Raw genomic sequence first — 144179 nt, 5'->3', positions numbered from 1 at the left:
ATAAAATTATATTTAGAAAAATATATTTGTAATCCATATCACAAAGTATTGGGAGTTCCAGAAAAATTTCTAGAAGTACAGCAGAAAACTATAAAAGTAGAAGAAAAAAATATAGAAAAATGGGCAAGAGATAACAACAGACAATTCAAAAAAACAAAATGCAAGTGGCCTTAAATAAATTAAAAGGTGTCAATCTAGCTCATAAGATAAATTACATTACGGAATTAATTAAGAAAAAATTAAAACAAAATTGACTCTCTGCCATGGAAGAGTCCTTGCTCACAATTATTTCCTTGGTAGAATTGTGCTGTGAAAAATGCCCACACAATGCCCCTGTCAACCAGGGGCTCATTTTTAATCCTTTCATTGTGGCAGTTTGGTGAAGCCTACGGGTCTTTTTTTCAGAATAATGTTTCTAGTAGCTGAAATAAAATATGTAAGTTGACAAAGGAGAACACTTTTTCAAATACTAAACTGATAAAGAATTTCTTACCAATCAGACTGAAAAAAATCTAAAAGTCTAGGGAGACAGTACTCATATTTTGTGATGCAGACATAAATTGGATCAATCACCATAGAGAGGAGTATAATAGCATCTAGCAAAATTACTGAAATGGATTTGAAGACAAACTATTGATATGTTAAATTTCAACTAATAATAAAAATCTTAAAAATACAGTTGTATTGCTACTTTGAAACTACATGTAATAGGATAAATAATTATGTAAATGATAATAGGAATCAAAATTCTCAGCATAAAATAAAAAATAATATGTATAGTATCCCTTAAGTTTGAATTGGAAGCATCAGTATGATCTTATTATGTAATTTTTTTTCTTGAAAAGGGCCAGAGCATTGATTTATTCAGTATATATGAGCACACCTAGTTTTCAGATTGTGGTCTGTAAATAGTACAGTCATGTGTCTTTAACAACTGTGATACATTTTGAGGAATGCATTGTTACATGATTTTGTCATCATGCAAATATCACAGAGTCTACTTACACAACCCTGGAAGGTATACCCTGTTACACATCTAGAATATATGGATGGTATGGCCTATTGCTCCTAGGCTATAAACCTGTACAGCATGTCACTGTATTGAATACTGTAGGCACTTGTGACATAAGTATTTGCCTATCTAAATATAAACATAGAAAAGTTATAATAAAAATATGGTATAAAAGATAAAAAGTGGTACACTTGTACTTATGTGTCCGGAATTGGTGGGTTCTTGGTCTCACTAACTTCACGAATGAAGCCGCAGACCCTCGCAGTGAGTGTCACAGTTCTTAAAAGCAGTGTGTCCGGAGTTTTTCCTTCTGGTGGGTTCCTGGTCTCGCTGGCTCAGGAGTGAAGCTGCAGACCTTCGCAGTGAGTGTTACAGCTCATAAAAGCAGTGTGCATCCAAAGAGTGAGCAGCAAGATTTATTGCAAAGAGCGAAAGAACAAGGCTTCCACAGTGCTGAACGGGACCAGACCGGGTTGCACTGTTGACTCGGGCAGCCTGCTTTTATTCTCTTATCTGGCCCCACCCACATCCTGCTGATTGGTCCATTTTACAGAGAGCTGATTGGTCCGTTTTGACAGGGTGCTGATTGGTGCGTTTACAATCCCTGAGCTAGACACAAAAGTTCTCCACCTCCCCACTACATTAGCTAGATACAGAGTGTGGACACAAAAGTTCTCCTCCTCCCCACTAGATTAGCTAGATACAGAGTGTGGATTGGTGCATTCACAAACTCTGAGCTAGACACAGGGTGCTGATTGGTGTGTTTACAATACCTGAGCTAGACATAAATGTTCTCCAAGTCCCCACCAGACTAGATACAGAATGTGGATTGGTGCATTCACAAACCCTGAGCTAGACACAGGGTGCCGATTGGTGTATTTGCAATCCCTTAGCTAGACATAAAGGTTCTCCAAGTCCCCACCAGACTCAGGAGCCCAGCTGGCTTCACTCAGTGGATCTCACACAGGGGCCGCAGGTGGAGCTGCCTGCCAGTCCCGCGCGCCGTGGGCCCGCACTCCTCAGCCCTTGGGCGGTGGATGGGACCGGGTGCCGCGGAGCAGGGGGCGGCGCTCCTCGGGGAGGCTCAGGCCATGCAGGAGCCCACGGCGGGGTAGCCGCGGGGTGGGGGACTCAGGCATGGTGGGCTGCAGGTCCTGAGCCCTGCCCAGCGGGGAGGCAGCTAAGGCCCGGTGAGAAATTGAGTGCAGCGCCGGTGGGCCAGCACTGCTGGGGATCCCAGAGCACCGCAGCTGCTGGCGAAGATGCTAAGCCCCTCACAGCTTGGGGCGGCAGGGCCGGCAGGCTGCTCCGAGTGCAGGGCCTGCCAAGCCCGTGCCTACCCCGAACTGCAGCTGGCCCACAAGCGCAGCGTGCAGCCCTGGTTCCTGCTGGTGCCTCTCTCTCCACACCTGCCCGCAAGCGGAGGGAGCCAGCTCGGGCCTTCGCCATCAAAGGAAGGGGCTCCCACAGTGCAGCGGCGGGCTGAAGGGCTCCTCAAGCATGGCCAGAGTGGGCGCCAAGGCCGAGGAAGTGCCGAGAGTGAGCGAGGGCTGCCAGCACACTGTCACCTCTCACTTATCATATGTACTTACCATAAATGGAGCTAGCAGTACTAGAAGTTGCTGTGGGTAAGGCAGTGAGTGAGTGGTGAGTGAATGTGAAGGCCTAGGACATTACTGCACACTACTGTGGACTTTGTAAATACTGTATACTTAGGCTATGCTAAATTTATTTTAAAACAATTTTACTTTCTTCAATTATAAATTGGCTGTCACTTTGTGTAATTTTTTTACCTTACAAAATTTTATCTTTTTTTAGCTTTTGAACACTTTTGTAATAACACTTAGCTTAAAACACAAACATGCTGTGCAATTATACAAAATACTTTTTTATTTTCTTTTCGTTTGTTTGTTTTGTTTTGTTTTGTGACGGAGTCTTTCTCTGTCGCCCAGGCTGAAGGGCAGTGGTGCTATCTCTGCTCACTGCAAACTCCACCTTCTGGTTCAAGCAATTCTCCTGCCTCAGCCTCCCAAGTAGCTGGGACTACAGGCGCATGCCGCCATGCCCAGCTAATTTTTTGTATTTTAGTAGAGATGGGGTTTCACCATGTTGGTCAGGATGGTCTGGATCTCCTGACCTCGTGATTCACCCACCTCAGCCTCCCAAAGTGCTGAGATTACAGGTGTGAGCCACTGCGCCCGGCCCAAAATACTTTTTTCTTTAATATCTTGATTCTATAAGGTTTTTCTTATTTTTAATTTTTTTTTTTTTACTTTTCAAACTTTTTTACTTTTCAAACTTTTTTATTAACAACAAAGACAAAAATGCACACATTAACCTAGGCCTACATAGGGTCTGGATCAATAATATCAATGTTTTCCATCTCCATATCTTGTCCCACTGGAAGGTCTTCAGGGGAAATCTCCTATGATAGTAATGCCTTCCTTTGGAATATCTCCTAAGGGACCCACTTCAGGCTGTTTTATAGTTAACCTTATTGTATAGGTAGAAAGAATACACTCTAAAATAACAATAAAAAGTATAGTAGAGTAAAAACATAAGCCAGTAACACAACCGTTTATTATCATTATCAAGTATTATGTGCTATGCATAATTATATGTGCTAGACTTTTATATAACTGGCAGTACAGTAGGCTTGTTTACACCAGCATCGCCACAATCACATGAGTAATGCATTGCACTATTATGGCATGATGGTTATGATATCACTAGGCCATAGGAATTTTTCAGCTCCATTATAATCTTATGGGACCACAAACTTATAGGTAATTCCTGGTTGACTTAAATGTTGTCATGCGTTGCATGACTGTAATTCCCAATGAAAAGAACCAATGCTCCTTGGAAAATGACAGATTCTAGGTTTGGGGTAGTAAATATACAAGATGAGTCTGGAATATCTTGTTGTAACTGAAGAAAAAGGGACTATCAGAGAATTCTGGGTTCAGATGCACACAGGAACACTAGGGGCTCCAAGTGGTCAAAGCTGGAGCAATCTGAGCATTAAAAAGAACAGTGATGTGATGAATTGAAACACATCAGGTGTGCCAAAATCCATGAGATCTTAATGAAAGTAAATGAACACAGTCTCTCCAGTTAACTAGGGAGGTTGTTAGGCTATCACTCTATTCTGAAAATTGGCACATAATGTAAAAGAATCAAGAATTTTTCTTGCCTTTCCTATATGACTGTGCGTCAGAGTAAAAGAATATATGAGGAGAAGAATTCCAATCGATCAATGAGGAAGAATAGGCAGAACATCATTTTGCAAACTCAAGTACAAATAATAGACCTATATAGCAATCATCAGCAGCTGAAAACACCATTAGATGAAAGTTTGATGAGAATTCTATGGAAGATAGATCAGGCTGTTAACCCATTAACCCACTGATCAACTTAACATCATGAAGAACATCCTGTGCTTTTTTTTTTTATTACTATTTTTTTATACAGAGTCTTGCCTTGTTGCCTAGGCTGGAGTGCAATGGCACAAGCTTGGTTCACTGCAACCTCCGCCTCCTGTGTTCAAGTGATTCTCCTGCCTCAGCCTCCCGAGCTGGGATTACAGGCATTTGCCACCACGCCCGGCTAGTTTTTTTTTTTTATTTTTAGTAGAGACGGAGTTTCACCATGTTGGCCAGGCTGGTTTTGAACTCCTGACCTCAGGTGATCCACCTGCCTTGGCCTCCCAAAGTGCTGGGATTACAAGTGTGAGCTATGGCGCCCGGCCCATCCTGCGCTTCTTGATGGTATGCTATGGGAAATACACATAGCATTACCAATGAAATATTTTTAAGAAAAGAAAAAGGAACCTGAATCTCTGAATCTGAATCTGACAAAGTTTCTGGAACCTAAGCAGCAGTTTCAAGGAAGTGAAAGGTTTAAAGACTTATACAATGCAGGGATGAAATCAGAAGAATCTAGTTGTGAAAAATTCTACAAGGCCAATGGCCTAGTTTCTTCAACAAATAAATTAAAGGAAGTGGAATACTACAAAGGGCCATTAAGTCTTTTGTTTCATTGTTATGAGCTCCCCACAGTGAGTGACCAATCCTTCTGTTTGCCTAGGAGAGCCCCAGATTATCTGTTTATTCGGAATAATTACTACTGTAGCCCCTGTCACTCTCAAAAGTGTCCTGATTTGTATGATTATTGTACACAGTCACACTACCCATCAGCCTGTATCACTGTGCAAACACACAGCCAAACTATCTTACATCCAACTGTGTATATTGAATTTGTGTAAAGATTATGAGAGAGTAACAATCCTAATTAGTGTGTCCTAGTTTCCCACTGTGTTAGACAGTTTGGGTTACCATAACAAAGTACCACAGACCAGGTGGCTTAAACAAAACATTTACTGTCTCACGGTTCTAGAGGCTGGAAGTCTGAGATCAAGGTGTTGGCAGAATTGGTTCCTTCAAGGGCTGTGAGGGAAGAATCTGCTTCAGGCCTCTCTCCTAAGCTTGTAGGTACCATTCTCCCTACATCTTCACATTATCTTCCTCAATAGGAGTCCATGCCAAACTTCCCCTTTGTGTGAAGGTACTAGTCAAAGTGGATTAAGACCCACCCTAATGATCTCATTGTAACTTGATTGCCTCTGTAAAGACCACATCTCCACATTCTGGGGGAGCGGGGGTTAGGGCTTCAACATATGAAACACAAGGAGGGGGATGCAATTCAGCCCATAACAACCGCCAGGACTCCGAATGCTAGAGAAGCAATTAGGGTTTTTTGGTTTTTTATTTTTGGCAAATAATGGGGCAAATTTGAGACTTACAAAGGAGTCAGGTATAGTAGGATAAAAATCCTCAAACCTAGAAGGGAATATCACAGACTCTGGGGGAAGAGTTCAACTGGGTAAAGAACCCTATCCTGAGTTACTGGAGATAGAAGCTCCATCTTGAGACATTGATTGATCATAGGTGGGGTGGGGAAATCCAGGATTTAAATCCTGTGGCTCGTGGGTACTATTCTCAGTTCTTTCAGAGCTAATACAATCCAATGCCAAGATTGAGGCCACAGTTTATTATAGAAAGAAGTTTGTGGTGGAAAGAAGGCTCTCTCCTGTCTCACTAAGAGCAGCCTCAATAGCTATTGGGTGAGAAGCCCGCAGGCACAGGCAGCTCCAAGTATGGCATTTACAGTGGAAGAACAGACAGGGAAAAACACCAGCTGTGAATAAGTCCTGTATGGTAGAATGAGGAAGAGATGAGGCTAGAAGGGAGAGTGTAAGGACTTCCAAAAAAAAAAGCAACCCTGCTAAGGGAAGAGGCAGGGCATAGAAGATGTGAAGTCTTGTAACTTGTTTGTGTGGAGTTGTCATTCAATTCTGTTTTTGGTATTACTTACGGTTGCTTGTTTTCCCCTGCTATAATTTGACTAAGCAAGATAAGAGTTTCACAAAGAAATGCAAAAATTCTAATAAAGAAGAAAATGTATCTTTTTTAATGTGGATAATTTTATTTTATGTATTTGTCTAAGATCATTTTATGTTGCTATAACTGAATAACACAGACTGGGTAATACGTGAAGAGTAGATATTTCTTTAGTTCATGGTTCTGGAGGGTGAGAAGTCCAAGAGCGTGACACTGGCATCATGACAGGGCACAAGGCATCACATGGCAAGACAGAGCAAGCCTGTATGTCAGTTCAGGTCTCTCTTTTCTTATAAAACCACCAGTCCTGTTATGGGGTGTATTAGTCCATTCTCATGTTGCTAATAAAGACATACTAGAGACTGGGTAATTTATAAAGGAAAGAGGTTTAATGGAGTCACAGTTGCAAATGGCTGGGGAGGCCTTACAATCATGGCAGAAGATGAAGGAGGAGCAAAGGGACGTCTTACATGACAGCAGGCAAGAGAGCATGTGTAGGGGAACTCCCCTTTATAAAACCATCAGATCTCATGAGACTTATTCACTATCACGAGAACAGCAAGGGAAAGACCTGCCCCATGATTTAATTACCTCCTATGGGCTCCCTCCCACAAAAGGAGGGAATTATGGGAGCTACAATTCAACAGGACATTTGTGTGGGGAAATACCAAAACCATATTATGGGGTCTGCACCCTGATAACCTTAGCTAATACTAATGACTTCTCAAAAACTCCACTTCCAATCAACATATGAATTTGGGGATTAAATTCCCAACCCATGAAATTTGGGTGGCGTAACCAAACCACGGCAGTATTTTTATGCACATATTTTTTCTTAATCACTGGAAGATGTAATTATAATCTTCCAATTTGAAGTTCTTTCTATGGCTCTGAGCCAGACACATATTTAAACTCACTGGCAGGTATTTTAATTGCTTACACTAGTCTATTATTATTTCTATCACGTCTTAATGCTGGTAACAGACTGGTGGACTTGATGAGAAGGCAGAAAAGAAATGACTTTATCTTACTTTTATATATTGTGAGAAAATCTCATATACAATACCTTTAATCATGTTTTATCATATCCAACTGTTATAAGGATACAGTTTGCTTAAAGCCAATGGTTTAATTCCAGGAACATGGGTTCTTAATAATGGCTGTCCTTTATGAACAGATCTTCTGTGCTGACTAAAGCTTCCCACATTTGAAACAACATTGACATTGCCTCAATAGAGCAATAAATAAATAACTAGGGTGGAAGTTGGAACTAATGCACATACCTAGCAAGCTGGTAATGATCTCCCATATCAATTAGGCTTCCAAAGCTCTCTCTTTTTCTAAAACCATTTTGTGCATTCTAGGCAGCCCCCAATGTCATTCACGTGTCCAAAGGTGTCTCTCTCTTCACCCTCAGAGAAAGCAAATCAACCACCTTTCTTCGCTCATCTGACAAAGTGCCTGATTCCAGCCAGAGACTATGTAAGCCCTTGGAGTGATATCAGTCTCTATTGACTGAATGCTAACCCATGGAATTAGGTAAGGATTAAAAATTAAATACATAAAATGTTTCAAAATTGCTGAAGGAACAGCTGGATGCTGGCAAATAAACTGCTTATGTGAAGAACCTGTCAGAACCAGAAAGTGGATCCCAAACCTGGCAGTGGGTTATTTTTATCTGAAGCAGGCAGGAGATAGAGAGACACTAGGAAAGACTTCCATTAACTTATTTGCAAACACAGGAAATTGGGAGTAATGCTACTCCCATTCTCTGTTTAACTTTGAAGAAACAGAGGCTTCTAAAAGCAGGAGGTGGGTAAGGTGAAGGTACAGGTAAGTCCCCCTCAAATAGAGAGAGAAATATAGAAAATAATAGCAAGAAAGTGTTTGCCAAAACTTTTAATACAGGACTATGTCTGCTTAGAGATATTTTAAACAGTTCTTCCATTCCCAGCAATATTGACAAATGAAAGTAAAGTTTCACTCCATCTACAGAATGGAGACTATATTAGCTGTCAGCTGCCTACCAAATAGGGACATTGAGAGGATTAATGAGGATCTGGGTGCTACACTGATCGTTGCCATAGAAATGCATAGCTAAGTAGGGTTGTATAAAAGATGTGTCAAATGCAATATTTTTCAGCCCATGGCTGACAATAATGGGAAGACAGAGTGTCCCTTTGCATTAAAGGACTCAATGGATTAGCATGTCCAATGCCTCTATAGTACTCTCTCACCCTCTGTTGTGTGTGTGTGTGTGTGTGTGTGTGTGTGTAACTTTTACTGGAACCATCAGCCTGAATCTAAAAGGCCTTTAGCAGAATTGATTCAACCTGTGTCAGTGGATTTTTCATGACCTCAAGTAACCTCAGGGCTCAGCAAATGAGTGGGGTATATTCATCGCTGTCAACACAGTGTCTTCATAAGCAACATGGATTTTAAGCCTCTATTTTTTGTTTTACAGAAGTGTAGGGGGATTTTTGTCTTACCTATTCTATTGTTTTCTTTTTATGAATATAAATCTAAACACTCTTCTTTTTTTATCAGATATCCATGTGAGTCTATTCTACACATCCATAAGAAAACCTTATACCGAGGCTTACTGGTTTTAAAAGAGGAGATGTCAAACTAAAGAATGGAGAAGAATTTTCAAGGAGTGGGAAAATGCCACTACCCTGCTCAGAACCTTCACTGCAACCCAGACTGTGCCTGTATCTTAGGAGTGCAGATGATTGAGATGGTCCAAGGGTATCCGGAAGAGAGAGGAGAGGACCCAACAGCATGGATGGTGCATGCTGAGCACTTCTCAAAGGAAAACCCATGGCAGAGGATTCGGTCTGAACCTCTTACTGTAATCATACAGCATAGCTGGCAGGGGCTTGCCTTATTTACATGCCACATGGAGCTGCAGTGGCACCATGTTATTGTGTGTTTTGGGAGAGGTGGATGTGAGTGTGGGTGTGGGTGCACATGCATGGATGTATCGGACTGTGAGAAGGTATGAGCTGAGGCCTAACTGTTCACAGCAGAGGCAAAGTCCTATCATGAACAAAAAAAGTGAGATGGGTTGGAGGGACCCTACTTCAGGCCATAGGTAAGCAGGGCTGCCAACAGAAGGGAATGGAAGTGGGTGAGCATGCAGAGTTCTTTCCGCTTAGTCAAAGAAGGCAGCAGCACTAACAGCCCAACCAGTGACAAGTGCAAATTAGAAAAAGGACACTTCCACTGGGCATTTTACTCCCATCAGCTAAACATTTCCCATTGTAAGTGTTAGTCTGTTTAGGCTGTTATAACAAAAATGCCATAAATTGGGTGACTTACAAACTACAGAAATTTGTTTCTCACAGTTCTGAAGGCTGAGAATTTCAAGAACAAGGTGCCATTAGAAAGTGGGAATTGGGATTAGGCACTAATCCTCTTCAAAGGCCTCACCTCCTAATACTATCATTTTGGGGTTATTATTTCAACATATGAATTCTGTGGCCCACACACATTCAGACCACAGCAGTAAGTACACAAGTCTCTGACAATTGTGAAGGGCTGTCACTCCCAGGAACTATGCAGTGCACAATTTGTGAGACCCTAAGTGGCAGCGTGGAGTGGTAATTGCTGCTGCTGCTGTTCTATGGACCTGGCTGCTGGGGCAGGCCCCAATGTGACAGAGTCAATATGTCAAGAAGAACTAGACATCTGTTCCCATCCTTCAGCAGCAGTGGGTCATAAATGGGTTAACTGTGCTGGCCAGGACCTTCACGGGCACAAATCAGCCCTGAGCACTACTTGTCAGGCCCAACCACATGAACATTTGCAGGAATAATGAAGGCTCAGGAATTAATGACCATAGAAGATGTGTGGGCTCTATTGAATGCCTATCTTAGAAAAAAAGGAGAGTTGGAAAACTAATAAGCCAAGCATTTGTTTCAAGAACTTAGTAAAAGAAATGGCCAAATAAACCCAAGATAAGATGAGATAGGAAATAATAAAGAAGAAACTAACCCCAACAAGAAAAGTGAATTTATGGGTCAACCAAGTGTCCCGTAGAAAGACTTGTTTCTTCCTATCTCTCTGTCTCTCTCAAGCACACATGCTCAATCTGAAATAAACATACACACTCACATTCTGGAAACCTGTGTCCCTGCTTATGGGAGGAAATTTGCAATCTCTGATCTACTTCCTGAGGTTTAAATGTAGAAAAATAGAAATGTCCATAAATGTGAATGAAATTTCAGAGGCCAACTGCTTAAATTGATATCTGTTCATTCCAGCAGACGAAGCCTCATCATGGTTTTTGAGCTGCTGTGCACAGAAAGAAGACGGCACATCATTTGCCAGGCCCAGGCCGGCCAGCACAGACACATGCCTCTGCAGCACTGTAAGACATCAGTGAAGGCTGAAGCATTTTGCCATCTGGGCAGCGTGGGTGGTGTGCTTTAAGTCTGGTGCTTATGTTTCTGGAAACAGACATACAACCATCAGGTTGGCTAAACTTTCCTCATGCTTTGTATTAGAAAGGGAGAGAATAGATTACAGGAGACAATGACAATGATAAGATGATTTCTATGGGTTACTGCAATTCAACCCCTTGTAATAACACATTGATTTCAACGTTTCCCCTACACAAAGAATTCTCATATGTTGCTGATGGTAAATGATGCCCCAATATTCAGTCAATCTAGGCAAAAATAAAGTCCACTAAATGAAAGAAAATCACTCAAGCTGAATTGGCCTCATATAGAAATGGCTCAAGGGTTAAGAGAGGGAGCACATGCTAAGATAAAGATTACAGGGGAAATTGTGTTTATTTAATCAAGGCCCAGATGGGCTGAAGGCAGAAACACAGCGTCCTGATTTGCATAACTTTTTCTCTCTGAGCCATAAGCAAGGGCTTTTCCAATATCCAAGGATAACCTCTGAATTCAAACAAATCATTCTTCTGACCTATGGCCAATCTTTCAGCCTCACACAGATGTCTCCCTTTATGTATAAGGAAGGAATAATCATATCACTCAAACTCAAATGTTCACTTGGGATTAACTAATATTTAAAGTGCTCTTCTTTTAAGAGCCACGCCATGCAAAAGGGAAGTGGCTTATACATATAATACAGCAGTTTATGGAAAAAGACTCCATGGTATGGTGGAAAAAACACTTTTCTAACAGAGCAACCTGGATCCCAGTCCTGGTCTGCCACGGTTTAGCAACATGACCATGGGTAACTCACAAAAACACTGAGTCTCAGTTTCCTCATCTATGAAGCAAAACATCCTTATCTGAGGAGTTTTTCTTTGTCAAATTACTATATCACCATGACCAATGCATACATATGTATTACATATGATAGTGATACGATTATTCCTTTCATATAGATAGACAGAAGATATAGATAGAAAATAGATAATAGAAGATATTGATGGACGAAAGAAGATATAGACATGAATAGATGATAGAGGATATAGACACGTATAGTTGTGATAATGTAGCATAGTTTTTTCCCAAAATGTGATAAAATAAAGAAATGTTTGACCTAAAGACTTCCCATTTTATTGAAAAGTATGAAATATATTGAAAAATACAATAAAACTAAACTGAGCCAAAGTTGTTGCAGCAACTTTACAATTGCCTAAGTTAAAGTCGTTTTCAAATACTTAAGTGGCAATATGCACTAAAAAATAGAATCTTTGAAATACAAAATTGAAGAAATGATGCACTGAAAGTTATAAAATTATTTGTGAATTAAAAATACATAAAACAATGTAGTGAATTAATCTTTAAATGTAACATATATTTATTCACTTATTTATTTCATTGGTATTCGTGCAGCACCTACTATGTGCCAGATGTTGTTCTGGGGGTACCACAAGAGATTAAAAAGAATAAGTCCATGTGCTTTTGAGTTTGAAATCTGTAGCAAGTGGAGGTATCTGCTATGAAGCTAATGAAAGTAAAGTAAGGACATAAACAGAAGCAAGGGGGAAATATCATAGATGTTGTGGCTGTGTGCATTTGGTTGTGCCAGACCCACGTCACCTACACCCTCTTCCACATCCCAAAGGTCAGATACTGGGAACATCTGCAGCTCTCTTGGAGTCTTTCTTTCCTGTGGGAGCACAGGGCATCTTCCCAGGTGGAAGTCAAGGTCTTAGAGAGGTCATGCCCCCAGAAGTGACGTTCACCCAAGGACAGGAAGGGAGATGGAGAATAAAGCTCTAGCTTGCTCCCCTGTGGGGAAGGGGAACTCTGAGGGGTGTGCTGGGCTTCAGCTCCCCCCTTGCTTGTTAGTACACCCTGTCTTGCCTTTCTCCTCTTTCCATCTCTGCTACAGAAGCTTCCTGGGACCACCACCCACATAAAACTACTTGCCTCTCTAATCTTTGTCTGAGAGTCGGCTCCTGCAGAATCCAGAAAGGAAGCCCTCTCTGATGAGAGACTTGAGCCAAGTGAATGAGTCATACAGATACCTGGGTGATCCCAGGCGGAAACCCTGGGGTGGGTGGGTGTACAAGTCAGTATGCTGGGGACTGCCACAGACCCCTGTGGGAAATTACACGTACTGAGATAAGTATTATTTAGAAGTTGGAAGAACAATAGAGGGAGAGATCCATACATGTGTGAGGATCAGAGAACGTTGCTTGGACTGTGTAACATTTAAAATGGACATTGAAGAACATTGACAGGATAGAAAGCTATTTCAGATAGAAGGAACCCATGAGCAAAGACGTGCAGGGTGGAGTCCGTGGAACTTGTCCAAACAATAAGTAAAATGAAACAGAGAAAATACATGTTGGTTCACCTGCCCCAGCCTGCACGTACCTATTTTCACTTTACTAAAGCCTTGTTAAATAGTTTATTGAAGGCTACACTGATTGAGGCTACATAGCAAAAACTATGAGTGAAAGAAACAAAACGTTGGTTTTAAAGAAGCGCTTGCTCTAGCTGAACAAACAAGCTATGCCTGCATGGAATATGAATATGCCAACAGATACAAGACATAATGAGGACCTACTTACCTGACATGTTCCTGCAGAAGTCCAAACGAGGGAGTCACATGATGCATTAATACAAAAAGATGAGTTTTGAGTAGGTTGTTGCTTGTCAACATGTACCTATTTACCGAGGCCTTCCTGTTCTGTTCACAGATGAGGAAGCTTGGGTAGGAATCTTTGCACTGCCACCTCCTGGCCATGACCTCAGTGGTATCCATTTCTCAGTGTCTCATGTATCTCATCTGTATGTAGAGACAATCACTGTAATGCAAATACAGTGTTAACAAAACACCAGGAATTCAGTCTAGTTCTGCTGCTCACCCCACACAAAGCCAATCCCTGAGACAATGGGTATTTCCAAGGAAGAAGGCTTTAATTGGGTGCTACAGCCAAGGAGGTGGGAGATCAGTCCCACGTCCATCTTCCTGACTGACTAAAACTAGGTGGTCTGTATAGCAGGGAAAAAATGTAACCATGTGTGGGAAAATATGAATTAGGGAGGGATAAGGAAGAGGAGTTGATCAACAGAAGCAGGTGGTTGGTTAGGCAATCATGAGGGGGCGAGGGGTCTGAAATCTTATTGTCCAAATGCAGTGATCTGGTGAGTTGCAGCTCCTTGCTACTGTCTAGGAGGCCTGATGGTTGGTTTCCTGAGAAGGGAACTCAGATAAGACAAATATAACTTTCTCAAGTTTAAGACTGGGATCAGTTTCTGTTTATTCAAGGAAACCATAAACATCAGCTCTATAGGACAACTGGGTCAATTTCAACAGCATCTACCTCATAGCAGGTGCTCAATAAATGTTATTATTTCCTCTGCCTCTTCCTTCTTTTTCTCCTTTTCTTTCTCCTTCATTACCACTACCTGAATGCCTTTCCTTTCTAGAAGACACCACTTTTAGTTGTCCAGCACAGCCCATTCTTGGCCTGCTGGTCAGAGGAGTGCCACCTACTCTTCTAGTAGACAGCCACATATTTGGGATTATAACTGACTTCTTGGAGATATTCCTCTAATAACTTACTTTTCTTTTTGCAATCTACTCTCTGCTAACCGTCTATGGCAGGAACACACAAACATCCTCAGTGAACATTCTAAAACACATATACACCCTGAAAAAGTATCAAAGGAATTAACATCCTCACTGAACATTCTAAAACACATATACACACCCAGAAAAAGTATTAAAGGAATTAAAGAAAGGAATTATTTATCTGTAAAGTGTGGATAGTAATAACACGTACCTCAGAAGACTATTGTATTAAATGAATTAATGCAGGGAATGCTTCAAATATGCCTGTCCCCATAGTAAGTGTTAGCTGTTATTATCAACTTTATTATCCATTCATTTTAAGCTTAAAGCAACCATTTTATACCATAACTGGCTGCTAATATTGACCTCCAATATCAAGATTATTAAGTGGTTATATTTACTTAAAAGTTGACACCATAATTATAGGGGGAAATGGCGCAGCTATGGAAAACACCCAAGTAGACTGTTAAATCCACAGGATCTAGATTGGCAGAACAATTATCTTTTCCCTAAATGAACATTTTCTACCAGTTATAAAACCATCCTATCCATGCCCAATGTTTTCCATTCAATAGCTTTCATATTTCATCAATAATTTTGTGTTTCATGTGTCATCGCATCACATGTGTTTGTCAGATAAAATAGACAACTAAATAACACCCACATTGTCATTGTCATTTTCATTAGTTGAGAAATTCAACTGAAAACATTTTTTTCTGGAAGGTTGTTCACTTTTAGTATTTTTAACACTTTAACATTTATGCCTCCTGTAATTAGCAATATTTTAAAACCCACTGATGATTCAAAATTTAAAAATGAACATGAGGTTTGATGTAAAAGTCAAAGCCTATAATTGGAAATAAATAGGCCTGAAGTTTTTGCACTCTTTGGAGAAACTCATAAGATTTCTCTCTAATCCACAGGAAGGGAAGTGTTGTTATCCATCCCGTTAGAAAGCATAATATCAAAACCAGATATAAAATAGTGATGTGTAGTAAATTCTAGTTAATCTGTGGGAATTTCTTACCAGGACAACTTCCCACCACTACCTACAACATTTCAGCCAGTTCCTCCTGGATCTAAGCTGGGCTTATCTCAGTTAATCTATTCTCAATTTATTACTCAAACTAACAACTATATTCAGAAGGGCTGATCTGCTGTAAACACATAATAAAATAAAAACAAAATTCTGGTCTATTAGAAAGGGCTAGAGAAATTACTCTGAGATTATGTATTCTATTAGAGCATTCATTTCATTGTTCCTTCCTTGATGTTTAAATTAGAAATCTGAATAAAGGAGCAAAGTATCTGTACAGTATGCAGGTACCTATAACGGGTGACCTTTTTAAAAGAGGTATTATAGAACAAACCCAGTGAGGATTTCTTTTTTCAGGTTTGTATGTGTGTGCATGCACGTGTGCCATTTCAGAATTATAAATGGAATACATACCCATTTTTAAATTAAAAATTATAGAAAAATATTAATAAGAAAAAGTCCTCTTGTATTAGACATGGCTTAAAACACCTTCTATGTTCTTTTTCTTCTTCTTTTAGTATCCACTGCATTTCAGTATTGCACACTGAAGCCCAGCTCAAGACAGTCTTCTCTGGGATCTGTTGTAGCTACATGAGGGTATCCAACTAGAAGTGATATATACCTTCTAAATCACATTTTTATAAGAAATCTATTTATCCCACATTCCCATAGTCTATATCACAGATTGGCATAGTGGACCAGCTTTAAGCAAATGGACAAGGACCATACCCTCAGGAATGTTAGAGAAACAGAGTTCCTGAATGAGTTTTAAGAGCACAGTCTCCTACCAAATCTAAACTACAAGCTTGCTTCCTGACTACTGAATGAGAAATAATCACCCTTCTGTTTCATTTGAGCCACTACATTATTGACTTCTTCATTACCATAGTTTATTCTCTAACTTACACATCGCTCTATACCCTTCTATCCTAAAATGATCACACCTATGCTTTTGATATTATACTCTCCAATATTTTTAAGTCCAATATTCAACTTAAAAACAAGAACGGTTGAAATCTAACTTTCTCTTTTTCTCTCTCTCTCCCATCTCCAGTTTTGCATTATTTTTGATAATCTGACATTTAATCTAATGTGCGTTCTATGACATTACCAAATCATCCTGTTCATCAGTATTCTAGGTCATTATTAAAATGATGTTATTCATTGTCATTTAAAGGTCAATACTCAATATCATTTTAAGGATATTCATTAATACTATATAATAATAATAATACCAATGCAGCATAAATTTTATAATATTTTCTAAAAATACATTCCTAGAAGCAGGTAAGAAACATTAATCTCTTTATACGACAATTGTCTTATTCCTAATTCATCTTTTTCATGGCCATAGTAAATATCAATCTTTTTTTTCAGTGAAGAATTTCAGTAAAGTTATTTTTTTAATAATAACTCCGTCTATATTTCACTGAGGAATATTTATTGTTTCCCCCGATAAAAGACTACCTTGCCTATGTACAAATTCTTGCACCACCACTTATTGCCCCCAAATTCTATATACATTTTAAAATTTTCTGCTGTAGTTTAATACAGCAGAAAACAGCAACAAAAATATCTGAGGTCATGTGTATTCCTTAAAAATAACTTGTTTTGTTTCTTTTTCTTTTTCCTTTTTTTTCTTCCTACCAGGACATTTGCATAACTCTGTTTTGGATTCAACTTAGGGTTCTCATTTTGGGGGGTTTGAAATATAATTAAGATCTTAAATCAGCATACTCAGATACTTTTAAAGCTCAAGAAAGTTTCTCCTTTTATATAATTGACTATGGCTTATATCATCATTTTCTATTGGAGCTCCATTCTCTATCCTCCGTGTCTATCAACTTCTCCTTCAATACTTTTATTTTTTGCTTCCTTTCAATCTTCCTCCCTTCTTCCATTCCTAACTTTCTCCCTCTTCTTCTCTCTCTCTCTTTTGCAACTTAAAAAAAATTATTGTCTCACAGATTTTGTGAATTTGGCATTTGAGATGACCTTAGCTAGTTATTTCTACCTCACAAGGTTGGCCAGGGCTGCAGCCATCTGAAGGTTTAGCCACAGCTAGAGGATTCACTTCCAAAATGACTATTGGCAAAAGGCCTCAGTTCCTGGCTGTCGTTGGCAGAAGACCTCGGTTCCTCACCACGTGGACTTCATAGGGACGCTTGAGTGCCCTTGGATGCAGTAACTGGCTTTTCTCAGAGCAAATAATCCAAGAGAAACAGTAAGTAGGAAACAAAAATGCCTTTCATGACCTAGTCACAGAAGTCACAACCCATCTCTTCTGTTATATTTTCTTTATTAGAAGTGGGTCAGTAAGTCCAGCCCATACTCAAAGGAAGAGAAATTAAACCTAACTTCTTGAACCAAGAAGTATCAGAGGATTTGTGGATATATTTTGAAACCACTACCATGAGTTACCAATTTGTTTTCTCTTTTTCATTCCTATGGGTGAAAAAATGTACAATATGTATCATGGTTTTTAGGTGCATTTCTTTATTATGTGTGAGGCAATATTTTTTAAAAATAACTATTTGTATGTATGTAAACTTTCTGTTCATGATCTTTATTGATTTTTCTATTGGGGTTTTGGTATTTATGAATATGCATTGCAATGTTTTTAGATAGACTTTATTTTTTAGAACAGTTTTAGATTAATGGAAAATTTGAGAAGATAATACAGAGAATTCTTATATACTCCACCCACTAAGATCCCCTTTTATGCACACTTACATTAGTATGGTACATTTACTGTAATCAATGAGCCAATATTGATACATTATTATTAACTAACGTTTATTCAGATTTCCTTTGTTTTCTCTTAATGCCATTTTCTATTCCAGAATTCCATCCAGGAGACCACATTACATTAACTTGTCATGTCTCCTTAAGCTCTGTAGTGAATTCTTACAATTTTATGTTGCTTCAGCATCCATCTTTAATAGAAGTTTAAATTTCTCAGACTAAAAGCCAGGCTCAGTTACCCTTCACACGGTTTCTAGTTTTATACCACGCCCAAATGCCTCAAGCCTGTAGGCAGATAATAACTTAGAGGTATCTCTACTGCCTAGGAAATTGAGTGTCCTGCTTTTGTGGCCCTTTGCTTTAAACAGGCCATTCATGCTTTTTCCCACAAACTTAAAGTGACCCACACCCTCTTCCCCTGTATGTACTGCTAGCTGCCACACTGGCTGTCTTGCTATCTCTGCCTAACTCTCCATTCCTGCCTCGTATGACCTGGGGACAGAGGATTGCCTTCCTGATTCATTATGTCCCCCTTGCCTAGGACTTATTTATTGCCTGTAAATAAGTCTCTGAACTTGTTTCCTATTGTGATGGAATATTAAATTTCACCTTCCATCTAAAGAACCAGGAGCTACTCTAGACTGGGTTGTCCCCAGAACACCACAGAGAACAAAAGGTAGGGCTCCCAGTGCCAGAGCAATGGTCAGGCAGGAATAAACTGGACGCTGGTCAGACAAGACCCACAAGGGCATCTTCCAGTATAAAAAAGTTTCCTGTGTGATGGACCTCCTGGGCGTGGATCAGGCAGCTAGGCATTAGACCATCTGCCAGGTAAAAGAACCATCCTGTGAAAACCACACTGTAAACACCCACGTCCAGCATTAGAACCCCATGTCAGCCGGCGGCTCTCAAAACAAGCTTCTCTTGGCTGTACAGTTTCTTTTAGTTTTCTAGTTTTTGATGACCTTGATAGTTTTAAGAAGCACTGATCAAGTATTTTAAAGGAGACCCTCTCTGTTTAAATTTATCTGATATTCTTCTCATGATTAGATCAGAGTTATAGTTTTTTAAGAGGAAGACCACAGAGGCATTTTTATCACATCATGTCAAAATACATACAGTCAATATAATTTATTACTGTTTCTATTGCCTTGATAGACAACCTGGCTGAGACAGTGTTTGTCAGTTTCCCCACTGGAAAGTTACTCTAAAGTTACCCTGTAAAGGTGGCCCTCCCCATACCCCAGTCCTCAGAAAGAAGCCACTATGCATGGCCCACACTTCCAAAGTGTGAATTTATGGCACTCTCTCGAGGGTGGAGTATCTTCAGAAATAATCTGGAGTTCTACTGCAAAGGAGATTTGACTCTTCTTTCTTATTTATTTATTTAATCATTTACGTATTCTCAGTATAAACTCATGGTTATTACTTCATACTTTGGATTATAATTCATTACTTTGTTGTTAATTTTGCTGCTAAAATTGTTGCCACTTAAGCAACTGGAAGCTATTTAAATTGATTTCCATGTCCCTTTGACACAGAGTCATCAGTGTAGGAGTTTTTGGTGAAGAGGGAGGCACTTGCTTTCTGAAACTACAAGGGGCTCCAGGCTCATCTTGCATAATTCTTGCCCAGTCCTAGAATCAGCCGTTTCTCCAAGAAGCTATTGGACAATGGTGTCAAAACCCAGGATCTGAGCAATTAGAAGTGCTCTCATTGCTACTGGTATATGATTTATTTTAGGCCCCCTCAGCTGAAAAAGTAAATAAATATATATGTATATACTAACCCATGTATGTACACATAGTACAAATATTTCTACATATGCGACTATCTGTATGTATGTTAACCTAAACATGAGTTTATACTGTTTTCTCCAGCTCTAATCCATTACCACATAGTTCATTCTAGCTTCCTCTATTGCTTATTTGTAAATTTCCCACTCCAACAATGAAAAACGTGACTCCCACCCTCTGCTGTCTGTTTATTTAAGTGTCCAATTCTGATATCCATTTATAGCAGCATCAGGATTGTTGACTCATACCCCATGGGAGACAACATTAACAACTCGAGTACCGTTGCCTTTAATCTTACAGACAGCACTTATTTCCAATGTTACTTAGGTCAGTGCCTTTCCTTTACAGACCCTTCAGTGAGATTGTTTCATACACTTTTTTAAATACAATCGGATTCCCCTGTCACAGTCTGTATTCCTCCCTGGGATCCCTTCACACTCAAAATGATTTTGTTTTTACTTTGCATTCACTAAGATTCACTATTTGTTCTGTGCAGTTCTACAGGTTTTGAAACATGTATAATGTCATGTCTCCACCATTATAGTATCATACGGAATAGTTTCACTGCTCTAAAAACCCTCTGTGCTTCAACCGTTTAACCCTCATCCTCTGCACTCAAACCCTTGGCAACCACAGATCTTTTTATTGTCTGTATAGATTTGCTTTTTCCAGAAGATCACATAATAGGAATCATACACTATGAAGCATTTTCCAACAGCTTCTTTTACTTAGATTGCACTTAAGATTCACTCATGTCTTTTTGTAGCTTGATAGCTTATTTCCTTTTATTGCTGAATAATATTCCATTGTTTGGAAGTACCACACTGTGTTTGTCCATTAATCTATTAAAGGGCATCATAGTTACTTACAGTTTTTTGGTATTTGTAAATAAAACAGTTATAAACATTTGCACGCAGGTTTATATGGACTTAAACATTTTCATCTCAATTGGGTAAGTATCTAGGAGTGCAATTGCTGGGTTGTATAAGGCTATGTTTAACTTTTTAAAAACTGCCAATCTGTTCCTTCATAGTGAATGTACCATTATCTCTCTTTTTGTATCTGCCATTGAGAGAATTCACAGCACTGTTCTTCATGTTAGTGTTTCCATTTTTAGCAGCATCATTTGTTCTTTTTATAGTTGACAATGTAGAATCTATTATTGCACTTGTCAGATTACATTTAATCATTCTTTTCTTTCACAACTGTCTTCTTTATATGTTTTCCAAACCTCTTCTTTCTATAATATTCTGATACTATTTCATTAAGGTCATCTCTTCTTGATTTCTATTGAAGGTGCTAACTAGCATTCCATATCTTCTGCTACTAACCATGATAAATCATTTTCAGATGCCCAATCTTCATTTGAGTGGTCAAGATGATCATTTATCCTTCTATTTTATTTTTCTATTGAATGAACATAGGTCTGTGAGGTATCAGCGTTTGTTAATCAATAAAATGTATTTATTTCCCCTGGTCCCACTTTCTAGATCTAGCACTGGATGTCAGGGAGATATGCTTTGTTTCTAGGCTAGTGTCCAGTGTTAAGCCTGACATTTTCAAACATTTTCCCATTGAAATTAGAGCATCTCTTCTGAAGAGCATTGCTGGTTCTCTCACAACTTATGCAGAAAGAGTTGTCCAAAATCTACAGTTCTCAATATGTATTGCTACCAGGGTTCTTCCTTGTATCCACTTATTCCTCCTATGCTTTATTTGTTGAAATTATAGCTCTTCCAAACCAGCATCCTCTCACTGGTCTACGATAGTTTCAACACTGCTGTCTTCTGGAATTGTGTTCACTGAATACAGAAAGTAGATGAGTATGCAGAGCAGTAAGGGTAAAGAGAATTATCATAAGAAATGGACCCACATTACTATGGAGAACTGCAGTCAGCAAGCTGAAGAACCAGGAGATCTGATGGTTAAGTTCCTCTTCAAGAGAAGGAGAAGACAAAGGTCCCTTCTCAAGCATCAGGTTAGAGGAGTTCTCTGCTACTTAGTGTTTTTTGTTCCATTTACGTCTTCAATTGACTAGATGAGGCACACTCACATCAGGGAAGGCAATCTGCTTCACCCAGTCTACTAAGTCAAATGTTAATCTCATTCAGAAATACTCTAACAAACACAACCATAATTATATTTGACCAAATGTGTGGGCACCCCATTGCCCAATCATGTTGACACAGAAAACCATCAAAGGAAGCGAAGCACCAGATCTTATTTAAGTATTTAGATTTTGTTTTTAAAGTAGACAAGGAGGATATTCTTCTGAGGGTAATAACACCACCTGATCTGTTTTGGGAAACATAACAGCAGCAAAGAACCTTCTGGATATATCTACACATGGTTCTAATAAGAATGGTCTTTGCAGCATATTTCTAATATCAAAAACTTTAAACAACATAAGTGTTCATCAAAAGAAAAATGGCTAAATATATTTTGGATTACAGCATATTGACATAATAAAATATTGTGTAACCAGTTAAGAAAAAACAAATTGAGGAAGTTATTTAAACTGATAGGAAATTATCTCCAAAATATATTAATTGAAAAAGCAAGATGTGAAACAGTACATACAGAATGCTACTATATAAGAAAGAAAATAGGAGAAGAATTATTTTACTTGCATATGCATATTATCTAGAATGACAGAAGAAACTGGTGGCATTGATTGGCTTCAGAAATAGAACAGAGGGGTTAGAAAGCAGGAAACATTGCTGCGAAGGCTTTTGCAGTTGTTAAATTTAGAAATGTGCACAAAAGTCTGTAGCATTTGTTATACCAATACTGAACTATCTGAAAAAGAAATCAAGAAAAAAAATCCCATTAACAACAGCTACAGAAAAATAGTACCTAGAAGATGAACGATCTCTGCACTGAAAACTATGAAACATGTATGGAAGAAATAGAAGAGAACATAAATAAATGGAAAGATATTCCAAGTTCACCGATTAGAAGAATTAATATCATTAAATGTCTACACTGCCCAAAGTAAACTACAAATTCTGCACAGTCCCTATCAAAACACTAATGACACTTTTCACAGAAATAGAAAAAAAAGATACTAAATTTGCATGAAACCACAAAAGATCCAGAATAGCAAAAGCAATTTTGACGAAAAAAAAAAAAAAACATAGCTGGAGACATTACACTACCTAACTTCAAATTCTACTTCAAAGCTATAGTAATCAAAACAGCATGGTACTGGCATTAAAAGCAGGCACATAGATTAGCAGAAGAGAATGGAGAACTCAGAAACAAAACCATGCATGTACATCCAACTGATTTTCAACAAAGGTATGAAGAACAGACATGGAGAAAGGATACTTTTCAATAAATGGTGGTGGAAAAATTGGATCTCCACATACAGAAGAATGAAACTAAACCTCTATCTTTCAACATATACAAAAATTAACTCAAAATGGACTAAAGACTTTAATTTAAGACCTAAGACTATAAAGCTACTCTAAGAAAACACAGAGAAAATGCTTTATAACACTGGTTTGGGCAAGGATTGTTTTGGATAGGATCTTAAAAGTATAAGTCACAAAAACAAAAATACAGAAATGAGATTACATGAAACTAAAAAGCTGCTACACAGCAAAGGAAACAATCAACAGAGTGGAGGTACAACCTACAAAATGGTAGAAAACATTTGCAAACAATACATCTGACAAGAGGTTTCCAGAATATACAAGAAACTCAAACAACCCAATAGCAAAAAGAATAAATAGTGCCATTAAAAATTGGGCAAAGGACATGAGTAGATATTTCTCAAAAGAAGACATGTAAATGGCCAATAGGTGTATGCAAAAATACTCAACATCATCAATTGTCATGGAAATGCAAATCAAAACCTCAATGAGGTATCACCTAACTCCAGTTAGACGGGCTAGTATTGAAAAGACAAAATCTGACAAGTGTTGGCAAGGATACGGAAAAACCTGAATGCTTACACACTGTTGATGGTAATGTAAGTTAGTACAGTGATTATAGAAAATGATACGATGTTTCATTAAAAAATTTAAAATAGAATTATCATGTGATCCAGCAACCCTACTATTGGTTATATATCCAAAAGAAATAAAACCAGTATATTGAAAAGATACCAGCACTACTGTCTTTATTGTAGCACTCGTCATCATAGCCAAGATAGGGAATCAACGTAAGTGTTCATCAATAGGTAAGCAAGTAAAGAAGACATGGTATATACACACAAGAGGATACTATTCAGCCATAAAAGGAATAAAATTCTTTCATTTGCAACAACATGGTTGAAACTGGAGAATATCATGTTAAGTGAAGTAAGTAAGGCGCAGAAAGCCAAATACTGCATTCTTTCACTTACATGTAGAATCTAAAACAATTGATCTGAGAGAAGTGAGAGTAAAATAGTGGTTACAAGAGCCTTGGAAGGATAGGAGGTAGGGTGGATCAGGAGAGAACTGGTCAACAGGTACAAAGTTACAGTTAGGAAGAATAAGTCCTGGTTTTGTATGGCACGGAAGGGTATTGCTAACTATATATTGTTAACTATAGTTAACAATAATGTATATTTCAAAACAGCTAGAAGAGAGGATTTTGAATGTTCTTACTACAAAGAAATGACAAATGTTTGACATGATGGATTTTTGAATCATCCTGATTTAATTATTATGCAATATATAAGCACATCAAAAAATCACATTGTATCCCATAAGTATGTACAATTATTATCTGACAATTAAAAATAAAATAAAACTAAAAAAAGATAGCTGAATTAAACTTTTCCAGAGAAACAATTCGACTTCAATAGCATCTTTATATTGCCTTTGACTATATTCAATTGATGATGTACATTTAAAATTATTATTATTATTATTATTGAGACGGAGTCTCACTCTGTCACCAAGGCTGGACTGCAGTGGTGCGATCTTGGCTCACTGCAACCTCCATCTCCCGGGTTCAAGTGATTCTCCTGCCTCAGCCTCCTGAGCAGCTGGGATTACAGGCGCCTGCCACCATGCCCGGCTAATTTTTGTATTTTTAGTAGAGACGGAGGTTTCACCATATTGGCCAGGCTGGTCTTGAACTCCTGACCTTGTGATCCACCTGCCTCAGCCTCCCAAAGTGCTGGGATTACAGGCATGAGCCACCATGCCCAGCCTAAAATTATTTCTAATGTCATGTTTGCTGCACACCACTTGAAGTAATTTCTCTTCATTTTATATTATATTTTCATGTTTTATTTCAGCTTTTATCTAAGTTCAGGGGTACATTTGCAGGTATGTTACATGGATATATTGTGTCATGCTGAGATTTGGGGTATAAATGATCCCAACACCTAGGTAGTTTTTCAACCCTTATTCCCTTCCCTTCCTCCCCACCCTGGTAGTCCCCAGTATTCATTGTCACCATCTTCATATACATGAGTACCCACTGTTTAGCTCCCACTTATAAGTGAGAGCATGTGGTATTTGGTTTTCTGTGTCTGTTTTAATACAGTTAGGATAATGGTATCCGGCTGCATCCATGTTGCTACAAAGGACATGATTTCATTCTTTTTTATTGATGCATATTATTCCATGATGTATACGTATCATGGTTTCTTTATTCAGTCCACCTTTGATGGACATCTAGATTGGTTCCATGTCTTTGCTATTGTAAATAATGCTGCGATGAACATAGGAGTGCATGCACCTACATGGGAGAACAATTTCTTTTCCTCTGGGTAGATAAATAATAATGGGATTGGTGGGTCAAATGGTAATTTTGTTTTAAGTTTTTTGATAATTTTCCAAACTGCTTTCTACAGTGGCTGAATTGATTTACATTCCCACCAACAGTGTATAAGCATTTGATTTTCTCTGCAACCTCACCAACATCTGTTGTTTTTTGACTTTTTAATAATAGCCATTCTGACTGGTATGAGATGGTATCTCTGTGGGATTTTCATTTGCATCTCTCTAAGTATTAGTCATGTTGAAAATTTTTTTCTTTTTTGTTTTTTCCTTGAGACAGAGTTTTGCTCTTGTCGCCCAGGCTGGAGTGCAATAGCACTATCTGGGCTCACTGCAACCTCTGTCTCCTGGGTTCAAGCAATTCTCCTGCCTCAGCTTCCGGAGTAGCTGGGAGTACAGGCGCCTACCACCACGCCTGGCTAATTTTTGTATTTTAGTAGAGACAGGGTTTCACCATGTTGGCCAGACTGGTCTCAAAGTCCTAACCTCAAGTGATCCATTCTCCTCGGCCTCCCAGAGTGCTGTGATTACAGGCGTGAGCCAACATGCCCGGCCAAGAATTTTTTAAACATATTTGTTGGCTGCTTGTATGTCTTCTTTTGAGAAGTGTGTTTATGTTCTTTGACCACTTTTTAATGGGATTTCTTGTATTTTGCTAGTCAATTTGTTTAAGTTTCTTCTAGATTCTGGATACTAGACCTTTGTCAGATGCATAGTTTGTGAATATTTTCTCCCATTCTGTAGGTTGTCTGTTTACTCCCTTGATAGTTTCTTTTACTGTGCAGAAGCTCTGTAGTTTAATTAGGTCCCACTTACCAATTTTTGTGTTTTGGAATTGCTTTTGAGGACTCGGTCATAAATTCTTCACCAAGGCTGATGTCCCAAACTATATTCCCTAGGTTTTCTTCCAGAATTTTTACAGCTTTAGCTCTTACATTTAAGTCTTTAATCCATCTTGAGATAATTTTTGTATACAGTGAAAACCCGGGGTTGAGTTATATTCTTCTGAAATGGCTAGCCAGTTATCACAGCACCATTTATTGACAAGGAAGTCTTTCCCCATTGCTTATTTTTGTTGACTTTGTTGAAGATCAGGTGGTCATACCGGTGTGGCTTTATTTCTGCCTTCTCTATCCTGTTCCATTGCTCTATGTGCCTGTTTTTATACCAGTACTATGCTGTTTTGGTTACTGTAGCCATATAGTATAGTTTGAAGTGAGGTAGTGTGATGCCTCCAGCTTTGTTCTTTTTGCTTAGGATTGCTGTGGTGATTTGGGCTGTTTTTTGATCCATATGTATTTTAGAATTTTTTTTACCAAATAGATGAAAAATGTCTATAAGGAGAGCTACAAAACATTGCTGAAAGAAAACACAGGTAACACAAACAAACAGAATAACACTCCACGTTCATGCATTGTAAGAATCAATATCGTTAATATGGCCGTACTGCTCAAAGCAATACACAGATTCAATTCCTATCAAACTAACAACATCATTTTTTAAGAAATATATTTTCAATAAATAAGGTCAAAAATTTAAAAAATAAAAATAAAATAAAATAACAACAAACTTGAAATCAATGTGAGGGAGAGATGAGAGAAATGAAACATGGGGGTACTTCTAATCCCAGTGCATTTTCTCCATAGCTTGGCCCCAAACCACCCTCTGAGGAGCCCTGCCCTTCCTCACCCCACTCTCATTACCCATATAACACTACATGGGAGGGGGGCATTCTATTGTCTACATTGTTTTTCTTCCTGTAACATCAAATAAAGTTAAAATTAATATTTTTAAGGGTAGGGACCATTTTCTCAACCTTATTTTGATGCCCAGTACTGAGCAAAGGAACATACGCATGGTAGAATCTCTAAAATTATTTTTTATAATAATAAGACTTTTGTGATTTAACTATAAACAGTGACCCATAATTTCCATAACATGTTCCAAAACACTGGTCTTATTATTTTATAGCGTGCCTGTATCTGTATAGCCTTTTAAAGGCCCATAAAATCAAGACATACATTATAGTTTTAAAATGCAGGTTGTAAAAAGAATAGAAATATAAATAGATATGATTTTATAATAGCAGACATTACAGTAGAGCACAAATCTGAATAAATAGTGTATTCTAACTATAGAAAGTTGCTGGAGAGTTAAGGCAAAAACCTGGCCAATACAATTTAAAGTTTTCCCACATGTAGCACAAACTTCACATGACAACTAAAATTTTATCTGAATGTTCAGTACTAGAACTTCAAATCATTTTCAGAAATGGCTTTTTTTTGTTTTTGAGACGGAGTCTCGCTCTGTCACCCAGGCTGGAGTGCAATGGCACTCTCTCGGCTTACTGCAACCTCCTCCTCCCAGGTTCAAGCAATTCTCTTGCCTCAGCCTCCCAAGTAGCTGGGATTACAGGCATGCACCACCACACCTGGCTAATTTTTAGTATTGTTAGTAGAGATAGGGTTTCACCATGTTGGTCAGACCGGTCTTGAACTCCTGACCTCAAGTGATCCACCCGCCTTGGCATCCCAAAGTGCTGGGATTACAGGCGTGAGCTACCGCACCCAGCCCAGAAATGGCTTTTTGTTAAAATATTAACTGCATTTCTCCATTTCCTCATCCGTTTCTGAGAAAGGAAAATCTTCAGTTGAAATATAATTTCATTTTTTCCAGCCAATTTCCACACATAATCTAGGATCATTTGTATGTCTAATTGGTACAAAAGGGAAAGAAGAATATACAGAAACAAGAAATAAAAATTATTTATATATATATACACACTGGGAAAGTACATTCTTCTAACTCTACATGTGACTGAAATTCAGGGGACACATCCATACAATTTGAGACTGAGTTTTTTCTCACATTTTCTATAAAAATGCAAACATCATTGGTTATAATTATGGATCCACACATATAAATGTTTAATTCTGAAAATAAGAAATTATAAATCCCTTCTGAGGCAATGGTGAGTAAAGAATGAGAGTTTATATTTAAGCAGACAAACCTAGTGACACTAGGGTTGAAGTCAATGATTCCCAAAATTTGAATTAAGTTGAGACACTGTTTCATGTTTTTGAAATTTCACAACCACAGCAGAAATGACAAGGCATAACAAGTCACGTAAGGGAGCTCTTTGGTTTTTCCTGGGAGTTAAAGTAAAGATTTACCTCCTCTTAATTTTTCCAGTGGGTGGTAAACAAACTTCTCTAAGCCTCTTCTGGTAAGGGCTTCCGAGATAGTTTTTACATGCAGGAAGAGAGAACAAGTGCAGGCAACGTCCAAGGTCCTCTTGTTTTGCAGATCACTGCACAACAGACCCTCAGGTAGAACAAGTTTAGATAGTGACTCTTAACCAAAGTACAAGTTAGCATCACCTGGAAGACTTTACTAACCATGGTTGGCTGAGAGTCTGTGGGAGCAGAAGAGGAAACTGAGGCTTTAGAGAACTGTAGCACATTGGCAAGGACATCCAGCTCATAAACAGTGAGTCTGCCTCCAACTCATCTTTCTTCCCAGCTCAGATGTCTGCTAGGGCTCTATCTGGTAACTATGTCAAAGACATAATTTTAATTCAGAACAAGATTAAGAATCCTACATTTCTTGATGTTGGTGAGTTAAGTTGATATATATTCTGCTAGTGATTAAGATTTTAAATTACTAGATTTAGAGTAAGATTGATATGATCACTTATTTTCTTTGAGAAATTCACAAATGAAAGGTCAAGTGAGGATTGAAAAGTAGGGGTCATTATTTGAAAAGATCATTCTCTCTAGTAAGTCTTTAAACAGAGTGCCCTGACAACATTAGTGGAACCAACAAAATGTGTCTTTTACCTTAAGTGGGGTCAGTATTCACAAAGACCTATTGAGCCTTCTTATTAAGGAGCTTTAACTAAAGGACTAGGGAATGCACCCACCACAAGGTGTAGATTGCTATACAGTGTAAGAAGATCACTGTGCAGTGTACTGATGTATTGTAAGGTATAGATCACTGTGTTGGTGTGAGAACTACATAACCACACAATATAAAGAGAACACAGCAGTGGAGGGAGTAGATGACTGTGCAGCAGAAGATGTCATCAGAATGCAGTATAGAGAGTAGATCGCTATGTGGATTACAGTGTTGATCACTGCACCGTATAAGGTGTCAGTCACTGTGTCGTGTAGGGAGCAGATCACAGTGCCATAGGATGTACACCACTGTGCAGTATAGCGGGTATCACTGTGCAGATTGTATCACTGTGTACTGTAGAGAGTGTATCACTGTGCACCATAGGGAGCAGATCTCTGTGCCATAGGATGAATACCACTGTGCAACATATAGTGGGAATCACTGTGAAGTGCAGAGAGTGGATCACTGTACAGTGCAGGGTGTGGATGACTGTGCACTCAAGGGAGTAGATTACTGTGCAGTGTAAGGTACAGACTATTACACAATGCAGGGTACAGAGATGTGCAATGTAGTGTTCATCCCCATGTAATCCAGGAAATGCATCACTTAGAGTTTTATCTGTGTTTACCAGTTACCATCTTGTTCATAGTAGTAAGATGGTCTCTTTATATAGGAGCAATGTGTTTTTCAGTGTTTGCTTTTCCTTGGTGTCCTACATGTGTCTTCGATGAATAGCCATCTCAGAAGAGACTTTGTTGAGCCCCTCACAGTGTGCAGGCACAGTGGAGAGCAAAGACTACAGAGAATGTGGTTCTACCTTTGACTGTTATACAATCTGATAGGGCAGTAAAATACCAAAGTGTTCCTGAAAACATTTATGAGAGGGTGTAATAAATGTTACAGACTGAGGCGCAGCCTTCATCTGAAAAGGGGATGAGTGGCTGATAAGAGTAGCAAGAGAAGTGAAGAGAACATAATTCACAGAGAATGGGGAATTATAGCTGTGTATTTGATGGAGGGAGGGCAGTCCAGGATGTGGCAATATGAAGTCTGTGTAAGGCTTGGTTGACTAAGTGATGAGGTTAGAAGGTTACTCCCTCAAGGGTGGCCAAGGAACCATGCACATCGGCATCACTGGGGAGTCTTCATTTAAGAAGCAGGTTTTTGAGCCTTCTCCCACTTAGTGAGAGTCTCTGGGAATATGCATTATAGCCAGTTATCCCAGGTGACTCTCCATGGCACTAAGGTTTGAAACTGCTGGTTAAATGACAGAGACACATATGTGGATCTGGAGAAACTAGACTGAAGCCAGGAGAGCAACAAGAGAGGTCAGCAGGAAGTTTAATGCCAAGCTCCGGTGTACTGGATCATACTCAGGGCTGCCCTTGAGCCCATGAAGGTGGAGGAGAGTAGAAATAAATGCTGCCTGGAAATGGGCACAAGGATGTTAACAAGAGCAAGGCATGGCAAGAGGGTACAAAGCTGACTGCAGGCCGGGCACGGGTGGTGGCTCACGCCTGTAATCCCAGCACTTTGGGCGGCTGAGGCAGGCAGATCACTTAAGGCCAGGAGTTTGAGACCAGCCTGGCCAATATGGTGAAACCCCGTCTCCACTAGAAATACAAAAAAATTTAGCCAGGCATGGTGACACGCACCTGTAATTCCAGATCCTTGGGAAGCTGAGGCAGGAGATTGCTTGAACCCAAGAACTGGAGGTTGCAGTGAGCTGAGATTGCATCACTGCACTCTGGCCTGGGCAACAGAGAGAGGCTCTGTTTCAAAGATAAATAAATACATAAATACATAAATAAATAAATAAATCTGACTGCCAAGCCAAATAAGGGAAGTCATGCAAATCTTTTTCAGTCTCATTTCCTGTCTTCTTTGAGGAATGTGGGGTAGGTCACATGATCTGAGATTGTGTCCTCTGAGCTGGAAGCAGAACAGTGGACCCTCATACTGATGAAACAGAGACAAGAAATGTCCCTCCTTCTCTCAGACATTATGAAAAACACATATCTACAAAGTTTATGGGGCTTTAGTACCTCCAAGCGTGTAATTTCCCAGATGAAGATGTCTAATAGAGGTTCACTGCCAGTGGAATTCATCACAAACATCTCAACACAGTGTTATCCAGCATGTCTGCCCACATACCTTCTACTCTGATCTCCCACTTATTTTTGGACATGCCATGGACAAACTCCAACCAGGAGTTTTGTCCTCTGCAGCCCCAGCATCTGCCGACCTGCTGCAAGCCACAGCCAACCGTCTGCTTGATACTTCAAGCCCCCTCTCAAATTCCAGCTCCTTCATAAAGCCCTTCTCATCCCACCTGATCCCTCTTTTCTCCAAGTCCTTGGAACGTTTTATGATAACTTAACACCTTCTGCCTTGTGTTCTGGCTATGTGAACACTAATATCCCTCTGGCTGGGCTGGGGCCTACCAGAGAATGAGTTTGTACTCTGTCATTATCACTAAAATTTTCCTGGATCCCTACAAAACAGGCTGCATATACCAGATGCTCAATAAATATTTATTCAACCAAACTGGACTCAAAAAATTTGTAAAGTTTCAATAGGATATACATAATGAAAAATTGTTTATTAAGTTCAGAACTGTTCTGCTTAGTGAATGCATGAATCAAGCATCAAAAACCTCAGTGCAATATGAGAAACTTGCACCACTTACTCACCCTCACTATCAGTCCGAGGAGTGTTTTCTTTCCCTGGGATTCCCTCATGATTTGCAAGGCAGATCCAATCCCCTCCAGTCCATTCTGATCCGTCCCCTTCATCCATCAGGCACTGACAGCACCAATCCATGATTACTAAGGGAGGCAGAAACCCCAGTCAGCTAGTCTCTTTGTCTGGACATAGGGCTATTCATGGAAACTGCATATTCAGGGTACAAATAAGTGTCAGCTGAGAGTCTGAACCAAATGATTGATTGCTCATTTCTCCGTGAGAGCACTATTTGGAACAAAAGGCCTGATTATCAAATCACTGACACAAAAACAAAATAAGCTGATGGCGCCTTCTGATTATGAACTGAAGATTTTCTGCTAACTTCATCCTGAATGTCTCCTTCTTAGGCTTCCAGGCACCATATGATTAAACTTGACTGATGGGAGCTTAGATCCAAGGGATGTTAATTTATAGATCAGCTGCATAGTGCCTTATGCATGGATTTTTGGGCTTCCTTAAGCATAAGCCTTTGGGAGCTCAAGGACTCTGCCTCACTGGGTTTGGAAAAAAATTGTCCTATCAGCTCAGCACACTCTAGGGAAGCTTTTATGGGCTTCAGAGAACTCCAGATGCCTTTGGTTGGCCTGTCTTTTGATTGAATGCAGAAATTATCTGTTGCTTCCAGTTCATAATTTCTAAAGTTTCTTACTGTTGTAGCTTATTGAATCCATGAACTAGAGTTGATGTGCATAGAACAAATACAAGATATAAATCTTCACTCTTCTCATGAGGAACTATGGTGCATTTTTTCGGCAGGCAAATACATGAAGCATTGCAACACAGATACTCTAGTGAGACCAAAAATACAGTTTTAGCTTTTCCTTTGTAAAAATGTTTAATACTCTTGTAGCTGCAAACACAGAAAGATGAAAATAAATTTGTACAAACAACAAACAAGGCCAATAGTTCTTTATGTTATTTTTGCCGTGTTTATTGATGGAAACAGAGACATGGGGAGTTTTATCTGACTCTGAGCCAGAAATGCTCAACTGTCTTCTAAAGAATTTGTCCAAGCATAAAGTCAAGATAGAAGGAAAAGACAATACCTAGAATCAGACATTGTTGTGGATTTGAGAACATTCTTGCTTTAGATAAGGAGAGCAGCTGTGACGTTCCTCTCGTTTCACACTCAAGTTGCGTGGGGCTGCTAACTCGGGCAGGGACAAGCCTACAACTTCTCATTTTAACCTGTGTCCACTTGCTGGGCTGAACCTCTGCTGCTATTCACAGTCTCTTTCACAGTCTCTGATATTTTGTAATGGATTCTATGCCTAGATTTTACATTATTTTTTCACATTTCCTTGTAGAATACTCTCAAGTCCAGAGAAAGGGAAACTATTAGGTACAGTAGGAATGTAGAAAGCAAGAGGTCTCTGCTTGGAGAAGGCTTTTTGGAAAGCAGTTTTTGAAATGGTCCTGAGTCAGTAAGTTTGCTTTTGAGATCCATCCTAAGAAATAAATTTAAAATATGACCAGGTGTTCAAAAACAACAAGCTCATTGAAGCATCTGTGACGTTGCTACCCTCTGGAAAATGGAGACTTTGCAATGGTGGCAGTCCAGTCACCAAGAATCAGTTGAGGATTAGCTACTGTGTTGGAATGATGCTTTAGGCAGACATGAAAATTGCCATGTCCATGTGTGTCAGGCACTTCAGAAGGCATTATCTCTTTTAATCTATAGAATTACCATTGCCATTCCCATAGAGGGTTAAATGAAACCTATATAACAAGCTGGTAATTGGCAGAGCAAAGGTTTCCATCCAGGCATTTCAAGTCCAGAATTTGAGTATTTAAGCACTTTCTTTTACTGCAAAAGAATTTTCTCACTATACACACAAAACATGTTTCATTCCTCATTGAGGCCCATTGCCGTAATGAGCCACAAGATCCCCTGGAAGGTGGGAAAGCCCTTAGTAATGAGAGTAGAAAATGGCGGAAGACTGTGGTGCTAATCAGAAAATACTCCAGAGACATCAGATCTCCATTGGTCCTGGAAATTCTACCCCAATATGGTGATGTCTCCATCTACCTTAATCAACATGAAACTTACCAAAATTGATTCATTTTCTTTTAGATGTATGAGAATCAGGCAGAATCTCTGGGCCATGATTGTTATCATTAACTCATTCATGAGACATACTCTGAGCCAGGCACGGTGCTGTGGATTGGGGCTGTGGGGACAAATGCATGCCCCAGCCATTAAGGAGCTCAGAGTCCAGTCTAGCAAAAAGAAAGTAAACAGATGATTCCAGTGTGATCAGTGATCTTGGAATAGGCTGGAGGATACAGATATTCAGGGGCAGCAACTGTCATTAGCCCATATCATATGCTATATTTCCTTTTCTTAGGGCCTTGTTCTTGACATTTTTTCGTACAAGATACCACTTTCCTCAAGAAAGCACAGGATAAGTTAATATCTATTAATCGTTAAGGGAGGTGGGTTGATCTCAACACAGTAGACTTTTTTAGTACATGTTCATTGTTTGCTAATATTTATATCAATTGCTTCTCCACTAAGCATGCATCAATTAAACCTTGGAAAAACAGAAATAGGAAGAGAAAATCAAGCTGGATTTTTTTTTCTTTATATGAAATAAAAGAGAGAGTTGAAAATATTTTTAAAGGCACATTAAATAGACCCAGATATTTGAAAAGGTATTTATACCACATGTATATAAAACATGTGGTATACTTTAGAATTCCTGGCTCCTTATGAAGATATTCAAAGTTAAAGCACTTACATTCATAAAGAAAGCCTGTGTGTGTATATCTGAACACATAATCCACAAAGCATTACTTTGGTCCATTTACAAGCAATATAATCATAACATAAATTTTAAAACTAAGTCCCCATTAATACACAGATTGTCCTCCTAGAGTTCAACTGGTCACCCAAGGGCAACAGCAGCTTGAAAAAGACTCTGTGACTTAAGGGCCCCCCACCACCCTCCGTGCCACTTGACATCATCCTGCCTCTTCAAAGTATGGAAATCCAGAATACGTTTTGCAGCAAGCTCAGGTCAAAAAAGCTTTGGGCTAAGGGTGTTAGCAAGAGGAAGGGCACAAAGAGGCTGGCAAGTTGCTCCCACTGGACAAACAACTCTAGTCATCTACCCATCCACCTCTGTAAAATGAGATCATGGAAGAAACACTGGGAGGCTCTTAGAACAGGGTCTGGAATGAGTAATGGGATTTGCAGAGGAATTCTCACTGCCTTTCACACTCTGCCACTTTCTGACTCTGTGGAAGAGCATGAAATGAGAATTCCGCATTGCGTTCTGATAAGGGACTAATGTATTAGATGTGAAACAAACTCATTCCCATATAGGCTGTTTGTTAATTTTCAAAGCACTCCTATATCTACAATATCATCTGATCCCCATAATCATCCTACTGAATGATCCTAAAACATGTCATAGTTGACAGAACGTTTAAAAATAAGATGTGAAAAACATGTAGGCACAGGTAGGCAGGAAGATGATTAAAGATTTAACTGTAGATGGTGGGGGCAAGCCTTTTAAATGTTTTATTTCCAGGGAGGTGCTCTTCTAGCCTGTGTGTCTTGTAGCCTGTGTGTCTGGGTGTGCATTTTTTAGAAGCGTACAGAATGAATAAGCACACAGGAGATAAGGGTGAGAGATAGCTGGGGCAAAGGCCCAGAGGTATTACTCCAAGGAAAAGGGAATAATTACTCAGTATCTCTACCAGTTTGGTATGTATTACCTGTGGTAAGAAATCCGTCACAGATGCCTGACTTCCCTCCACCCTCAGTACCGCCCCATCAAAAGCAAAAGTCTTGTGTGAAGGCTTTGTTGTGGACAAGGAATGCAAAAGTAGGCAAGACCGATGATGAGAATTTGAAGCTAAGAGAAAATGAGGCAGCCAAGCATATCCCAAGGCCACTTATGCCTGATAGAAAAATAAAGAAACTTTAATTTGTTCACGCTTGACAGCCGCAGAAATGTGAGCCCCTGAGCAAACTGTGTCAAAAAGGAGAATTATTCTGTCTTGCTTCTACAGCTTAGGAAACACAGAGGGGATGAGGATAAGGGCGCCGAGCTCCACAACCCCTTGCTCAGTCACAGTGAAATTTAACATTTCACCTGTGCTGTGACTGGCATTGAGATGTTTCCCAAAATCTATTTATGAAGACAGGGGCTGAATTTGCATGACAGTCAGGAAGAATATCACAAGGTAGAATACGTTTTAATATTTAAAATACAAATTACCCAAAACGTGATGAAAGTTTGCTTTTGCTGCTCCATCAAAACAGATGATTTATAAAACTGTGCATTTTCAATGGACTAAAATGTAGGCCATGATGGTGAGTCGATCGGCAAGCACGGTGACCTCCACCTTCCCACTTGCAGTGACTGCATTGCACAGCCCAGTGGGTGTACGGGAGCACTGGATACGACTGTAGGAAGACTGTTTACATGTTCTTAATTGGGTCCCCTAAGCACAGAGCCTAGTCAGGCATGCTTTTAAGTACAGATCTTTATACTTCACTCGTAGTTACAGGTTATTTTCTTGCTGCTTTGAGACAGTTTTCAGAAAACTAGTAAAAGGCAGTTACACACCTGCAAAAGGCCATGCTTCATCAGACAGACTGGCAGGCTAGGCATTGTCTACGTTTCCTAAGAGGAGTATGTAATGAGTGTGTAGCTGGGATGGGTCGCTGCAAAGATGATAATACACATACCCCTTCTCTATTACGGGGAGTGGAACCAAAAAGAGTAAATATTAGTAACAGTAACTTGTCAGAGGAAGCTCCAGAGCTACCTTGACTCAGTGTTTTCCCTCCGTTTTAAATATTTATTTATTTATATACTCATTTATTGATGTTTTACTGATTATAAATGCAATGTATATCCATTACAGAAAGAAATCTTAAAGTACAAAATATGAACATTAAGTATAAAATCCACCTGTAATGATATCACCTAAAGATTATAACAGCTAAAAGTTTTAGTGGATCTTCTTCAAATTTTGTATTATGAATTCTTAAATATTAGTGTCAGGGGAGAGTTTTTAACCATTATTTCTTCATCTAACCCCATATCATTAGTAATTTTCTATGTTTCCATATATTTTCCTACAACATCAGTGTTAATGTCGCCACAACATTGAATCCATTCAGTGAAGTGGATGGGTATGTCTGCATGAGTTTGACCTCATTTTGAGGCAATTAAGTCGTTTTCTCTTTTTTGTTAATATAAGGGATTTTTTCAATAGGCACTTACATATGTGAATACTAGCCTTATTTTAAAATTATTTTCCTACGGTAGATTTTTATAATTGGAATTGCAGGGTCAGACACACGCGAATTTTCTGTGTTCTGGCTCAGGTGGTTCCTCACAGACACAGCTCAATTTGCCTTCCCTGGAGCAGGAGGAAGGGTGGGTATGTCGGCAAGGGAGGCCGAAACCACTCCCTCTCAATGATGGGTTGAGAACTTCTGAGAAAATCTGACCAAAATTCTCCCTTGTAATTTTCTGCCATCTATTAATTCATGCCAGAAATTTATTTAATGGGAGACTAAATCTTTTATTACAAAATACGTGTGTGTTATGATGCAAATAGCTATGGAAGAGAAACATTATCACTCGAATTCTGGCAGTGCATGTGATTAAACCACGTGTCCCTTTTCATTCCCTACCTACCAGCAGAATTTTATACATCCACAGAGAGCAGAGCACTAGGATTTTAAAATGAAAAGAGTAGAAAGTTAAAGGAAAACAAAATAGATACCAGAAGAAAAATTCTCACCTGCCATAATGTTCCCATGCATATTTTGATAGGAGAGAAGAGATACCAAGCTCCACTTAATAAATCAGTAAATAATAGATTTTTAAGAATTGGGATTCACTTTCCTTCGGTTAAGAACTTGCATACTGGCATTGAAGGATTTCTGCTTCCAAATAAACTGGATTAATGAGGATGAGTTTATTCTCCTGCCTGAAGCAACAACAACTAAACTGAGACAAAATATGGGTAACAATAGTTTTCAAGTGACTGAACATCAAACATGACCCTGGATATACGAATGAGAGTGACCCCTGAGAGATAGAAAACAAACGAGGTATATTTTAGGATTTCCTGAGTTTACTAATAAAAGGGAGTTTGTGGGATACTATAATGAGGGCAAAAATCTAGGTAGAATTCAGCAGACACCCTAAATTGAAAAGAAAAAGCTGCGAGTCAGAGAATATCAAGGCAGCTAGGGGTGAGATTACCAGAATTCTGAGAGCTGCGCTAAGAAAGAAGCCCAGAAATTTGTACAGAATCCTATTGTAGCATTCAGCAAAATAGTCATTCTTTGAGGAACCTACTAAAAACTAGAAAAAAGAAAAACTATTAAGGACAATGCCCAAAGCTGACATGCAAAAGGGAATGAATCTGTTTCCAGGATCCAGGCTGGAGAACCTCAAATTTTATGGATCATTGGATTGCATAATAAGAAGGTATTTGCTTCAATATTTGAAAATAATTAGCCCTAAACCTAAGGCTACTCTGATCTTCGGTAGGAATTCCTAAAATCAAGACACAGATACATCAAACTGTTTCCAACTCTTTAGCTATGCCAGAACAAATCTCAAGAATATCTATAAGAATACCAAAATATTCACATAACGCAAGATAAAATTCAGTGTCCAGCATTCAATAAAATATTTCCAGGAATATAAAATAAGTAGGAAAATATAACATAATAAGGAGAATATCAATCACATAAAACTTACCCATAAATGACACAGATGTTAAAATTAGCAGCTAGGGACATTAGAACAGTTATTATAACTATATTACATATGTTCAAAACAGTCTGAAGTTAAACAGTGGTCGTTTGTTGTACCATTCAATGAATATATTAAAAAGCACTTAATTGCATACTTTAAAGAGATAAATTTTATAGGATATGAACTATATCTCAATAAAGGTATTATTTCTTTAAGAAGGTGAAATAAATAATTTTTCAGACATGCAAAAGAAGAAACATTCATTAGCATCACACTTGCACTACAAGAAAAGATGAAGAAAGTAATTTAAGCAGAGAGAAAATAAAACCAGAAGGAAATATAAGTCTAAACAAAGGAATAGAGAACAAAGGATAAGGTAAATACATAGATAAATATATGGAATTGTTCTTAGTACTCAAATCTCTTTAAAACAGTTTACTTTGTAAATGAAAAGTAATGTATTTTGAGTTTTATATGTATAAGTAAAATATATGATAAAAATAGCATCAAGCCTTATAAGGGAGAAATGAATGAGTACCATTTCAAGGTCTTTAAAAAATAATTTTATTTTGGATTTGGGGGTACATATGCAGGTTTGTTACATGGGTATATTGGGTGATACTGGGGTTTGGGCTTCTCGTGAACCCATCACCCAAATAGTGAACATAATACTCAATAGGTAGGTTTTCATCTTTGCCCTCCTCCCTTCTTCCCCTCTTTTGGAATCCTCACTGCCTATTGTTTCTGTCTTTATATGCATGTGTACCTATTGTTTAGGTCCCACTTATAAGGGGAACATGCAGTATTTGATTTTCCATTTCTGTGTTAATTAACTTAGGATAAATGGCTTCCAGCTGGAATCCGTGTTGCTCCAAAGGACATAATTTTATTCTTTTTTATAACTGCATAGTATTCCATAGTGTATATGTTCTATATTTTATTCATTCAATCCATTGTTAATGGACACTTAGGTTTATTCCATGACTTTGCTGTTGTAAATAGTGCTGCAACAAACACAAGTTCATATGTCTTTTGATAAAATGATTTCTTTTCCTTTGCATAGATATCCAGTGGTGGAATTCCTGGGTCAAATGGTAATTCTATTTTTAGGTCTCTGAGAAATCTTCATAGTGTTTTCCATAGGGGTTGAACGAATTTACGTTCCCACCAATGGTGAATAAGCATTCCCTTTTGTCTGCATCCTTGCCAGCATCTGTTATGTGTTAACTAGCCATTCTGACTGGTATGAGATGGTATCTCATTGTGGTTTTGATTTACATTTCTCTAAATATTAGTGACATTGAATATGTTTCCATATGTTTGCTGTCCTTTGCCCACTTTTTAATGGGCTTATTAATTTTTTTGTATGGTTGATTGGTTTAAGTTCCTAATCGATTCTGGATATTAGTCTTTTGTTAGATGTACAGCTTCCAAATATTTTCTCCCAATCTGTAGATTGTCTGTTTACTCTGTTAATTGTTTCTTTTGTTGTGCAGAAGTTCTTTAATTAAATCTCATTTGTCAATTTTGGTTTTTGTTGCAATTGTTTTTGAGGTTTTAGTCATAATTTCTTGGACTAAGCCAATGTTCAGAAGAGTTTTTCCTAGGTTTTCTTCCATGGTTTTATAGTTTGAGGACTTAGAGTTAAGTCTTTAATCTATCTTGAGATAGTTTTTTATATGGTGAGAGGTAGGAGGTCCAATTTCATTCTTTTGCAAGGGGTTAGCCAGTTTTCCCAGCACCATTTACTAAATAGAGTTTTCTTTCCCTATTTTTTATTTTTCTTGATTTTTTTCAAAGATCAGGTGATTGTAGGTGTGTGGCTTTCTTTCTGGGTTCTCTTATTTAATGCCATTGATCTATGGTCTATTTTTGTACCAGTGCCATGCTGTTTTGGTTACTATAGCCTTGTAGCATCATTTCAAATTGGGTAGTGTTATGACTCCCACTTTTTAAATTTTTGTTTAGGATTGTTTGGCTATCTGGGCTCTTTTTTTGTTCTACACAAATTTTAAAATTTTATTTTATAATTCTATGAAAAAAAGTCATTGATAACTTGGATGGAAATTGTGTTGACTCTGTAGATTGCTTTGGGATTTATGGTCATTTTAAAAATATTGATTCTTCCAATCCATGAGCATAGAATGTTTTTACATTTGATTTTGTCATCTATAATTTAGTTCATCAGTATTTTATAATTCTCCTTATAAAGACATGTCACTTCCTTGGTTAAATGTATTCCTAGATATTTTAATTTTTGTGGCTTTTGTAAGGGATTGAGTTGTTTTTTTTTTTTTCTTTTTTTAGAGACAAGGTTTCACTATGTTGACCAGGCTCATCTCAAATTCCTGACCTCAAGTGATCAGCCCGCCTTGGCCTCCCAAAGGGCTTAAATTACAAGTGTGAGCCACCATGCCTGGCCGGGACTGATTTTTTTAATTTGATTCTTGGCTTGAACATTAATGGTGTATAGAAATGCTACTAATTTTTGTACATTGGTTTTGTATCCTCAAACTTTACTGAAGTCATTTATCTGGTCTAGAAATACTTTGAAGGAATTTTTAGTGTTTTTCAGGTGTAGGATTATCTCATCAGCAAACAGAGATAATTTGACTTCCTCTTTTCCTATGTGAACACCTTTTATTTCTTTTTTTTACTTGATTTATCTGGCTACAACTTCCAATGCCATGTTGAATAGGAGTGGTGACAGTGGACATCCTTGTCTTATTCCAGTTATTAGAGGGAGTGCTTTCAATTCTTCCCCATTTAGCATGGTGTTAATTGTGGATTTTTCATCAACAGCTCTTATTATTTTGAGGTATGTCCCTTTGATGCCTCGTTTGTTAAGGGTTTTATCACGAAGGAATGTTGAATTTTAGCAAATGCTTTTTCGGCATCTATTGAGATTATCACATGTTTTTTACTTTTAGTTATATTGATGTGGGGAATCACATTTATTGATTTGTGTGTGTTGAACCATCCTTGCATCCAGGTATAAAACCTACTTGATCATGGCAACTTATCTTTTGGATGTGCTGCTAGATTTGGTTTGCTAGTATTTTATTGAAGATTTTTGCATTGATGTTCATGAGATGCATTAATTTTATTTAGCTCTGCTCTGATTTTAGTAATTTCTTTTCTTCTGCTAGCTTTGGTTGTCATTTGTTATTTTTTTTTAGTTACTTGAAATGCAATGTCAGGTTGTTAATTTGGGAACTTTCTAAATTTTTGATGTAGGCATTAAGCACTATAAACTTTCTTCTTAACAGCGCTTTTGCTGTATCTCAGAGGTTTATGTTGTGTCTCTATTTCATTTGTTTCAATGAATTTTTTTGGTCTTGGCCTTAATTTCATTGTTTACCCAAAAGTCATTCCTGGGGAAGTTGTTCAATTTCCATATACTTGTGTGGTTTTTAGAGTTCCTCTTGTTATTGATTTTTAATTTTTTCCACTATAGTCTAAGAAGGTGTTTCATATGGTTTTAGTTTTTTTTAATTTATTGAGACTTACTTTATGACAAGCATGTGGTCAATTTTAGAGAACATTCCATGTGCAAATAAGAAGAATGTATATTTTGTGGTTGTTTTGTGGAATATTCTGTAACGTCTATTCAGACCATTTCTTTGAGATTCCAATTTAAGTTCAGAGTTTATTAATTTTCTGCCTGGATGATCTGTCTAGTCCTGTCAGTAGGGTGTTGAAGTCCCCCACTATTATTGTTTGGCTATCTGTTTTCTTAGATCTAGTATTTGTTTTATAAATCTGGGTGTTCTAATGTTGGGGGAGTATTTAGGATAGTTAAATCTTCTCCTTAACTCATTCTAAGAGGCCATCATTATCTTGATATCAAAACCTGGCAGAGATTTTTTTTTTTAACAGAAAACTTTAGGTCAATATCCTTGATGAACATCAATGTGAAAATCCTCGACAAAATACTGGCAAATCAAATCCAGCAGCACATCAAAAGGCTTATTCACCATGATCAAGTAGGCTTCTTCCCCAGGACGCAAGGTTGGTTCAAAATACAGAAATCAATAAATGTGATTCATTATATAAACAGAACAAAGACAAAACCACATGATTATCACAATAGATGCAGAAAAGGCATTCAATAAAATTTGACATCTCTTCATGTTAAAAACTCTCGATAAGCTAGATTTTGAAGAAACATACCTCAAAATAGTAAGAACAATCTATGTCAAACCCACAGCTCAATGGGCCAAACTCATCATACTGAATGGGTCAAAGCTGGAAGCATTCCTCTTGAAAACTGACACCAGGATGCCCTCTCTCACCATCTGTATTCAACATAGTACTGGAAGTTCTGGCTAGAGCAATCAGGCAAGAGAAAGAAATAAAGGGCATTCAATCAGGAAGAGAAGAAGTCAAACAATCCCTGTTTGCAGATGACATGATATTATATCTAGAAAACCTCATCGTCTCAGCCCAAAAACTTCTTAAACTGATAAGCAACTTCAACAAAGTCTCAGGATACAAAATCAATGTGCAAAAATCACTAGCATTTCTACACACCAAAACTGTCAAGCCAAGAGTCAACTCACAAACAAACTGCCATTCACAATTCCCACAAAAAGAATAAGATACCTACAAATACAATTAACAATGAAAGTGAAAGATCTCTACAAGAAGAACTACAAACCACTGCTCAGATAAATCAGAGATGACACAAACAAATGGAAAATATTTCATGCTCATGGATAGGAAGAATCAATATCATTAAAATGAACATACGGCCATACTGCCCGAAACAATTTATAGATTCAATGATATTTGCATTAACTACCACTGACGTACTTCACAGAACTAGAAAAAACTGTTATAAAATTCATGTGGAATGAAAATGGAGCTCAAATAGCCAAGGCAATCCTAAGCAAAGGAACAAAGCTGGAGGCATCACACTACCTGACTATACTATAGGACTAAGGCAATACTAAGCAAAGGAACAAAGCTGCAGTCATCACACTACCAAACTATACTATAGGACTAAGGTAATCAAAACAGCATGGTACTGGTACAAGAACAGACACATAGACCAATGGGACAGAATAGAGAACCCAGAAATAAGACTGCACACCCACCTGGGAAATCAAAAACCAAGAGGAAAAGTAACTGATTTCTACCCATTATGTTCTGGGGTTCATATTGTCCCTCATTTTGTTCTTTAGTGGCACTGGCACCATTGCATGGCAGGTCCACACAGTTCTTGCATGTGCTATATAAGGGCTGCATTTAACTGCCTTCCTCTTTCCTCGCTTTATTCCTAATAAAGGTTTCTACTTAACACATTTTATCTAAGGGTGCCCCCTGTCTCCCAGGTTTCTTGACCAACCTTTCACCCAAATCTCCAGACAGCCCACCCTCAGGGCAGCATTCATCTGGACTTACAGAGCTGGGTTCAGTTCCTTCCTGCACAGTACTTTCACATTTTTATCACCACTTCAGGGGATGGCACTGATTCCATCAGATCCAGCCTTTCGTCCAGTCCACAGGGCGCTCAATAGGGGCTGACTTGCCCTGCCTCCTTGCCTCCTGAGTCTACTCTGACCATCTGAGGATCAAGGTTTTGCAGACTTGTTCCCAACTTTGAACATAGTGGCCATGATTCACCCTCTTGAGATTTGACCTAAACCTTGACTGTTAAGCTGAGAAAAAACAAAACAAAACAAAACAAAACAAAAAAACAGAAACAAAAACAAAAACAAAACACATCACATTACCTCTCCCAAGAACTTCAACCTAAATGTGGATCCCTTATAATTTTGCCTACCTGCCTGTCTTCATAATAGCTTTATGGCTACTGGCTCGTTCTCAGTGTTAAGATGTTTTATTTCATTTAGACCCTTCCTTACTGTTTACTCAGTTGTCCCTCGTCTCCTTCATTTAAGACCATCACCTCTTCATCATGCTTTCCCCAAGCAGGAGAGTTTTCTGTTTGACTGATTCCATAAACCCAGAGAAGACAAAGCTTAGATTTTATAGACCAGCTCTCATGTTACAAGATTTTGTTCTTTGTAGTATGGGCAACTGTGTATTACGTTGGTGCAAAAGTAATTGCGGTTTTTGCTATTACAAGCAATCGGATGCAATGATTGAAAATATGATTAAATGCCAATAAAATAGTATAGTCTGTAGATAGCCCAGTAAATTTACAAGAGAACAATGCTTGTTATAGGTAGAATAGTTATGAGTATAATTTAGGTAAGCAGGGAAAAGTTTTGTTAAGTTTCAGAAAAAGCAGTAATGGTGTAAATACACAAGAGGTAGAGGACAATTCAGCTGACCATCCCATTTAGAAGAAGCATAAACCAAGTTGAGCGGCTAGTTGGGTTGTAGGCATTTCCAATGAAATCACATCTTATCCATAGACTCTAGGATGAGAACATCTCTAGGATACCAAAGAAAAGCTAATTATTATAGCTCAAATGGTGCTATGTAAGATTTTTGGATCTTCCAATACCTTAGTCATCATGTGAATAGAAAAAGCAACTGAAAATAAAAGGAAAGGAAAGAATTGCTACACTGAGCCTGCATTAATAAATGTTTCACACCGAACAAACATCTAATTAAGAGACTCCATACACATTGCAGCTCCCGCTTTGCTGTCTGTGTAACTAGTCAACTCTCCCTTCACTGTGGAGTCAAAATCAACAGAATAAAGTTCACAGTTCAAGGTGGTTGTTCCTGAAGGTGGGCACTCTCCTCTTAGAGCAGAAGCCTTGCAGATGACGGCAATGGTTCTAAAATACAACATGCCCAGGAATTTGGAGGTGGGGCCCAAGAATCTGGTTTTTTTTTTTTTTTTCTTGAAATGGAGTCTTGCTCTGTCGCTCATATTGGAGGGCAGTGGCATGATCTCGGCTCACTGCAACCTCCGCCACCCAGGTTCATGCCATTCTCCTGCCTCAGCCTCCCGAGTAGCTGGGACTACAGGTGCCCTCACCACACCCCCTAATTTTTGTATTTTTGGTAGAGATGGGGTTTCACCACGTTGACCAGGCTGCGCTTGAACTCCTGACCTCAGGTAATTCACTCACCTAGGCCTCCCAAAGTGCTGGAATTACAGGCGTGAGCCACTGCACCGGGCTCCCCATTTTTCTCTCTTGCTTGTTCTTTCCATGTGAGACACCTGCTCTTCCTTTGACTTCCGCCATGAGTAAAAGCTCCCTGAGGTGGTCCCAGAAGCCAAGCAGATGCCAGCAACATGCTTCCTGGAAAGCCTGCAGAACTATGAGCCAATTAATCTTTTATTTATAAATTACCCAGGATCATGTGTTTTTTATAGCAGTGAAAAAATGGCCTGATACAGACATTTGTATTTTCCCTCAGGGAACTATCTACTTAGGTCCTTTGCCTATTTTTTAATTAGAGCATTTGGGTTATTCTTGTTGTTGTTGAATGTCCCTTCCTTCTCATAAATAGTCCTGTGAATATTGTTGTTATGTAATAAGAAAGCAAAGCATGAGAGCTTTCAGTGCATACATTACTAAAGGTGTTTCTGGATCAGAATTAACTTGTGTGTAATTATAATAATTATTATCCTCACAAACGCAGACATCAGATAAGTTACTCTCCCCTAATTTACTGTTGCTAACATTTTTACAAGAGAGGAGGTGAAAACACATGTGCATGTTTGCTGAAAAAATCAGGCCTCCTGCAGTAAAACTTCAGTTTTTCTGTTGTTTCAGGCCATGTGCTAGTTCACTGCTTTTCCCTCCAGATCCTCAGGTTTTGACCTACTTGCTTCTCTTTTTCAATTTCTATCAGCTGCTCCCACCTGGTTCCTCTGAACTCCAGGCTGGTGCCTGTAGATTAGAATAAGAGATTCTTGGCTGGGCGCGGTGTCTCACGCCTGTAATCCCAGCACTTTGGGAGGCTGTGGCGGGAGGATCAGGAGGTCAAGAGATGGAGACCATCTTGGCCAACATGGTGAAACCCCGTCTCTACTAAAAATATAAAAATTGGTTGGGTGTGGTGGCACGTGCCTGTCGTCCCAGCTACTCGGGAGGCTGAGGCAGGAGAATCACCTGAACTCAGGAAGCGGAGATTGCAGTGAGCCGAGATGATGCCACTGCACTCCAGCCTGGAAACAGAGCGAGACTCCATTCAAAAAAAGAAAAAAAAAAAAAAAAAGGAAAGAAGAAAAAGAATAAAAGATTCTTCAGGTTTCCCCCAGTCAGGTGTTTCTGGAACAAACATAAGTTATTTTATGTTTTAGAGGAGTTTCTTCAATTTTAAAGCAAGGTAGCATTCTTGGGCAAGCAAAACTAAAAGTATAAAACTGAAATAACTGCAGGAAAACCTTACGCAGTACAGAAAAGCCCCACTCCAGCATTAGGATAGTTAGACCTGCATTCTTAAGGTTCCCTTTTTAGGTACCTTTCTATGGAATGGAGAATTTCTAAGATACATGAGATAAACTTGACTAACTCTCTCTGCTTTTGTTCTAGTTGGCAATTTTAGGAAGGAGTGAGATACTTACTGGCTTATTACTGAGAAGGGATCTCCACATAATCCTCTCTTGGCAGCACCACCCTCCACACTGCAGACACCTTATGCTTGCATTCATTTCTAAATGGAATTGAGTGACTGTTGTATGTCAGACACCATACCAAGTGCTGGAAAATCAAAAGGGATTAAATAACAGTGGGTACCTTCTTGGGTAATTAAGTGAATGCCTTCCTGATCCTCAAATAAAACTCCTTTGTCTTTAGAATTTCCTAAAATGATTTTGCAGTTATTTCTGGAAGTCTAAATGGCTCTTCCCCCTGAAGTCCTCACTTTTTTTTTACCTTGGTTGGCTTTCTCCTGTGCATCTTTTCTGTAGGTGGATTTTAGCTGTTCCCTATCATTTGTAAATTGCTACTTGGGTTTTATTTTACGACAGCCTATGTGGCTGCTTTAACCAACTTTCACAAATGGTTTCAATACCCATCTCTTCTTATTGCAAAGCTCTTTTCTTGTGGGGGCTCCTTCTAAGTTCCTATTTCAGGTCTGAAAGGCATTCCAGCTCTCAGTTCATTGCAAGAGAAGAAACAGTAGATATCTTCTGAGTCCAGAGAAAAAGTATGGACATCTTGGGTCAGGTTGCCAGTCCCACACGCTTTCCTGCATTTCCATGGACTCATCTCTCCACCTTGTCTCTACTATTCAATCAGTCATCTAGAATTATGTTCAGAGGTTGATGAAGACAGAATATAATAGACCAGCAGTGAAAAAAAGGACATAATATCATCATGGAAGATTAATTCTCCAAAACATTTTCTACTTGTCTTAAATAATATATTTCTGGTTGTAAATCTTAAGCAAAACAAGTATAGCTGTAGGTTCTACTCCACCCACGATTGAAGGATAAAAATACTAAACAAATTTCATTTAGAGATATTGTTTGACTCCAAAGATAATAGCTAGCCATTATTCACCTTCCCTGACATTTTACTACATTTTAAGATAAAGTATAAAAACGCTGGAATCTTTAACATGAAAGTTTCTATACACTGGAGTGTTATGAAATCTCCAACACAGGTTAGATTTCTCAGTTATTTAGTGATGGTTTAAGTGTAGTTCTGTCCAGAAATAGATTGGTTCACTACTGAAAATTCTATATCATGTATGCTGACTGGTTTGCAGGCATTGGATTCCATTTGCTTGACTCCTTGATTTGCGCTGTTGGGGATTTAGGAATGGATTTTTTTAATTGCTTAATACAGCTCAGTATTTTCTTTCCATTAAGGCAGGTTACATAGTCAGAGGTCATATTTCCAGCCATGCTCAAGATTAATCTGACTTAATGAAAATTATTCTATTACTACTGGGGGCCCTGACCTGGACCAGAGGTATAAGTAACAGAGAAATCTGAGAATGAAAAATCTTAGCAGTCACCAGACACCTTTGAGGGAAAAGGAAGGAACACTGTTTCCTTAATACTCTGTTGATGTAATTTATAATACGCAAAGATTACCACAGGTGTGGCTGCTTCCGGGCTGGTGGGTCTGAGGGCAGTCCTGAAAATGGATAGATGTCTATGTAGAGGGTGGTCCCCAAGAAAATGGCTCTTGTTTAGTTTTTGTCTCTTCAGAACTGTTTATTTTTGGCTCATTTTTTCTAACATAGGGAGTTGCAATGTATGCATCTAGTTGTTTGTATTTGTTTCTCACACTCACTCTCTAAATATATATATTTATAGATAGATACATAGAGATATATAGGTATTTATTTATTTGATATATGTAGATACTTTATATACAGATATTTTATTTATTTTTACACATATGGCAAAGACAATAGATATTGCTTCATTTCTTGCTATTGCCAGTTAGGGAAAAATAGATATGAGTTCATGAATATATACAACACACACATACATGTGTATACATAGATCTATATCTATATCTATCTCTCACTCTCTATGTGTGTATATATATGAGTGTGTACATATAATCACACATATATATACACACGTATATATACACATATCATATATACACACTCTTTCTATATATTTATACGCACACATAGAGAGTGAGAGATATAGAGAGATATAGATCTATATATAATACATATATAGGTCTATGTGTGATATACATATATGACACATATATATGTCACACATACACACATACAGTGTAAGAGATAGATATATAGATCTATATATATACATATATGTGTGCATGTATATACATGCTATATATGGACAGAGATATAGAAATATAGACATATCTATATCTATAGATAGATCTATATGATCTATTTATATATCTTTATATACTTATATAGAATATATATACACACACACATATGTGTGTATATTTATGTGTGTGTATATAGATATATATATATGTATGCATGAAATTGTATCTATTTTTTCCTAATTGGCAATAGCAAGGAATGAAACAGTGTCCATTGTCTTCGCCATATCTGTAAAAATAAATGTAGCATGATATATTCTCCCATTCCTCTACCTCTCCGGACAATTCTATTGTTTTATTACTATCATTTTGGATTTTCAGACAAATTGTTATATGATATTGTGCACTTAAAACTTTTTATCTATTATAAATGCTTAATAAATGGCATTATTACAGATATCAAAGTATTATATTCTCATTCAAAAATATATACGTCTTCACAATTTTCTTTCTTAAAATTTCAACTTCTATTTTAGATTCAGAGGTACATGTATCTGTACAATTTTGTAACAACAAATATTTATCATTTACTCTTTACTGGTTTCTTTTGTTTCTGTTATTTTTATCTACTACCTTTTCCCAGTCTTGGTTCCGTTGATTTATTACTTTAGTTGGCTGAACTATACATTTTTTCCCAGAAGTATTCATTGATGGCATACTTTATGTATCCCCCAATGGTAAAGACTATTTTTCTATTTTATTTTTACATGAATAGCAAGTTGAAAATTCTGCATTGGACTAGGTAGATCAATGTAGAATAATGTGGACAATACTTAGTACCAAAGAATATAGATTTAGGCCAGCTTGTTGAATCATAGTTGGATAACCACAGGGATTTTTTTCTTTCTTTTTGCCTTAAAATTTAAAAATTCTCAGGTTGCAAATTGTTACCTTTTTATTCATCTTAATTGGTACTTTGCAAGCCCTTGTGCTTTGCACATTACAGAAAAAAGGTTCCACCTATTAATTTGACAATTCCACAAAATATTAAACTGTATTTCCATGGTCTGTCTTTGTGTCTCATCTTTTCCATTGTTTTCTCTCTTTATTTTCTCTTAAACTCCTTTAAACAATTTAAATTCTCAAAATTTTTCTTGGAAGAAGTAATTTTACAATGTTTTTAATGTAGAATTCATGTTTTTTTGTTGCACCTGAGGTTCTCTGGTCTCAGACTTTTTTCCTCTTTAAAATGAGGGGAATTTTTTTTCAATTTTTTCAGTTGAATTTCAGTTCCATTTTCTTGGTAGGAAGACTTATTAGCAATTTCTAAAATTTTTCTCTTTTTTTTAGAGTAAATCTATTTCAGGGAGATTTACTCTCAGTGTTCAGAGTATTTTCTCCTTTTGAATAGCTGTACGTTCTCATGGGTATAACATTTTTTTCTGTTCTCTTTCTCTTAATATGGAGATCTATGAATATCTATATTGTTTTATAATCAAGGAAGAATTGAGATAAAGTATGTCAGCAATTGGTTGGTTGGTGTCTACAGATCCAAATGAAGTAGGAAGAATCTAGGGGCCTGTTTCCTATTAATTATGACTGAAAAACTAAGGAAAACATCCCTGCGCCAAGATCTCTGCTTCCAGTGGAAGCCCATTGCGTGGTTGGCTTATGCCACCTCTACTTTCCCCCTTGGTCTCCTTCACAAGAGGTAGACTTGTAAAAGAAAAAGGATAGCAGTGATTGCTAGAGAAGTTCTTGCCAAAAGTGAACACCTGTAGGAAATTTGAGAAAGGACTGAGGAAGTTTTCATGTGCCAAATAGTCCTTCTTATTCCCTATTATGGGTTAAATTGTGACTCTCTAAAAATATATTGAAGTCCAAAGCCTTAGAAATTGTGAATCTGTCTTTATTTGGAAATAGGCTTTTATAGATGAAATCAAGTTATGATAAGGTCATACTGAATTAGAGAGGCTCAATCCAATGATCAGTGTTCTTATAAGTAGAAGAAAATGTGAACATAGAGAAATGCCATGCAAAGATGGAGGCTGAGATTGAAGTAATGTCGCTGTAAGCCAAAGAATGGCAAAAATTCCCAGCATCAAACAGAAGCTAGAAGAAGAAAGGAAGAATTCTTTTCTAGTGGCTTCAGAGAGAACATGGTCTGATAATATCTTCATTTTAGACTTCTACCCTCCAGAATAGCAAAAGAATACATTTCTGTGGTTTTTAAGCCACTCAGTTTGTTCTTGCCCTCTGTTGGATCATTTGCCTGGTGAAAGCGAGCTGCCATGTCATCAGGCAGTCTTACAATTTCTCACAGCAAGAGACTGAGGGCTGCCAACAGCCACCTGTGTGAGCTCAGAAGTGGACTCCCCTCTGACACATTAGAGCCTTCAGATGAGACCACAGCCAGGCCAACAGCTTGACTGCAACTTCAGGAAAAATAATGAACCAGTGACATCCAGCTACACCACATCTAAATTACTGACTCATAGAAACTATGCAATAATAAATGTTTGTTGTTTAAAGCCATTTGGGGTAATTTATCATGAAGCAATATGTAACTAATATATTGAGGCACATACTATGACTGTGTTCATCTTTCATTTTTATGATGCAGTCTTGAAGTAAAAGCAATAAGCATGTGAGTCATTCATTCATTTGTTCATTTGTTCATTTACTCTATTTTGTCCTGGCCATTATACTCTTTATTATATCCATAGTAATGATCAAGTCTCAACTCTTATGGTGCTTAGAATCAAGTTATCCCATTTTCTATAAAACTTAGTATGCACCTCTAACAAAGAGAAGAAAATGAACAATTAAGGAAAAAATGGAACCCAATATTTGAGTGCCAGCTGTGCTAAGTATTGTTCTAGGCATTTTCATATATTCCATTCAATTAATATAACTCCTTGAGATTTATAAGAAATTATTACACTGTCTTTATGTATAAGAAAGCCGAAGCTTATAAAGTTGCAGTTGCTTGTAAAAGTTTCCACAGTTAATAAATGATGGCAAGTCAAGTCAGGCCTGTTTTATTTATTTCAGTATCACTCATTTGCAGAAGTACCACTAAATTAATTCCTACACTTTTGTTAATAATGTGAACAGTAACTAGCATTTTCTGAGGATGTACTATGCAATAGACATTGAATCAGAATTTTTACACATTATTTCACTAATAGATTATTTTTAAAAACTCTAGCATGGCTAGGCAGAGATAAGGTAAATCAGGTAATATGTAGAAATAATCCTAGTAAAAATGGCCTATGCCAAGTTAGCAAAAGTTTTCAGAAAGGACAGTGCAGTCAAATCCCATTCATTCATGTATAATATAAATGTTTTATAAATGTAGCTGTTCACTAAAATGCAAATAGCTTGAAGGATGGCCTACGTTACACAGTACCAGAGGAATCAAGAGGAACTTATTAAACAAAACCAAAAGTAGCAAGTCTTTAATATTTTTTAAAATTTCTCTTTAAGGTGGTAGAGAGGAAGTTATTTTTATGAGAATTATATGCATGTCTCTAGCTCTTGCTTTCATTAAAATGAGTTTCCATGGTGTCTGTGTGCTCCATGCATGGTTTTGATTGCTTCTTTGAACACTGCATTTTCTACAATAAGCTATTACATTTATAATCATAAAGAATAAGACAAAAAATAAAAGTGGAATAATTTGGTTTTATGTTGTATTTGATTTTTCCATTGTCAAGAGTTCTATTAAGAATGTGCCCACAAACAATGAGTCACATGACGGGTCATTTCACACTGCCTTTGAGTTACCACAGTTCACTGCTTCTATGACCAGCACCTTTCCACATTTTAACATTTCTCAGTATGGAATGCATATTACAATACATGTCATGTCATAGTTAAATTGGCATCATTTATTTTCTTCTTTCCCAGCGGTGCATAAAGTAATGATATGTCTTAAAATGGATGACATCTTCAAACTGATGAAAGATGGTACATAGTTGAGAAAGCTGCACCACATTTACCTTCTTTTAGGGGAATGTCCCACAAATATGAATCTGGCTAACTATTTACCGCCTGCTCCAACTAGTGTGGAACTGGCCAACACCTAACCAGGAGTAGGCCCACCAGTAAGCTCCTCCAAAAGTTATATGGCCTTGCTCAGAACTATGGAAATCACAATCTCTTTCTCACTTCATTAAAACAGGTTGTTGTGAGAACTCATATTTAGCTGGTATGGGTCATTATGTGCATACCATTTGCTTAGGACTAGTGTGCATTCTGACTTGCATTGCCCATAGCTACCGGTTGTGGAATATTTAGAACAGCATCCCTTGTGTGGTGTTAGATATTGCTCATTGCATTCTCCATCAGTTTTTCTCCTCCTTGCATCTCCCTTTTCCCTATAAGTCCCTTCTAATTGCCTCACCCCCTTTGTAATGGTGACAGCTAACACTGCAGCCATCAGACCTCATGTTTCCCCATCTAATCACCAGTTCCAGAATTAAGGGACCATGGTACTTCAGGCATAATCTCCTGCAGTGTCTAGACTTCTGGATGACTGAGTGGCAGTCCTCTCACATCTGCAGCTAAAGCTCCCCCAATGATTTTGTGAGTGCCTATATTCTGTATTGAATATCTTTCTGCTTGAAACACTGGCTGTAGTGTGTTAATTTAGTTGTTTGAAAGTCTGTTCTTTCTCTATGGGCCCTAGAAGAGAATCAATTCCTTTCCTCTTCCAGCTTCTGCAATTTCCAGCGTTCCTTAGCTTGTGGCCACATCCTTCAAATCTCTGCCATTGTTTTCACATCACTTTCTCCTCTGTGTGTATGCCAAGTTCCTCTCTGCCTCTCATGTATAAGGACACTTATGATAGCAATTAAGGCCTGCTCCTATAATTCAGAATCATCTCTTAACCCAGAGATTTTGTATTTAATTACATCTGCAAAAATTCTCCAAATAAGACAATATTCACATGTTCCAGGGATCAGGACATGCATAAGCATATTTTTGGGAGCCATTATTAGCCTACCACAATAATCTCTGCTTCCTAAACTGTATCCTGAATTTTAGCATTGTACTGGTTTCCTAGGGTTCCTGAAATTAAGGCCCTAAAACTAGGTGGCTTAAAAAACACAGAAATGTATGTTCTTGCAGTTCTGGAGGCTAGAAATTTAAAATCAAGGTGTCAGCCGGGCCATGTTTCCTCCAAATGCCCTTGGGAAAAATCCTTTATTGACTTATCTAGCTTCTAATGGTTGCCAGTAATCCTTTGTACTCCCTGGTCTGCAGCAGCATAACTCAAATCTCTGTTTTCATCACCATGTGGCTATCTTCCCTCTCTGTGTGTTCGTGTCCAAATTTCCTTCTTCTTACAGGACATCAGGCATTGGGTTGGGACCCACCCAGGTTGGGACTCACCCTCATCCAGTATGATCCCATTTTAACTTCAGTACATTTGAAAAGACCCTATTTTTAGATAATGTCACATTCACAAGTCCAGTTGGACACGAACTTTGGGGGGACACTGTTCAACCCAGTACAGGATTGTAAAAAGTTATGTGACCATGGAGTTGGGACAAGCATTTTATGTCATGGCAAAAGGGTAAGCAGTAAAATCTATGTAGAAATAAGAAAATGATAGCCTTTGTTTCTTCTGATTATGAGGAATCTTAGTTGCATTTCATACACATCTTTTAACTCCTGCGAGATTTCCAAGACCTTTGGACCAACTGAATTCCAGTGCTGGCTCTGCCACTTATTAGCTGTGTTGCCTCACTCAAGAGATTAATCTGGTCGTGCTTCTACTGCTTCATTTGTAAAATGTACCTACCTCATGGGGTTGCTGTGAGGATCAAGTGAGTGTAAGCATTGCTGTCACGAAGTAGGTGCGTGGCAAATATTAGCAGCTACTCTTGTTCTCTTCCTCTTGCTTTAAAGTTACTCAATTTGGTCTTTCTTGTAATACAATAAACTCTGACTAGATCACTGATAGAGACTGCCCATCCTTGTAGTACGAGAGGCATACATTTCAACATTTTGAATTATAGAATATGTTCATTTTACCAATGTATACTATTCTTAGACATTTTATGCTGCAAGTAGCAAAGGGTGGTACGTGTTAATATGTGTCTACAGGTTCGATCACTTCCGGTGAAAGCTCAGTGTACTTCCACAGGGGTCTGGAAGTTGCCAGGAGGTCTGTGAGTCAGGAAAGTGACCTCAGTGACAAAAGGATCTTGGGAGATTGAAGAACAGAACTTACAGACCCCGTGCTGCCAAATAGGTAGTCAGTATCTAATGTTTATATAAGCACTTTCTTCAAAAAGCAAATAGCTTTGCTCCCTCCATTGGATACCTCAAATAGATAACATGATTTCAGCACTCTCACGCTGAGTTCAACCACATCTTGGTTAAAAAAAAAAAAAAAAGAGTGCATGATGAATTCCATCTCTGTAAATTAGGACAATTAAGGAATCATTTTTTCTTTGGATTTTCTTTAAATATTTGGCAGAACAAATAAGATCGGTAAAGTTAAACTCATTTTCCTTTCTTTGCTTTTGGCAACTAGAACTGGTGGGGTCCTTCCTCACACCCGTCATTCCTGCCTGGAAAACATACTTGCATAAGGCACTTACACAAAGCTCCCTGGAAACTCCGGGAGGCTGTATCACCACTTTTGCTAGCTGAAAGAAAACAAAAGATATCCTCTGAGAGTTGAGGCATAGTTAGATTACAAGCTATTTTGTCTGGCTGAAAGAAGGAACATTTATTGAGACTAACAATGTTCTCTACCACATAAAGAAGTCTTTCTCTGTTTGACCTTTAGAAGTGCCTACAAGACAGTGTATCAATATTTTAAGAACTTCAGAACTTTTTCAACATTCCTTTCTATCTATGAAAAATAGCCTTACCAAACCACTTTAGAATATAAGTGTTTGGGGATTTTTTAAGTACAAACAAGTTTTTTTAAACTAAACTTTTCAGATTAAATATATAAAGTTTAGAAAATAAAATTATCAGAATATTTTAAAATCCACCTCCCCCTTTCCCACAGAGATGTAAGGCTCTGTGGACATGACATCAGCTCTTCTTTACCAGCCTCTCCAGACATCGTAGGGAGAATCATGGGCCTGGGGAGAATCATTGGTCTGGGATGTAATTGAAAGTTGTTTCGTTTCCATTCCCATCCAAACTCCCTAGGATTCTAAACTTAGTAGCTCTGAGTTACATGAACATAGTGGGAATAGACAAAAAACAAAACCACAGCTGACTCATTCCAGAAAAGTAAGAAGTTCCTGATTCATAGGCCTGAATCCTCTCCAAAGTTAGCACTTTTTGGCCACACCCAACTCCAGAGAAGACTGAGAACATCCCTTCCACTTACGGACTGGTGATTGTTGGTTGTGTAACTATATTCAGATAAATGCCTCATGTCACACATTTCTATTTTCCTTGTTCTTTGCCCCAAGATGGAAGCCCCACTGTCATATTATCCTCTGATAACTGATCTCCCGCAGTTACTCCCCTTTCAAAACTCTCCTTTCAAAAGACCTGTTTGATGATTAACACACTCTCCCACAACCTCAAACTTCTCACTAAATGTGCCTTTTTTCCTTCTGACCTCACAGGTGCCTGCCTCTCTAGAGGATACCACATCCATTCTAGCCTCTCAAGTGGAGCGTGCTCTTCGTCCTTCTGACCTTATGGTATTTTTCTAGGACAATGCTTAGCATGAGATTTCTTTATGTAACAAGTGTTCATATATAATACATATTGATTACATGAAGAAATACTTGTGGGCCTCATCTTGGGGATGAGGAGCCCTTCTTTGAGACACGATGCAATTCTATATTCCCCTGCATCTTTTTTCATATGGGCCTTTTATGATGTCCCATTCTCTGAAGACTCAGTCCAACATTACACTCTTTCTCTGCACCCCAAGTACTGCCATTAACACAGTGATGTCTGTGATCACAAGGAAACTCCACTCAGGCCCTTGAATTCTCCCAGGCCCTTGAATTCTTTACCTCCAATGGCCTTGTTAACTCAGGTTTAACCACAATTTTCCCAGAATCGAGAAGACAAAGCCGCAAGGAAAGGGCTGAAAGTTTCCCTTTCTTGGAACTTAGAAGTGAAGAACCTATCAAGGCCTGGCTCTCTCTGTATTTTACATAGATCAAGTGTCATTATGCAAGTTAACCCCCAGTGTTCCTCTGTGAAATTCCAGAATTCCTGAGGGAAGCATGAAAAATGGTTCTAGTTGGCAGCTGAGCAATGTTTATGTATTTAGTTTATTCCAAATTTGTCAGCAGAAGAGAAACAGAAAGCAAATGAGAGAGGAGCAGAGGACAGCCATTTAATATCAAAAAGTGTCATTTACTAGCTGAGAACACAGGATTTAGAGCTAAACAGACCAGGGCAGGCAAAACCTAGTGGTAAAAACCCCACACAGTTGCAGATGTGTATGATTTTTTAAAAGTTACTTAAGTTTCTGAGATTCCACCACGGCATGTAAAATGGAGATGGAGAGACCTCCCCCAGCAAGCTATGAAATACGTGAGATATGCCCCTGGCTCACTGCCTGGAGCCCGGCATGCCCTGAAGAAAGGTTAGGTTGATGGTGATGACGATGACAATTTTTAGACCATGGGAAGGTGTGGGGCTTGGTAAGCTCTGTAACAGACTAGGATTCCAATCTTGTCTTTGCCACTAATTACTCAGTTAAGTTACCTTTTTTCTGACTTTCATACTTGCGCTGTTTAAATGGGGATAATGCTGTCCCTACCTGTGGATTAAACGGAATGAACCATGCAGCACTGCGTGTGGCACAGTGGGAGCCGACAGGCGTTCCTGCCTTCCAACCTGAGCTCCAAGCCAACCCCACACCCATAACTCTTATGTTTCAGACTGAGAGGGAATGTGTAGTTGTTGATGAGCAAAAATAAATAAGTAAATAAATTTCCCTGGATAAAAGAGAGGCAGAGCACTCTGTGAGTTGCTGCAGTTGAGTGACTGTATTTATATTCATAAATTTCTCTGATTGTTATACATACCTCAACTACCACGCCACACTTTTAAAGTCCTTAAACAAAGGGACTGTGTAATTATTTTGCTCTCACATCAAGAGTCACAACACTAGTCAGTAGTAATTTTAATAATTGCATCTTGATGCATCAAATCTTAAATGCAGATGTACAGCTTTGGTGTAATAAATGTGTTCCTAAAAAGTCATATGTGATTTTTTTATGTTAAATCAAACCATATTTTACATGTACTTCAGTATTCACTATATAACTCAATACTGTCAAAGTCTTTCAGAATATAAAAAAATCATCCATTTACTTAAACATAAATTTAAATCATAATACCTCTAATACCAAAGTTTTATGTTTTAGTTTTTCTTACAGTGCTGTTTGACTATATTGCATATTATTAACTTGCAGTTGTAGCAAGATTTTTAAATAAGAGCTCAGCACAAAAATCTACGTTAGCATCTATTGACTTAGGATTTATCTGCCTGCTGAACCATTTGCTGTTCTATTCCATCTTCATAATTATTAATGCTATGCAGATATGCAAATATCAACCCATGCTGTTTGTTTATCCAGGCAGTCAAAACAAGTATAATGGGAAAACTGCAATATTTAAATTTTGTTCATTTTACTTAACAGAGCTCATTTTAAATTTTAACCATCACTGAGAGTAAAAGGGTAAAAATGACACGAAGCTTGAAATTTGATTAATTTCATTGTATGGCTTAAATTAAGAATTAATCTATTTTTCTCTTGATAAATATGCAGAGAAGATTATGAAATGACAGTTGACTTTCTCATGTCTTTAAATCAACCCATTTTCTTATTATTTTGAATAAGATGCTAAAAGGGCTTAGATTTTCAATCAATCTTTATTCCCATTGTTAACTTCTTTGACGATAAACCAAAGAAGTATGAATTATAAGTTTTGATTTCTTATTTAGTAAGTATTCATCCCAATGCTGTCAACTACTTAATATTGGTTGTTTGTGCCACTTTCAGGTATGGGCATAACCATAATGATTTTAAGTGTTCTCATCTAAAACTATGTAGTCTTTAATCAATTGTCACTTCTCACCTATTCCAGCATCTCTTTGAAAGTCATCTTACCCTGGCAAAATTATACAACAGATGGTCTTCATTTTCCTTCTATTCAAAATTCTCTATTTTAGGTTTCTGTCCATCTTTCTTTATTTCATTTATATTAAAGAATCCTGTAGGAATTAAGGAATGATTAAGTATGTATTTAGTTATTTCATACAACCTGTGGTGGTTGTGCACAGTGTATCTTACTGATCCGAAGCAACTCATGATAATAAGATTTCTCTCTCATCTTTCTTCCTCTCTATCCTCACCAAGAACTATTTAAGTCCCTGCAATATACTAGACACTGAGCATAAAGAGATTCCCAAGAAATGAGTCCAGCTTTCAAGGATTAGTCACAGTTTAATGAGCAAGACATAGAAAAATTACAGTACAGACGGTATGATAAAAACTAAAGCCAATGTGTGCCTGAAATATTAAGAAGACACAAAGGAAAAACAATTAATTGAAATGTTACTTCAAAGTCATTTTGGACATGGATCTTAAAGAGTATGTAGGGATTTGCCAAATGGAAAGGTTTAGGAAAATGCATCAAACTATTCACGATGCTTAAAAAAAAAGAAAGACAAAACTGGAAAGACAGATTTATCAAGTGAAAACTGAAGACACCTATGAATAAGGATTTGGAATCAATTACCTTAAGAGAAGGAATGTAAATACTGCTGAATCTCACTTTTCTTTTTCTTTGGGTTTGCAGTATGTTTACACATCAAAAAGGGATTAAAAGTGAGATTTTCTTTCTTATAAACCTAAGTGAAGTATACAATATAGATTCTCTTTTCTTGAAAATTAACATTTTATGCAAAATTGTTGACATCCGAAAGAACCAAATTGTTTATGCCCAAGAAATGAGTAGCCAAGATTTTTGTCTGCATTTTCTAATGCCTTTGGCCATTGGTAAATGTTAATTATCCATGCCTACGATGTTACTGTAACATTCTACATACAGATAGAAAAGGCAGAGAGAAAAACACCAAGGAGAGCTCTTCAGCTATATTGTTTATATTATGGTGGCAGGGATAGTCAATATACTGTAAAAATGAATGAATAGCCAGGAGAAAATCCATGTGCTTGAACAGTGAGTCACATGCCATGGTCTTGAATCAATAGACTAGTTTCAGAAGAAAGTAAAGATGATAATAAAAGTATTAATTGATAATGTTTAAAGAACTCTTCTCATGTATCAGGTTCTGTGCTGAGTGATTTACCTGGACAACTTATCCTCACAATCTATGTGGGAAGTATTGTCATTACTACCCCACAGTTTGCTAATGAGAAAACAAAAACCAGCAGGTAAGCCAAAATTGAAATGAAGCACTGTGACTCCAGGGTCCAAGGTATCAATCCACGACAAATTTAAATGCTACGTGTGAGATAATACTCAAAATTCTAGTATACCATAAGTTTAATATGAATTAATAAAAGGAGCGAATATCACCATAGATCATATTTAGTACTAGTAATAAACACAGGTCGGCAAGATTTGGTTAATCCAGTTAGGGTAAGTAGGATCAAACTTGCAGTACTCTTCAATTCTTGGGATCTCATAAAGGGGAGCCTATAGAGGGTACATAAGTACTTACACAGTTCCCTAGATGACATTGCCAGTTACAGGTAGAGTAGAACTCACCTTGTCCAAACTCTACTCCACACATACCAATTTGACACTGATTCAATTGTGAGTGTTGCCAAGTGAGCACCATTGCTCTACGCAGAGTCAATAGGCCACCTGTCCTTAAGCTTCAGACACCTGTATTCCTTGATCTCTGCAGGAAACAGAAGCTGCTGCCTTGCTGTGCCTGGCTGTCTCACTCTGTGTTCATCCTGCTTTGCTTTCCTCTTCCGTGTTCCATCCTCCCACAGTGAGGACCTTCCTCTCACACCCGCAAGGAACTATTTCAATAGTGCTCCAGAGTCTCTATTCCACAGAAGCCAAATACCACATTAGAGTCTCTCCCTCCATTTCGCATCCCAGTAGATTTCTAACTGGTAAAATTTCAGACATCATCCCAAGGAAGAGAAAGATCATTTTCTGATATTCTGGATTCAGCTTATCTAAAGATGCTAGTCCTGCCTTTCATAACTTTTTTTTCTGAAATTAAAAACACAAATCCTATGAAAAAAAGTCAAGGTTTTTACAACTGTCAACTCACCCCATTAATATAACTGATGTCACAGAAGTCATATTTATTTTCCCCAGGCTTTACCACTCACCGGTGGAGCATCAGGAGCTACAGAGAGGCAGAAGAAATAAGAAGACAGGTGGCAGAGAGGGCCAAGAGGGAGGTTAGGCCTCATAGAGGGACTTGTGTACTGGGAGGGCTCCCAGAGTGGGTCTTCCGTACCCAGAAAAAAACTAGAACCTAAGGTTATTGAATCTTTGGTAGGTAGAACTTATAATAAAAACTTATCCACAGTGAAAATATGGTTTTCAAAAAAAGTTAATACTTTTGATTAGTAAATCACTATTCATTTCATAAGCTCTAAAAAATAAAACGTATACAAAGTAAAAAAATGTAAGTCCCTCTTCACAGCCCCATTACCAACATGATTACCTTCACAGAGGTTACTATTGCTTAAAATTTATTGTGTGTTCTTCTAGATCTATTTTTCTAATATATATATATATGTGTGTGTGTGTATATATATATGTGTGTGTGTGTGTGTGTGTATACCCACAACATATAAGATTACCTTAAAATGGAATCTCTAACCAAAAGATACGTACCCTTTTAGAGACAATTTCTTTGCATTTCTCTGATGACTAGCAATCATGAACCTTTTTTCATATGTTTCTTGGCCACTTGTATGTTTTCTCTTTAGAAGTGTCTGTTCATGTTCTTTGCACACTTTTTGATGAGGTTACTTGGTTTCTTTGCTTGTTGATTTAAATTCCTCGTAGATTTGGGATATTAAACCTTTGACGGATGCATAGTTTGCAAATATTTTCTTCCATTCTGTAGGTTTTCTGTTTACTCCCTTGATAGTTTCTTTTCCTGTGCAGAAGATGTTTAGATTGATTAGAACCCACTTGTCAATTTTTGTGTTTGCTGGAATTACCTTTGAGGGCCTCGCCATAAATCCTTTGCCATGGCTGATATTAAGAGAAGTATTTCCTAGGTTTTCTTCTAGGATTGTATAGTTTAAGGTCTTATATTCAAGTCTTTAATCTAGGTTGAGTTAATCTTTATATATGGTTATAGGTAGGGGTTCAGTTTCAATCTCTGCATGTGGCTAGCCAGTTATCCCAGCATCATTTATTGAATAGGAAGTTTTTTCTCATTGCTTATTTTTGTCAACTTTGTCAAAGATTGAGTGGTTGTAGGAGTGTGGCTTTATTTCTGGGTTCTCCATCCTGTTCCATTGGTCTATGTGTCTGTTTTTGTATCAGTACTATGCTGTTTTGGTTGCTGTAGCCTTATAGTATAGTTTGAAGTCAGGTAATGTGATGCCTCCAGATTTGTTCTTTTTGCTGAGGATTGCTTTGGCTATTAAGTCTCTTTTTTTTTGGTTCCATATGAATTTTAGAACTTTTTTTCTAATTCTGTAAAAAACGATGTTAGCCCTTTGACAGGAATAGCATTTACTCTATAAATTGCTTTGGGTATCATGGCCATTTTAACAATACTGATTCTTTCAATCCATGAGCATGGAATGTTTTCCCATTTATCTGTGTTACTTCTGATTTCTTTCAGCAGTGTTTTGTAGTTCTCCTTGTAGAGATTTTTCACTTTATTAGTTAGCTGTGTTCTAAGTATTTTATTCTTTTTCTGGATATTGTAAACACTTATACACTTTTAGTTGGAATGTCAATTAGTTCAGCCACTGTGGAAACTAGTTTGGAAATTTCTCAAAGAACTAAGAGTTAGTCTACCATTTGACCCAGCAATTCTATTACTGGGTATATATCCAAATGAAAACAAATAATTCTACCAAAAAGACACATGCACTCATATGTTCATCACAACACTATTCACAATAGCAAAGACAAGGAATCAACTCAGATGCCATAAACAATGGATTGGATAAAGAAAATATGGTACATATACTCCATGGAATACTATGCAGCCATAAAAAAGCATAAAATTATGTCTTTTGCAGCAATATGGATGCAGCTGGAGTCCATTATCCTAAGTGAACTAACAAAGACACAGAACACCAAATACCATATGTTCTCACTTATAAGTGTGAGCTAAACATTGAGTACACATGGACATAAAGGTGGGAATGATAGACACTGGAGACCACCAGATGGGGGAAGAGCAAGGGGTAGAAAATACCATATGGTCTCACTGATAAGTGTGAGCTAAACATTGAGTACACATGGACATAAAGGTGGGAATGACAGACACCGAAGACCAACAGATGGGGGAAGGGCAAGGGGTAGAAAATGACCTATGGGCACTATGTTCATTACCTGGGTCATGGATATATTTGTACTCCAAACCTCAGCATCACACAATGTACATTTGCAACAAACCTGCACATGTACCCCTGACTGTAAAATAAAAGTTAAAAAAATAGACAATTTTTGTTGCTGAAACACCATCAGAATAGCTTCTATTTATGCATGCAAAACACAGGCTCTTACTAAAATGGATATGAAATTTCAGATATTTTTAAATGTTTTGGAGATAGGTTTGGTTTTTAACAAAATGGACATGAATTAACTTTGCAACAAAAATAAAATTGTAGGAGGACTTTCTGTTTTCAGTATGGGAAAGAAGAAGCTTGGAAGTCATCACTTCCATCTTCACAGCAAGACAAAAGATGAAGGAACTGAAAATAACCATCTTTAGATCCATCAGATAATTGAAGTCACCAGGCGAAACAGTGCCCCTCACACTGGCAGACAGACAGGAAGATGCAGAGAATTACAACTTACCAGAGCAGAAGCCTGGGATCAGAAACCTTTGTAGGAACTGGTATTGGGGTTCATGAGGCTAGGAAAACTTAGAGGCTTGGTGTTGACAAGTTTGAGAGTTAAAAATTTCAGGGAGGGCAGACTTGGTGGAGGGGCAGCTTTTGTGAGTTTTTACCTCCAGGAGCCTTTACTAGGTTCTCACAATGAAAATAACTTCTCTCATGCTTTCAGCAAGAAGAGTAGAAAAGCAATAAATTTCAAATACACTCAGAGTATTTTGTTCTCAATGAGGCCCATCATCAAGAGAAGCTATTTTAGCAGACTATAACTGACTGGAGTTTCAAAAAGCCTAATCGACATGGCAGAAGGGAAATCCCCAACTCCAGTTCTGTCTGGTTTTTCTGTCATACATTAGGGAAGGGCGAGAGGGGAGGCAAACCTGATAAGCTTTGTGAAGGTCATAGACCCGGTGATAAGCTCACTGAAAGACTGAGACCTAATCATAAAAATATAGAAGACTTTCCCTGCCCCAACACCTTACTATCATATTAGTAAGGCTCCTGAACAATATCAGAATAATACAACCAAAGAACTGCATGTCTTAGAACTTATTTAAGAAGTTCCAGGCCGGGTGCGGTGGCTCACGCCTGTAATCCCAACACTTTGGGAGGCCGAGTTGGGCGGATCACGAGGTCAGGAGATCAAGACCATCCTGGCTACCACGGTGAAACCCTGTCTCTACTAAAAAAAAAAAACAAAAAATTAGCTGGGCTTGGTGGCAGGCGCCTGTAGTCCCAGCTACTCCAGAGGCTGAGGCAGCAGAATGGTGTCAACCCCGGAGGCAGAGCTTGCAGTGAGCCGAGATGGCACCATTGCACTCCAGCCAGCCTGGGCAACAGAGCGAGACTCTGTCTCAAAAAAAAAAAAAAAAGTTCCAAAAAATTCCAACAAGAGCAAAAGGGACAAAAGCAAGAACATCAGGATAAATTTTAGCTTCTGAAATCTACAGCTATAGTAAACATTGCACACAGCCCTAGCTCCAAGGCAGAAAAACATAAAACAATACACTGAGGTCTTATGTATCTCTATTCCTTTTACCCAGTGCATCATGTCTGGCTTTAAGAAACAACTAATTATAAGGCACACTGAAAGACCAAAAAATAACAGTCTGGAGAGCAGGACAATCACTGGAATCAGCTGTACATGTGTCACAGGTATTGGAATAATCAGACCCAGACTTTAAAACAACTATGATTAATACACTAAAGGCTCTAATGCAAAAAGAGGACAACATGCAAGAACAGAGGAGTAATGTAAGCGGAGAGATAAAAACTTTGAGAATTAAAAGGAAATGCTAGAAATCAAAAACACTGTACAGAAATAAAGAATTCCTTTTATAGGCTCATCAGTAGACTGGACTCAGCCAAAGAAAAAAATTAGTGAGCTTGAAGAAATGTTAATTAAAGCTTCCAAAACTGAAATGCAAAAATTTTAAAAAAGAATGAAAAAGAAAATAATATCCAAGAATTGTGGGACAATTCCAAAAGGTGTAATGTCCACAAAACAAATGAACTATTTGAAAGATGCAAAGAATAGGGGAAATTTGGGGACAGGTGTATATGATAACTCTTTGTACTTTCCATTGGACTTTTTTTTTGTAAGCCTAAAACTGTGGAAAATACCTACCAATTAAAAAAATTGAGGCAATAATTAGAAAATGTCAGATTTAAATAAATATAAGCTGCAAATGCAATGATTTATTGACTGACGTATTAGAAGTGAGAATCTGTATAATATTACTCTTAACCTAATATCTCAAGAAGACGATAAACAAGGACATAGAAGAGTCAATTCTACCATTAATATCAAATATTTAGTGGAAATATTTTCACATTTGTGTCCTAGAATCATGAATAAACATCCATTTCAACAATTTATAGGATATTTACACATGTAATTCATGTACCAGACTAGAAAGATAATTCCAATAAGTTGCTCAAGACATAAAGTTATAGGCTTTATTATTTAATTAAAATGTGAGAAAACTGGAAATTTATAACAAATGCTTAAACTTTCAAATTCCAATCACTTGGATTTTTTTAAACATGTATAATTCTTTTAAACAACTGGCTTAGAGAGGAAATATACAACTTCAAACTCATCAGATATTAATAAGGAGTATAGACAAATCTATACTTTGAGGAATATTCATAGTAATATTCACAGGCTTTTTGTTCCTTGTCTGGCCAACAAGCAAGATTTCTGAGAATACAATTACTATGTAAATGATTAGAAATATATTGAGCTATTTATAGAAATAGTTTTCAAGTAAGTATTAAAATATAACATTTTGGAATGGGGAAGAACAATGCGTGTTATCCATCTATTGTGGTAAAAATCTATTTATCTAGAAATTGTGGAGGAAAATATTAAAGTACTTCTCTGAAAATGAAATCAAGGCCCAGCTGGCTACATCCATTAAGACTAATTTGATTATGAGATGATACCAGTTGAAATTTCAGCACACATGTTGTTGTTACCTCCTTTCTCTTTTGCTAATGAACTGTTAACTAAATACTTTAGGAAACCTCAAATGGTCCTTTGCATACTTCAGCCTGTATGACAGTTGATAGTGGTGTGTGGGGAGCAGGGAACAACCAGCTAGAAGTAATAGCTCAGGTGCAGAAGTGGAGATTGCAGTGGGTTATTCGCTGGAGCCCAAAGACAAAAAGGAAGAAAAAGGTGGTAGAGAGTTCTCAGCTCATCCACATGCAATAGAAAGCCTAGGCTTTCTCAGAAAAATTGCAAGAAGCTTCCACTTCCACTACAACACTTCACCTCCACCACCTGCTCTCTTTTCAACACTGCCCATGACAAGCAATCAAAAACACTGGAAAGCAGAAGCAGGTCTGAGAGAGCAGCTCACATACATGGAGTAAAAATTGGCATAAAGGAAGAGGGAATGATTCATGAGACAGGACACAAAACAAAGAATGTTTGAAGTACACTAGAGACAAATAAGGTGGAAACGTAGCCTCATATAATGCTATACATAACCCTGGGATGTCCAATTTCTGTAGGGGTCTTGGTCAAAGCTGATCATCTTGCTGGACTCAGCACTAAGTTGACTGCTTCTGCCTGTCATGAGGGTTGCCTCAGTTCCAAATGTTTGGCATGTAAGGAAAGCACAGTTAAAGGGAGTTTCCATGGCCTAGTGCTGGGGGGACCAGCTCTACTCATAAGAAATGCAAAGACACCCTAGGGTAAAGGACTGAGGTTATGGAAAGAGTAGTGGGAAGTTGCAAAATCTCAAGAGCGAATAAGCTGGCATCTTGCCTTCCAGAGCCATTTTCCCTTTTTCTTTTTCTGTTTTCTTTGGGTCTAGTCCCAGTAAATCCTTTTGCCAGATAAAGCTCTGGAGTAGAGAAAGCAGCATTTCAGCAGCATTATTGAAAAATGCTCTTTCCTATGGCCAAAACTAAGACAGAAATGCCAAGACTTTTAGACTCAAAGAAGAACTGACTGGAAGCCAAACATGTGCTGGGTTCGCTTGGTAGGAGGGTTGGTGAAGGGAACAAAAGGAAAATTCACAAATAGAAAATGACACTAGACAAAAGGCCTTGCAAAGCAAAATTTGCAATATTAAGCATACTTTTCATTAGCCAGGAGAACCTTCAGAAAAGATAAGCTGCTTGGATTTTAGGCAAAAAAGATTAACATATTCCAGTTGGTGTTTCCCCTGAGGCTCAAGATGTCCTGTTTTCTTCTCTGCAACAGCTGTTCCCAACCACAAAGGCCCAGTGACTAAGAGAAGTGAAAACATAGAGCCTTCTTGTCAGAGTTCACTTGTGTCTTTGGCCTTTTCTAATTTTTTTGACCCACAGTGTACTTAGGATCCATTTGTAATTAGCCAGGCAAAGGGAATAAAAGGGCGCGCTTCAGAAACTGAGCCACTCTGATTAGCATGTCTTGATTGGGGCTTTGAAATACCCTCAGAGTGTCCCCAACTCATTTAAGGGATGGTTTAAATGCTTAGAGCAAAACCAATGAAAACCCACCTTAACTTTAAATAAAAACATGTACCTAACATCATTTTAATACTTGGGAAAGGGAAGAAAATCTGGTGGAATCAATAAGTACCTATACAATCTCATAGGTTGTAAAAGTTGTCATGTGATAAAACTAGTTTAGATTGGGGTAATTATTGAGAAGTACAGAAATAACTATGAGGGCATGGGAATAGAAACAAATATGATCTGTTGAGCCACAAATGAAATCAATTGTTTATTTTAAAAAATTGGTTGTAGATAATGTTTCTGCAACATTTCAAGAATGTTTCCTCTTCTCTCCAACTCCCTTGTGGTGGTCTGCCCTCTTGGCTGATAGATACATGATCCTTCTGCTTGGGTATGTGGGCACCATCAAAGAAGAGGAGTAGATTTTTAACAGTACGTGCTCATGTGAACTCTGGATAGAAAAAGCCTTGGAGGTGATAAGGAAGTGACATTGAGGTCCTCAAAGGAAAGCCCATCAAGCTGTACTAAGAGGACAAATGCCACCTGGATGCACAAGACAGCCTCAGCGTCCAAACCGTCAATGAAAGAGCATGGGGCTTCTCAAGTTCCCTGGTAAAATGAATTGACATGTCCCCCAAATTTTCCTTCTAGGAAAAACACAGCAAGAATAAGGGATTGCAAAGGTTGCCCATTAGGAATTTGCCAAGTGTGTCCATAACAAGTGTCCCCAAAGCAAATGTAACAACATAGTGAGCAGCTACTTCAGCCCACCACCTCTTTCCCACATCACATCTCTCTGTAGCTCTCTCCTCTCTTTAATCTCCCTCTCTTTGACAGATCTGGCATCATCTTCTTTATCAGTGTTCTGTGATCTTTGAATTGAGGACAAGATTAGGAGAAAGGAAAGAACTGCTTGAGCGAAATGAAATTCTAGAGCTGTATGCATGATAGGAAGCTTGTAAAGAGTGAAGTCAATCCTGCGGATTTGCAAATTTGCAAATAGACTGACTCATGAGGCCAAGCTAATTACACAGAATGGTCTCAATACAAAGAAAAATATTTTTCATTGCATTAGTGTTGACAAAACAGGGATCATTTATAGAGTTAAAATATTAGGATTAATTAATCTGGAATCTCATTAAAGGATAGGTACAATGAGAATTGAAACCAGGAGGATGGCTTGGGATATATAGAAAGAAACATAAAAGAATTTTGGGTTGAATGGCTGTTAAGGTGATCAGTTACATAAATAAAAAGTGCAATTCTTCAAGGGAAGGAGAAAAGAAGTTGCAGCAATCACTTTACCCAGCAATGGTGATGATAACTTTTATGAGGCCACTGTACTATGTGTTCTTGCAAACTCAGTGCCCCCAATCTCAGTGACTGCTGAGAATGGCTCTAGACCCCACCACGGAGCTTTGGAAAGGAAGCTCCTTCCACCCTGCCCCCATGCTGCCCTCTGCAATCTCCTCACCACCTCTTATACTAGCTCCACTTTCTCCCTCCACCCCTGCAGCCTTACTCCTGACAATTGTCAATTGGGCCCACTGTAAGTGCACATTTGCCAGGCTGACATAGATAACCTTGTGGGGCTGACAAAGATTCAAGGTTTAATGAGAACCATATGTTCATCCTGAGCCCACTCCATGCTCACTGCTAAGAAAGCAAGCCAGGCAGACAAGAAGGCGTAGCCTATTGGAATTGCAGGCAGGGACGCAGGAGTGTGCTAAGGCTAGAACAGTGATTCGCAAAGTGTGGTCCCTGGACCAATAGCATCAGTGTTGCGTGGAAACTTGTTAGAAACATAAGTTCTGAAGTTTCACCTAAAATTTATGGAATCAGACACTGGAATGGAGCCTCGCAACCTGTGGCTTCATGACTCCTCCAGCTTAAGTTGGAGAACTGAACTAGAAGATCTTTTACAGCCAGCCACAACATCCTCGTCCCATCTCTCTCCTTGAACTGTGCTTCCCTTATTCCGTCTAGAAAAATCCTTCCTGGCCTTTCAAAATGCAACTCCAATTTCAACTCTGAATTATTTTCTAATTCTTCATCTTTTGGGACTCTTATGGTGATCTCCTGCCAATAGTTCTAAGAACAGTTTTGAGAGTCTTTGTTTTCCTGCTTGGATGTTCCTCAATGCTGCCACCAAACCCACAACAGAAATTGCTTATTTTTAAAACTTGAATGATTTGCAAATAAAACAGAACATATAAAACATGAGCAGCTGTATTATATTTTGTTTCCAGCATGATTGGAATCGACACCATCAGGGTACAAGATAAAAAAGAGCTAAAACATACAGAGTAGATAAGAAAAACGTACATAAAAGGATAAGTAAGAGGGAGAAATTTTGGAACTGAATAGGCTCTATTACTGAGTATTTAAAAATAACTCTTCTCACAGTCAGAGTTAATTATGGAATGAGCTGTCCTGAGAGGTAATAGGCTTACTCTCACTAAGGTATTTTAATTGTGGATAGTAGATGATAAATATGAATTGGCCCTGGAGATAAAAAACAGTCAATTGGAGGAAATTGCTTGGAGCACTGTGTTAAGAAGCATTATAATTAGATATGGGACCAGAGGGACAATTCCAATGTGGATTAGTGGTGTCTGCTTTGAGTGTAACAACTAGGAATACAGGTAACCTGTAGTTGACTTACCTTGGCAAGTGATGACAAAGCATTTGGTTGCATTATGCTAAATGATCTCTTAGAAATATAAATTTTGGCCCAGCGCGGTGGCTCATGCCTGTAATCCCAGCACTTTTGGAGGCCAAGGCAGGCAGATCACGAGGTCAGGAGATTGAGACCATCCTGGCTAACATGGTGAAACCTCATCTCTACTAAAAATACAAAAAATTAGCCAGCCGTGGTGGCGGGTGCCTGCAGTCCCAGCTACTTGGGAGGCTGAGGCAGGAGAATGGTGAGAACCCGGGAGGCGGAGCTTGCAGTGAGACAAGATTGCACCACTGCACTCCAGCCTGGGCAACAGAGTGAGACTCAGCCTCAAAAAAAAAAAAAAACAACAAAAAACAAACAAACAAACAAACAAACAAAAAATATATATACATATATCACATATCTATGATTAACACCAATAATTTTTAGATGGAAGGTACCATAGAAAGATAAGTTATTATATTATTCTTCCATTTTTGGCACTATTGATAATGATAAGTCACTGGCGATGAAGATCTATCTTGGGGAGGAATGGCCTAAGCCAAGGGTAGAGTAGGCAAGCCAGCTATAATGCACCTTTGCCAGATTTGTAAATCAATAGTTAATACCGTGACATACCTCAGGAGGCTACTCACTAAGGAACAATCACAAAACACTTGGTGAATGTAAATAATTAACGGGAAAGTAATTAGAGGTCTTTTTTAAAAGCCGTCTATCTGGATTAGTGTTAAAGAATTTAGATGAATGGTTTCTACAAGAACAAATAATCACTGTTTCCATCTCGGCCACTTTTAGTGCTGTGTTTTCTCTAATTTATAAACCATGAGAGGATTGAAGAATTAGGGCGGCTACTTTGAGCTAACAATACCTTGGGCAGATATTTTATTTTAAAAAAAATTTCTTTCAAATAATTTTCCCTTTTTGAGAGGAAGGTAAAGGTGTAAATTTGCTCAGATTGGGGTTGAGGGAGGACAAGCATAATTTTCTTTTAAAGCCAATTGAAAAATGGAAACTTTGTGGAATGTATCTGGAGACCCCAAGAACCACATCCATTGATTTGGAAGGTGATTTCCTGAGCTGAATTTAAAATCACTCATACAGAGGTTCCCAGGCTTTAGTTACAAAAGCCATCACTCAATATTTATAGATGCTAGGATCCAGGTGTGAGGGTGACCCCTTACCCATCTGAACCCGCAAGCCTTCTTCATTGCTTGGACTATTTTTGAATGTCATTATCTCCTTAATGCAATATAGTTGAAACATTCTCTCCCATAAATCACCTGTAATCAGTGACGAGAAATCTTTTAAGCCATCCTTCTTGTACTTGTACTCTGTCACTATTTGATATATACAGGAAATTATCCAGCCTTATGTCATCATAAAAGGAATAGCTTCATTTCAATAGAAATGGGTACAAGTAAGTACCTGAAGAAAATTCTCTTTAGAAACCTAGATTCTGTTTTCCTCTGAAAGAAATACAAAGACAGCCATGCAGTAGATCTTGTGCAAGGCTTTCAACTGGAGTCTCAGTTTCCTCATTTATAAAATAGGATAATAGTATACACCCCACAGAGTAGTTATAAGGATTTAGTGAGAAAAAAAGATAAAGAATTCACTGCTACACACCCACCTTTCTTTGCATTGCATTTCTGAGGTGATGGCCATCCCACCTGGAGGCTCAACCCTAAGGTAGCTTTTAGGGGAGAGCACAAGGTGAGATAAAGACCCACAGTGAGGCTCAACATGAAGTCTCCCTCACTGTGGGGCCACTCCTGACCTCCAAGTTCAAACCTACCCCCTGATTTCTACCAGGATACTCAGATACTATCTTTCCATTTTAGCTGAGCTCTGATATCCAGATCCCTGACTAGGGTGGAAAAGTTGCAGTCCCAGGAGAGAGACTAGCCATTTATTGGGGATGTCAACCCTCCATTGTGTTATCTATTCCACCCTCATACTGCCCTCCTGGAGTCTTAGTTCTGGAAATTGCTGAGGGGCTGGGCGGTGCTACTCACTGTCACCTCCCTGATGCATGGGTCCTGCCTGGATTGGTAGTATGACTGCTCCTGTGGGCTTCTGAGTACCATTCTATCCTGTTATGAATATCCATTATATCTCTAAATGACCTGGTGTCAACTGTCTAGACTGAACCTGCTGTCTGTGTTCTTATCCTTTGATGATCAAGTTCTGAGGGATGGACTAGGCATATTCCAAGAAATTAACCCTGTTTTTGTCCTTAAGTGACAGCCTCACTCTAATAAAGACAAGACTGGATGCAGCTCTTTTTAGCCTGGTCTGTTTCACCAAATTCAATCATGGCTTAGCTGGATACACAAGGCAAATAAATCCATGCTTTTACCAAATGTTTACTAAGCATCTACTATATGGCAGGCACTGCTCAGGGGCTGCAGGTGGAGCAGTGGGCAGAATGAAATTGATGCCACCAGGCAGTTAACCTTTTAGCAGGAGAGACTGAAATTAGCCAAGTGTGTTGGATCTTTGCCCTCAGTCCCCTCAAATCAATTTGACTCTCCATTGACTCTCTGCGTCCTCTCGCCTTTCTATGTCCCCTAGATACTGAACTCTGCAGACTGCTTCAACTGATTCCTTTGCCCCCAGGCTTCCAGCTAGGTTTGGCCAATGAGACTCACCCCTCCTGTCAGACAGTCCTCTCCTACAGTCACAGCTGTCTCTGGGTGCTGGAGACTGCTCTCCCTGGCCCCCTTACGCCCTGCTGCTCTGGTGGTGCCTCTGTCTTGCTTTGTCATTCTGCAGTCTCCCTTGACACTGCCCATACCTTGTAAATAACTCCCTATTAAACTCACCTCTTTTGAACATGCCCTCTATGTGCTACTAGGACCCTGACTGCTATGCCAAATGAAGAAATATATAGTATTATGTCAGGCAATGATAAAAATTATGAATTCAAAAGTAAAACAGGGCACAGTAGACATAGCACTAGGAAGGGATCTTTTAGATTCAGAGTAGTCAGTAGTGATCTATCATAGTAGGTGGCATTTGAATAAAGATGTAAATAACTTGAAATAGGGTTGCCAACTAAAATACAAGAGACCATCTAAATTTGAATTTTAGGTAAACAATAAATATTGTTTTAGTTTATGTCCTAAATATTGCATGGAACATACTAATGCAAATGAAATTATTCATTATTCATCTGCAATTCAGATCTAACAGGATGCTCTATATTTTTATTTGTAAAATCTTCCAATTCCAATTTGAAGACAATAAGCCATATGAATATCTGGAGGAAGAATATTCTAGGTAGAGCCAATACCAAGTACACAGGCCTGAGAAGATCCTTGGTGAATTCAAGGACTATCAAGAAATGACATGCCTGGTGTATTAGACCATTCTCACACTGCTATAAAGAAATATCTGGGACGGATGCATGGCTCTTGCCTGTAATCCCAGGACTTTGGGAGGCTGAGGCAGGCAGATTATGAGGTCAAGTGATCGAGACCAGCCTGGCCAACATGGTGAAACCCCGTCTCTCCTTAAAATACAAAAATTAGCTGGGCATGGTGGCATGCGCCTGTAGTGCTAGCTGCTCAGGAGGCTGAGACAGGAGAATCGCTTGAACCCAGAAGGCAGAGGTTGTGGTGAGCTGAGATCATGCCACTGCACTCCAGCCTGACAGAGCAAGACTCCATCAAAAAAAAAAAACAAAAACAAAACCAGAAATACCTGAAACTAGATAATAATTTATAAAGAAAAGAGGTTTCTTTGGCTCACAGTTCTGCAGGCTGTACAGGAAGCATGGCAGCATCTGCTTGACTTCAATCATGGCAGAAGGGGAAGCCAGCACTTCACATGGTCTGGTAGCAGCAGCAGGAAGAGAAAGGTGGACTTCAGGTGATACACAGTTTCAAACAACCAGATCTCGTGAGCACTTACTATCACGAGAGAAACACCAAGAGGAAGATCCTATCCTGTGATTCAATCTCCTCCCAGCAGGCCCCACCTTCAACACTGGGTATTATAGTTCCACATGAGATTTGTATTGAGATACAGATTCAAACCATATCACTTGGTGTCTTAGCATTCACAGTACTGAATATTGTGAATGGTCCATAGAGTTTTATTGGAGGCAGGATGGAGCAAGTTTTACAACCCTGTTTCATTTTTCCTATGGCCTGTGCTTTCTCTCATCCTTTGAATTGCCCAATCCAGTTTCTTATGTTAATTCTAGTAATAGGGCAAAGGAAGACAGAGGAAGAAATCAAGATGTCATAGCCCTCAGTGCAGCAATGAGAAATGAACCTGAAAATTACTTGAAAGTAGCCAAGATGGTATTAGGAACAAATTCCAAATCTTATGCAAACTACATACAAACGACCGTAATGTTCTTCTAACTCATGCATCTGGATCTCATTCCTGGAAAGCACTGGGAGACCTGTGCTGTTTGCTGTAGCCTGCTGATGGGTTAACTCCCAGTCAGGCAGAGGCACTGTCCACATACCCATAGAAGAGAAAATCTCTCCATTAAAGGATGGGTTCATAGCATCTCCCTGGACCAGAACTGCCCTGCCCCTACCCCATCATTCATGCCCTTTCATTTTATTCTTCTAAAAACCTTGGCCAAGGAGGTATCATTATCCAATTTAAACAGAAAGAGAAGTGCTTTGCCCAAGGCATAAAGTAAAGAGATTGATTCCAGACAGAAACAAACTGGTTGTTTGACTCAATGTACTCAATGGATTTGCAATTTAGAATAAATGCTCTGGCTGAGAGCCCTGTGTAAACACTTCAAAGGAGATGAGTCCAAAATCAGAAAAAACTTTCCTAACAGTGTGTGTGTGTGCATACATGTGTATTTAAGTGAATAAAATAAAATACATAGGATAGGAAAAAAATTATATTAAAATAATGTTATTTAAATATTTTAAACAACAGATTGGTACTTATATGTCTCATTATTAATGTATTAAATAAGATCTAGTAGAGGGTCAAGTAACTGTGTTTTTAAAGTGGAGGTGCATATACATAATATTTTGAGGTATCTACAGGAAATGTGATATTGAATTATCTCTGAATTCTAATGGTGACAAAGTCACAGTTATTTTATGACTTTGCGATTTTAATTGTAGTAATTACTATATTTCATAAAGAAATAGTGAAAATCAAGGTGTAATGTCTTCTCCCAATTGAGTTCACATATGAGTTCACATATGCCTGGAGTTCGCTCACAGACCCGGTCTAAGGATCATGTGTTAGCAATATACAGCAAATCTGAATGAGTTTCTCCTAATTCCAAGCCCTAAAACAACTACTGTTTTTATTTCTATTTGTGAGGACTCATTGAGGAGTGCATTTAACATCTGAGACACTTCAAAAATTAAAAAATTTAATTCAAGTACCTGATCCAGTATTTGCTGGAATTTTTTTTTTCCCTGAGGCATAATCATGGCTACGGTTTTCTCATTTCCATTTTTATCCTGATGCTCTAATACAACTCATTTTATAGTTATCTATATGAAATAATTTCTCTTTGCAAATTCATCAAGCTATACATGGAACATTCTGGTACTTTATTTTATGTAAATTACCTACGTTAAAATAATAGAGCGCTCAGGACTTGCCAATGTTTATTAGTATTCTTTTCCTTTTCCCCATTAAAATAATATACTAACTTAAAAATCCTCAACTAAAAAAAGTTTTCTGAAAAGCACTTTCACAAACTATCTGAAACCTTGCAGTTGAAAAGCTAACAGAAAAAATAGGAGTTGATTTTAGATAATAAAATTTTCAATTTTATTCTGATTTCACTCTTACTGTATATTTTTTGATAACCAGAAGGTTGCTTTATGCTCTTCTTCCTAAACATTAATAAATTCAATAATAAGTTCATAAAGCACTCAGAAGTTTTGTCTGAGCATTTGCCATATTCCAGGGACTGGCATTGTTTTGCATAATGTACTGATAAATACCTAATTGTGACAATAGCAACACTAATCATAGTACTCACTTTTTCTTGAACACCTGTTTTGTACCAGATGCCATGCTCAACTTGTGCAAGCCATTCCCTCTCACTCTGCATGACATCGTTTTCCTATCAGTTCCCATTTCTTCTTTTCTCATTAGACAGAGATATCAAAGGCAAATTGCTTGCTGCTGATGATTCTGAAATCACAAATGTTGACCTAAGATTATGTGGAAGTTCATTATAAGTAAACTCTCAAATGATTCACAACAGGCTTAACAATAAAGGCTGCTTGAAAAATAGAACTTTGGGAGGCCAAGGGGGGCGGATCACGAGGTCAGGAGATCAAGATCATCCTTGCTAACATGGTGAAACCCTGTCTCTACCGACAATACAAAAAAATTAGCTAGGCGTGGTGGCACGCGCCTATCGTCCCAGCTACTCTGGAGGCTAAGGCAGGAGAATTGCTTGAACCCAGGAGGCAGAGGTTGCAGTGAGCCGAGATCGCGCCACTGCACTCCAGCCTTGGTGACAGAGCAAGACTCTGTCTCAAAAAAAAAAGAGGAAAAAAAAAAAAAGATCTTGGTCAGGCACAGTGGCTCATGCCTATAATCCCAGCACTTTGGGAAGCCAAGCCAAGGTGGGAGGATCTCTTGAGTCCAGGAGTTCAAGACCAGCCTGGGCAATATAGTGAGACCTTGTCTCTGCAAAAAATTAATAAATTAGCCAAGTGTGGTAGCATGTATCTGTAGTCTCAGCTACTCAGGAGGCTGAGGTTGGGGAATCACTTGAGCCTGGGAAGCAGAGGCTGCAGTGAGCCCTGTTCTCAAAACCACACTCCAGCCTGGATAACAGAATAAGACTCTGCCCCAAACAAAAAAACAAACAAACAAAATCTTAAAATGTATTGCATATTTTTTCTTTTCTCTGAAGTATAATATACAATGTTAAAATTCATCCTTTTGATATATAACTCAATGGCTTTCAACAAATGAATACCAGTATAGCTACCACTCAATTAATATTTAAATTTTCAATACACCAAAAGGTTTTCCTTGTGTTCCCATTGAGGCCAGTCTTCTGCTTCCAACCCCTGTAAATCGTAACCAGTTTTCTGTCCCCATGGTTTTCTCTTTTGTTAGAAGATCATATAAATTGACTTATTTAGTACATTATATTTTTATATCTAAGTTAATTAACTCAGCATAATGCTTTTGAGATGCATATATGTTGTTGTATATATCTATAGTCCGTTTCCATTTTCTGAAATAAATATTTCATACTTTATTTACAAGTTAAGGGACATTTGTGCTGTTGCCATTTTTTTTATTACTATGAATAAAATGGCTGTGAACATTTGCATACAAGTCTTTGTATGGGCATATGTATTCCTTTACCCAAGCACTACTAGAATGATAATTACACATCCTTTCTTACTCTAACACTAATGCTGGTCACTGCTGAAGGAGAGGAACAAAAAGGAGGGAAGAATGACACCTGCCAAGGTCTTGGTTTCTAATAACCACTATCTGACAAAAAGAGCCAGGGCTTCTTGAAGAAATAACTGATCCCAGGACTAGGAAGAAAATAGTGTCAGAAAGTAAGAAAATGCTCAACACACACACACACACACACACACTCACACCTACACACACAGAGAACAATCTGGATAGATCAAAGGGACATAACAGTCAAAGAGCTCCCAATGCTCAAAGCTGGAATAATTTGAGCACAAAAATAAATATAGTAGTCCAAAGTTTAAAATAAATATTCATGAACACGTACTGATATAAATAATTTAATACATTAATAAGTGGGGGAAAATAGATCTTCCATCCAGAAGAATTCTAAATAATTGATGTAACTACTCTGCCCTGAAGGAGGTGAAGCATAACTCCTGGCCTTAAGTATGAGCTACCCTAGTGACTGTCTTCTGAATAGTATTATACAGAAAGGGAGAGAAGAAGAAAAGCTTTACAGTGAAGAAATCTGTCAAACATAACCTCAGCCAAGTGGCCAAGGTCAATACAAACAGGAGTAAGTCATTTTGATGGTGTGTACCCTTGATAAGATGTGATGAGAATCGCATGTTACCTCTGTGGCCTTCCAAAAAATAATGTAATAACCACACTCTAATTATGAGAAAAATATTAGATAAATCCCAACTGATGGACATTCTACAAAATACCTAACCAATGCTCTTCAAGACTATCAAGGCCATCAAAAACAAGGAAAGTCTGAGAAACTATCAAGGTCTAAAAGAGCCATAGAAGACACGACAACTGAATACATGTGATATCCTAGGTGGAATCCCGGAACAAGAAAAAAACATTAGTTAAACACTAAGGGGATCAGAATAAAGTATAGATTTCAGTTAGTAATAACATATCAATATTGGTTCACTAATTGTAACAAATGTACCACACTAAAGTAAAATGTTTCATAGGGGAAAATGAGTGTGGGATATATGGAAACTCTCTGTACTATCTTCATAATTTTCCTGTAAGTCTAAAACTGGCCTAAAATAAAAATTCTATTAAAAAAATAGAGAAGGAAAAAGAAAGTGGTTACATTTTTAAGTCCCTCTTCCTTAATATATTTTTGTCACCTAAGTGATAGGATAAATGTAGGTCCCCTAAAATAGTGACATCAGAAAGAATCCCCTCTATTCAAGCACTGGTTTCAGTTTGTTACAAATAAAACTGGAACATAAGAGTGGTCAAATGTTTGTTGCATGAGTTAATTTTTTCAGTGCCTGGTATAGGCACTTGCCTCACATGCAAATCACATTACTCAAAGCTGATAGGTCCACAAAACAACCAGTACAGTCCCTTACCTCAAGGAGCTTATGTCATAAAATTGTATGCAGTATGCAGTAAGATTTTACACTGAATATAAACAATTTCCTAAATGGTGTTTCATCCAGTAAGTGTTGGTTATGTTCAACAAAGGAAGATATTAATATTGACTAAGCATGTTAGGAAAGTCAATCAAGGGCATACAACATGAAAGAGGTCTTATGACACAAGAAAATTTGAAAAATACAAAAGATCATCAGAGACTATTATGAACAATTATACACTAACAAACTGGAAAACCTAGAGAAAATGGATAAATTGTCACATCTAGCCTTCCAATGTTGAATCAGGAAAAAACAGAAAACCTACACAGACCAATAATTAGTAATGAGACTGTATTAGTAATAAAAAGTCTCCCACCACAAAAAGCTCAGGACTAAATGGCATCACTGCCAAATTTGACCAAACTTACAAAGAGAACTGATGCCAATTCTCCTCAAACTATGAAGGAGGAGATATTTCTTCCTAGTTCATTCTGTGAGACCAGCCTTATCTTGATACCAAAACTAGATACCGACTGAATGAAAAAAGAAAACTACAGGCCAATGTCCTTGATGAACATAGATGCAAACATCCTCAATAAAATGCTAGCAAAGTGAATCTAACAGCACATGAAAAAATAATACATCATGATCAAGTGGGATTTATACTAGGGATGCAAAGATGGTTAGATGTCTCAATGTATACAAATCAATAAATGTGATACATCACATCAAAGATGGACAAAAAACATAAAATCATCTCAATAGATGCAAAAAAAGCATTTAATAAAATTCAACATCCCTTCATCACAAAAACTGAACAAACTAGGCATCAAAGGAACATACCTCAACACACACAATTTGTTCTGTTTTTCTGGAGAATCCTGTTTAATACAGGTTTTAATGGAATTCTTGCCAAGTGAATGCACGAATAAATGAAAGAATGTCATTGTTCTGTATTTACACAGGCTATGCCCCTTTGAAGTAATCACATGTGACACCACCCACAGTGTGAGTCAGCTACCATTTCCAAAAACATTTTATAAAGCTTATGTTTTAGGTCTTGCCTTGTTTTCAATATGCATTATGCATTTCCAAATGTGATCTGCACTTATCAATATATTTGGTTCTAACTACCTTTTCATAATTAAAAAATGGCAATAATAACACCGCCAATGTCAGAAAGAGATACATGCCATCATTAAGGGCATTTCAAAGAAAATCCCAAATTTCTGTGAACAATTCTAAAGACAATTGTATGGCTGAAAGGAGGCTTAAAGACTCTAAGGAAAGATTATAAAAGTGTTATGAAGCAGAGACACTTTATTTCTGAATAGGTATTTTTACTTTCTTTTTTTAATTATACTTTAAGTTTTAGGATACATGTGCACAACGTGCAGGTTTGTTACATATGTATACATGTGCCATGTTGGTGTGCTGCACCCATTAACTTGTCATTTAACATTAGGTATATCTCCTAATGCTATCCCTCTCCCCTCCCCCCACCCCACAACAGGCCCTGATGTGTGGTGTTCCCCTTCCTGTGTCCATGTGTTCTCATTGTTCAATTCCCACCTATGAGTGAGAACATGCAGTGTTTGTTTTTTTTGTCCTTGTGATAGTTTGCTGAGAATGTTGGTTTCCAGCTTCATCCATGTCCCTACAAAGGACCTGAACTCATCATTTTTTATGGCTGCATCGTATTCCATTGTGTATATGTGGCACATTTTCTTAATCCAGTCTATCATTGTTGGGCATTTGGGTTGGTTCCAAGTCTTTGCTATTGTGAATAGTGCCACAATAAACATACGTGTGCATGTGTCTTTATAGCAGCATGTTTTATAATCCTTTGGGTATATACCCAGTAATGGGATGGCTGGGTCTTTACTTTCTAATCTAAAATAGTTAAAGTTGCCTCAATTCCTCATCTATTATTATTATCACCAGATCAGATTATACCCTTTCCAAAGGTTGCCTTTATTAGACGTGTAGGTGAATAGTGAATGTATGCATCTGGACTATTTAGAAGAAACAGACTTAATTAAGTAAAAGGTGATTCATCATAATGACAACTAACATTCATTGACTGCTAGTAATATTACGGATGTCGCACATGTTTTGTATGAAATAACCCAGGCGCTGGCAAATGTTTTCTGCAGTTCCATATGGTAAATATTTTTTGTTTTGCAGGCTACAGTACAGACTCTGTTGCTGCTGCTGCTGCTTTCCCCTCCTCTTCTTTCATCTTTCTCCTTTCTATCTTCCTCTTCTCCTTCCCCTTTCTCTTAATCTTCTCCTTTTCTTTTCTCCTGTTTTTCCTCCTTCTCCTCCATGCTCCTTCTTATAAATAGTCCATTAAGATACACAAATTATTTCTAGCTGGGGGTTGCACTAAAACAGGCGTTGAGTCTGTGAGCTATAGTTTCCTGACCCTAATTTTAACTCATTTGACCTTCATATCTACTGTAAAGGATTAGATCCCATTGCTTTTTCATCTTAAGACAAGTAAATTAAGAACAGGAGAAGTTAAATATTTGCCTGAAGTCACACAATTAGCACAGACTGATTAGGAAATTGAAACGTGCTGTTTGATTTTAAGCAGTAACTCTCATAGTGTGGTTCCCAGACCAGCACCACCTGGGAATTTGTTAGAAATGCAAATTGTTGGACTCTGCTTCCTGTTTTACAGGATCAAAAATTATAGGGATGGGACAAACTCAGGTGTTTTAATAAATGTTCTAGGGGAAATTGGTGCCTTGACCAAATGTCCAACTGCTACTCCATCACTCTGGATGGAGAGAACGTGTTAAAAGGGCACATTTTGCGGTCCTACTTCAGACCAATGGACTCACAGTCTCTGGGTGAGACACAACCATCTGTGATTCAACAAGTCCTTCACGGGGTCCAGATATCTACCAGAGGTGATAACTGCTGCTTTAGTCCAGAGGCTTGCTAGCCTTTTCTTCTCTCTGGATGGTAACTGTGCTCTGTTCCACAAAGCTAATTATGCTTTACATATACATGGCTTATTTGAATATTCTCAGTATTCTCATTTTATAAAATTTCCATCAGTTATAAAATTTTATTATTCTTTTTTGATGTATAGAATGTTATGCTTTGAAGCAGGGTTATTAATTTTAGAGGAATAGACTCATGTCCTTCCAACTAAAATGGATAATATTCACCTTAGATACATAAATTCTTATCTGTTAGGGAAAATTGTTTTAATTTATGGACTTATTAACATAGATATATGTTTGAGATTATTCTAATTCTGATTTCGTGCTTAATGACTAATGTATATTTTATCTAGTTGCTCCATAAGATGACATCGTTTTCAAGGAAAATGCCTAAAAATAATTTCTCATTGTATATTTTTGCAATTTTCACATTGAACTGGCAAGGTCACAAACGTTATTGCCAGGGCTACTTGTTCTCTGTGTCTGTATAAGGAAGTCTGACAATGTGGGCTTGACTTTGAGTCCACTTTAGTGATGAGTTTCAGCAAAAATTCAAATAAGAGAAGAGAAAGTAATGCTACAGGCAGAAAAACCAGATTGAATTCCACAAAAGATGACAGAAACCAAAGTAGCATGTGGCCAAGCCCAGCTGTGAACCTCAAGAAGCCTTTAAATTATGTCTCATTCATGAACTTCGTATTGAACAAGCTAAACACTATGACTAACGCATCTCACACTGCTATCTGGTGGCCTTAATCACTTTCAAAGAAGACGTATTTTTGAGTTATTTTACTTTACATTAATTCAGTAAACCTTAGAACATGAGTTGAAGAGAGTGAAGCCATAATTTCCTCTTTTTTTTTTTTTTTTTTTTTTTTTTTTTTTGAGGCAGAATCTTGCTCTGTAGCCCAGGCTGGAGTGCAGTGGCGTGATCTCGGCTCACTGCAAGCTCCGCCTCCCGGGTTCACGCCGTTCTCCTGCCTCAGCCTCCCGAGTAGCTGGGACTACAGGCGCCCGCCACCATGCCCAGCTAATTTTTTGTATTTTTAGTAGAGAAGGGGTTTCACAGTGTTAGCCAGGATAGTCTCGATCTCCTGACCTTGCGATCCACCCGCCTCGGCCTCCCAAAGTGCTGGGATTACAGGCGTGAACCACCACGCCCGGCAAGCCATAATTTTCTTGCACATTTCAAACTACTCAAGAGGCTTTGAGGAAAAAACAGAGGACTCAAAATTGCTTTTAAGACCCTCTTTCTTTTTTTTTTTTTTTTTTTTTTTTTTTTTTTTTTTTTTTTTTTTTTTGAGACGGAGTCTCGCTCTGTCGCCCAGGCTGGAGTGCAGTGGCGGGATCTCGGCTCACTGCAAGCTCCGCCTCCCGGGTTCACGCCATTCTCCTGCCTCAGCCTCCCAAGTAGCTGGGACTACAGGCGCCCGCCACCACGCCCGGCTAATTTTTTGTATTTTTAGTAGAGACGGGGTTTCACCGTTTTAGCCGGGATGGTCTCGATCTCCTGACCTCGTGATCCGCCCGCCTCGGCCTCCCAAAGTGCTGGGATTACAGGCGTGAGCCACCGCGCCCGGCCAAGACCCTCTTTCTTAAGCCATTGCTAATTTCCCGAGATTTGCCAAGGACTCAAACTGAACTCATTATCTTACCACCTAAGTATTATAACAACCCATTCCAGTTTGTTTCTTCTTTCTAACATAATCTTGTTCAACTGAGTTAGTCAATGTCCTCAACAAAATAAAGGCTATATATGACAAATCAACTGCTAATATCATATTCATGGGAAAAAGCTGAAAGTCTGAAAGTCTTTTCTTTCATAATTGGAATAAGACAAGGATGCTCAGTTTCATCACCCCTATTCAAATGGTACTGGAAGTTCTAGCTAGGGAAATCAGGTAAGAGAAAAAATAAAAGGCATCCAAATTGAGAAAGAGGAACTCAGATTGTCCCTCTTTGCTGATGACATGATATTTTGTCTAGAAAAACCAAAGGACTATACCCCTAAAACACCCTTGGATTTGAAAAATAAATTTAGTAAAGTTGTAGGATACAAAGTCAATAAAAAGCAGCAGCATTTCTATATACCTATAATAAACTCACTGAGAAAGAAATCAAGAAGGCAATCTCATTTACGATAGCTCCCCAAAATTAACAAAATACCTAGGAATAAATTTAACCAAAGACATGAAAGATCTCTACAAGAAAAACTACAAAACACTGATGAAATAAATTGAAGATGATACAAACAAGTGGAAAGACATGCCATGCTCATGGATCAGAAGAAAGTATTGTTAAAACAACCTTACTATCCTGAGTCAAGATGCAGATTCAATGTAATGACTATCAAAATACCAATGCCATTTTTCACAGAAATAGAAAAAATGACTACACAAAGTGGATAATGTTATGGACCTAATGTGAGTTACACAAGCTTGAAGTATATATTATACTCACCCCTGTCTGTCATCTGCCATCTCTAATCCAGCTCTGAATCACGATGATATCCCTTTGAATTATTCATAGCCATCTGTCAGGTCTCCCTGGCTTCCCCTTTGCACATCTACCTTCTTAGTCCCCATTTTCTAACAATCTCTACAGCCTACATCTATATTTTGTAAGGAATGAAAAAAGAGCCAAAAGAGCCAAAGCTATTTTAAGCAAAAACAACAAAGCTGTAGGAATTACACTACCCAATTTCAAAATATTTTATAAGGCTACAATAAGCAAAAGAGCCTGGCACACTAGGACAAATGGAACCCAACAGCGAACCCAGAAATAAATCCACACATTTACAGCCAACTGATTTTCAACAAAGGCACCAAGAGCATATAATGGAAAAAGGACATCCTGTTTAATAAAGCATCCTGGGAAAATTGAATATCCACATGCAGGAGAATTAAGCTGGATTCCTGTTTCTCACCACATACAAAAATCAACTCAAGATGAATTAAAGACTTAAATGTAAGTAAGACCCCAAACTATAAAACTACCAGGATAAAACATAGGAGAAACACTTCAGGACATTGGCCTAGGGAAAGATTTAATGGCCATGACCTCAAAAGCACAGGCAACAAGAACAAAAATAGACAAATGGGACTACACTGAACTAACTACAAAGCTTCTGCACAGAAAAGGAAACAATCAACAGAGTGAAGAAACAACATGTTGTATCAGAAAAAAAAATATTTGTACCCAATTCATCAGACAGGGAACTAATATCCAAAATATACAAGGAACTCAAACAAATCAACAAGAAAACCAACCCACTAATAATCCCATTATAAAGTGGACAGATAACATGAAAAAATATTTCTTAAAATAAGAAATAGAAATGGCCAACAGGTATGTAAAAAATACTGAACATCACTAATTATCAAGGACATTCAAATTAAAACCACAATGAGATACCATTTTACCCCTGTTAGAATGGCTATTGATAAAAAGAAAAAGTAACATGCTTTGAGGATCCAGAGAAAAGGGAACTCTTATACACTATTGGTGAGAAAGAAAATTAGTACAGCAATTATGGAAAAAAGCACAGAGATTTATCAGAAAACTAAAACTAGAACTACCATATGATCCAGCAATCTCACTTCTGGGTATTTATCCAAAGGAAAGGAAATCAGTGTATCAAATACCTACACTCCCATGTTTATTACAGCAGTAGTCACTATAACCAAGACATGGACTCAACCTAAGTGTCCAACAACAGACAGACGGATAAAGAAAATGTAGTATATACACACAACTGACTATTATTTGAACACAAAAAATAAAATTATGTGTTTTATGTTAACACGGGTGGAACTGGAGGTCATTATGTTATCTGAAATAAGTAAGGCACATAAGGACAAATATTGCATGTTCTCACTTATATGTGGGAGCTAAAAAGTGGATCACATGGAGGTAGAGAGTAGAATGATAGATACCAGAGGCTGAGAAGGTATATGCTGAGGGTGGTGATGGGGATGGTGAAGAGGGGTTGGTTAAGGGATACCAACATACAGTTAGATAGAAGGAAGAAGTTCTGATGTTCAATAGAAAGTAGGGTGACTATAGTTCACAAGTGTATCGTATATTTCAAAAAAGTTAGAATAGAGGACTTAAAATGTTCCCACTACATAGACATGATAAATACTTGAGGCGATAGACACCTCAAATATTCTGAGTTGATGAGTACACTTTCTATGCATGTAAAATAATCACATATAAATTACATAATCACATATTAAAAATCATCTATAAATATCTACAAATGTTATGTATACATAAAAAAGTAAAAATAATAAAATCGTCAGAAAAGAATCTCACATGCACATAAAGTTTTGCATAGAATTTCAAGAGGAATAGTCTCAGTTATTCTCAGCACATGTATGGCCATCTTAAGGGGTACTTTAGTAACTCACACGTTCCCATGGGTACACATGCTGTGATATGTCTGTCTCTACTCAGAGAGAGAGAGAAAGCATTCATTACCTAGCTGGCTCTGGAAGATATATAGCCCTAAGCATTGACACATTTATTTTAGATATAAGCTAAACATTTTAAATTACATTTATCATTGGAATTTTTAAGGCTGTCAGATGAAGGACATCTTCATCTGACCTTTTAATAAATAAATGATCTCTCTAATAGATTTGATACTGTTAAAACTCTCAAATATTTTTCAAATAAAAAGATGTGACATTTCCAATACTCTTATTTCATTTGAAACAAATCTCAGATCTAATGGTTTCTCTGGGACTTCAGCCTACAGCTTATGTATCTATAAAGACGCTTTTAATTGTTTTATTTAATCAAATGGCTATAGTCTAATTTCTCATAAAAATTTACACAAAGCACTCCATCTCATGTAACCATACTTTCAACGAGCATTTATATGTTTATTAAATCATTGCCTCCTTAATTGGTAAATGTATTTCCTGTACTTCTTTTTATTCTAAGTAAAATATATATATATATATTCACACCACTACTAACTATGCTTCCTGGTCAAGTGGCTATTCTAGTTAAAATGGTATTCCAGTTTAAAATGATTCTCATTTGACTGTCTGCTATTAGATCCTATTATGAGAGTTCTGATCATAAATCCCCAATAGGAATAGAAACAATTTCCGTATGAGCACATCAACGACTGCTTTCCCAAGGATGAGTATTATTGTTTGTGTTTTTTTCCTTTATGGAAAAGGACACAAGGTTGAATTTTTTGTGGTGGTGGTGTTTTCTTAAAAAGATACAGGCTTGCTTGTAGATTTATCTCTAAAGATACAGCTTAGCAGGCAGGCACATGAACTATTGCAACAAAGTCTCAATTGTTCTCTGACTTGTGCCACTTTGCGGTGTGTGCTCGGGTACATCTGTGTGTCTGGGAGCTTTATGTTGTTTCTGGGGTCTGAGTGCATGCAGAGAGCAGAAGCCAGGTGAACTACCCGCACAGCTACTGACAGAGGGAGACCCCTCAGCTGTCCACTCCTTCCTGGCAGCAGAATCTGTGTTTATGTGAACACCTAGCTTTGCTCTCCCATTCAGAGTCCTTGCTGCCTACGTCTCTCTGCCATTAGTTAACCCCACAAATGACAATGAAAGAAGCAAGATGCCTGTTTTCTCCAGTTAAATGTCAAATTTATCAAAGTATAGATAATAGCTGTTTTCCAACTTGTTTCAATAAGATCACTTAACTTGTTCTGCATTTTCAAGGAGCAAAGCTGAATAAATTCCTTTGTGTAAAATGCAGTCAACATAACTGGTTGATAGTCTTCTAGCTGTTCAAACCTGCCAGCATCTCTGTTCCCTCACATGTACCATACTTCCCTTCAGTTTCCCTACTGATGGTACTGAAAATGTCGACAGGTACAGAAAAAAAGAGACTCTATTCGAGTGTTAGTGGATAGCTTTTGAAATTCAGAAGTTCTTGCCCTAAAATAAATCTGGAATGAGAGCTGGAGTATATTCAATATGTGTACTCTGCGATGTTCTTTTGGCTTTAGAAAAAGTTAAGGAAGAAAAATCACATCAGATTTAGATGGTGACTGTGAATGCTTGGCTTAAAAAGGCACTGGGTATGCTTGCTCACAAAGCCACTTTCATATTTCCCCGGTCCTCTCCTTCAAAGAGCTCTTTCAGCTGAGAAGTTCACACTGAGGGAGCAGAACACACACCTAGGTCCACATCCACGTGGGGCTCCGGGGTGGCTGGGATGCTGTTGGGATTCTCCCCAGCACAAAGTTTGGGACATAGCTTTTTCGTTTTCAGAACACAGCTGAATCGTGTGTTTGTCAAGTTACCTCTGAAGGAGTACTTAGTTTATGTGAAGCCCCGTGCGAATGAGGGTCTCAAGAAAGGTCGCTGAGGGATAAGCACATTGTGGAAAATAGTGACGGAGGCTGTCAGTTCTCCCAAGAAGGAAGAGCGTGTCGCCCTCCACGATCTCTGGGAGCCGGCTTATCTTGTGCTGTCAATCTGCGTAGCTTTGGGCCACCACAGATATCAGAGCCCACAGCGGCCAAGGCCACATTTGTAACTGTCAGGGACTGTTCCTAATAGTTAAAGAATGTACTCTGTTGTTGTAAGGAATGCTCATTGTCCTACACAGCACCATCCTGACCAATAAACTAACTTTGATGAACCTGTGGGTATACTTTTAAGTTAGCCCAGCTGGCCATCAACTCAATTCAGTTAGAATTTGTGTCAACTAGTTTGGAAAACATATGTTCTTTCTTCCCTCCCTCCCTCCCTCCCTTTCTTTCTTCCTTCCTTCCTTCCTTCCTGCTGGTTGTTTTCATTTTTTGTTTTTTGCTTGCAAATTATCTCTTTATTGATAAAAAGCTTCCTGGGTATGGCTAACACGAACATAATTTTTCTGCATTTGCTGGTTTAATTACAAAGAACTGTGACTTGTGGTTGGGAAGAAAACAAGTCAAAAGGAACCTGAGTTTAGCTGTAAGCTCATGAATTACACCATGACTTTGTCAACTTCAAAAAGAAAAAAAAGAATCTGACAGAAAGAGAGAAAAGAGAGAGAGATAAATAGTTCAAATCACATTATCCTCTAGAGTATTTGAAAAGTTGCAGATAAAATTTATGGGGGCATAAATATCCATACAATGATGGGGTATTTCTCCAATCATTCATATATGTTGCCAGCAAACTCCTGAAAAAACACAAGGAGTCACTACCCTCTGAGAGCTTTAGAGATGTCATACATGAAAGAAAAATGCTTGTGTCTAGGTGAGCAATTTGAAACAAAAGAATAGGAGAGAAAGAAATAGGCAGTCAAACATCCCCCTAACTTCTTTCAGATGAGTCATCCCATCATGTGATGTGCTTGCTGCCATAACCACTTGCCCACGTGTCCTCATGGGACTGAGCCTTATAATGTGTGAGCTTCTCTCACAGAGACCCACGTGGCTATAGGTCTCTCAGCCCAGAATACCACTTCTTCCTTCCCAATCTTAGCCCTGAGAGCCAATGAGAAACATTCCCTAGGACAAGTTACCCTCACAGGAGCCCACAATCCAGTAACAGGCAAGCAAGCTGCTTTAATGATTTGTTCTGTGTCCATTTGAAATGGAGAAGTTTCTAAGCCTACTCCCTTGAGAAAGGCAGGACACAACCTATCTAAATGCTACCTGGTAAATTTTGACCCTTGTCAAAACTCAGACCCATTAGATAGAAAATAATTTACCAAATACATTTAATTGCATTTCTAACTTATTCCTTTATAAAATGCCTATCATGGTGCCAAACCCATAAAAACAAGACAGAAGTACATTTTAATTCTTTGCCCTCATCTTTTATAATAACAGCTCTTATTCCTAGCCTATATTTGGAAAGCATTTTAGAGTTTGGAGTTTTCTGGCTATGTTGTAATTGTTAAATAAATTATTTGTTAGGGTTATGCAAGTAAGGAATATAAAGCAAGCAGTTTTCAAAATGTTTACTTCTCACACATATTGCCTTTACATATTCTGAAATGAATAAATTTATCAATCAAGGCTGAATTCACAAGATAATTACAGCCCATGCATTCATGTTCCCCTCTCAGAGTAAAAACATAGCGTGTACAATGTTAGTACAATAATGTACAATTAGCGTGTACAATGCATACGTACATCTCAACCACAAATTCTATCAAACCTATAAAATCACAATCTGCCCAAGTAACTGAAGATTATGGCTGGATTGGAGCCTTGTGCATTTCTTGACAGAGCTCTGGGATGAGCCATGCATCCCTTTAACGTGGAGCTTCCCTCATTTTAGCAAGCAGACCAACATTTCTGAACAAAGCAAGGATGTTGTTTCTTTATTATTATTATGCCCCCAGATTCCCAGGTGAAATCAGGATAAGACAAAAGACCAAACTGCTCCATATCCAGGGACAAGTCCAGGTTTCATCAGCAATTCCAGAGAATGGTAACTTGTGTGGAGACAGCGATGAATTCCTGTATATTTCTTTCTTTTGAAATGTAGAACAAACACTTCCCAGTATCCCCAAAAACCTGAATGAGCAAAGTCCACTTCAAATTGCATCACTGTTCCTTCCATTTGTCGTAGTATATATATTAAAAACAAATTCACTTGCCATGTTATAGAAACGTATACATGTGTACATATATTTATACATACGCATGCACACATTTATACATACACACACATATATTTATATATTATATATATTTATATTTATATATTTATATTTGAGACGGAGTTTCGCTTTTGTTGCTCGGGCTGGAGTGCAATGGCGCGACCTTGGTTCACTGCAACCTCCGCCTCCCCAATTCAAGCGATTCTCCTGTCTCAGCCTCCCAAGTAGCTGGGGTTACAGGCATATGCTACCACACCCAGCTAATTTTTTTTGGTAATTTTTTGTATTTTTTATTTTTATTTATTTACTTTTATTTTTATTTTTTTGAGACAGAGTCTTGCTTTGTCGCCCAGGCTGGAGTGCAGTGGCGCGATCTCGGCTCACTGCAAGCTCCGCCTCCCGGGTTCACGCCATTCTCCTGCCTCAGCCTCCTGAGTAGCTGGGACTGCAGGCTCCCGCCACCACACCTGGCTAATTATTTGTATTTTTAGTAGAGACGGGGTTTCACCGTGTTAGCCAGGATGGTCTCCATCTGCTGACCTCGTGATCCACCCGCCTCAGCCTCCCAAAGTGCTGGGATTACAGGCGTGAACCACCACACTTGGCCCTCAAACACATGTATATATTGAAGCGTATGTATGATGAATTATCTTCTGTGGAATATGACAAGGATTTCTAACGTAGAATCTAATTTCATGGCTCCCCCATGACCATCCTCACTTACCAAGGACAGTCTCATACTGCCTAGTGAAATGTGAAGGTGGAGTTCATGGAGGAGACAAAGCAGGAGCCAGGCTTTTAAGGAAGCACTAAGTTACATTACTGAAGAGAGAGGGAAGGCAGGCACAAAGAGAGAGAAACTTTTGCAACACAAGTAACTAACAAAGGATTAATATCAGAATTATGAAAAACGCTTAATATGAAACAAATTAAGGCAGATTTTATTTATGTGAAGTTCCAGAACATCCGATAGTGAATGGTAGGGGCAGAAAAACTTCACCTTTATCCTCTTAGGGTCCAAGCTGTGTGAAGAATTAAATAACATAGGATAGATTAACAGGAGAAGAACATAATACAAGATTTACAAGGCATAGGAGCCCCTCTAAAGAAATGAAGACTCAAATTAACAGAGTCAGTTGCTTGTATAAAGAATTGGACAAAAAAGTAGTAAGTTGTGAAGAAGCAACTAAATTATATGGGAGGCTTAAAAGATAAGAGTTATTTTAACAAGGTCTGTACAGAATTCTCTCCGTTTCGACTTCCCATCCTTGAAAATAAGGATGCTGTATCTTTCTAGTTTAAAGAGGGTGTCTTTCACCTGGGAATTTCAACTTCTGCTTTTAAGAAACAGCGGGAAAGTCAAAGTGACCTTTCTGTACCTGCTGTTTTCCAAGTGCCTTTAACTTAACTAGTCATTGTGCCAGGGCAGCATTTTTTTAACGTTTTCAGAACTATACATTATAAAGGAGACAAAGTTATAAAAACGAGAGAATAATTTTAAAATCCCAGGCATGACTGTCTTTGCAGAGGGATTAGAAAAGGAAAGGCATGTGCTATTGTCTTCGTTTTGCCACTTGGAGCTTGAGGATTAAAGAGGGCTGTGCCTTTGCCCTGTGAAGGGGCTCACCCAAAGTCTGAACATGAAAAAGGCAGAGGGAGCATCCCTTTAACATAGTGCTTCCTTCATTTTAGCAAGTAGACTGACCATTTCATGGCTATTCTGTTTGGTAAGTAGGAAAAAAAGAAAAAAACACTAGATATTCCAAAAAGATTTTCTTACTTGGTTTTGATCATTCCTTTTTACTTATAATAGGTGCTGAGATGAATTCACAATGCCATCAGGATGCAGGCAATAATCGTATGCCTTCTTGAACAAAAATTAAAAGTTAATTAAAATTTTTATGCATGGGAAGTATCGCCCTTATCCTTTCTGAAAGACTTCACATATTACCTGCTTGGCTACAAAACCAGAAAATAACTCTTTAGGAGTCTTACTTCCAAGTTTTTATTTTCTGGGAAGATAGAAACTTTCTTGACTATGCTGTCAGAGTTGGTTGAAGCACCATGAAACAGCTCCCCTCTCTTTTAGTGGCTTAAAAATAATGTATTGTTTTATTTTGCAGAATTAACCAAAGATTCTCTTGGTTTTTTCTTGATTCTCCAAAACTAGTCTTTTTGTACAGCCCCTATTATTTATACCCCGTATTCATGTTACGATGCTGCAGCAGAAGTAAATGGGTAAGCCAGATGAGGCATGAGTTTCTGCTAGCTTGTATGAGACCAAGCTTCACATCTCACCTGTGTGCAGACTGTGTCACTGATGAGACATAGCAAGGTCCTTAAAAATGGCCATGCACTTGGACACAGCCAGTCTACTCCTAAAAATATACCATTAGGAAATAATCAGAAATGGGATTAATGATTTGTGAGTTAATGTATTTATCATATGTATTTATATAACGGCAAAATAATGTGAACAACTATAACACGGAACAGTAGGTGAATAATAAAATAAGCTATGGTACATTCATATGAGAAGCATTTTACAGCCATTAAAAATAACTTTAAGGAAATATTTAATGACAGAAAATACTCCTGATATTATATTAAGTGAAACAAAACATTCATCAAAACATGAACCTGAGCATCCAAATCCCTGAAAACACATTCATATGGAAAAAATAAAAGACAATAAACTAAAAGAAATGTAATAAACTAGCAAAAACTTCTAGGTAATGAAATTAGTGGTTTGGATTCTTTTTCTATCATTTCCCAAATGTATGTGGCTATTGTTTCTTTCTAATAAGAAAATCATTATTTAAAAAATATATTTCTATAGATACACAACGAGGAAAATGTCTAACATATTATAGGATAAGTATCAAATATAAGGTAAAATCCATTTATTGTTGATAGACCCAACGTTAGAGTCATAAGTTGGATATTTAAAACCTATTATAGAGGGTGTGGAGCCAAGATGGCTGAATAGGAACAGCTCCAGTCTACAGCTCCCAGTGTGAGCGACACAGAAGACAGGTGATTTCTGCATTTCCAACTGAGGTACCGGGTTCATCTCACTGCAGAGTGCTGGACAGTGGGTACAGGACAATGGGTGCAGCACACCGTGTGTGAGCCGAAGCAGGGCGAGGCATCACCTCACCTGGGAAGCACAAGGAGTCAGGGAATTCCTTTTCCTAGTCAAAGAAAGTGGTGACAGATGGCACCTGGAAAATCAGGTCACTCCCACCCTAATACTGTGCTTTTCCAACAGGCTTATCAAACGGCACACCAGGAGATTATATCCCACACATGGCTCGGAGGGTCCTACGCCCATGGAGCCTCGCTCATTGCTAGCACAGCAGTCTGAGATCAAACTGCAAGGTGGAAGCTAGGATAGGGGAGGGGAGCCCACCATTGCTCAGCCTTGAGTAGGTAAACAAAGTGGCCAGGAAGTTTGAACTGGGTGGAGCCCACCACAAGTCAAGGAGGCCTGCCTGCCTCTGTAGGCTCCACCTCTGGGGGCAGGACACAGACAAACAAAAGACAGCAATAATCTCTGCAGACTTAAATGTCCCTGTCTGACAGCTTTGAAGAGAGTAGTGGTTCTCCCAGCACCCAGCCTGAGATCTGAGAACGGGCAGACTGCCTCCTCCAGTTGGTCCCTGAACCTTGAGTAGCCCAACTGGGAGGCACCCCCCAGTAGGGGCAGACTGACACCTCACATGGCTGGGTACTCCTCTGAGACAAAAATTCCAGAGGAAGGATCAGGCAGCAGCATTTGCGGTTCACCAATATCCACTGTTCTACAGCCACCACTGCTGATACCCAGGCAAACAGGGTCTGGAGTAAACTCCAGTAAACTCCAACAGACATGCAGCTGAGGGACCTGACTGTTAGAAGGAAAACTAACAAACAGAAAGGACATCCACACCAAAAACCCATCTGTACGTCACCATGATCAAAGACCAAAGGTAGATAAAACTACAAAGATGGGCAAAAAACAGAGCAGAAAAACCATAAACTCTAAAAATCAGAGCGCCTCTCCTCCTCCAATGGAACCCAGCTCCTCACCAGCAACGGAACAAAGCTGGACGGAGAATGACTTTGACAACTTGAGAGAGGAAGTCTTCAGAAGATCAAACTACTCCGAGCTAAAGGAGGAAGTTCGAACCAATGGCAAAGATGTTAAAAACTTTGAAAAATAATTAGACTAATGGATAACTAGAAGAACCAATGCAGAGAAGTCCTTAAAGGACCTGATGGAGCTGAAAACCATGGCACGAGAATTACGTGACGAATGCACAAGCCTCAATAACCGATGCAATGAACTGGAAGAAAGGGTATTAGCGATGGAAGATGAAATTAATGAAATGAAGCGTGAAAAGAAGTTTAGAGAAAAAAGAATAAAAAGAAATGAACAAAGCCTCCAAGAAATATGGGACTATGTGAAAAGACCAAATCTACGTCTAATTGATGTACCTGAAAGTGACAGGGAGAATGAAACCAAGTTGGAAAACACTCTGCAGGATATTATCCAGGAGAATTTCCCCAATCTAGCAGGGCAGGCCAACATTCAAATTCAGGAAATACAGAGAACGCCACAAAGATACTCCTCGAGAAGAGCAATGACAAGACACATAATTGTCAGATTCACCAAAGTTGAAATGAAGGAAAGAATGTTAAGGGCAGCCAGAGAGAAAGATCAGGTTACCCACAAAGGGAAGCCCATCAGACTAACAGCGGATCTCTCAGCAGAAACTCTACAAGCCAGAAGAGAGTGGGGGCCAATATTCAACATTCTTAAAGAAAAGAATTTTCAACCCAGAATTTCATATCCAGCCAAACTAAGCTTCATAAGTGAAGGAGAAATAAAATACTTTACAGACAAGCAAATGCTGAGAGATTTTGTCACCACTAGGCCTGCCCTAAAAGAGCTCCCAAAGGAAGAACTAAACATGGGAAGGAACAACCAGTACCAGCCACCACAAAAACATGACAAATTGTAAAGACAATCAAGGATAGGAAGAAACTGCATCAACTAATGAGCAAAATAACCAGCTAACATCATAATGACAGGATCAAATTCACACATAACAATACTAACCATAAATGTAAATGGGCTGAATGCTCCAATTAAAAGGCACAGACTGGCAAATTGCATAAAGAGACAAGACCCGTCAGTGTGCTGTATTCAGGAAACCCATCTCACGTGCAGAGACACACATAGGCTCCAAATAAAGGGATGGAGGAAGATCTACCAAGCAAATGGAAAACAAAAAAAGGCAGGGGTTGCAATCCTAGTCTCTGATAAAACAGACTTTAAACCAACAAAAATCAAAAGAGACAAAGAAGGCCATTATATAATGGTAAAGGGATCAATTCAACAAGAAGAACTAACTATCCTAAATATATATGCACCCAATACAGGAGCACCCAGATTCATAAAGCAAGTCCTTAATGACCTACAAAGAGACTTAGACTCCCACACAATAATAGTGGGAGACTTTAACACCCCACTGTCATCATTACACAGATCAACAAGACAGAAAGTTAACAAGGATATCCAGGAATTGAACTCAGCTCTGCACCAAGCAGATCTAATAGACATCTACAGAACTCTCCCCCGAAATCAACAGAATATACATTCTTTTCAGCACCACACCACACCTAATCGAAAACTGACCACATAGTTGGAAGTAAAGCACTCCTCAGCAAATTTAAAAGAACAGAAATTATAACAAACTGTCTCTCAGACCACAGTGCAATCAAACTAGAACTCAGGGTTAAGAAACTCACTCAAACCGCTCACTACATGGAAACTGAACAACCTGCTCCTGAATGACTACTGGGTGCATAACAAAATGAAGGCAGAAATAAAGATGTCCTTTGAAACCAGTGAGAACAAAGACACAACATACCAGAATCTCTAGGACACATTCAAAGCAGTGTGTAGAGGGAAATTTATAGCACTAAATGCCCACAAGAGAAAGCAGGAAAGATCTAAAATGGACACCCTAACATCATAATTAAAAGAACTAGAGAAGCAAGAGCAAACACATTCAAAAGCTAGCAGAAGGCAAGAAATAACTAACATCAGAGCAGAATTGAAGGAAATAGAAACACAAAAAAACCCTTCAAAAAATTAATGAATCCAGGAGCTGGTTTTTTGAAAAGATCAACAAAATTGATAGAGCACTAGCAAGACTAATAAAGAAGAAAAGACAGAAGAATCAAATAGATGCAGTAAAAAATGACAAAGGGGATATCACCACCGATCCCACAGAAATACAAACTACCATCAGAGAATACTATAAACACCTCTACGCAAATAAACTAGAAAATATAGAAGAAATGGATAAATTCCTCGACACATACACCTCCCAAGACTAAACCAAGAAGAAGTTGAATCTTTGAATAGACCAATAACAAGCTCTGAAATTGAGGCAATAATTAACAGCTTACCAACTAAAAAAAGTCCAGGACCAGATGGATTCACAGCCAAATTCTACCAGAGGACAAGGAGGAGCTGGTACCATTCCTTCTGAAACTATTCCAATCAATAGAAAAAGAGGGAATCCTCCCTAACTCATCTTATGAGGCCAGCATCATCCTGATACCAAAGCCTGGCAGAGACACACAAAAAAAAGAGAATTTTAGACCAATATCCTTGATGAACATCGATGCAAAAATCCTCAATAAAATACTGGCAAACCGAATCCAGCAGCACATCAAAAACTTATCCACCATGATCAAATGGGCCTCATCCATGGGATGCAAGGCTGGTTCAACATATGAAAATGAATAAATGTAATCCAGCATATAAAGAGAACCAAAGACAAAAACCACATGATTATCTCAATAGATGCAGAAAAGGCCTTTGACAAAATTCAGCAACGCTTCATGCTAAAAACTCTCAATAAATTAGGTATTGATGGGACGTATCTCAAAATAATAAGAGCTATCTATGACAAACCCACAGCCGTATCATACTGAATCGACAAAAACTGGAAGCATTCCCTTTGAAAACTAGCACAAGACAGGGATGCCGTCTCTCACCACTCCTATTCAACATAGGGTTGGAAATTCTGGCCAGGGCAATCAGGCAGGAGAAGGAAATAAAGGGTATTCAGTTAAGAAAAGAGGAAGTCAAATTGTCCCTGTTTGCAGATGACATGATTGTATATCTAGAAAATCCCATCATCTCAGCCAAAAATCTCCTTAAGCTGGTAAGCAACTTTAGCAAAGTCTCAGAATACAAAATCAATTTACAAAAATCACAAGCATTCTTACACACCAATAACAGACAAACAGAGCCAAATCATGAGTGAACTCCCATTCACAATTGCTTCAAAAAGAATAAAATACCTAGGAATACAACTTACAAGGGATGTGAAAGACCTCTTCAAGGAGAACTACAAAACACTGTTCAATGAAATAAAAGAGGACACAAACAAATGGAAGAACATTCCATGCTCATGGGTAGGAAGAATCAATATCGTGAAAATGGCCATACTGCCCAAGGTAATTTATAGATTCAATGCCATCCCCATCAAGCTACCAATGACTTTCTTCACAGGATTTGAAAAAAACTGCTTTAAGGTTCATATGGAACCTCAAAAGAGCCTGCATTGCCAAGTCAATCCTAAGCCAAAAGAACAAAGCTGGAGTAATCACCCTATCTGACTTCAAACTATACTTCAAGGCTACAGTAACCAAAACAGCATGGTACTGGTACCAAAACAGAGATATAGACCAATGGAACAGAACAGAGCCCTCACAGATAATGCCACATATCTACAACCATCTGATCTTTGACAAACCTGACAAAAACAAGCAATGGGGAAAGGATTCTCTATTTAATAAATGGTGCTGGGAAAATGCTACTGGCTAGCCATATGTAGAAAGCTGAAACTGGATCCCTTCCTTACACCTTATACAAAAATTAATTCAAGATGGATTAAAGACTTACATGTTAGACCTAAAACCATAAAAACCCTAGAAGAAAACCTAGGCAATACCATTCAGGACATAGGCATGGGCAAGGACTTCATGACTAAAACACCAAAAGCAATGGCAACAAAAGCCAAAATTGACAAATGGGATCTTATTAAACTAAAGAACTTCTGCATAGCGAAAGAAACCACCATCAGAGTGAACAGGCAACCTACAGAATGGGAGAAAATTTTTGCAACCTACTCATCTGAGAAAGGGCTAATATCCACAATCTACAATGAACTCAAACAAATTTACAAGAAAAAAAAAACCCCATCAAAAAGTGGGCAAAGGAAATGAACAGACACTTCTCAAAAGAAGACATTTATGCAGCCAAAGAACACGTGAATAAATGCTCATCATCACTGGCCATCAGAGAAATGCAAATCAAAACCACAATGAGATACCATCTCACACCAGTTAGAATGGTGATCATTAAAAAGTCAGGAAACAACAGGTGCTGAAGAGGATGTGGAGAAATAGGAACACTTTTACATGGTTGGTGGGACTGTAAACTAGTTCAACCATTGTGGAAGTTGGTGTGGCAATTCCTCAGGGATCTAGAACTAGAAATACCATTACCATATACCCAGCCATCCCATTACTGGGTATATACCCAAAGGGTTATAAATCATGCTGCTATAAAGGCACCTGCACACGTATGTTTATTGTGGCACTATTCATAATAGCAGAGACTTGGAACCAACCCAAATGTCCAACAATGATAGACTGGATTAAGAAAATGTGGCACATATACACCATGGAATACTATGCAGCCATAGAAAATGATGAGTTCATGTCCTTTTTAGGCCCATGGATGAAGCTGGAAACCATCATTCTCAGCAAACTATCGCAAGGACAAAAAACCAAACACCGCATGTTCTCACTCATAGGTGGGAATTGAACAATGAGAACACATGGACACAGGAAGGGGAACATCACACAGTGGGGACTGTTGTGGGGTGGGGGGAGGGGAGAAGGATAGCATTAGGTGATATACCTAATGCTAAATGACAAGTTAATGGGTGCAGCACACCAACATGGCACATGTATACATATGTAACAAACCTGCACGTTGTGCACATGTACCCTAAAACTTAAAGTATAATAATAATAAAAAAAATTTAAAAAAAAGAAAAAAAACCTATTACAGCAAGACACTGAATAGAATATGCTGTGTGTGTGTGCACATGTGTGAAGGTTTATACAACTCTGTGTGTCTGTGTGTATGCCTGTGTTTGCATGTTTGTATATGTATGTATTCATATGTATGTGTTTGTGTGTTTTTTTGAATATGTATCTGTGTGTGTGTGTGTGTGTGTGTGTGTGTGTGTGTGTGTGTTTTTAAGAGCAGAGGCCAAGAGAACAGCAGAACATAAGGGTGATGAAAACAGGCTTCAAAATCAGCCTGAACTGGCTGTTAATTCTTGTGGTGTTGCTGACTAACTCTATGATCCCAGGCAAGTCCTCATCAGTAAAACTAGGATAAGTGCAATTGTTAAGAAGATATGTTTGAAGTGCATGTGAGATCTTTAGTATAATGCCTCATGGGAGGCCAATTTGCTGTTGACCCTGTCCATCATTCCCATTTGCAGAAGCTGTAACCAGCCTAGGCTCCAACTTCTTGCCACGGCGGATGTGATTGGAGTGCCCATGTACATGCAGACACCTCCTCCGCCTCTTCCTCCTCACACCAAATACCTTGACAATGTTCTCATTTGACATTTTTTTCCTGTTTTGACTTTATCCATGGACCACAGGAATAAGCCTATCGGGGCAAGAGGTTGGTGTGAAAGAAGAGGAGTGGCCCAGACAAGTCCTGTGGGTCACTTCTATGGACGAGCTCCTGCAGCCCCAGAGATTGTGGTAGGAGCCAGGGAGCACCCCAGGAGACTCTAGCATTAAGGAAAACAAAATTTAAAGGTGAGATATAAAAGGCCCTTAAGAATGTGCAGGATCACAGGATACCTTTAAGGATAAATTTAATACTTAGAGGAGTAAACTTAGTCTGTGAATGAATGAAGCACTCTAATTAATCAGCATTGTTAACTATATGAACTAAAATACCAATTAGAATACAGATAAAGAATAATATCTCATTACTCTGAAATACAGATATCAGACCAATATCTCATTTACATATATAATCATATACCCATAATACGAATTATCAAAATATGTAAGCTAAGACCTAGGGTATGCACAAATACAATGCCAACACAAAGATGCTTCTACATAATTTAAACTCAAGCACAGATGTTTGTGCAGTTTGCCACAAACTCTTATGTTAGATACTCCATATAGAAACTTGGAATTCTGGTGAGGGGCATCCTACGGTGGGCTGTTAAGACTTCTTAGACTGCAGCCCCCCTTCTCCACGTGCTGTGGATGCAGCAGCAGAGCTCCACTAGCATTTTCCACATCTAGAGCACCTTGCCCAAGGCCACACCCCCTTCTCAGGATCAGCCTGAATTCATGATGGGTTGATGAGAGTGTGTGAAGGCCCAGTGCCCTCTACCCAACTAGAGGTAACCCTCACCAGCACTTCCTGTAGGAACCTCTGAAGGCCCTGATGTGGTTAGAATTACACCGAGCTTCTTGCTCTGCCCCCCAGCTGCCTCCCCGTCCCCAGAGTTTTGACCCAACAGCACTCCTCAATGAGATCCCTACACACACAGCTCTGTGTCTGGGCCTGGAACACCTGACCTTCCACATCTGATTTTCAGTCCACATAAAATTAGAAGCAGCATGTTAGAATGGCTAGATTGGTGCTTCTAGAAGCAGGAATTGTCACTTGGAGTCCCGATGAGTATGCTCAAGACAGTAATTAGTAAAAACTATGAAAAATGATTAACAAATTTTAAAATAGCAATATGGGACCATTTTGTGTAGTTACAGATAACTGTATATATTTCAATACGTCTTAGGGAGCTATAAACTTTAACTGATAAATATTGAACCTGAGTTATAAAGAAATGATTTAATCAGGCTCAGTTATTTTTGTTCGAAAAAGCAAGGAACTATGTGATACTTTTTCTATATATTTTCTTTAAAAGAATAATTTATAAGAAATGTGTGGGATGACACTGTATCACAATAGGAGGAGAATGATGATTTCTAAAAGATGCTGGGTTAATTGCAGATTTCTATGGAGAATCTAGTAATCTCTACTAGTACCTCACAGCATACACAAAAATCAATGGCAGATGCAAATACGAAGAAAAAAATACAGCTTTCAGAAGAAACCTTAGGAGATCTTCTTGAACTCAAAAAAGATAAAAATTACTTAATTGGATACAAGAAGTACAAACCGTAAAAAGAAAATAGCCTGCAATCCTAGCTACTCAGGAGGCTGAGGTGGGAAAATTGCTTGAGCCCAGGAGTTCAAGCCCAGCCTGGGCAACACAGGGAGACTCCATCTCTAAAAAACAAAATGAGCCGGGTATAGTGGTACATGCCTGTAATCCTAGCTACCTGAAAGGCTGAGGCAGGAGGATCACTTGAGTCCAGGAGTTCAAGATTGCAGTAAGCTCTGAGGACACCACTGCACTCGAGCCTGGATGACAGAACAAGACCCTATGGCTAAAACAAAAGAAAAACACATAATAAAACAAAACAAAAATATACATAAATATAATAAATTGGATTACATTAATATAAATGACTTTGTTCATCAGAAGCCATTATAGGGAGAATGATAGGGTGAGCCACATATATTTGACAGAGGCCTCACACCCACAATATATAAAGAACGCCTACAAATCAATAAGAAATAGTAAACCCAAATAGACAGTAGACCTATGAAAAGATGCTGAATTTCCTTTGTCATTAGTGAAATGGGAATTAAAACTATCATGTGATGCCACTAAAATGAAAAAGACAAAAAATATTAAATGTTGTTTAAGGATGTGGCTGGATCTCTCAGGCACTGCGGGTACCAGCAGCCTAAAGTAAATTCCTCGTTTGGAATCTGTTTGTCAGTGTCTACTAAGGCTGATCTCCTGCACACTCCATGATGCAGCCATCCCCTTCTTAGGGCTAACAGCCCCCAAAGTTGTTTATGTGTTTTCATCAAAAGACATGTGCAGACATATTCGTGCTATAACTATTAATAGCTAGAAACTGGAAATTGTCCAAGTAGACATCAGCAGTTCATTGGATGGACAGATTGTGGTATATCCACTCAATTGAATACTGTAATGCAATGTGAATAAAAACAACATGGGTGAATCTCACGAACAGTATTAAGTGAAAGAAGCCAGACAAACTAGACTACAAACATTCAAAAAAGTTATAATAAATAAAGTTAATCTAAACTTTTTGAAGTCAGAATTGTGGTTTCCGTGGGTGGGAAATGGTCCCTAGAAGTGAAAAGAGGGAGTCTGAAGTTTATGGTAATACTCTGTTTCTTGATCAGCTGTTGTTTACATGGGCACATTGCATTTGTGAATATTTATTTATACCATGTGCAATTTTTTCTACATACAATACACTTCAATAGAAGGTTAAGAATGCAATGCCCCTTAATTGATTAAAATTTGGTTTCTGAAAACTCATTTAGAATGAGATGTCACCGTAATTTAAATGGTATTAGATCAAGAAGGACGAGTCCAGGGAGGGAGGGAAGTTGACTAAGAGATTCTTGTCTGCCCTCCTCTCTTCTCCAAAGCTCCAACAAAGGCCTTATGTTAAGGTTTGGAAGTTCATTTACAGACAACTGTCTGAAGAGTAGTTTCACAGAGAAAGCCAGGAGGAGCCGGTCAGGCTTAACTGCAGACTGACAGCCTTCCCTTAGTGTGGACAGGAAATCAAGAAATTATGATTTAAAAAATAGAGAAAGAAAATCAACATATGCTTGAATTATGAATTATTACTGTAGAAACTATGAATTAACCTAAATATTATACTAAATACTTCACAACTCATATGCTCCTTTTTTTTTTCTTTTTTTGAGACAGAGTTTTGCTCTTATTGCCCAGGCTGGAGTGCAATGGCACAATCTCAGCTCACTGCAATCTCCGCCTCCTGGCTTCAAACCATTCTCCTGCCTCAGCCTCCCGAGTAGCTGGGATTACAGGCAAGCACCACCACACCCAGCTAATTTTGCATTTTTAGTAGAGTCAGGGTTTCGCCATGTTAGTCAGGCTGGTCTCAAGCTCCTGAGCTCAGGTGATCTGCCCGCCTCGGCCTCCCAAAGTGCTGGGGTTAGAGGCATGAGCCACCGCACCTGGATCTCCCTCTCTTTTTTAGCAAAGTTAAGTTTGAGATTTAGGAAGTTGTGTATAGAAAGTGTCAGCATGTGCTTGTGTGTGTATGTGTGTGCATGTGTGCCCTACATGTGTGTGAAATCTCTCTCTTGGATACAGGGGACCACAGAACCTCCATTTTCTTCTTTTTGCTTTGGCTTAGGTGACATACCAGAGATCCATGAGCTCTCCTGTTGTTGGCATTCTGGAGAAATCTTTCAAGTGGATGTTCCTTAAAATGGTCTTTCTAGCTCAGTATTCTCATCCACAGAACAGGGCACAGCTGGCCACCTTTACGGCATTTAACAATCATTTAGCAGAGAAAGTGGGCAGCAGGCGGAGCAGACAGCATGTGTTGATGGCTGAATCTCCTGTGGCCATTACCTGCAGTAGTTTAATTGACGTTTGTCAAAATAGTCATCCACATCATTACTTTATAAAGCTTAGCTTGGGATCAAGAAAATAGGTGCAGTGTTAAAAATAAAAATGGGAAATCCACTTTCCCCAGGTCCTGGGCAGTGTTGAAATGCAGACAGTGAGTGTCTGTGGCTAGTCAGAAGCTGCTCTCACAGGAGCTGTCCCAGTGGAAATAGGCAATGCCCACGTGAAAAATGCTTATTCCCTCTGAGTGCTCGCCATACAGTGTGGCGTGCTGCTCACTTTTTTGCTTTACTCACTGGAAACTGACATGGCCCGGCCTTCCAGACACTCAGCACATGCAGCTCAGACCACAGCGGGGGCTCTACCATCTAAACATCCCCCTGGGTTGCACTGGATATTTTTCTATCAAAATATCTCTCTGTCGAAAAAACACTCATCACCTGAGAAGATGTGCATCTCTTATTTTTCCAGAAAATAGCTTTGTTGCTTTCTTTCCCTGATAATCCTCTGAGGAAAGGGATAATAAAAATGCACTCAAGATGAATATGAAGGCAATTACCTCTCAATTTCCCAAGATCCCATCTGGGCTAAGTTAGTTGGGAGTAAATTTTAGAGAGAACACCCCCAGTGCTGCTCCAGGTAGTGGCTGGCGGCTGCTCTCCTTCCTCCCTGCTGTAGGAGTGGGGTCTTGGTCTGTTCTCTGCTCTGCACAGCCTAAAGAAAAATGCAGGTCTCTTTTAGGACATTGCCTTCCTGTCTGCCCTGCCTAAGCTCTCATTTTACAGGGTGGAGCCAGAAGGCACTTTTCATGGCATCGATAATTTACACACATCGCAGCATCTTAATTTCATGGCAGAGTCCTCTAGGGCCAGTTCCCTTCATCCCCGCCCCTGGTGGCTATTGAGCTTGCTAAGTTCCTGAAGACTTTTTAGTTGGTCTTGTTTCAGTAAAATTGCCACTGCCAAGAGTAACTATCCAGTTACACAAAGGAAATCATGGGAGGAACGTAATATTTCTCAAGCCCCTCCAGACTCCATTTTATTTTCTTCCCTGTAGTACACCTCTAGAGGATGAATTCCAAAGCCTTGATAACACCTTCAGATTATAGAGCTCTTTACTGTTAACAAAGAATTTCCATGCACTTCCTCTCATCAGGCTTCTGGTGGAGGTCAGAGAGCTGTCACCCTCACTTTGCAGATATTGATACTGAGGCTTAGTGAGAGTGTGTGATTTGCTGAAGGTCTCCAGGCAGAGACAATACCCCAACTCAGACAATGGACTGAAACTCAGGTGTTTTTGTTTCCACCTTACCAGTTTGCCTCATGCTCGTAAATGCACTGTCATAAGTAAAACATTGCCTGATGAGTCTTCACTCTCCCAATATTACTCTCTGTCTCTCTACTGTCTGTCCTAAATGTCGATATTGTAGGAATATTTGTGGAAAGGCCAGAGGCACCAGCTGGTTCACACTCCCTCACTTTATGCAGAAACTCTCTTCTTATCTAATAGTCACGAAACTCTTCTCATGTGTTTCTAAACAATTTAAGGCAATAAAACATGGATTCTCAACATACACTGAAGCTGATGGAGTAGAATGACCGAGTCCTTCGGCTTAGCATTAGACTTTGAAGCCACAGCCAACCCTCAACCTTCCAAAAGAGGCTCAGGCTTTGGGGAACAGTATCTCATGTGTGAGAGGGGTGCCCAGCTAGCTTCTCTTGAGTGTTGGACTCTCCCAACTTTCCCAGAACATTGATTTTACTTGAGGCCATTCCCTTCCTTTTGAGACACCTACCTGACTCTTTTCCTTAAAGCTTGAGAAATAATCCTTTGTGCTGGCCACATACGACAACAACAACAACAAAAAACCCTATAAAATTTGCTCAAAGGACACATCTGTGGAATATAGCACTTTTGAATTGTTCAGTAGTAAGTGATTTTATGGGGAACTAAATGAATGGATATTTTCGTGGAAAGAAAAGCATGGAGACAGAAAAATAAAACTTTTATTTACTAACATTTTCTTCTCTGCTCCACTGCAAAGAAAGACACTTGATCAATATACTATTTTTAACTAAAAGTTTCCAGGCCTGTTGAGTGGATTCACCTTTGAGAAAATAATCCAATTTTTACTTCATTTAAAAAGCCAGTTACATAAACCATACTTCTCTCCCTGACCTTTATTTACAGTAAACGATGTTCATAAAATTCCCCTCCAGGTCATCAGTCCAAATTGGGTCACACTAAACTGAAGTAAGCAGATTTTAAGAGGGAAAAAATATTGCTGAAAAGGTGAGATAGAGAAGAAATGGAAATTATTTAAGGAAAAATCATAAATGAGCCAAAGTGACCACAGGCAATAGCAACTCTTGGGATCTTCAATTTTATTCAATTTTTAGAAAGAAAACGAGACTGTTTTTAAGGTACCTTGCTTTACCCCCAAATAACCCCAAACAAGCTTTTTAAGTGCATTACAGCAAATAATCTTCTCTTAGAACTATCTGCTTTACTATTCAACGTAAGAAATTTCAGAGCAAGGTATCCTTAAACAGAGAGAGAAAAGACATTATAGGAGGCAGAGGGGAGGAAAAGATGGAGAATAAACTAGAGACAGAAGAGAATCCCATGAGGTAGCGTACTGGCCTTTTTACTGCTTCATCTTGATTGTATATTCAATCACCAAATGCCGGGTGAAAGCATTTGTTGCTTAAAAAGGTATTCAGTATAGTGATTCAGCTGACAGGTTCTGTATTTTATTCATTTTGTACTCTGATGCAAAATTATAAGAAATCCTGTCTTCCTCAACCTTAAGAACCTGAGAGCTCAAAGGACAGAGATTATTTTCCTAGATTGAATAATCAGAATTAGATCCCTTGTCATGATCTTGTGGTGTTGCAAGATGCGATACAGACTTCTCAACCAGTACAAAAAGATAATGGCTTCAATGTCTCTTAGTTCTAAAATGCATTTTTCTGTATTTTTAATCTTTCAACTTAACAATCTGCATGCAGGAAAGATACTGTTGAAATATTTAGTTAAATGGAAGATCTGAAAATGAAAGTACTCAATCTGGATAAGGAAGAATTGGGTTCAGAATAAGTTGGTAGTGTGCCAGTCACTGGGCATGAGGGGGTCTCTGATTTGTAGTCTTGTCCATTTCTGTGGGACACATATGCCAACCATGGATGGTGTCATGTTACTAACATGACATCACTAAATGCAGAGTGGGATGGGATGTGCAGAATTATGTCATTGTATTGCATTTCCACCATGCTTGCAATAGATGTGAGTAATCTCAAGAGCAGAGATAGGTAGGAAGTGATAACTTTGTAGTATTGATTACCTTTGTTTTAAAATAAAATGTATTTAATTATAAGTTTATGCAAATTAAATTCTAAAAATGGCTGTGTTTAACACTGGGCTCATGATTCCAAAACATTAATAAGCACTCTTATGAGTCACTAAGCTGGTTGCAGTCACCGCTCATTACAGAGTGCATGTAGAAAACAAACAAAACACACATTGTAGCTTAGTACTCCGGAAGCTGTACCTGCAAGAATCTGAAAATATGCTGCCTTTGAGAGCCAATTGCCCTGACTTCTATCAAGTGTCCATCTTTGGCAACTGTGTTGGGTTGTAAGATACAAAGATGAGTCAGCACTGGTCCCCATGCTTGGGGAGCTCACGATGTAAAGGACTGGCCTGTGCCAGGGCAGACATGGGTAGGTGCCACAGAACAGGGGCGTACACAGTGCCCAGCGAGGACTCTATCATGACAGATGGAACCAAGAGGGAGCATTGGAGCTAGTCTTTAAAACAAGAGCAAAATGAGTGATTTCAGGCAGAGAAAAGGCAAGAAGGGGCATGTAGACATGTACTTTTTCAATTTCTTTTTTCAAGCAAGGAAACTGTGGTGAAAATCATATTTAGGATATAAATGCTTCATTACATCCTAGCTGAGTTGGTCATTGCATTACCCTCTCTTTCCTCTGTAAAAGTGTATCTAATGAGGTCACATGCCTAGCACAGTGCCCAGCTCACTGTAAGAATTCACAGTGCCTGCCTGGCACACTGGATGAAGAGGAGGAAGAGGAGGAGATGATGACTTGTGAGGAGCTGATTGCTAAATCTGATTTCTGTCTTTCAAAAAGAAATGTCTGGGTGCTGTTTATGATTATGTGGTAAGGGGTGGTGGGAGAAGGCACAGTGGAGCTACTTTCAGGTCTCAAGCTGGTCAAAAATGTGAGGACTTCAAAATGTTCACCTTCAGCTGTCTGTATTTAAAAGACTTCCCATCCTGTCACATTCCCAACCTGGTTTGGATTTCCCAAAACTTTCTTTACAGGTATAAGCAAAAATTTGGGCACGATTTTTTTCATAAGTGATTGTTTAATATCCACACGTGTTTTCTAGATGGTTTGAAAGATCTCCTGGGGTTTCTTTGAGCTCTTTTCCAATGAGACATTAAGTTACTTCCAGGTGTTCAGTGATAGTCAGAGAGTGGAATAACATTAGCACATTTCAGTGTGGCTTATGGGCATGTATTTTAACTCATTCTCTCTGCCAATACTATGTGCTTTCCCAATCTGTCACTTGGGTACAATTACTTGTACCTCAATGTAATTGTTTGTTTCCAATAGCACAGACTCAAATTCTTAACCACAGTGAATTTTTTTACAAATGGTGCTTGTGTTGGTCCTTTAATAAGGACCAGCCATATTAGATAAAGATGGTCAGATAGAATTTAGCACTGAAATTCCTTGGGAAGCAAACATGATGATCTGGAAATACAAAGTCAAATAGAAATAAACTTTGTATATTTCTAAATATAGTTTTCACTTGTATGTGCGAAGTAAACAGTTATTTTAAAATACATGATTGATTATAAAAGCTTTACTATCTGATATAAAAGGTAGGATGTGGAGTAAATTACCTCAATGTCAGCTACATTTGTCTAATTGGTTAGTACATTTTGGTAACACTGTTCAGTATTTTTGTTGAAACTATCTGTCAGTTCTAGGCATTATCAAATAACCAATTCTTCAGTTGCAACATCCAGAGGAGCCATAGGAATGAGATGAGAGACAGGGAACATTTATGTCTGGACAGAAGGAAATTGGCAAGAGAAACGCTAGATAGGAAGTAATGTATAGCAATGGAAAAGATGGCCACCAGGCAACCAGGCCTCAAATATTGGAATACAGAGCAGGAGATCTTTAAACACAGAGAAGTATAGAGAGAGAGAGAGAAACTGAAAAGTTGTGAAACACCAAAGAAACTTACAATTGCCTCATTGTGAAACACCAAAGAAACATACACTTGCCTCAAATATTTGTCTCTCTCTATGCTGTCCAATATGATAGCTGCTAGCCATATGTGACTATTTAAATTTAAACAAATTAAAATAAATTCAATTAAAATTCAGTTTTTTAGCCACACTTGCTACACCTCAAGGGCTCAATAACCACATATGGCTAGTGGCTATCATACTGGGCAGTGCAGATATAGAATACTTCCAATATTTGAGAAATGATGAACAGAGAAGATAGATAGCATCGGACTCTATTCATAACTAAAGTGTTCATATAAAAATAAAATTAGCACACATATAGTGAGCAGCTAATGTGCAAATGTCTGCTGCTGGCTTGTTGGAGGGGGCTGTGGTGTTGGCTGAGACTTTGGGGCATTGCTTCATGGTGTTGCACTTAAGTAATCACAAAGGTCTATATTTCTGAGCAATGGCAAAATCCACTTTCAGTTAAGAGTGCAACACGGAAGGAACTCTCCTTGTCTTACCTTAAGTAAAAGGGAAATTTATCCTGCAAAACATTCCCCAAGACAGGGAGCTGCAACCTCACACTGATAGGCTCCTTTCCCTACTAATGAATCAGTAAGATTCAGTACTCAAGAAACTAAGAACCAAGATCTAGCAGAAAAGACCTGAGCTTGAACCACAAATTGGGCATCCTATCATATATGGCAAAAAATATGAGCAGCCAAGAACTAGCAGAAGAAGATCCAGGGAACCAAGATAGCCATGAGTTGCCAGGAGAAGGAAGTTGGTCTCTAGTGCAAAGAGTGCAGCCTTTAGTTAAGCAGAAGTCTATATACCGAATGGTACATAGCTATTTCCAGGTGTGTGTTCAGTCATTCTACACCAGAGCTTCTCAACTTGGGTTGCACATCATCATCAACTCAGGAATTTTAAACATCCCATGTCCTTGCCACACCCTCACCTAACCCATTTATATCAGCACTCTAAAGGCAGTGCAGGCTTCAGTCTTCTTTTAAACTCTACAGATAATTGCAACATGAAGCCATGGTTAAGAAGGTAGATCTGTATTTAGTGTCATGGAAAGATTTCTAGATATTTTATAGAAAAAAGCAAACCATTTCTAGTTGGACATGTAGAGCTTGGAAATATTCATGCCCATCCTCACAACAACAACAATAACAACAAATGTTAAACAAACTAAAAAGAACTCTTTTTAGATCCATCAGAAAAGTGAGGTCACTGAGCAACCCACCACCCAAAACCTGGACAGACAGAGAAATACAGAAGCATGGCTTACAGAGAGCAGAAGCAGCTGCTGGAGCCACCATCTGGTAGAAACACTTCAGGGGTAAGTGGCCAATTGCTGGAGACTGAGTGTGAACTGGCTTAAAAACTCCAGGACCTCAGTCTTAGGGGAGCTCCTATGCTCTGGGAGTTTTACCTCCAGGAGCCCCACCAGATTCTCAGGGTAAAGATCCGAAGTTCAGAGAAAAACATTTTCCTGCTTTCAGCAGTGGGAGGGGAAAAGGTACCATTCTGAAATACAACTGGAGCATGCAATTCTCCCTAACCAAGGCCTGACCTCAAGGGACACTTACTTTACCAGAGCCTAACTGATGGGGGTCCCACCAGAGGCTGGCCAACCTGGCTCCTTATCTATGGGAAATGTGAATGCCTGCTGAGAAAAAGGGAGTGGGCTGAGATGAAGCCAGACTTCTCACTTGGATGCCTGTGACTGGGTGGATAACAGGCCATTGAGCAGATAAAGCTTCCTGGAGCAGGCAGGGCTTACTCAATGGAATCAATTGCAAAAGGAATCTCAAAGACAATAAATGGATCAGGCTCTTAGGTGCCAATGACACTTTAGATTTGGATGAGCAAGTAAGGGTTTTGGAGGAGGTAGGGTCTGACCTTGATTGTGAATTCTATTTTATCCTACAATCCAACCCTTTCTTTCCAGATGAGAAAACAGTGACCTGGAGACAGTTATTTCACCAACAGTGAGTGGTCAACCTGGTCAGGCCTGTTGATTCTGGCCTAGTTCTCTCTCTCTGACAGCAGTGTGAGGAATGCAGGGATGGGCATGTCACATAGGTGGAAGTGCTGAGGAAGGCCCAAGGCAGAAGAAGACTCTGAGATGTGACTGAGATGGATGATAGGGGAGGGAAGTATTGGAAGCAGTGTTCAGATTTCTCCCAGAGGACATGAGGAAAGAATGCCGACATTTTTTTCTTGGAGCTTACACACAAAAGAGCAGCCAAAATGTGATAAGAAATTTATTTCATCATTTGCATGGATTAGTTCATGAGCTACAGATCAAGGGTTATGTTTCCTATCAGAAGAGACTCCCACTGACTCTTTTATTGGGCAGGCTTCATCTCTTTTCAAAAAAAAACTGTAGGCAGCCTCTGCTGCTAGTTTTATAGTGGCTTCGCAGGGCAGTAAGAGATGGACTGACTTTGCTCCTTTTTTGTTGGTTGTTTATTGTAATGGCAATTGCCTCAAGGCCTCTAAATCATAAGATTTATGATAAATCATAAGGCTCTGGCCTCTAAATCATAAGCTTTTTACCTATCCACTAGAAACTTCCACCAATTATGAGTGAATGAGAAACTATATAGGGAAATACCAAAATACATACCTATATCTCTATCTGTATATTATGTCTAAAGGCAAAAAAAAAAATAAGCACCAACTTTGCCCACCACCAACTGAAGGTGATGTTGGTCACTTGTGCAGTATCACTTTGGACTATGCCTTTTGTTCCTAAGCAGAAAACCTTCTACATTGAATATTCGGTAAATAGTTGCAGAAAAATTATTTCACTCTCTTATTTTTTCCTCTCCACTTACAAACAGAGAACTAGAGTCCTAAGTGTCTTGATTTTCAGTTTTTGTTTTCTAATCTACTACAATCTGTTTTATTGCATTTTTTTTCCAGAGATTAACTCTTTCCACCTCTTGTTGATCTTTACTGAGCAGCAGGTGTCTAGGACCCAGGTCCTTACACTCCCTGGACCTATATCGTGGTCTAGCACTGCTCACCCACATGTGGAAGGCTTAGCCCCCGATCTCTGCATGGCAGCTGCTACCATGCTCCATTCATTTCCCCTCAAAGGTCACAACCTCAGGGGCTTTTTAATTCAAGTTATCATAATTACTGTATCCTATTTATTCTGAGCATTTACCCTGCTTTCCTTTTCTTCAAAGAGCTTGTCATTACTTAAAAACACAACATATGTGTTTATTGAATCACTGTGATTTTTCTCCACTAGAATATAAATCCCAAGGGAATGTAAACTTCATCAGTTTCGTTCACCACTGTATTCCCATACCCTAAAAGAGTACCTAGCATATGGTAAACATTCCATAAATATTTAAAAGAACTAAGGAATGCTCAAGGGAAAACTTTCATGAGGCAAAGAGTTCTTTTAGTATGCTAGTAATCAACCTTTAATTTATCATGCCCATTAGAGTGACCCAGTTGAAGTTGTGGTGTCTTTTGTCAGGAAAGACATTAATTGGTTAACTCATCAGAATAAAGACAAGAAGCTGCTGCCAGTGAAGACTTAACCTACTTGTAGTTGAGCTTGGGAGGGCATAAAGAAATTCCCAAGGGGACAAACTGAGGTACCTGCAGCTGAAGCTCAGGTCTCATGTGAAAGATAGGCTGATTAGCTATGAAGAAAAACCAGATACTGGGTGGATTTGGTAAAAGTTTCCCTCACCTGTCATGTTCCATTTTGGCCCACCTCACTGCTACTGTATACCAGGTATTTTCCTCCTAGCAGAGTGAAATGGTCAAAATAATGTGGCTTATTCTGATTATTCAGGGTCATGGTGTAGTTAGCAATAAAGGACAGAGGAAAAAAGACCAGAGCTTAGTAAAACTCAATGAGGTGTATTTAATTTGCATAACATTTCCCAGTGTCTCATGGGACTAAACTGAAGAGCAATTTTCATGGTTGGAGAGTTAGGATGTGATCCTTTAAAGAGTGTTCAACTTTATTCTCGAGTGTGAACTGAAGGACACAAAAGTTGGATAATCTGTAGTTTGTGTAGCATATATATTTTAGGACCGTGACCCTCATAATAGTTAAATTCCAAAGAGAGTCATTTTTATTTTGTAGTGACAATAATTTATTAATGTTAGCTGAACCAAAGATTATGAACGCATTGTATTTGTTATAAAAGAATTCCGGAAATGAAGAGATTCTATAAAGTATATTAAACTAAAAGATTTCAAATACCTAAAGTATTTTTTTAAATCAAAGCTGTTAAAATAAGGGAGATGTTTTTCTATGACCAACTTAAGATCAAGGAAGTTACTTGGCAGAGGAAGAAGAGGTGATAATCATATCTGAAGGTATAAGTAGACCTTTGAGTAGATGACAGGCTATGTACGTTAAAGAGCCCAGGTTTTGGTGCCAAGAAGATCTGGCTTCCAATCTCAGTTCTGCTTCTTATCTAGCTGGCAAATTACTCAATTTTTTCTGCTCTTGTTCCTTCCATAAAATGGAGACAGTATTTATAGCACAGAGCCAGCATATACCAAATGCCCAGGATAGTAATTTAGACTCAATAACTGACTGCTGTGGTAAACATCATTGTCACCATCATCATCTTCATCTTCACTGGAAAGGAAGCCATTCATAAAGAAAAGGCGCCTTTTGCAGCAAGAGGCTTGCTGTGAAATCTGTGAGGTCCAGGACCTATTCCAACCCATGATGAGGCACATCTGTGTCAGTTCTTAGCCTGCTTTCTCTCAGAATCCCTCTTCCCTTTTCCCTGCCTTGCCCACTTTACAAAGAGCCTTTGATCAGCTACACTTAGCTGGCCTCCAGCTAGGTTTGACCAAAGGTGGGTACTAGTAGGAGCCTGGATAACAGTGGGAAAGGAGAAGTCAGGGTGTTTCTCTCTTTCCTCATTTGCTTCATTTGGGATCTTTAGCAGCAGCTGGATGTCCTCTGTGGTTTCAACTCCCATGGGACAGACCTACCATGGTTTTAGCTTCTTCTGGCTGGCCCCAGCTTTGAGGCTGCAGTAATGCCACATTCACCTTTGTCCCTAATACTAGGGATGATAACAGCACCCTGCAGGTGCTGATCTCTGGGTTGCACCTAGCTCCTAGATCCAGTAATGCCACCTTTACTTTTGTCTGCCAGCACTAGGGGTCATAGCAGCATTCCGCTGTTGCTGACCTCTGGATTCCAGCACTATTGTCTTTTGGTATCTCAGTTCTTCTGTGTAACCAAGCCCATATATAAAATGCCATCCATTTAAAATGCATAGAAAAGTTTCTCTTTTCAATTTTCCATGGCTGGTGCACCCTATAAGTTTATTCATTGTAGGGACATTATAAATTATAGCTCAGATCACCTAAGCACGTTATCGGAAACAACCGGAAATAATATAAAATAACTCCCACATTAGGATCCTTAATTTATGGAGTTTTATTCTATACAAAGTATTTTTACATATATTATGACTCTATTCTCCAAAGCATTATTTGAAGCATGGGAATTATAAATTATTTTTTCTTATTTTACGGTTAAGGAAATAAGATCCAGAGAGGTTAGATAATCTGCCCAGTGGAAAAGCCATGCTTTTACTATGTGCATTGGAAGAGAATAAAGAAGATAAGTGGATATCATACTTCTGTATTCAAAGTTGCTTTTCTGGGGGCTTCATCTTTTAACATAAGTGAGCTTCAAAGCAGTGAGAGGTGTGTTAATGCCTCACTAGGAGATAAAATGTCAACCATGGGTATAGAGCTATGGAATCACACTCCTTCCCTTCTGTGGATACAGACTTCAACACAATATCTATTAATTGTATTTTCTTGGAAGCCCCCATGATTGTGTGAATTAAACAGGTGACAGATAACTTATCTGAGACTCACATTATTAGCTTATTACATCAGCTCCATGAACACAAATACTAACTACTTCATAAAGCTGAGTTAGAGATATTCAGCCAATTAATAGTTATATTAATAGAAGCAGTGGTTTATAATGTGTTTTAATCTAGCTTAATGATCTCAAAACGCAGCAAGAAAAGTAGAGATATTATTGTTCTTGTTAATAGATGAGTAAACAGAGGCTCAGAGTGGTAAAGTAACTTACCCACGGTCACGCCTTCAGCGTCAGGACAAGGACTTGAACCAAGACACTCCAACTCTTACACCAGTACTCTGCTTTGTGATGGAAGCATTCCCAAGTTAATATTGGGAAAAATAATTTTGTAATAGTAATACAACATGTCTGCCTCAGCTTTGTAATCAAATCATTGACATGCCTACAGCTTTAAAATTTCAAAACCCGCAGTAAAAAAAGTCCAGCCCAGATTTTGAAACCCTGTGAACTTTTGATATTAGACAAAAAAAACATTGAGGTTCATAAAAGTTTGGAAGCACTTACAGGCATACAGCATTGAAATTAGTGTTCCTCTTACCTGAATCCTTTAGGTGGTGGAAAGACAGTTCAACGTATACCCACAATGTTCAAAATTCCCACATTCTGGATCATTCACTGTATTTCCTCATGTCTAGTCCTGAACCTCTAGTCTGGTCCTAATGTTGGCAGATTAAGGGTGGGTAAAAACTCACTTCACATAATTTCACGCAATCCACTCACAAAACATCACAATTTGAATCCGTGTAGCCACAGGGGAATCTTTCCCTTGTGATCATTAATCCAGGTGTTGACGCCCATCACGATATTGTTAGAACATCTTGATCCAAAACTACCATCTTTATCTGGTCTCCAAAATCTGAAACAAGAAAAGAAACACTTTTTATTTTCATAATCACAGTGCTAAATCGAAATCCTAATACCTGCTGCAAAGGTTTAAAATGTAACCTTCTTACCGTGGCCCTGGAGTCCCTTCTAATCCTCCTTAGCTCACTTTTTCAATGTCATCTTCTACTACACACCCTTCCATATCTATCTGATGCCTGGCTGTTCCAGCCTTCCCAGAAAGTTCCCATTACCTGCCTTTTTTCATGGGCTATAATAAGCCCTTTTATACTCTCCTTCAGTTTTTAGTATTCATCCTTCACCAAAAATCTTCCTTAAGTAGCAGGTACTTCAAAATACTCTGTTCCACTTTAAAGGTCCAACTTGTTTCCTTTTCCATGAAGTCTTCTGAGACAACCTACTCCACTGTTAGGGGTTTTCACAATGATCTACCATCAACCTTCTCCATTCTTTGTATTTTATCTCTTTAGACATTAGGGATTTTTTTGTTTTGTTTTGTTTGTTTTATCTGTTAAAAGAAGAGATTGGACAAAATCACCAGTCCTCAAATGTGAGGGCAAATCATTCAGATATAAGGAGTTCATTGGTAATATAATTTCTAATATTCACCCTGATCCCAATACACCAAATCCTCCAGGGAATGAAAGGAAAGAAAGGGAAGTCAAATCTGAAAAGCCTCATATGTGACATATGATCCATTCTTATGCAGCCAGTCCCACAGCAGTCTGAAAAACATGTGGAATCTAAGATTAAACTCAAACATAAACACGATATATATTTTATTAACTTGATTTGAATTGTTGACAGAATTAGATCCGACGCTGTTACCAATTGCTTGTCGTATGGGATCGATTCAAATTGGATATTTACTTCTAATATTTCACTGAAGTGTTTTAAGGAAATGTAAATTAAGCCTAAGACAAGGTATATTCTTGGACAAAGAACTCACTCTTTAACACAAAACCTTGTCCAGGCCAATCACAAAATGTCATCTGCCTTTTTCACATACCAAATCTCTAATCTGATGGGGAAACAACATTCTCATCATTCCAGACTGTAACCCACAAATTATATTACTGCCCCCAGAAGACGAGGTCACAGCTGAAACCATTTACCAAGTGAAAGCAATTTAATGCCAGTCTGGTAAAATGTAAATACCAATTTGCTTGCAATAAAAAAAAATAGTATGGATACTTTCATCTTCTCAAATAATAGCTCTTTTTTTTCTGAAAGACTGAGAAATTGTCAAAGTGAAGAGCATAAGTGATTTCTCCTCACTCCCCCAAATCCCAAAATCAAGAGGAAAGAAGGAAAAAGCCTAAAGTTTTTCTACTGCTCTAATGAAAGACTGTTTTCCAAACTGGTTTTGTTGAAGCTTTGCTGAGAGTGCAGAGTCCAGTAATCAAGTCGCTTCATGATTTAATTTACCTTGATTAGCATAGCAATTTGCTATACTTTCCTCAAAAGTGCTAATCAATTTTAGCAACTAGTAGAGTGAAAACACCACACAAATTGCTCTCATGGCCCCAAACTGCTAATCAATTTTGAAAACCTAAATCAATCTGCCTTTCATCCTGTCATTTCTCGCTTGACATTTTTAATACCTCTCCTGACTAAGTCCAGGGAATGAGTTTTCAGGCCAAATAATGAACTAAAGTGATACTGCATTTTGGCTTTAGCATTGTCATCTCATCCTCCCCACACATCCTCCTCTGGCTTGTAAAATATCCGTGTGTGCGTATATAAGAGAAAGCAAGATATTTTAATAATCAAGGTCATTGCAAAGTAGCTTCTCTTCTATTTCTCACTTCAGAAGGGAAACTGCCACATTGTAAAAATATTGGCTTAAGTATATAAATGAGATGCTGGTCCAGTATTAATTGAATGATAACAGTACTATAGCCACAGCATCTTAGAACAGGAAGAGACAGTAGAAATCATCTATTCCAGTCCCTATCTTAACTAGAGAAGTAAAGTCTCACCTGTCCCCAGGCCTCCTAAATCCAGACCCAAACTAATGGCTTGTATCATGCATGCATGTTTGCCCTGTGTGGCTGCAGTAAGTATGAAAGCACTGCCAATGAGAATTGAGGGGCCTCTTATGCTCCACATAAGCTATATTTCCTGTAAAACTGTCCCTCTTGGATGATTTGAAAATGCACTAATCTCATCATACCCACCAACATGTTTGCATTATTTTAAGCAGGATAAGCCTGCTTGCTAAATTGAGATTTCTTTGTTTCAGCTGTGAGTAGCCTAGACTTTTTTTTTTTCTTGCTTAGCAATTGAATTAAATCAGAAACCATTTGGATCCTCTAGCAATAACAACACATTTATTAGAAAAAGATTGGGACAGTTCTTTGGAAATGAGGTCTGAAGACCAAAGCTCTGCCTATGACAGTTCATACATTAACAGAGTCTGGAGATGAAATGTACTCAGTAGAAATTCTCTTTTTAATTTTCAAGACTTGTATATCAGATTTTAAGTTGAACATTGTTGTGTCCAAGCGTGATAGCTGTGGATTACCGAGACAGGGCAGGAAGGCATCACTGGGAGGGACGGGGCAAACCTGCGTTGGAAAGCCAGAAAGAGCAGACCATCAGGTCAGGGACTCCAGGACATCTGGAAGCACCAAATGTCAGGAGAAGGAAAGGGGTTGGCAACCAGGCTGGCAGGCACCAGCAGCAACAAGGTGACAGCAGCCCAGAGACAGGGATCCTTTAGATGTGCTGCTCACACAAAGCAGAATTGAGTGAGGACTGGATTTATTTTTCTTTTCTAAAAACAAAAAAATTTTAAATTTTTATTTTATGTATTTATTTTTAGAGACTTTAGTAAGGATCTTCAGGTGAACAATTCTCTCAAATCATGTATTTTTTAAAAAAAGATACTTTATTTTCATTTTTCAGGGGTGTTTTTACTTTAAAAAATTGGCAACTCTTTCTCTCAGCACTAGGGATATATTCCTCTGTCTTCTGGCTTCCATCAGCCCTGTGGAGACAGCTCTGTATCTTTGATTTTGAAGCATAACCAGATATTTACACAATCTTAGGTATCTCACCCAAGATACTTACTAGTTACCAAGGAAAAAAATAGCAAATTGACGGTGGAGAAACCTGAGATACCATCATAGTCAAGTGATGAAAGTTACCATACTGTAGTTACCAGTAATGTAACTGGTAACTGGTAATGCCACTGCTGATGTAACTGGCAACTGGTAATGTCACTGGTGCCCGGTGTCTCCTGCAACGAGGGAGTGAAGGCACAGCATCCCCTCTGTGTCACTCCTGCCTGAGGTGCACATGCTGATTCTAATTGTGAGGAAACATGCCATGCATTGAGATTGAGGCTATTCTATAAAGTAATTGGCCTCTTTTCTTTAAGATGGTCAATGTCATAAAATGTACAGAAAAAGTCAAGAACTCATCCTATTCAAGGATACCATGAGGACCAAGGAGACATGGCATCCTAACTGGAACACATGGTACAGGACTTTCTTTTACTGAAAAGACTATTTTGTGGGACACAGCGAGAAATCTGAATAGGTAGACAGAATAGATAATAGAGTCGCATCAATAGCTCTTTCCTGTTATTTAGTAACTGTACTGGTGTTTTGTAAAATAATGTCCTACTTTAAGAACATACTAAGATATTTAGTGGTAATGGACAGCGTGTCATTAGCAAACTGACTCGCAAACAATCCAGAAAAGAATGAGGTGCCTGGTGTATGTGTGTATGAAAGGAGAGGGGAAAAAGTGAGTCCTCAGAACAAAGCAAGTATGGTAAAATGTAAATATTCAAGAAATCTGTATAAAGGACATATAGGAATTACTTGAACTCTTCTTGCAACTCTTCTGTAGGTCTAAAATTATGTCAAAATGAAAAACCAAGAGAATAAAAAGGAAAACAAAAACAAACAACAAAGACAAGGAAAATAATAATAAATCAGAGATCATGGAAGATGCTGTCCTTTTTACTATATATTGGCAGCTAATATGACTTATTTATTAATGAAAACAAGTAAAATCTTAAAAGAAATGAACTTGTGAGTAGATACATATAACTTATCTAAAACAATAATACACAGAGCATTTAAAATAGACAGAGAACTAAAATATACTGAAAGTATAGCATAAAGCTTGGTGAGGAAATACATAAACAGTTTTAAGTTATTCCACTTTTTCAGGGAAGGGTAAGAGTATAAAGAAGCATTGAGTTTGATAATTCAAGGATACAGGCTAATCTTGAGTAATGGCTAAATTAATAATAGATAAAAATAAATTAATTTTTAAAACAACCCATATATAAGCAAAAAAAAGGAGAAAAAGAGAAACCGAGAATAAGCGGAACAAATGAAAAACAAACAGCTAAATGGCAAATTCACATATACTTTATCAGTAATTATGTTAATTAAAAATAGATTAAATGCTACAATTTAAAGAAAAATATTAGTCACAATTTTTTTAAAGCCACTAGATGTTGGCTATGACTGATGTAGTTGAACTGTAAAGTTACACAATGGTTAAGTATAAAGTGATATGCTACACAGACACTGAAAGAAGGCAGATACATATACGAATATGATGTTTTTAAACAAAACATGTCACAGATCAAAAGGTATATTTCATAATGATAAAAATTTATAATATAGGAAGATAAAATAATTCTAAATTTGTATGTCTCTAATAATGTAGCCTCAAGAATATAGAGCAAAAGCTAACGAATTTGAAAAGATAAATAGACAAATATATGAACACTCAATACTTTCTCAGTAGTCCTTAACACAAGCTGACGAAATAGTCACAAAGAGATTTTGCACATATAGAGAATTTGAGCTTTGTGATTGAGAAACTTGGCTTCATTGACATTTATGAAACACAGCAGCCACTTACTGCAAAACACATATTCTTTTTAAGCATACACAAAACGTTTATAAAAATTAACCATTTACAAACCCATAAAGAAAATCTCAGAAACATGAATGACTGATATAATAAAATGGGTAACTGACTTCAGCACAAGTTAGAAATGAATAGAAAATTGAAAACTGAAAAATCCCATATATTTGGAAGATAATATACTTCATAGTAACCTGTACTTGAAAGAATAATTCATAATGAAATATAGAAATTATTGTGAACTGAACAATAATTTAAAAATTATATCAATCACATCAATCACATGAGATCCTGCAAATATACACTTAGAAGGAAATTATAATTTTCCATCAAATATTACAAAAGAATGCTGAAAATAAATAAGTATCCAAATCAACAGAAAAAAAATAACAAAAACTATCTTAAAACAGAAGGATGAAAACATTTGAGATTGTATTAGTCCATTTTCACACTGCTATAAAGATACCACCCAAGACTGGGTAATTTATAAAGGAAAGAGGTTTAATTGGCTCACAGTTTCGCATGGCTAGGGAGGCCTCAGGAAACTTAAAATCATGGCAGAAGGCTAAGGAGAGGTAAGTACCTTCTTTGCAAAGCAGCAGGAAAGAAAGCAAGGGAAGGGGGAAGAGCCCCTTATAAAACCATCAGATCTCATGAGAAGCACTCACTATCACAAGAACAGCATGGGGAAACCGCCCCCATGATCCAATCACCTTCCACCCGGTCCCTCTCTCAAAACCTGGGGATAACAATTTCAGATGAGATCTGGGTGGCGACACAAAGCAAAACCGTGTCAGAGATATAAGTATAAATTAACAAAATAGAAAACAAGCATAGAGTTAGAATAATTAACAAAGCTAAAAGTTAGTTCTTTGAGAAATTTAATAAGATAAATTCCTGATGAGACTGGTCAAAAAAAAAAGTAAAGTCTCAAAAAACCACCAACACAAAGAGAAAAGGGTCAACACTATTCTATGCATTTCACAGATATTGGAAAGTCATAAAATGCCGGGGGTGGTGGCTCATATCTGTAATCTCAGCACTTTGTGAGTCAGAGGCCAGAGAATGACTTGAAGCCAAGGGGTCAAGACCAGCCTAGGAGACATAGTGGGACCGCATCTCTACAAAAAAAAAAAAAAAAAAAAAAAAAAATTAGCCAAGCATGATGGTGCATGCCTGTAGCCCTAGGTACTAGGGAGGCAGAGGTAAGAGGATCACTTGAGCAGAGGAGTTCAATGCTGCAGTGAACTAGGATTGTGCCACTGCGCTTCAGCCTGGGTGCCCGAGTGAGACCTTGCCTAAAAAATAAATAAATAAATAAATAACGCATAACTTAAAAATAAAAAAAGTCATAAGACAATTGAATGAACTGTTTTATGCCAATAAATTTTAAAATTCAGGTGAAAGCATCAAATTCTAGAAAAGTAAACTATATCAAAACTGACACAAAAAGAAATAGAAAATATGAATTGTTTTCTAACTGTTAAGGAAAGTAACTTTGTATTTTCAAACTTTTCCACAAAATAATCTCTAGACTTTGATGGCTTGTCAGTGGTAAATTATATTAAATATATATTTTTTTAAACCCACAAATCAGACCTGGCCCAGTGGCTCATGCCTATAATCCCAGTGCTTTGGTTGGCTGAGATGGGCAGATCACCTGAGGTCAGGAGTTTGAGACCAGCCTGACTAACATGGAGAAACCCCGTCTCTACTAAAAATACAAAAAATTAGCCAGGCAGGGTGGCCCATGCCTGTAATCCCAGCTACTTGGGAGGCTGAGGCAGAAGAATTGCTTGAGCCCAGGAGGCGGAGGTTACGATGAGCCAAGATGGGGCCATTGCACTCCAGCCTGGGCAACGAGAGTAAATTCCGTCATACACACACACACACACGCACACACACACACACACACATCATAAACAAGCTCTTCCAGAAAATAAAAGAAGAGGAATCAGTGTCCAACTTGTTTTTTGAAGTCAGCATAATCACATCAAAAGCTGACAAGTCCCTTCTCCCTCTTCCCTCAGACTCTGCTCTCCTCAGTGGGCAGGACTCTGTGCTTCTCCAAATCACACCCTACTTCAGTGTCTAGTTCAAATCCTACCACCTCCAAGAAGTGTTCCCCAAATGCATATCACATTAGATGTATAGATGTTATAAAATTGTATCTATTTATATAGTTTCAGAGCTGAAAGGAGGCTTTGAGATCATTTTATGAAGTCCCAGCAAGTCTCCAGCCAGAACCGGAAAACAAGCCTCCCAACATTTTGTTCAGGGTTCTTTTCACCACACTATTGAAGGTCACTCTTCAACGCAGCAACATTATGAAGTGGAAAAGAGGACACAGGCTTTGGTTGGAGTTACTTTAATGTAGACTTCTCCTTAATTGCTTTTTGAAATAGTTTGTGTAGCATCATAGAGAAACATTTCCATCCCTAAACTTGTAATGTAATCTTATGAAATATCAGAAGACTACACAAAGATGACCTAAAATATTAATATTTTAAGAGTGGTCTTGACTTTCTCTTGTGACCCTGTATTATGGGGAAGGAACCACCTCTTACAAAATACCTACTACTAAGTGTGGGGAACTTCTGTAAACCAGATGTGATGCTAAACAATTTATATGCCTTCATTTACCCAGTCCTAACCCTAATCCTACAGGCCTGCCTCGTGGTGCTGGCAGGAACAGATGGCACATACATAAGGGTAGCTAAAGAGACATTAATGAACGAATAATTTACAAAGGTGTCTTCATCATGAAGAGAGCACAAAAAGGAGCAGCTGAAACACTCAGGGACTAGGTCTTCAGAGGCCAAGTGGAGGGGATGGTGCCCCCAGAACTTGAGCAAAATAAATGCCCTTACAGAGGGCTCTGTGTCTCCATGGAGGACAGCAACCATGGGCCAGTAGGCAGAGGATGAGGAGGAATGATAATCTCATTCCCCTCCAGCCCTGGGACACTGCTTCCCATGGCTGAATCCAGATACTCAGAGAGATTCAGCTGATCTCGCTAGAGTTCAGCCTTCAAACATAGGGCAGAGAAGTAGACCCCACCAGGTACTGCTGCCTTACAGATGAAGAAACCAAGGTACCCCAGGACTCATACCCAGGCATTTCAGATTCCAAAGCTATGATCCTATTTGCCTTGCTGACCACCAAAAGGTGTACAGGGGATGTACACTATACTCTTTTTCTCTGCGTATTTTTGCTTTCTTATTAGACAAAGTCTTGATACAGCAAGTTTCCTTTTATCCTGTATGTAGTTGGAAGGTCTGATGCTCAAAAGGTACAAAAAATGTCAATTAAGTAAAAATTGTCTATTAACCTAGTGTGGTATGGGAGTGTGGATGTGGGTGTATGAGAGACTGAGGCAGGGAAAACACATCAACACATATACTTTTTTAAAAAGCAAACCTTTCCTGGTGCAGTTCTACAGGATCCTGTCAGATCTTGTATTTTCTCTAAGTTACAACAAAGCAAGAGTACCATTTTTTTCACTCTATAAGATAAAACTTCTGTCAATTAGGAAAAACAATGCTGATCTCTGGTTCCTTTAAATTCCCCAATTTCCACTTATAGTTCTGGGGAGGAGCATCAAGAGACCTCAAATCAGAGCGTTGGCCACATGTGCGTGAACAGAAAAATGGACACCTACTTTAAGCCTTATCCAAAATTTCAGTTAATTTTCTTTTTTTCTTCTTAATTTTTGTGGATGCATTGTAGGTGTATATATTTATGGGGTGCATGACTTGTTTTGATATAGGCATGCATCATTTTATTAGGGTGCTTTGTCTGGAGCTTATTTTTTACTAACAAAGCAAATAAGAAAAGTAAAAACCAAGTAATGCAAACATAAAATATCACCCTTTATTATAAAATGTACAATTCTGCTTATTCTCTAACTAGAACAACTCAACATAATGATAAAGTTGTGATTGCAAAAGACAGGCAACTGCTATGGGGACCTTGTTTGCCATGTTTCTGATAATGGTGCAATTGTAGGAAGCTGGATCTCTAATAAAAAGACTATGGGCTGCTGCAACTCTAGGAATGGAAGCTTCACATCTACCATCTACTGCTTGCTGCATACCCCACTGCATCGGTCACTGAGGCGCCCAATACCTGAGGAATTGAAATCAACATTATGTTAAGATGCGGGAGCTCTCAGAGAACATGCAGCCACTCTTAGGAAGTACAAGAGGACTGGAGGGGGAGTCCTATAGACTGAATGCTTCCATCCCCCCCGCCGGAATCATATGTTGAAATTCTAATCCTCAACGTCATGGTATTAAGAGGTGGGGCTTTTGGGAGGTGGTGAGGTCCTGAGGGTAGTGCCCTCCTCCATGAAATTAGTACCTTTATGAAAAGAGACAGGAGAAAGCTTGCTTCTTTTGTCTCTTCTCTCCCAAGTAAAGACACACCAGAGGAGAGTCATCTGCCAACCCGGAAGAGGGCCCTCACCAGAACCTGACCATGCTGGCACCCTGATCTCAGGCTGCCCAGGCTACAGAACTGTGAGAAAGAATTCTGTTGTATAAACCACCCAGGCTATGGTATTGGCAATAGCAGCATGAGCAGCATAAAATAGGGCAGGTTCAAGGCCTTTACCTAAGAACCTGATGCTCAAAAGATACAAAAAGTGTCTATATTCCCATCAACAATCCATTCTCCTGATGAACTTGCCAGTATCCTGAGGTTTGCAGCCAGGGAAGTCAGCCCATGTTTGCTAAATAAATGAATGAGAAGTGGAAGTGGAGATGATGGAGCAGGTACATGGCTGAAAACCTGTTTATGTCAGAGCCCATTTCCTACCTTTTTACCTACCTAGAAGGCAGCCAGCACTTCTCAGTTCCATCATACAGAGAACATTTTGCTGAGATGACACCAACTTCCAGTTCTTCACAAAGATGCAGGTGACTATTTACTGCCCTGCACTCTGATATCTCTCCCTGTGCCCTGGGAAGGAAACAGTCTTTGAAGCCTCACTGTGGAGCTTAGCCATGTGTTTCTCACTCCCCTTCCCCCTTCTATCTCTCCTAATTATGGAGTCCAGGCCACTATCTCCACTGGTCCAGATCACTGTCCTAGCATTCTAAATGAACTGTCAGCTCCTATTTGTGTCTTCCAGCAGTTTACACTCTACTTAATAGCAGGAGTGACCCTGTTGAAACACAAGCGAGTTTGTGTCACCTCTCTGCTCAAACCATCCAGCGGCTCTTCATTCTTTTCAGAGAAAATCCCAATTCCTTATGGTGACCACAAGGTTCCACGTGGCCTGGCCACTCACTGCCCCCTACAATGCTCCATGACATGAGCTGCTGCAGCCACATGGGCCAAGTGTGCTTAAATCTCAGGGCCCTTGCACAGGCTTGCTTCCTCTGCCACGAAGTCCCACCCCAAATGCCAGCAGGCTCACTTCTTCACCTCCATGAAGTCTGCATTCAAATGGCCCCCTGCTCAATTAAATCCAGCTGGACCACTCCATTTAAATTCCAACATCCTCCCTGACTGAATTTCCAAATCCTCTTACCTTGGTTGCATTTTCTTTTCTCCATATGGCTTATCACCTTACAATTTGTTATGTAGTTTACTTAATTATATAATATGACGTAATATTATATACTTATGTTTTTTGCTCTTTTCTCCCTCATCCCTCCTGCCTATGCAGCCCTCAGCCTTCAGCATGAGAACAGGGACATCAGCCTGCTTTGCCCATGGAACTGTCTCCAGAGCCTACAACAATGCTCAGCCTATGAGAGGTGTCTCCTGTATCCTTGTTAAGTGAATGAGCAATTGTGGGAAGGGATAATTACTAGCTCCCTTCAGTTATGCAAAGAACAAGGGAGATGCCTGCCACCTTTTGCACCCTGAATCACAGGGTGGTAAGGTGTACAGGCCTGGCACCTGGTAGAAGGCATGGGAGTGCACATTAGCTATGCAGCCCTGGGAAAGGCTGCATGCCGGTATACTTTATGCAAGTGAGCAAACAACATTGACAACTATTAATAATTTACAAAATGCTAAAGAAAATAACCCAGTTTTTTAGTTTGCGAGAGGAATTACTGCCGGTGGCTATTATTAGATGCAATTTTTTACCCCAGGAGACGTATGGTCATATCTGGATTTTTTTTTTTTTTTTTTTAGTTGTCACATCTGGGAGGATCATGGGAGAGCTGCTTCTGATATCTGGAGAGCAGAGGCTAGGAGTGCTGCTCAACATTCCACAACGCACTGGGCAGCCCCCTGTATAGCATGACCTGGCCCCAAATATCAATAGAGCCGAAGCTGAGAACCCAATCCTCCAAAATACATACAGTGAATATTTTCAAATTGATTAAGTATGTTCATTCATTTATGTGAAACTTTATATGTGATATGCTAAGACTTCATCTAATACAAAATGTAAATGAATCATAAAAACATTTTTTAACCTGCCCTCCTTCAACAAAAGGTTTAGAGCAACATTGCTTAAACTAGAATGTGTTCATTTCTCATTAAAAAAAATTATTCCTCTCCTTCAATGAAGGTGGTAGGTATTCATATTTACATAATATATAAGTCGGTGAAATATCAGATACATTAGAAAATTTAAAAACAAATAATTGGAAAAATAGTTCCTTGTAGACACCTTTATTATATATGTGTTCATTTATTCATACCATGCTTTTAATAGCAAAGTCTTTATTCATGTCTGGAGTTTGATTTTTAAATCTTCTAGGTCATTAAATGAATGTCTTTAATAATCTTAATATCATCATCAGTAAATTTAGCAAAGAAATGCCACAAGAGCCATCAATTTGATCATATTTGAGCTCTGGGACAAATTATGTTGAAGAACTTTTCAGCTAAAAAAAAAGGGAAGTTTTTATAAAAGTGGAGAAAGAATAGGAAGAAAAGTGAAAAGTACTTTGCAGTTTGTATCGGATTTTTTTTTTTTTTTTTGAGGTGGAGTCTTGCTCTGTTGACTGGGCTGGAGTGCAGTGGTGCGATCTCAGCTCACTGCAACCTCTGCCTCCGGGGTTCAAGTGATTCTCCTGCCTCAGCCTCCCGAGTTGCAGGGACTGCAGGTGCGTACCACCACGCCCAGCTAATTTTTGTATTTTCAGTAGAGACGGGGTTTCACCATGTTGGCCAGGATGGTCTCAGTCTCTTGACCTCGTGATCTGCCCTCCTTGGCCTCCCAAAGTGCTGGGATTACAGATGTGAGCCACCGCGCCCAGCCTGGGGATTTGTATAATGTGGCAGTATGATAAAATTACTGTCTCTCCACAACCGAAACCTCAGATGTCTATGTTCAAACCTAAACTAGTCTTAACATCTTGAAAGTCTGCAGTCACTTAATCTTTATCTCTAAATCTACTGTTTATTTTCTCTATTTACCTTTTCTGCTGTTTTTTTTGATAAATTAACATTTCTTGAAATAAAAAACACACTGATAACAGACTCATGTTCAATTTACCTTAATTATTCACAGAGAAGACTTTCCATTTCAACAAGCCTCATTTATATGCAACTGGCAATTTCTCTAAACAGAAGAAAAGGGGAGATTTTGCCAATCAATTGGCTTCACCATCCCCCAGCCCCAAAGTGTGTTTAAGAACATTTGCCTGTGCATGCATGTGTTTTCCTTTGCATCCCACAAGAGGAAGGTAGGCATATTGCATACAACTGCAGCTTTCTCACCTGAGAAACATTCTTGGGTTTAATGTCGGTATGAACCATTAGGATTTAGCATAGCATCAATGACATGCTAACATATATTCGCTCAGTAGCCATGGGAAGATCACTTTCTCGTATAATTTATGCAATTAAACTTTCCCATTTTCCTGGATGTATGCATGGAAACCATCCACTGAGGCTGCTGTCCATTGAGTTGGAGCTTTTGCATGGCAGAACTGGAGAGTCCAATTGAAAACACAGAAGTGGAGCTGCTCCAGAGAGGGTGCGGCACGAAGACTCTGTGCAGGCTATTTCAGAGCGAAGCGAGTGGGCTCAAATGTGCTGAATGCTCACTTGCTAACACAGACAGCACCAAGATAAACACCTACAAAATAACAGCAAGACACAGACCTGTAGGAACTCCGAGCTGGGCCAGCCTCAGGAGAGGTTTCTCCCAAGGACACTGTTCTTACGCATAGATGGAGAATCACCTGGAAAGAACAAGACTGTGAGCCAGACCCCAGCCTGCAGAGTATTGGTCCCTCAAACTTGCGTTCTGCCCTTTAAACGGCATCACAATGGGTTAACAATTGTGAAGCTTGAAAATAATTGTTTTCCCCTAAGAATGGGCCTGGGCTTACAGCACATTTGTGAGACAGAACAGGGGGTGGAGAGGCCAGGGATCTAGATTCCCCCATTTATTGTCTCATGTTACACTAAAAAAATTGGGGGTTGTTACCCGGTTCTACAGATGAGGAAGCAGAGACTGGAGGGTTTGATAAACCCCTGGAGGTCATGCAAATACCCTGTAGTAAAGCTTAGATTTTAACCAGATCTTTTTGTGTTCCAGAAGCTGCATCTCTGAGTCATGAGACATGCAGACCATGGCAGATGGTCCCGTGACAGCATTTATTACCTTAAACGGGAAGTCTCAACCCACCCTCCTCCCCCACATCCACTCCCCACTTGAAGATAGATACATATGATAGGACAAGGCTGTGATTTAAACTTAGCTCAGGATGGTGCTGTGCCTGAGCATATGGAAAAGCTTTTAAATTCAGTTTCAGATTTATATCTGCTGACAAGGGGTAAAATGAATTCTTGGTCTTTGTTCGAATGGAAAAAAGTCTCTACATTATTAGGCGCCATAATATTTTATTCAAATCTTCTTAGAAATTTTTGGATATTGCATCTGGGGGTAAGTGTGCCTCTTTGATGTCATTCAGAAGTGTGTGTATCTTGGTTACTGTGTACAAAATGCACTGGTCCAGTTTTTTCAAAGTGCCTTGACGCTATACATTAAATTGCAATCAAGAGAATTGAATATGGAAAGTAGAGTTTTTTTTTTTTTGCAATCCTTCCTTCAACTCCTAAAGTCAGCTCTTTAGAGAAAATTAGCACTGATAATAGGACAAGATGATAAAGAATACATCCGTGTTACAGCTTCTAGTGCCACTCCCCCAATCTCACATTAATGCTACACTGATTTCAATGGAACATTGAGAAGAAATATTTCTCTAGTCTGAAAGTAAAGCAGGAATTACAAACTCAGTAATTAAGTTAGGATTAGGTTTGCTGCAATATAATGTACATATATGCAGATATAGTTCATTACCCTTACACATAAAAGTGATCTAAAGAGAGGTAGCCCAAAGCTGTTCATGTCTACTATGCCTCTCTGCCTTCCTTAGATGACACTTCACAGTCCAGAATGGCTGCTTTTGCTCCAGCCATCATGTCCAAATTCTAGCCTGCAGTGAGGAGAAAGCAACAAAAAAAGGACATGCTCATTCTTTTTAAAGAGCACTTCATAGAGAATGTTCATTTCACTTTCAGCTATCTTTTGTGGCTAGAACATCAAGTATGTGGTCACACCCCACTACAGGAGGAGCTTGGAAACGTAGGGTTTATTTGGGCCCCCAAGTGCTAAACTAAAATCTGGAATTGAAACATAAATGAAGAAGAGAATAGGTATTCAAGTAGGCATACTCTGCAATTATTTCTAGGTCAGTGCTATGCCCGTGGGATAAACTTTTCAAGTAGAGGTCCAATACTGACAAGAGTGAGAGGGACTGAGGCACGTCTCCAAAGCATTCTATGATCCTGGTTCTCATGACTGGGCCCTGAAACTTTGCACCTCAATTCCCTTGACTGGATCTCTGAGCTCCTCTCTGTATATGGGTTCCACCACCCATGTCTCTCCTGGGCTGAGGCCTTGCCTTCCCTGAGTGAGTCCTGCTCTGTTACTCTTGCTTGTCCACCTGTCCCCACAAACTCTAGGAACTAGAACCTGGCCCCAGTCTGGTCTCAAAGCCAGGCATTGGGTGAGTAAAAAGAACATCAGTTTGGGGCTACACTGGACCTCAGTTCCAAGCCCATGTCCATGACTTTTGAGCCACCTGGCTTTGTGCAAATTAGCCTTTGTATACTTCTATTTCCTCTTTTGTGTAAAAGTGGAATATTAATAGTATTTACCTCATATGGGCTGCAATGAGTGTTAGCCACCATTGTTATTGGTGTATGTTCGTGGACAGAAGGCCTATGTCTCTGTCTAGTACAAGGATATCCTGGAAAAGAACATGCCTAACCCTTCTTTGATTTAATGAGACCTTCCCATATCTCTGGTTCTAATGGGATGAAGCTCCCTAACTACCTAGTGCTGGTCTACACCACCACTTTGTCACCTCAGCTCCGTTTTGTGATGGGACAGGGACCCTTCCCTCCTCTGCAGCACATCTGTTTCTCTCAAATAGATTTGTTTCAAGTCTCAACTCAGGCCATGATCTCTGAAGTTGGGCCCCCTCATGACGTGACAGGATGAACAATTTGTACATAACAGGTGCAATTTAAATTCCTGTCTCATGCATTAAAGGCAGCTTCCATTTAGGCTTCTGTGGCCACCTTCTAGAGCCATCAAACTCTGTATCTTGAAAAAGTTCACCTTGAAAGCCTTTCTGCCATTGCCAGTGACAGGGGTACCCTCTCACCATGCCGGCAGGTTCCTATAGTGTCTGAGGACCTGAGATTGACATTTGTCTCAGCACATCTTTGGAGCATAAAGCCAGAGAACTGCCAAAGTAATGTGACAGCCACCATTTGATGATGCAGATAATAGCCACGAGAAGCCAGACAGAAGGATTTCACTCTAGCAGGTAAATGTTAGCTTAGCCTTTATTTAAAACATGCCTGTCCTGAGATCAAGTTTGCTAGAGAGAAGAAGAATCAGAGGAGTTGGTAATATTTGGATTGATCATAATGAAATGTATCACTTTTCCTTTTAAAAATGTTTATAAGTTATTTGACTAGTTTTACAAGTTTTATATGTTTTGCAAGTGAATTTTAACCCCTATGTTTATCTATCACCAAGACAATGCCTTATATCAGGCATTGATGATCTCAATTAAAGACCTCTTTACTGTCTTCTCAGGTCCTAGTGACACTATTTCCAATCAACCCTCTACCTTTGCAGAAACTGTGGTTCAAAATGTAAATTGAATTGTGCCACTGTCTTGCTGAAAAGTCTTCAGTGGTTTTCCACTGACTTCTGAATAAACCATGACATAAGTCCCAAGATGACCTGACAGGCCCTTGCTTCAATGTCCACCAACCCCCTGCACATGCATACGTACACACACACACATACACACACACACACACACACATGCACACACACAATTAACTCCAGCCACCCTGAAGTCCTGGCAGTCCCTCAGCATTTTCCTTCTCACCCATGAACCTATATACCCATCTGTGATGGTTAATATTGGTGTTAACTTTGATCGGATTGAAGGATGCAAAGTATTGTTCCTGGGTGTGTCTGTGAGGGTGCTGGCAAAGGAGATTAACATTTAAGTCAGTGGAGTGGGAGAGGCAGACACCCCCTCAATCTGGATGGGCACCATCTAATCAGCAGCCAACTCAGCCGGAATAAAGCCAAGCAGAAGAACGTGGAAACATTAGACTTGTTTAGTCTTCTGGCCTCCATCTTTCTCCCAGGCTGGATGTTTCCTGCCCTCGAACATTGGACTCCAAGTTCTTTAGCTTTGGGACTCAGACTGGCTTCCTTTCTCCTCAACTTGCAGATGGCCTATTGTGGAACCTCATCTTGTGATCGCATGAGTCAATACTCCTTAATAAACTCCGCTTTATATATACATCTATCCTATTAGTTCTGTCCTTCTAGAGAACCCTGACCATCCCTCTCGCTGCAATGACATTTAAACCACCTTCCTTCTGTAGCTATTTTCCATTTCTCCTTCGGTCTCAGACCTCAGCTTCTTCAGAAAGTTCTTCTGACCATCCTTTCTGGGTTATAAACCTCTTCTATATGACAACATCAAGCCCACACTTTCTACTGTGGTCTGAAAATACCTGTCTCCAGTATTGTTTTGGAAACATTTGTGATCAGTCCTCTCTCTTTCACCTACATATTTTATATCCATTTTCTACTGCCCCTAAATGATGTTGCATATCAAACAACCCTAAATCCTTCTGTGGCATACAGTATTAAACATTCATTTTCCCTCAAGAGTATAGGACTGGTTGGGCAGCCCTGCTGCTGATGCTGGCTGGGCTTGTGCATGCACTCGCAATCAGCAGATGGACAGGGGCTAGCTGGTGAGGATGCCCTCAGCAAGGAAAATTTATCTCTGCTCCATCTGGTCTCTCATCCTCTGGCAAGCTAGCTTGGACTTGTCCTTATGGTGGAGGGGAAGTTCTAGGAAAGAGCACTGAAGCACATAAAGACTTCCTGAGGCCTAGGCTCAGCACCAGCACATGACTTGTGCTGAATTCTTTTGGCCACTGCAAAGTACAAAGCCAAACCAGGGTAACAGATTCCAGCTCTCAGTGAACGGAGCTGGAAAGTCACTTTATAAAGGTAGTAGAGCTAGGGAAGGTGTGAACAGGGACCATCAGTTCAATCAATCTATGGCTTAGCCCCAGTGCCTACTCAATCCCTGGCTACTCAAGAAATGTATATTGCATGAATGAAGTGAGGAAAACTGAAAAAAAGTGTTCTGAGGTTGAAGTGTCACCAGTGCCATCAATAAGGCAGCTGGATCTGGCAACCTGATACCCATGAACTTGGCTAGCCACACTGGAGCCAGACAGCAGGCGACTAGGAATGAGCCCCTGCCTACTTCATAGAGCCGAGATGAGAAACAAGGATTTTCCACATTGAATGTCTGCCTGAGCATCTTTCTGTTTCTGCACTAATCTCTGTATTAGTCACATTTTTTACATTTTATGATGTTTTGATATCTTGGGGCCTTCAAGACCTAGAGGGGAGCTTCCCCTCCCAGCATCAGCTAATTCCCAGAGATAACAGACAACTTTCCCCCATGGTCATGCCTTTGATAGGCAGCTAACCAATCCCAAGTCCATATCCTCCACCTGCCTCCTTTTATCAGATGTCTGCAGTCTGGGACACTATCCCCCTGCCTTAAATCACCCAGGGCCCAGAAGTGGACAACTGGAGACACCTATATATCCCAGAGCTTGGTGAAATTATTCAAACTATCCAATTCTAAGTCTGCTCAGCTGCTTACTCTGCCTCACCCATTCCTTTACTGAGAAACCACAAAAGTGCTCCCCACCCCCACCAATACCCCCCCACCCTGTCGACCCTACCTCTGGCTCCTGACTGGCCCTGGTGCTCCCTGTGGCTCTTTGACGTGTGATGTGCCCCCTCCTCCGGGGAACTGTGAGTCACAAACTGTCTTTTCAAAGGCAGTCATCTCCTGATCTGTTGGCCTCACCATATTTGAATAAAAAAAATAAATCCCAGATACATGTTATAACGGCTTCAATACCTGCCTCCAAAAGGCCTGGACACAGGGAAGGTGGAGAAAGGAGCAGGTAGAGTCCAGGAGGAAGTGCTCAATTGCAATGTGGTGAAGGAAATGGTGATGTGCGCAGCCTGTGTTTGTGCTTATCTTGCCTGTCTCTCCACAGTCTTCCCTTCCCTTTGCCCTCTCTCCCACCCTTATTTAAAGTCTACAACAGAAATGATTCATGGTCCTATTTTCAGCACCGTGACTGACCAGCAATGCATGGCAGAGCATCCATCAACGTGTAATGTTTCATCCCATACATTTCCCTTTCTCTTCTCTCCCCTATCTCTTCTCTCTTTACTTTTCTTTCTCCGCTCTCACCTCAAATCTTGTTAATATGCTTTTCCCAGCATTTCTTAATAGGGTTGCAATTAGCATATTGAAATGGGCCACAGAATTTAACAAATGTGACCCTACCTATTAATTGCAGTGGCATCTCCAGTGAGTGAGACCCGCAGACATTTCCTAACACCACATAGAAAGCCAATGCTACACCTTGCTTGAGAGGTTAAGCACCTTGGCCTTTCTTTCCAGTTTTCCTCACTGACCCAAGCTAACTAGTCAATCTAGTTCTGTAAGGTCACTGGTTAGTCCTTCCTTGTTTGGTCATATGTGGCTGCTTCAGCATAAACACACGCTCCACTGCTGTAGCAAAAATCTGAGTAGGAAGCTGAGATCCCAGTAGAGAAAGGACCCGAAAAATCCACCAGTACCCTGCTTCCCACTCCTGGGTCAATGCCTTTCTCTCCCTCTGCCTGGCTCCCCTTCTCTACATCCTCCCTCCTTCTCATTTTGCCCTGTCCTTTGTCTCCTGCTACCTGCCAGCCATCTCCACTCACCTTTGCCTGCACTCACCATCACAGCCCCTGGGGGACGTTCTGTTTTACCCACAGCTCTTATGCAACATAGAAAATTCTTCTTCAATGTGGCTTTGCTAATATCAATTAGAATTTCTCAAAAGTTACATTACTAAGAAATCAACGGATAAAAATAACTGCAGGATGGATACATTTACTGCACTTATTCTTACTCAACTTTAACTCAAGTGTAGCCACGGTTTGGTCTGGGGAGTTTCATGGGAAGCTCACAGCCCTGGCTGTTTCTCTCTGTGGCTTCGTTGCTGGACAATGCACTCTAGCACTGTTTGGACCAGCTGTGGAGTAGCTTTGTGGCTGGTATTGGCTGGCTTCTCTGTCCAGCCAGAATTGGCCTCCTGCTACCTCTCTGAGTACTTCCGCCTAAGTCCATTCCTATTTGACATGCTGTTGCTGTTGGCTTTGGTTTAGATGTGCAGCTGCTTTAGGACAGAGAATCATGTTGTGGTCTCCACCACCCTGGAGAGAGAGGCCCATTCATGAGGAATCCCAAGACTCCACCCCCGGCCACCTTCACCCTCCTACAAGTCCTCCATTCATTCTCCTCACCCCCGTTTCTACCTACTCAACTGGACCTGTCTGTGGGACTCTCATTGCCTGGGTATTCTTACTAGCTTTTACTTGGTCTTTGTTTATTTATTCTATTTCATTTCATTCCATTTTATTGTTTGCCTAGTAGTCTAGGCTAGTATAGGAAAGAGAAAAGCCCTTGAATGTACAACTATAATTCTGTCTGCCTACTAGGGAGAGGCACCATTACTTTCAGGATAGCTTTTGGTTTAACCAGTTCAAGGATAAGTCACTCAGGAAAAAATAAACCTCAGGACATGGCTCAGAAAGTGAAGAAATAAGATCAGTTCTATCACTATAATCAAAGTAATTAATTGGGGTTTCCTGGAGGGAGAAAATTTGGAAAAGTTCAGTGAGAAAGTAGAAGCAAATATCCTACGAAAGGGTTTGGCCAGCAGAAATGACCAAGGACATTTCAGGGATATGGGGGTCTAAAATCTAACTGAAAGGATCTTGTTGTCACCCTGTCTTGTTTGCTTGCTCATTCTTTGGTGTGGTATAGCAATGCTTAATAACACATTCTCTCAACCCTCTCACTCAGACACAAGTCTTTTCCTCAAAACTTAAAATCTGTTGCAGACATAACCTCCTGTTGTCCATACTTTAGGGGAAAAGATAAGGGATAGAAAAGGACAGCAGGCCCAGCATGGGTGGTACCAGCCAGTTCCATAGAGCCTGGGATTTGCCCTCAGACCACTCACTCTGTCACTCTGGCAATAATTTTGTGACTCAGAAAATTATTTCTTAAACTTCAAGTTCTTCATTTGTAAAATGGGGATAGTAATAATACCTAATTCAGAGGGCTGAATACGTAGTTCTTATTGGTAAAGCCTAGTGTATCATATGTTTTGTTAAACAAATGTGAACGTTCAAACATACTACCTAGGTAAAAGTGGGCACACGAAACAAAAGTAATCAAGAAAATCAAATCCCAGAAGGACCGGGATGCTAGATTTACATTTTACATATTATGGCCATGATCTGATTTCATGTGAATCTAAACAGACCAGGACACCCCAATTGATATCAGGATGACACTTGTGTTGTTCCCTGGTCTCCATGCTATTTTCAGGGTTGAAGCACTCCTACTTCCTGCTGAGTTACTGTTTACAGTTTGAAAAGTTCTTCATGTGAGTTCTATGTAGAGCCGGGACACCCACCGTGGTCCAAGCCCAAGCACAGCCTTAGACCTCTTGGCTTGACACTGGTGTATGTCCTTGGAGGTAATAGCAGCCATGGCTTTTCAGCATGAGCGCAGAAACTCCGGCCGATTAGAGCAGAAAAGGAAATTATTCACGACAACAAAACGAAATGTTGGGTTGATGGTTGATTCCAGAATCCCACAACAGCCAGGAGAACCAGACTTAGAAAATAAGCAGCAAAAAGGAGGGCTGAGCAGGAGCCACGGTCACAGCCAAGTCTGTCAACACGGCCAGGGCAGCGAAGACCGTGGCCCACCCGGCCCACCTGCACCAGCTTCCGCAGCTGCTGCCTCTGCGCCTCCTGCTGGGCTCCCACGCTTCCACTTAGGCTTTGGCTGGGGGTTTGCCGGGGGGAAGGGGGATTGGCTTCTGAGCACCACTGCTGGAGCAATACCTGTGCTGTCCTTGCACACTGGACGCCAGGACCACTGCAGCAGTCCCCATGTGCCCCCGGGTAACGACATCTTTGCTTTCCCAACTCTGAGTCACTGGCTCCCACTACAAGTTCCGTGGTGCGGGGATCTGAGGCCAAGCCTAACACAGGCTTTGGCCCTAAGCGCACAGAAGGCCGGAAAGCCAGCATCTGACGTTTTCACCTGCTGTGGTGGGCGGTGGGATTCCAAGATTCGCGAGGTAAAGGTTTCCCCGTAAATAGGGAGGGCTTTGATACTGCGCAGCCAAGGCAGAGAGAAGACAACACAGCAGAGTACGAGCCCTGTGCACTGCGGGCCTGAAGAGCCAAGCGCACAGAGGGGGCGAGAAGTAGACCCGGGTCCTACTCACCGCCCAAACTGTGGGGCCTGTGCGATCATTCAGATGAACACTTCTGATATATTTATTGATTGACTGATAATGTGGTCTTATTACATTATTATATTGGCCTATACAACAGTTCTGTTCTGAATCTATTTTTAAAATACACTTATTTCCATATACTTGCGCGTATGTGTATACACTGGGGTAAAATTTTATAGTGATTGTGTAAATTAAATAAATATATATGCAAAGCTTGGAATATAGTTCATGCTTTAATGAGTTTCATGCCCCTAGTATTTTTCTGGAGTCAGTAATTTCAATATAACCTTATTGTGTTAAAATGTTTTTCACAAAATTACCTGCACTATTCTTCTGTATGTATTTATGGTTAATACATTTGAAATTGTTGACACATTTAGTTGACTCTTCTTTGAAAAGCATAGCATTTTTTAAAGGAGAAAATAGACTTTCTATGGGTGCTGAGGTATCTGATAAATTCAGATAAAATTCTGCTAAATGAAGGATAGTCTCAAAATTATTTTCTATTAAAAAGGATACTGCAGTCTGAGTATCATTGTTTGTTTGTTTGTTTTTGACAGGGTCTCGCTCTGTGGCCCAGGCTGGAGAGTATGGTGCAATCAAGGCTCACTGCCCCATGTTCAAGCCATCCTCCCACCTCAGCCTCCCAGATAGCTGGGACTAGAGACACACATCACCACGCATGGCTCTGGGTTACTTCAATAAGTATTTTTCAATAAATATTTCTTCAATAAATATTTAATAACACAAAGCTCATGAAAATTTATCTCTATTATTTCTTGGAATATTGTGGCCAATTTTAGATGGTCCAAAATTGTGATCTTTTCATTTTTATTATATGCTGGTTTAGAATAGAAATTTTCTAATTAAAAATAGCATCATCATTAAAATATTCTTCTTCTAAGTCAAGATTATCCAAAGTATAGCAAATGCCAAAATCATTTCATGTAGACTCTCTGATCTCCCCTCATCGGATGTGTTCTCTGCTTCTGTGGTTCTGTAGGAATAAAGAGCACTCTCTCCCTGTTAGCAAATTTTATCCTCAATGATTACAATTTACTAAAAGCTTTGAAAGACAAAGTTGTTTGGTGCTCCATGTGTCCAATTATTTAGTTAAAAATTTTCAACCAGTTTTGAAAATACAACAAAAATGTAAGGGACTTGTTTCCAAAATATGTTCAGTACCACAGAGGGCACTTACTGTGATTTTAAACTAATCCTTCATAAAGGCTCACACATTTTCTAAAACTGGATTCATAATGAACAGCAAAGAAAGAAAGCTCAGACTGCAAGACTGAAGTTTTATTTATTTATTTATTCATTACTTTATTATTTTAATTCAACACCATCAGAAACAATGTTGTAGCTCAGGTATAAATACATAGAAATCTTTATAAATATATAGAATAAATATATAGAAAATTAGGTATAAGTACATAGAAAATTTTGTTAACTGCAAATTCAGTTTCAATTGGTAGCAACATGCATCCTGTGTGATTGGTTGTAACGATGGCCTCTGTTTGTGCTACAGCTAATTACACATACATTTCTGCTCTATAGGTTTCTTAATTTAGTTTAGAACATTGTTCATTTTCTTTCCACACTATGCTTCAGTAAAACTTATATTCATAGTATAAGCACAAAAACAAATAATTTCTACTCTCCATGTTGAATTTTAATTTAATTTACAATAGCATTCACAAGTTATGCCAGATATTTAATTTTTGACAGAAAAAAGTTCAAACATTTAGCTTCATAAATAGAGTTAATAAATCAAATAATTTTTGGTTTTACTTTAACTGATTTTATATTTGAAGTATCTGGTGTCACTGATTAAAAGTGTAATCATTTAACTATTTGCCAAGTTCTTTTGCTAATGAAGCTAACATTTCAGTAAGGGTCAGTTCACTTTTCATGTATGCACAAAAAAATTGCAAATAAAAATATGCACAATTAGTTTAGAATAACAGGTGTTTGATATAAATACAAAGATGTTTCACTGTGTGAAATGTAATACAGCTTCTGTAATAGCAGTCTTTCAAGCTTCATCTTAGGCACATATTTGTTAAAATAACTACTAGCCAACTAAATCAGGACTAAATTATAAATCAGTAACAAAGATAACTGGAAAACCCCATAATAATTCAATATTAAACAACATACTTCTGTGTAACACATAGGTCAAAGAAGAAAACTTCAGAATTTAAAAGATATTGTCAACTAACTGAAAATGAAAATACAACTTATCAAACATACAGCAAAATTAGATCTTACAGCAAAATTTACAATATTTACAGCATATATTAGAAAGGAAAGAAGGTCTAAAGTCAATAATCTAAACTTTCACGTAAGGAAACTAGACAAAGAAGCAAACTAAACCCAAAGTAAGCCGAAGAAAATAAATCAGAATTAGAGAGGGAATCGATACAATTGAAATTAAAAAGCCAATATAGAAAAAAATCAGTAAAATCAAAAGCTGATTAGACAAAGGACACAAATTACTAATATCAGAAATGAAAGTCAGAACATCACTACAGATCTCATGGGCAGTAAAAGGATACTGTAAGAATACTATGAGAAACTCTATACCCATAAATTTGATAACTTACATGAAATGAACCAATATCTTGAAAGACACCATCTGTCAAAACTCACATGAGATACACAATCTTAATAAGGCTATATCTATTAGATTAAACCAATAATTAATGACCTTCACAAACAGCACTGGGTCCGGGTAGATTCACTAGTGAATTCTACCAAACATTTAAGGAAGAAATTGTATCAATTCCTTATATTCTCTTTCAGAAGACAGAAGCAGAAGGAATACCTTCTTACTCACACAATGAGTCCAGCATCACCCTAATACCAAAATCAAAGACATTCCAAGAAAACAACAGACCAACATCTCTTATAAACATAGATGCAAAAATCCTCAACAAAATATTAGCAAATTGAATCCAACAATATATAGAAATAATTATACACCAAGACCAAGTGGAACTTATACCAGGAATGCAAGACTAGTTTAACATTTGAAAATTGATTAATATAATACATCACATCAACAGGCTAACAAGGAAAAAACACATGATCATTTCCATAGGTGCAGAAAAAGCATTTTTCAAAATCTAACACATATTTGTGGTTAAAATTCTCAGTGAACTAGGAATAAAGAAGGATTTCCTCAACTTGATAAAGAATATCTACCACAAATCTACAGATAACAGTGTGGTTAATGGTGAGACACTAGAAGTTCTCCCACTAAAATTAGGAACAAGGCAAAGATGCCTCCTCTCACCACTCCTTTTTAGCATCATACTAGAAAACCTAGCTAATACAATAAGACAAGAAAAAGAAACTAGGTGTCCACAGGTTGGAAAGGAAGAAGAAAATCTGTCTGTGTTGGCAGATGACATGATCAGCTATGTTGAAAATTTTTAATATGGACAAAAATACACTCTTTGAAAAGCAATTATAGCAAGGTTTCAGATATAAGGTTAATATATAAAAGCAAATTGCTTTATTATATGTCAGCAATGAAAAAGTGGAATTTGAAATTAAGAACGCAATATCATTTACATCAGTACCCTCTCAAAATGAAATACTAACATAGAAATTTAACAGAATGTGTACAACATCTATATGAGAAAACTTTAACAAATTCTGATGAAAGAAATCAAAGAGCTAAGTAAATGGAGAGGTAGTCCATGCTCATGGATAGTAAGACTCAATACTTTCAAGATGTCAGATTTCACAACTAGATCTATAGATTCAGTGCAATTCCAATCAAAATCCCAGCAAGTTATTTTATAACTATTGAAAAAATGACTCTAAAGTTTATGAGGAGAGGCAAAAAACCCAGGATAGTCAACATGATATTGAAGGAAAGAACAAAGTTGAAGGACTGCCACCACCTGACTTTAAGACTTACTATAAAGTTACAGTAATCAGACAGTGTGATATTGGCAAAAGAATAGACACATATATCAATGGAACAGAATAGAGAGCCCATAAATAAACCCACATAAATATAGTCAACTGATCTTTGACAAAGAAGCTAAGACAATACAATTGAGCCAAGATAGTTTTTTCAACAAATGGTGCTGGAACAACTAGATGTTCACATGCAAAAAAAATAAATAAATCCAGACAAAGGTGGTCTTATCATGAAAATTTGCTCAGAATGAATCACAGACCTAAATGTAAAACAAAAAACTATGGAACTCCTGGAAGATAACACAAGGAAAAAATCTAGATGACCCTGGGTATGACAATGATTTCATAGTTACAGTGGAGAAGCACTATCCATGAAAGAAAAATTTGGTAATCTGGACTTCATTAAAATTAAAAACTTCTACTCTGCAAAAGAGAATGTCAAAGGAATAAGAAGACAAGCCACAGACTGAGAGGAAATATTTTCAAAAGACACATCTAATAGAGGATTGCCATCCAGAAAACACACAGAACTCTTAAAACCCAACAACAAGAAAATAAACAACCAAGTTAAAAAGTGGACCAAGGACCTTGCAAACATCTCACTAAAGAAGATATACAGAATGCAAATAAGCATTTTTAAAAGTTCCACATTAGATATTACCAGAGAAATGCAAATTAAGCAACATTGAGATACTACTATACACCTATTAGAATGGCCAAAATATGGAATACTGACAATAGCAAATGCCAGTGAGGATGTGAAGAAATGAGAAACATCATTCAATGATGATAGGAATGCAAAATAATACATCCATGTTGGAAGACAATTTAGCAGTTTCTTACAAAACTAAGCATACTCTTCTAATACGATCCAGTACTTCTTAGTATTGTATTTACCCAAAATAGTTGAAAACTTACGTCTACACAAAAACCTGCACGTGGATATAACTTTATTAATAATTCCCTAAACTTGGAAGCAACCAAGATGT

At 38.7% G+C, this 144179-nt stretch overlaps 2 long non-coding RNA genes across 2 annotated transcripts in view, besides 1 other annotated feature; both read left to right on the top strand.

Moving 5' to 3' along the window:
- The window catches only part of LINC01885 (long intergenic non-protein coding RNA 1885), a 159884-nt gene extending 147879 nt beyond the window's left edge, over nucleotides 1–12005 (top strand). The window contains exons 4-6 of the long non-coding RNA NR_183423.1: nucleotides 7829–7950; nucleotides 8959–9246; nucleotides 10680–12005. This is a non-coding gene — a long non-coding RNA (long intergenic non-protein coding RNA 1885). The remainder of the gene's footprint in view (nucleotides 1–7828; nucleotides 7951–8958; nucleotides 9247–10679) is intronic.
- Nucleotides 12006–29119: 17114 nt separating this feature from the next.
- On the top strand, nucleotides 29120–140002 carry LINC01789 (long intergenic non-protein coding RNA 1789). Its single transcript, NR_183814.1, has 4 exons — nucleotides 29120–29213; nucleotides 127985–128084; nucleotides 129791–129965; nucleotides 139812–140002. It is a non-coding gene; the product is annotated as a long intergenic non-protein coding RNA 1789 (long non-coding RNA).
- Nucleotides 138363–138537: a silencer, noted in NCBI's record as "fragment chr2:107872612-107872786 (GRCh37/hg19 assembly coordinates)". NCBI's record gives its function as "represses an EF-1alpha promoter that drives an FKBP-Casp9 reporter gene in an ReSE screen in HepG2 liver carcinoma cells {active_cell/tissue: HepG2}" and the evidence as "EXISTENCE:reporter gene assay evidence [ECO:0000049][PMID:32094911]".
- Nucleotides 140003–144179: the final 4177 nt, after the last annotated feature.

This window comes from Homo sapiens, chromosome 2 (genome assembly GCF_000001405.40).
Source record: "Homo sapiens chromosome 2, GRCh38.p14 Primary Assembly".
Classification (NCBI taxonomy): domain Eukaryota; kingdom Metazoa; phylum Chordata; class Mammalia; order Primates; family Hominidae; genus Homo; species Homo sapiens.
This window is presented reverse-complemented; position numbering and strand designations above follow the sequence as displayed.